Genomic DNA, 138,200 nt, shown 5'->3' with positions numbered 1-138,200 from the left:
TGAGGGACACCAAGTACTGGTGAGAAACAGCACAAGAGCTGGGAAACTGGAAGCTGCTGGCTCACTTTTGTGGAGAAAATACTTACGCCCAAGGGAGTGTCCTGCCCTGGCTCCAGCCCCGCAGCCAGGCTTGGAGACCAACCATCAGCACTGCAGTATCTCCCACGCACGGGATAACACCCAGCAGCTGCCTGCACAGGGTGGGTCCCAGAGGGTGGAGAAATGGTCCCACTACATGGCATCTGTTCTGAGCCCCATCCCAGAGGTGTGCTCTCATGTAACCACCTGGTGCACAAGAAAAATCAAAGGAAGGAGAAGGGGATGTAAAGAAAAAGGAGCTCATCATCCTCTGGGACCAATCCCTTCTCCCAGGAAGGAAGGGACCTCACCAAATAAGCTATTCCCAAAGTCAAAAGGTACCAAATCTTATTTTGTGGGGTCATCTAGTGCTTTAGGAGCTGGCATCAGGATGAAGAACAAGTGAAGTACTCAGAGCCACAACTCAAGCTGGTACTTCGATAGGGCCATCCTGCCTCATTCACCTGAGGGTTGCCACCCTGCTACCCACTTTGCAAAGATTTTTGCAGCATAACTGTGGTACAAACATCCCATCTGGCAGCCTGTGGGAGCCTGCAGGCTGCTCCATGCATGGGGAGCACACCCAAGTGACCTCCGCACCATCCAGCCCAGGAGGACATTTGCTAGGGAGCATCATTTTTAGGTCAGACAGTCCCCAACACTTGCAGCTAGGAGTCCCATCAGCTGATCATAATAGGCTACAAGAGCAGGACCACACCCTAGGATGGCGCAGGAAATTAAATTAAGGAAGGGGCTATAACCCAGCATGATTTCATGTCTATATATTCAATATATTTCATGTCTATATATTCACTCCTTGCTTCCTTAATTGATGACTTTATAAATTCGGTGGCTAAAATACCATCATGGACATACCAGGCTGCTGTCAGGTCAGGCTGTCATGCCAGGGGAGCACTGGGCAATGCCAGAGGGAGCAGTGGGCAATGTTGTGGGAGCACCAGGCAATACCAGGGCAAAACCAGGCAATATCAGGGGAGCAGAGGGCAATGCCAGGGGAGCAGAGAGCAATACAAGGGGAGCCCCAGGCAATGTTGGGTGAGCATCACAAGGCCAGTGACCTACCAGGACCCAGCCCTAGGGACCTCCACCCATCACTCCAACTCCCAGAGGCAGCAACAACTCTGTCACTGCCCAGCACCCTCTGAGATGGTCTGTGTCCCTAGGCAGGCAGCAAGGTGGGATTCAGAAGCCACAGCATCATCCTGGTTTAATCTCTGTCTTCTCATCTTTAAAGCAACCTGATGTCCTCTTCCAACACCCTCAGCGTAGCCTGGCAACGGCAGTACCAGCATAGAAACAGCTGTACTGGCATGGAAATGGTAGTACTGGCATGGCAACGCTGTGGTAGAGAGATAAAAATGTCAGGCAGATCCCCTTTTCTGCTTCCCAGAGCAACAAAGCTGCCCCGTCTCCCTTGGATACATCAAAAGGGTTTTGGTCACCAGACATGACGAACCCTGCTGGCCTCATCTCCCTTCCTCATCTCCCCTCCCTACTGCCCAGCATTGTATGAAATGAGTTGCTGGGTCTCAGCTGAGGTCTCACAGTCCTGGCATACAGGGAGCCACGGCAGCAGGCTGATGCCCTTCGTGGGTCCCTAAGGGGGTAGGATCATGCCCCCCCCCCCCCCCCTTCTCACTTCCAGAGCAAACACCTGGTTTGAGGGGCACAAATCTATACGACCTGAGAAGAGGGTTCCTGGTTTCTTTGGCTGCCAACGGCATTTACCCTGCAGCCAGTCCCTCTGCCGTTCAGGGATACCCCTGCGGTGGGGAGGAAAGGCATATGGGACATCAGGACTGCCCTCCTCATCCCATTTGGATGAGGGGAAGTCTCCGCGGCGGCAGGCAGGGAGGGCAGCCCAAGCATCCCACTCTACCGGGTAAGGAGATCCGGTGGGGCATCGGAAGTTACGCAACCCTGCGCTATGCAGACAAGGCAGCGAGAACTGCGGGGGTGCACGGTAGCCCCCGCAGTGAATTCCCTGACGTGGCAAACATCTCCCGAAGCCCCCTCCATGCCCACCTGCACACGCAGGCAGGAACCCACGCACATACGCAGGCAGGAACCCGCAAGCCGGCACACGCCTGCCTCCAAAGGAAAAGCCTCGCCAGAGCCAGAGCTGAAATAGTGAATTGCCTCATTCATTCACCCTCTCCGGAAGCTTTGTCCGTACATGCAAACATACGCGCAGGCAGACATGTGTGGCAGACACGTGCGACCATCCCTACACCCTCCAGGAATTCCGCCCCCCCCCCCCCCCCCCAGCCAACTTCTTCACCCCCCTCTCCAAACTGAAGTAAATTCTGCATCTGTGCATGTCCTGCCAGGAGAACCCCAGCTCTGTAGAAGAACAACCCTGACTGGGGCAGATTCATAGCATGGTGGGAGGGTCCCATATTTCCTGGGGGGGAAAATGCCCCATGAATTTTTAGTCCCAAATCCAGAAACTCTCACATGGGACACACCTCCTTAGCACACATAAAAGCATTGCCAGCCACATTTGTCCCCATGGCTCAGTGGAGACCCTTCTACAGGGATGCTAGTGTAGCAAAAACCCTCACCATGGCCACACAGGCCACTCAACCCAAAAAAGCCTGAAGCTGTGCAGGGTCTGGCACATGCATGACACGGGTGTTATATATGTGCATGGCAGGTGTGTGAATGTCCACTGACACAACCACATGGGATGGGCATGGGCAGAAATCTCCAGTACTAAGCCGAAAGATCTGGCCTGGGGTTGTCTCACAGCAAACACTCCCCAGGATGCATAGGCTCACCAGCTCACAGCACACACTAGTGTGCAACCCCTGGCACATGCAGTCTGTGCCCACATGAGTGTGCACATACCTGACACACTCCATGATACATGAGCTCTGCTGACCAGCACACAAGGCAGCAGTGGGGCACAGTCATGCCAGGCAGCAGTGGGGCACAGTCATGCCTGCCTGTGCCTCAGCATAACCCTGCTCTGCTGGCACGTCCTCATGTAACTCCAGCTGAGTGTGGGACAAGCCACTGCACCAAGCTTGGAGCAGATTCAGCTCATTACTTTTCCTAGAATAACTTCAAGTCCCTTGAGGTGCCCAAGAAAACATCCCATCTCCACCTCCCTCACACTCACTCAGCAGCACCAACCTGCAGTGCAGCAGTGGCAGCCACCACAGTGTGTGTGGCATCCATAAGCATGTCTTTCCCAAACCAGAGCCAGGTCACATATCCTGGCATCCATGATGCTCATCCCCAGTCCTATTCTCCCTCCCCTCTTACAGAAGTGAGACACTGATGCACCCACAGGTACCCCAGCACCTGCATGACAGGTACCCAGCTCAGTTCCCCCCTCTAATTGCACAGACCTGTGCCAACATCTGTCCTGGACAGGGAACATTTCCTGCAGTGGGTACTGGTGCTCATCTCAAAGAGACAGAGAAATTCAGACCCTGCACGCTTCAAAGAAGCAAAAGTACCAGCATCTACTGCATGCCCTGTCCCTGCCCACTCCCTCAATGACTGCTCTTCCTATTTGACTTTGAGTATTCATATTTTTCCTCAACCGTATCTAGAATTTGAGACCAGACACAGGGACTTGTGTGTGCTCAGACTGCTGGTTTGTCCTGATGTAGTCTGCTGTCTCCCTTGCTGAACCCTCCTCCTGCACAAACACAGGTAATTCAGTCCCATGCCAGCTTGAATGATACTTTTAAAGAAGGTGGTTTGTCAAAGAAGAACCCTGCCACCATCATTGTGTGGCAGCAATCCCAGGTGGTCCCCTTGGTACAGCTCGGCCTTTCTCCCCAGGCCCAGTACATTGAACCTTCTGTGGTTTTGTTCCTTTCCAGCAACAGCAATTTCTCCTCTCCACCTCCCTCCTACTCCCCATCCTCTGGGATGTACTTTCAGTGCTGCTGCCCTTACTGAAAGTTGAAACAAAGCAGGCAATCAGTTTGGGACTGATTTTCTGAAGCATTAATTCTTCTATCCTGTTCTCATGTGGAGACGCTGCTGCTCTCCTTATTTGCTCCATAATTACACAGGACTGTAACTTTTCCCTCTCCATTATTTCTCTCCAAGCAAATGAGAAGTGAAGGGTTGCAAAGTTTCCCTTTCACCCACCACCATCCCTGACCAGGCTTGAATGTATTTTCTCTGTATGTACTTGATAGCTGGATGCATCAGCTTTATCTTGGGGTCCGGCACCATGTGCCAGGCTGAATCCTCTCTGCAGTTCTCACCATGGGAAATAGTGGCTTTGGGAATGGCTTTGGGAATGAGAGCCCAAGTGCTTCACACATGGGCCACACAACCGGTCAGCTGTGCAGGGCTTCCAGATACATTTGTATCCCCAAGGATTTGTCCTCTCTGGAGTCCCACTTCACAGGGCTGCTGGGAAGCCCTGGTGGGTGCTGGGAAAGGCCCAAACCCCTGCCCTGTCCTTTGGCCTGGACTGAGAGGAGAATGCAGGGCTTGCTCTACTCTTGGGGTGTCCTCTCACGTCTGTGTTCCAAAGGGGGACAAGCACAGCTCCAGGCTCTGCCACCAAACCTGAGTGATGGAGTTGATGAGCAGGAGCTCCATTCCAAGCTGAGCAAGTGTGGAAGTTAGTGGACACCTTCAAGGCCACCTGGACAAGACCAATCTCCTTTTCTCAAGGAGCACAGCAATGCATCCAGCAAAAACACATGCAGAGAGCAGCCACTACAGACATGTCTGCCAGGCAGGAGAGGTTGATGGTGCTCAGATACCTCGTGATAGGCACCCAGGGAGACCAGATCCAACTGAAACCTCAAAGGACTACCCTCTGAATCAGAGGGACATGAGAAAGCTGCTTGATTTGCAGATGGTGACCTATAACATGCTGTTAACCAAGCCCCATTTCACACACTGCCTCCACACCCTGCCCTATCTGCCCATCATCTGTCTCCAAGCAAGAAACAAGCAGAGAGGAAAAGCCTCCTTGCTACAGCCTCCAGCCAGACCATTAGATGCTCAGCCAGCCCCTGCCAGCATGCTCAGCTCACTCACTACTGCATCCCCTCCTATTTCAGCATCAAGACTGGCTGGTGTCTTGGGTTCCTGATGCAAAGCTCTAGGCAAGACTGTTCCCTGCCAGGAGCAGACCTGGAGATCTGCAGAGCTATCACACGACCAGCACAATGCCAAACAGCAAGTCCAAGTGCTGAGAGACACAAAACCCCATGAGACCAAGCCAAGATGCCTAGAGTCAGGCAACTCCACATGTCTGCTTTTACTTTTGAAGAAAAGACAGGGCCACATCAGCATCCTCCAGCACTCCAAGGGAGTGCTTGGGAATCTTAACCCTGTCCTTTCTCCTCTGCACAGGGTTAGAGTTTTACCTGCCCACTATCCACAAGAAGATGGGATACTAAGGACACTGTAAAATTAGAGAGATTGTAGTTACAGGCTATGGGTAAACAGGGAACCAAACCACTACCACTGCACCACCAGTGCAATCTTCTGCCCTCAGAAAAACATCACCTGCATCCCTCTGAGCACCACCTGCCATGGGGCCAGGGCAGACACAAGGAAGAAGGTTTGGTAGGCAATGGAGAACAGCCAAGACCAAAATAAAGGCCAGCTAGCTGGTTCTTTCAGGAAACTCTCCTTGCAGACAATTCCTGTGATATTTTTATTTTTATTCTAGAGGTCACACATTTGGTAGCCTCACAGAGATATGAAGATTCCTACAGCAGTCAGCTGGGCAGCACTTGCTGTCCTGATGAACTCCTCACAGCTCATTTGGCATGTCAAGAATTAGATGCCAGGCAGATCTGCAATGGAAAGGTATCAGATGGACACATTTCCAGTAGGTGCAGCAGGGTTTGTTTCCAGCCTGGACACCACGCACTTCCAGCTGTGACTTTCAAGGACAGCACCCCTGCTGGGAGCACCTGGGGACACCCCTGTCCTGGAAAGGATGTTTCAGGGCTAAAATTTCTGAAATGATGGAGTGGCCGGACGGACTAGAAGGGCTCAGTGTGCTTGACACCCAAACACAGAGCAGAAACAACTTGGTCAAAATGTAACTTGGAGAGAGACAGACATTCCCAGGAGAAACCAAGTAAATAGCTTGGCCAAAATGTAACTTGGGAGAGACACGCCCAGGAGGAACCAAGTGCTGCAGGACAACTTCGCTGACGAAAGCAGGGCAAAGGCTGGAAGCTGAAACAGAGCCAACCCAAACTTCAGCATGCGTCCTCCACATGCAGATGGGTCCCCAGGGGTAACTGATGCAATTTGGACTCCCTGGCATGGCTGGCCTTCCTCCCAGGGAGATGTGGAAGTCAGAGGTGAGTGGCAAGTAGGATGACAGGGGCTGTGGGGCGGCTGCTGGCTCTCATTTATTATCATCCTGCCTGGCTGGGTAGTATCGCAACCAGAGTCAAGACATTCCAGATTCTAGTCCCATGCCTGCTGCTGATTCCCACAGCAACTTGGGACAAATTGCCACATTCCACCATGCCAAGCCGGGTTGGGGACACTGCCTTCCTTCTTTCAACTGCTTGGATACAGGGCTGGCAGAAATGGCTCCAGGAGGGGCTTTCCCTGCCCACACAATCTGCATGCCCAGTTTAGTCCTCTGCGTTGGTGGTTCAGTGAGGGAGACAGCAGGCTAGGTCAGGACAAACCAAGGCGTCCAAAGGCAGGACCTGCCTAGTGGAACCTTTCTTTTCCCTGGGCTGTACCACAGAAAAAGCACCACAGCATCCCCCATGCTGCCCTTTCCTCCCACTCACTCCTGCCTTCAGGATTTGGCCCCTCCAGCAGAGCATGAGCACAGGTGGAGACAGCAAGGGACTGGAGAAGACCCAGTTCTCCCACACACTGTCACTCAGAGCAGCTCGCATCTCACCTGCGCAGCTGATGTGGGTGGCAGGAGAGCCCTGCTGTGCTCATCCGAGGGGGTTGGCAAAGGTCAGCCTGGGATATGGTCTCCAGCAAGGGCTGCCTGCCAACCACCGGCTTGGAATCACTCAAGAATAGCGGCAGGAAGGCAAAAAAGAAAGGAGAAAAAAAAAAAGAAAAAAAAATATGAAAAGAAAAAATAACCCAGCTGGCAGCACAGACGCTACCGGGAGAGGAAGAGGCAGGTTGAGACAAGGACATGGCTCATTATGCCACCCCCGCAGGTGTGAAGTGCCGAGCAGAGCGGCCAGCTCTACTGCTGCCGGCAGTGCTGCCAGTGGGGAGACAGCGGCCACCATCCTCATCCTCAGGCCCAGCGGGAAGGACAAACCAAACAACATCATGATGGCTGAGAGTAGCTGTCACCCCCTTCCTCTGCACACCCTGGGAGGCCCGTCAGGCTCTGACACAGCAGCACAAGGACACGGAATATGCTGCTGGAACAAGCTCTTCTAGTGCTGCAATGACTGTCCTTGGTGGTTTGCAATGTCAGCCTGGATAAAGCCCCAAGCAGTACACACTGACCTTGAGGCTGATCCTGCTTGCAGGACGAGACTGCTGGGGACCATTCCCATCCAGTTTAGCCCATACTCAGAGCCAGGCAGACACAAGCCCACCACATGCTGAGGCTACCAACACAACCAGGGTGACTGAGAGCTGGTGATTTCCTCAGAGGACAAGCCAGAGGCTGGATGAATCCCAAGGATGCTAGTTCCCAGGTCTTCTGGACAGGGTTCCTCTGCATGGACACCAGCTTCTGTAGGACATAAGAGCCTAGCCTGTCCTAGAAGGTGACCCACCAGCAGCATCTCCTTAGAGATTCATCAAGCTCAGACCACAGCCAGGACAGCAGCAGGCAGGGAATGGAGCATTAATCCCACCAAAAAAAAAAAAAAAAAAAAAAAAAAAAAGAAAAAAAGAAAAAGAAAAATACTGAGCATGGAATTTTTTCCTTGCAGCCTTTTCCTCCTGCTGCAGCTCAGAGTGCTGGAAAAGGCGGGCGAGGATGGGAACAGGCAAGAAGAAGAGACAGCACCAAATGCGTGGGTGCTGCTCTTGCTGAGGAGAACAGAGCGCAAACCCTGCTGCTGCCAAGCCCAGTGTCCTCAGATGCATCTCCCCAGCTCACCCAATCACAGACACTGGATATTTCCCTGTGCTGCACTGAGCAAGGGATTCTGAGCAGGACAAGGGAGCAGTACAGCAAGGAGCCAGTGCCTTGTTCCTGCCCCATCTGTTCAGCCTTAGGAAGATACAGATCCAGAAGGAGGTGAAAGCAACCTGGAAAGGTCTTTATTGCGGTGGCATGGCACTTGGGTAGGTGGTTGCAGAGCTAAGTGGCGTTCTCCTGTGCTCCAACCTTCAGACACCAGGTAATGATGTTTTAACAGGAAAACAGCCCGGAATGTGGTTTCCCACCTCCCCATCACCTCTGCAGGTGAGGTACAAAGTACCAGGAAGAGCTGAAGCTCCAGGTGAACACAGCATGCTCTCACACCTGTAGTCTGGGGATTTCCTGTACCAGAACCAACATCAGTTGGGCTCATCAGCACTCGTGGATTTCTCTTTCCAGGAATTTACTCAATTGCCTTTTGATCCCAAACAATTTTCCTACATCTTCCCTCCATCACTTCACCTAAGGCCACCATTTCCACAGCTTAATCCCAAACTGCTTCAGGAAATGTCTTCATGTCCTGAAATGTCACTGCATATTCTGACACAAGATGCCCTATTACAGGAACTCAAGCAACCCTTCCCTGCTCACCTTCCTTCCCCCCACCACACAGGATTTTATTATTCCCCATCATGCCTCCCTCAGTCATCTCTTCCCCCAGACGGAAGAAAGCCAGTTTATGTAATTGTTCCATTTATGGAAACGGCTTCGTACTTTAATTATTCCTGCCACCCCTCCCTGCACTTCCCCGGCGTGCCTTTAAAAGGGTGCGGATGTGCCAGCAAGGGGGACGGGCTACGAAGGAGGCGCGGTTTTGGTTAAAACACCCTGTGCCCCTAGGAGGAGAGGCTGTGGTCTGCCCTGACCCCGCTCCAGCCTAGAGGGGCCGCAGCCAGCCCCTAGCCCGGAGCCCTTGTTTGTCCCCGGGCAGGCTGCACACCAAGCAGATAATTTGTGAGCACGGGGAGGGCCAGCGCCAGCTCCCCCACCCCGGGGCCTCCAGTGCTCCCGGCGATGAAAAGCCAGAACAAAAAGCATTTGCAAGGCCAGGGCATGGGCACGGCGCGGGACACGCAGCACGGGCCCCCCCGCCACGGGGACGGGGCCACCGAACAACACACAGCAAAATAGATGGGCTACAGTAAGTGCTGGTTCACTACCGCGATGACTCAGCCGCTCCACGGGCAGAGCGGAGAGAACTCCGACTCTCCCAGCTCCCAGGGGCTCCACAGACAGGTCATGGTGGGAAACGAGGAGCCCAGGCGGCTGTGCACACCGTGCATGGAGACTCCGGAGAGTCGAAGACTCCCAGGCAGGACAGAAAGACCAATGCTGTTACCACACCATAAGGGACAGACAAGATGTGAACTGAAAGCGCCCTTTTCAAACACTCCATCCGTAAGGAAGCAGACAGAGGTTACAAAAGGACAAACATCTTAACAGCCTCAGCCATTCACAGTAGTGCTCAGCTCCACCCACGAGCTGCAGCACCTGTGCGACCAGATGCTTTCTCAGTCTATGGACAGGTGTGCAGGCAGGATGCTGTCCCCATGTTCCGCACTCAACAGCATCAAGACGTGGGTTTTCTTCTTAAGACAGGCAGATCTCCCAGGACAAAATCCAAGTCACTGGGTCCAGACAGCTCCTCCAACCAGGATCCACCTTGTTACCAGTCTAACCCACACCGGGATGCTGGAAAGATCAAAGGGGAGACTCACATGGCGAAAGCCCAAACACACCCCGACCTCAGAAGGAGACATGTGACAGGGCTTCACAGAGGGACAGTGCTGGCAGCATGTGTGGCTCAGATACCCAGTTTCCTGGCTAGCTGGCCACAGATGCTGCGGAGATGGGATGCATCAATGTCAGAGCAGATGCTGTTTTCAACACAGACATGAAGCCTCCCACTGGACCAGGGCTTTGGAGTCTTTTCCATGATGAAAAGGCATAGCATAATGTCAGCCCTCACGGCCTCACATGTCTAAAGAGTCTCAGCCACCCTCTTGCATAACGACCCTGGCCCCATCGCACTGGGTGTTTGATCTGGCTATGGCATTGTTCCTGGGATGCTCACCCATCACACCTCAGAGTGCCCCACAGAATCACAGAACCAATTAGGCTGGGAAAGACCTTTGAGCTCATCAAGATCAACCTATGACCAAACACTACCCTGTAAAACAGATCGTGGACCAACTGCCACTTCTAATTTGTGGCCCGGTGGTGGACTGATCATCTCTGAAGATGTTTCTAAGATGACAGGACCTGGCAGTCAGTGCCACGGTCTGGTTGATAGGGTGGTGTCCGGTCATAGGTTGGACTTGAGCTCAGGGGTCTTTTCCAACCACATTCACTCAGGGATTTGCGCCACCACAGTCCTGCCTGCGCCGGGGTCTTGAGGGGCTGCCAGGCCATGGGGGATGGGGCACGGGCCCTGAGCAGCCCCAGCCTCCGACAGCGTGCGGGGTGCCCCGGCGCTCTGAGAACACCCACCGCCGCTGTGTCGCCCCGGGCCCCCGGACCCGCGGGCGGCGGGGAAGGGGGCGTGCACACGAACCGCTTGAGGCACGGCTCGTCGGTGACGTCACGCCTTTCCAGAAGATTCCCCCCGGGGATCCCGCTGCTCCGAGCGAGCGCCCGACCAATCAGAGAGCGCCAACAGGGCGGTGCTGGCTTGAACTGGCCAATAGAAGGCGGCGACTGGGAGGCGGAGGGGGAGAGACGGGCAGGAGAGCGGCGGCGGCCCGCCTTCGCCCCGCCTTCCTTTCAGGGACGGCAAATCAGCGCGGCGCGGCGCGGCGATGGACAGCCCCCCGGGCCAACGGGGGCGTGGTGGCCGCGGGCGGGACTCCCCTGACGTGCTGGCCGGGGGGCGGGGGCGGGGGCGGCCCAGCGAGCGCGCGGCGCCCCGGGACAGCGGGAGCGGTGAGTGCCGGGGGGAGCCCCCCCCGACCGCCCCCGCACCCCCACACCGACCCCCGCACCCCGGCCCCAGCTGCGCTACCGCGGGGTGACACCGCGGCCATGGGGGCCAGTCCCCCCTGCCCCGTGGGGTGACAGGGTGCCGCTGTCAGGCGGGACTGCCGTGGGGTGACAAGTTGTTGCCGTGGGGCTGGGAGGAGTCGGTCCCCGTGCCCCACAGAGCGAAGCGGCTCGCTGTGGGGTGGGGGGGGTCATGTCACCCCGCCCTGGGGAGTAACAGGGTGTCACTGTGGGGTGGGGCGTCACTTTGCGCCGCGGGGTGACAAGGTGTTGCCGTGGGGCTGGGCGGGGGTCAGTGCCCCCCACCCCAGGGGTGACAGGGCGCCCCTTTAGGACCGGCGGGGGTCTTACCCAGTGCCTCGGGGGGTGACAAAGAGTCACTCTGGGTGTGGGGGTCAGTGCCCCTGTCTCGGGGTTAACAAGGTGTCGCTGTGGGACCAGCCCCCCTGCCCAAGGGGTGACACGGGGTTGCTGTGGGACTGGGGTGTCAGTTCTCTGCGCCGTGCGTTGGCAAGTTGTTGCCATGAAGTTGGGGGGTCGTCAGTCCCCCTGCACTGTAGGGTGGTAGAATATCACTATGGGGCTGGAGAGGGTCAGTCCTTCAGCCCGAAGGGGTGACAGAATGTCACTGTGGGGCTGAAGGTGATTGACCTCTCTGCCTATGGGGTGACAGCATGTCCCTTATAGGGCTGGGGAGGGGTGCTTGCCCCACTCCACCCGTGAGGTGACAGTCTGTCCTGATGTGGGGGCTTAAACCTCTGCTTTATGAAGTGGCAGAGTCCCTGGGGGCTGGCAGGATCGGCATCTCTGCCCCAAGGGGTGACAGGGTTTTGCTGTGGGTCTGGGAGCTTAGCTGCTTTGCCCTTTTGTGGGTGGGGAGCACAGGGTGCCCACCTTGTCCTGTCACCATGGGGTGACATGGAATCTCTATGGGGCTGAAGATGGGGGAGGAAGGAGTTGGCATCTCTGGCTCCTGTGGGGTGTCAGGGTTAACTGGCCTGCCCTACCTGGTGACCACTTGTCCCTGTGGGTCTGAAGAGTGTGTCAGGCGAGGGTTAATCCCCACTGCCTCATAACAGAGATAGCGCATCCAAGTGGGGCAGGGAGAGAGAAACACCCCTGCCATGGGGCTGCTGTAGAACCCTGCGGAGCTGGAGAGGGTGGTGAGGTTAGGGTTAATCCTTCTCTCCAATTTCACTTTGGAGGGAATAAATGTACTCTATTTGAGCTATATGGTATGGCCTAAAAGGGGTCATCACCCCTCCACCACTGTACTGGGGGTACTGTGTGTCCCAGTGGGGCTGAACTGGCTGGTGCCAAAGTTGGTAACCTCCCATCCGGGTGACAGTAACACGGTTAGAGGGACCAGCATGGAAGGGGTTAACCCCTGTCCCCAGTCGAGGTGACAGTGTCTCCTGGGAGGGCTGACCAGGAGGAAAAGGTTAACCCGCTTTCCTCTTGAGGCAGACAGCGGGTCCCAGTGGGTCTTGATCATGGCAAGGGGTCACCCTGGGACCCCTGTGGGTCTGTGCACTGGGGCACAATGCATGAGTGAACCCCTGTGTGCATGAAAGCCCCTAAAGAGGATAGTGCCTCTCGGCTTAGGAGGGGGATAAACCCCATCTCCATGAAGTTCTTAGCCTCACAGTGAGGGGGGCAGGGGGTATGGGGTGGCGATCTGTGCAGTGGGGAGGGGGTCCAACGCCATCCCCATGCCATTGTGATCATCCCGGTGAGACTGGAAATGGGGTACCCTACACGGGGAGGCAGCATGCAGGGCTTGACCCTGTGTCCACACAGCTGTGAGCAGCCGAGTGTGGCTGGAAAGAGGACAGCCTGCCTGGGGAGATGCTGTAAGGGGCTTGACCCCATCTCCACTCAAGAGCTAGCACCAGATATGTCTGGAAAATGGGGGACCATGTCGGGGGTGATCGCAAGTAGTACTTGACACCATCCCCACGCAGGAGACAGCACTTCATGGCTGTGGAGATATGGGACCCTCTCTGGGGAAATTCTGAGCGGGGGTCCTGATCCGTGCCCACACAGGAGGCGGCCGCCGGTGGGGCTGGCAGCGGGGGCTGTGCTGGCAGAGGCAGCGAGGGGAGGGTTAACCCCGTCCCCACGCAGGTGCCGGCACCCCAGTGGGGCTGTCGGTGGGGAGGGGGAGGCGGGCGGTGCATGTGGGGGCTCGGGGAGGGGATGATTCATTGCGGGTAGTCATGACATTGCTGCCTGGTTGCCTGCGACTGCCATCCAGCACGGGCACGGGTGGCTCTGCCTGCCCCGGCGCGACAAGATCCCCACCAGCTCCCTGACTGAGCCCGGGATACGCTACCATGCCGGCAATCCTGCTCTTCTGGAGCCGCGCCGAGAGGTATGCGCTGCCTCGGCACCCGCGCCTCGCCGGACCCACCCGGCTCGGAGCCCGGCGGGACTCCAGCCCCTGGGGACACAGCGGGATGGGGGCTGTCGCCCGCCCGGCTGTTTCGCTTGCCGCGGGTAGGATATAGGATCTACCTGGTGATATCCCCAGTACGGCTGCCTAGTTTCGGTGTAGAGCTTCTGGAGAGGATGCTCTCCGTGGCCTGCGAGTGACGGTGACAGACAAGGGGACGCGGTGGCATTAGCTTTCCTTGGCGTGCCTGAAGGTGACTTCTCAGAAGTAGGTTTTGCGCCGTGGGCTCGGGGGACGCACCGTCCCCGTCCCGCTGCCCTGCCGCCACGGGGAGCCCCGGACGCCGGGCGGAAATGCGGCACTCAAATCCCTTCTGCCAGGGGGCCGGTGCCGGCGTCCGGTGAGGGGGACACAGGGACCCCCATGCATCCGAACGGGAAAAGCTGGGGAGGTGCACATTGGTTAACGTGACTTTTTTCCATATCAACGCCGCCCTACTTTTCTCCCTACCCGATTCGCCTGGCGGGTGCTCAGCCCTGGGCGTCAGCAGAGTCGTTTCTGGGGACACCGGGGGGCTCCTGGCTGCTCTCCCTGCGCTCCTTGGAGGGGTCTGCGTCGGGGACGTGACGGTACCAGGCGGCTGGGTGCCTTGTGGCAGCGGAGGAATGCTGAAACTGACGGATTAAGCAGAAGTGTCTTAATCTGTCAGTTTAACGAGAAAGCGTCAAGAAACCAGTTAAAAGGAAAATTACGGCACGGCGAGTGACTCCATTGAAAAGTCTCTCCGTGCGTAGCTGGGAAGCACACAAAGGACAGCAGCTCCCCGGCGGCACTGCGTCGACCGGAGGAGCCCTTTCGGAGCCATCCTGGGAACGAGGTCAGAGCCAACCACGGCTGCCGGGCTGGCAAAGAGCTGCCCTTTGGGTGTGCCGGAGGAGGTGGAGGGGGGGACTCACCAGCAGAGCATCCCTTGGCGGCGGTGGCGGCATCGCCGGCACGAGCCAGTGCCTTTTGCCCCGCCACCCTCCTCCCACCCTCCAGCACCTCCCGGCCGGTCACACAGGACCTGCCGCTGCCTGCGGACAGCCGCGATGTTTAAAATAAAACTAGAGCCTTTAAAAATGACAGCTTGGACGATGAATGTGTTCATAAAGTTTCGGTAAGTGGGTTTCTGCCTCTCGACCTTGTGTCCTCGTTAAACCATCAGTGTCTGTCCCTGGCATCCCGCAGTGACCTTGCACCCCAAGATGGAACAAAAAAGACCTTGTGCCGTTGCCAGGGTGGGTTTGATCCCTTAGATGACTGTCAAGCAGAGGGATTATGTCAAACGATCACTATTCAACTGGCGTGCTAGCCCAGCGGTTGCTCAGGCTGATGTCATGTGCGGGGCTGGAACAAAGATTTATTCTTTATTTAATTTTTTTTTTTTCTTTTGGTGTGGTTGCAAGAGGAGGATGGAGGCTGGGCTGGCTCGTCAGAGCAGGGGAATGCCTGTGGTTTTCACCAAGGCAGGGTGGCCGTGGCTTATCTGGGGACATCTGATTTGCAGGGGTGATACAGGAATGCCTTTGCCTGCCTGAAACCCCCCACCACTCCCGAGGGGGTTAAATGGGAAGTCAGGAGAGGATCCATGGCAAGGTGCAGCTGATCCCAGAGAGGTGGGAGGGAAGGAAAGACGCTCTGCAGGGACAGAGTCGTGTTTTACCATCATTGTGCATGTGAGCTGAGCCTTGGGAGCATGCTGTAACCCACCGGGTCACCCACTGGCACCTGGTCCTCTCTGGCACGGTAAACCGCGGCACTGGGATGCATTTTGGTACAGAAATTCCCTTCCCCATGTCCAGCCAGACGAAGGGGTCCTTGGTCAGGTCAGAGATCCTCATCAGGCATCCCCACCCTGGCCAAAGACCTCTTGGTGGGCAAGACCAGAGATCTTGTGGGTGGCGACAGCATTTTGCATTTTTGGGATGTGTTTTCATGGGAAGCGCTGTGGAGTTTTGGCCAGATGAGGGTGTCCCAGTGGTGCTGTCAAGTTGGGCTGCATGGGGTCAGAGCCAGACACTGTGGTTCCTGGGCAGTGACAGTTGAAGGTTTGTCAGCTCGGTGTTGTTGGAGCTAGGGTGTGATGGGGTTGTCTTTAGAACTGCTTGATTTGCTGTCACTGTTGGACGGTTGGCAGCATCCAGATGGGGCCAAATTGTTGTCCCAGTACTAGTCTCAGGGAGCCCCTACACTCCACTGGAGGCTGCTGTGGGAAAGTGAGGTGTTGGAGTGACCCTTGGTGTGGAGAATGGACAGGATAGATCTTGGTTATCCTGCTGATTGCTCACCCCAGGGTCTCCTGCAGCTTCCTCCACCACTTAGAGAGTGTAAATGGGGAGGTGGATGTGGGCTGGGGGCACCTGTGTGGGTTGGGTGCTGCTGGCATCTCTGCATGCAGGAGCTGGTATAGAAATGTGCTGGCATCTGGGAGGTGCCACAGGAGACGCTGTCAGATGCTCTTTATGCCCCCAGGGACTTCCTCCCACTTCTTCTGTGCCTGAGATGTTGTACAGTGTTTGCAGATGCCCCCATCTTCCCTCACTGTGTCCTTCAGGGATGCCTTAGCCCCCCTTCCCATCTATGGCAAAGCTTCTCCTCCATGGCTGGAGCAAAAAAGAACAGAAGTTGGTTTGAATGGAGGTGGCCAAATGTGGGACCAATTTCCAAGCTCCTGTAGGTGGTCATTGCCCAAGGCATGGCCCAAGGCAAGTGTTGGATGCTTGGTGTAGCTGCCAGATTCTTAGAGTAGCACCCAAGCATGGATCCTAGGGGAGCATAGCAACCCTTGATTGAGCTTTGGTGTTGTTGGGGGATCCCTGTGTGACCTCCAATGGGAGCTCATGGATAGAGTAAGGATGGGGAGAACATCTAGTAGCTTGTATGATGATGAAGAAGAGGGCCAAGGCTCACACCCCATGCCAAAATCCATCTGCTGGAGGGGCACAGTGGGTTGAGGTGGCTTAGGTGTGTTTGGAGCAAGTTTGAAACCTGGACTGTAGCAGGGAGGAGGATGTGAGCAGTGGGGTGCAGGTGTGCTAGGGCAGCACCTCGGAGAAGCAGGGTCAGCACTGAGTGTGAGAGGGGCCAGACCCTGAGATTTGGGGTGTCAAGTGTTTGCTATCAGATAACCAGAAGTCGAGAAGCAGTTGGAAACAACCGTGGAGAGGCATGGGACTTGTTAGCTTTTGCATGGAGGAGCAGCCCTGTCACCTCCCCTGGCTGCTCCCTGGGTGGCTGCTTCTCCAGGGGTGACTGGGGGATGAATTACGGCCACCGGGTTTTCCATGCCTTAGTATAGGCATGGGCATGGCCTCAGCCCCCGCGCGATGCAATGATGAGCCCTGAGTTCCTGGCTTACTGCAAGATCCAGTTGGAGGCTCTCGGGGAGTGCAAGTCAGGCTAGAAAGTGTTGGTTTTTTTTTAAACAGAAAAAGAAAAAAGCCCTCCCACCATCACAAGATGTTTCTGTCTAACGGCTCCATTCTCTTTCCGCTAAATACAAATTATGGCTCTGACAGCCGGAGGCGCTTATCTCCAGCTGAATGCCAATTGCTTTCAGGAACAAAATGTTTGAAGTTCCTTTAAGGTGAAGGCACAACATGGTCCCTGCCACTGCTTTCAGCCTCTAAAACCTGCTGTCATCACCCCGACTTGGGTCTCAGATGCTCAGCTGGGAGAGAACCAGGCAAGGGGGTGGACACAGGCTGGCAGCTGCATTTGGACATAGCTCAGCCCTCCTGACTCAGCCGGGGGGGGGGACGAGCAGGGACATGGTCCTGGCCTGACGTTAGCAGTGGCGTGGCCCCTATAATAGCGCCGTGCCCCGACTTGAGCTCTCTCTCCCTGTCAGCCACAGAGATGAGTCTGTCCATCCCAGCCGTGGGGCTCAGCGGGATAAAACCAGAGCTGGGATACATTCTGGCACCGGGGCTCTAACCTCTGTTGAGAAGCGTGGACTTGAGCTGGCTCTGGTGCTGCTGGCCTTTGGGACACAGGGAGCATCATCTCTGTGATAAGTGTGTGCCAGTCCTGTCCCCAACTGCCCCTGTCTGATATTCACGTTATGAAGACCTGTCTTTCTCCTTTCAGGAATAAGTACTCGGCTTCCGGCAGCGTCGCCGTCATGGGGAAGGACTATTACAAGATTTTGGGTATCCAGAGTGGCGCCAATGAAGATGAAATCAAGAAGGCCTATCGGAAAATGGCCCTGAAATATCACCCTGATAAGAATAAAGACCCCAATGCTGAGGAGAAGTTCAAGGAGATTGCAGAGGCTTATGACGTCCTGAGTGACCCCAAGAAACGAGCCGTGTACGACCAGTATGGGGAGGAAGGTAAGGGGATAGGCACTGCCCACCGGGAGGCAGGGATTTGGGGTCCAAATGAGGTGAGGGAGGGTTTTCACAGAGGGTTGTTTCAGTGTTTCATGCCTACTCCTGAAATGGGACTGGTTGCCAAAGAATCAGAGAGAGTGAAGGCTCCACAGGTGTCAGAAATCACTTCTCATCCCACTCCTCCCCAGGCTGCTTCACTTTCCCAGCAATTTGCCACCTTGCTTCCTGGGGTGGCTGGGCTCCCCCTGCCCTCTGCCCAAAACTGTGGGCGTCAGCTGAGAAATGGAAGGAGCTCACCTTCAGGGTCATACCTGGGGTAATTCGTTAGCAGCTCTTTAAATGACCTAAATAACGCAGCAGAGACGTACTGCTTCTGCCCACATTCCCCCTGCACTTGGGCACTGGTCCCACTGTCCTCCCTGGTACAGGGTGACCTACAGGATTCAAAGCTTTTCCCAATTTAAGTAATAGGCCCTTGTTTTGAAACCAAGCGGCTGCTGTTGTCTGGTGGTTGGCATGGAGGAGGAGGAGGAGAGCCGCTCCAAGCAGGCAGCCTTATTAGTCGATGATGGAAGAGTGCAACCCCATTCGAGGAGAGTGCCGAATAGCATCTGCATTAATCACAGCCCAGGGCTTGGGTGCTTAAAAGAGCAGGAGGTCTGGCAGGAGCAGGCTGCTGGGTGGAAGAGGCAGCTCCTCTCTTGGGCAGGTGCATCCCCTGACAAGCCACCGGCAGGATTAAGCAGTAGTGGGTTAATTGTTGACCCGTTAGTTATGTCAGGGCTATGATGGATGCACCAGGCACAGTGATTTGCTGCCCTGTAAAATGAGAAGAGACTCTCTCAAGTGGGAGACCAGCTTTTCCCAGGAGGCCTCAATGAAATCGGACCCTGCTCAGGCTGGCGTCATGGGATTAAAGGTGAAACCTCCTGGCTGTACAGTCTATCAGGAATGGGGCTCACTGGGGATTTGGCAAAATCCCTGTCACCTGCAGGCATCTAAAATAAGAGTGAATTAAGGAAGAGGGTAAGAGCTCCCTCACTGCCCCATCAAGTTAAAGACCATCTTCCCCCATGTCCCATCATTGTTGAACCTCTCATGTTCCATGACTTTCCCCAACGTTTTGTTTCTCTTTTTTTTGCGGCAATGAAGATCAGCATTTTGAGGACCTTCAGGGTCCTACATGCTGTATAGCAAGGTGAAGTGGAAAAGCCCCTTCAGCCCACCCAGAATACTGACTTCAGCACTGAGAAGAGACCCCCAAACTTGTCCTGCTGTGGAAAGGGCGTGGGGGTTTGGGACAAAGGACAGCCTGTCAGAAATAGTCCTTCACTGTCACTGGTGTGCCCTGAAAATAGTCCCTGAGCTAGGCTTGGCTTAACCCTTCCCAACTCTCCTGATCAAAAATAGCCTTAAAGAGCATGTGTGACCTCTTTGGGGGGCATTTGTCATGTGCCTTGACTCCTTGGGACTTGGGATGAGTTGCAGTGATGTCAGGCTCAGCCTGGGATTTGGCAGGGGAGTTTCCCATGGGAAAGGTTGCCAAATGATTCAGACCTGGAGTTTACCTGGCATTTTATACAGTCAGTGCGCAGGGAGCTGCATGCCGACCTGGAGGTCTGCTCACCTTCACTTGCCTCTAGAATCATTGAGGGTGGAGAATATCTCTAAGATCATTTAATGACCACTAACCCATGTCCCTAAGTGCCACATCCACACACCTTTTGAACACTTCCAAGAATGGTGACTACATCACTTCCCTGGGCACCCTATTCCAATGCCTGTGAAGAAATTTTTCCTAACATCCAGTCTCAGAGACAAGGCTATTGGGGCAGGAAGGAGCCTGCTTATGGGGAAAAATGGAGATAGGCTGTACATTTTAAATTAAAATTAGGTTAGTAGGGTGGAGAGAAACAAAGAGGTCTTTCACTAGGGATAGAGAGAATGAAAGCTTAATGGATTCTGAGCTTGCAGGGTGTAGGAGGGGGACTGTGTGTCATGGGTGGAAATGGTGCCTTCACGGTGGTTGGGCTGGAGGGGTGATCTGCACACTCAGGAGAGGCTGGAAGGAGGTGGCAGAGGCCATTCTCCCACCTGGGCAGTGCAGTCCTTGCAGAGCATTCCCCCACAGGGAACATTCATGTCTCCTCTTCCCCCTTCTCTTCCAGGTCTCAAAACTGGAGGTGGCTCTTCAGGTGGCACAGGGAACACCTTCCACTACACTTTCCATGGAGACCCCCATGCCACCTTTGCATCCTTCTTCGGAGGCTCCAACCCTTTCGACATCTTCTTCGCCAGCAGCCGCTCTCGGATGTTCAACGGCTTTGACCAGGAAGACATGGATATGGATGATGACGATGACCCTTTCAGTGCCTTTGGCCGGTTTGGCTTCAACGGTATTAATGGGGTTCACCGGCGGCACCAGGAGTCCCTGCACACGCGGAGGAAGGTCCAAGACCCACCTGTCATTCACGAGCTCAAGGTATCCCTGGAAGAGATCTACCATGGATCCACCAAGAGGATGAAGATCACTCGCAGAAGGCTCAACGCTGATGGCCGGACCATGAGGACTGAGGACAAGATCCTAAACATTGTCATCAAACGGGGCTGGAAGGAGGGAACCAAAATCACATTCCCCAAAGAAGGGGATGCTACTCCAGACAACATCCCTGCAGACATCGTCTTCATCCTCAAGGACAAGCCTCACTCGCACTTCAAGAGGGACGGGACAAACGTGATCTACACAGCAAACATCAGTCTTAAAGAGGTGGGTATGGGTAGTAAATCCCATGAGATGTGAGGTGGCATTGGTTCGTGGCCTTTGGGGGCAAGATGGGAGGCAGTCCTTCTCCTGCTCTGCATAGGAAAGACCAGGTAGGTCACAAGAAAGGAGCTGCAGAGGCTAACTTGGTCTTGGCTTTGGAGGTGCTTGACTTCCATGCTGGGTGTGGGACAATGACGCTGCGGTCCCTTGCTGAGCACACTTCACTTTTTGAGCCAAATCAGGCGGCTCATTTTATCCATTTCCTCCCTTCTCCATATGTCTTGTTTTTCTATTTTAGCATAGTGTATTCACATGTGGAACGAAGGGCACATCCTCTGTAGGAACAAGGGAAAACCTAGGTTGGGTGGCATCAGTCTGATTCCTGCTTTTCCTGTAGCTGAGCCTGCTGCAGCTCAGTTACTGCCTAGGGTTGCACCAGGTGCCTCTTCCCATGGGCAGAGAGCAGGATCACGTGGAGGAAAGTGATCCATTGCCCTCTCTGAGAAATGCTTTAGCTGTTTTCCTTGATTCTGGCTTTCCTAGATAAGCAACCAAACAAATTAAATACCCAGGCAATGAGTAATACTCAAGGCAATACTTCAAGGCTGCCAGTCCTGGAGGTCACGGCAGGGCTGGATGGATGCATCAGATCATCCAGCAATCTGCACAAAGGTGGGAGAGAAAAGGGAAGATTACCTCAGTACAATATGTGCTATTCGCCACTGCTGCTGTAAAACTACCTTTTAATAAATCCCAGCTGGCAGCTGCATTAACGTTGACATTTTTGGCAGCTGCCATTTGCTGTTCCTTTCAGACGGTAGACGCTGTCTATCTTCTTAATGAGCTGATGTTTTTTTTCCTTCCTGAAGGCAGATTTATGTTCTCAAATGTGTTGAATAGAAATAAGCTCAATGGGCTAGACCTGAGGTAGAAAAACGTGATCTTGTGAAGTGTGCCAGGAAGTCAGGAGAGCTCTGTGATGGCTCTGCATCCCAGCTCGGGCTGTGACCGGGTGTACTGGGGGCAAAAAGCACGTGGACCAGGCAGAGCTGGTCACTCCTGAAGCAAACTCAGCTCCACTTAACTTGCAGACTCAGGAGTTCCTTTCACAGTGCAAAGTACAGAGGTTTATTCCTGCAGTAGCTGGTTCTCTTGGCTAATCCAGAAATACTCAGGAGAGACTGCCTTATTTATGGAGTGGTGCATGTCATATCTCAAGATATTTCCTTCTGTTCATGCCTTTTATCTGTAGAGTTAACCCTGACTGTGCCCAGACCATGTCAGCCCAAGTTTGTGCACTGGTCAGGCTGGAGGGACTCCTGCCTGGAGTTGACTTTTGAGCAGTAGCTGGAGAAATGAGCTCGAGAAGTGCACCAGAAGTGTTGAATACCTTTGAGCTCCATGAGCAAGGCCTGCATGCTGGCAGTGGGTTTGCATAATGCAGACACAAAGCAGAAAATTGATAGTCCAGGCAAATTCTTTATCTCTTTCAGCTGGAATTTCTGGTCTCTGACCTTCTCCAGCACAAACCCAAAATGTTGGGCACCATCATGGAGCTGCTGGTCTGGCTGTCATCCCCAGCCTGCTGCTTGCCAGGGCAGTGTGATACTCTGCTAAGTTTGTCTTCCAGGAGAAGAAGTTCCTTAAGTGCTCTGGAGCACAAGCAGATGCTGGGAGCTCTCCAATTCTGTATGCTACCACCTCAGTATGTGACAGAGCACACCTTCTCCATCTCCTCAGCCTCTGGCTGTAGCCTTAGGTCTCTCCTTGCATCTTCTGCCTTGCAAGGCTGCCTCTTCTAACCTGGGTTTGAGTCTCTGCCACTGCCATGAGAGAGCATAGTGCCATCAGGAAAGCTGGCAGGTGATGGGTACTGAAGGGCCCTCCCAGCCCTTGAGTCCCTGCTGGGTGCCTGGCCAGGGCAGTGCAGGCATTTTGCCACCTGTCTGCTGCAGAATCACAGATGTAGGAGTGCTTTTCCAGGGATTTGTTGTCTTCCTTCCTAAAATCAGAGGCACGTGCCACAGCGGGGAGCTGCAGAAGGGAGGAGACACACAGCTCCACCAGCAGCTGCCTCTGCCAGGAGGCAGCACTGCCAGCAGGGCATCCTGCCCTCCTGGCTGCTGCCTAATGCCTGCCCTCGGCACCATCCCGCTTTGCATCCTTTACCTGGCATCACCTTCCTTGAAGCATCCATGCCTTGGCTCATCCCAGCTGGGACTCAGCCGGTGGCAACGCCCTATCCGGCGACTTCGCCGCCACTGGAGGAGGACCCAATGGTGACCTAGATAAAGCTCTTCTCACACAGCACAGTGCTCAAACCCGGGGTGATTTCATCCCCAGGGATAAACCAAGCCTCTTTCTAGTATGCGGGGTAGCTCCCGCCGTCACTGGTGTTACTTCAGCAACCGTTTTCCCAAATGCCAGCAAAGTTGAGCAAGAATGAAAAACAGGGACATACGGCAGAGGAGTGATTGCTTCGGATTCTTGCGTCTTGGCTCTGGGAAGGAAACATTAAGATCCCGTCTGCCTTCGCTGTTACCACTCGCTTCTGCTCACATCTCTGCCTGCTTTCCCCATCCACGTGTTCCCACAGGAACTTCTTGTTCTCCTTTCTGTTTTGTGGCTGGAGGTGTCCTTTCTTGGCACACATGGGCACCTGCAGCCATGGCACACTGCACTGGGCACCAGCGAGCAGGAGGACTTTGGCATCCTTGCCTGAATGCACAGCACAAGCTCCTTGATGTGGGGATATTGTCCTTTGTTTTCCCCTCAACCTGCTGCAGATCAGCCAAGCACCTGCTGCTTATGCAGAACTGGTGATGGCATCCTCCTGCAGGCTAAAGACTTCATCCCTGGAGGACACCCTCTCCAGGAGGCCTGTGCAGATGAGCCATGCAAAGGAGATAGGACCTCCCCTGTTCTCTGCTCAACAAAGACCCTGAGCCAGCTCTGGCACAGATCCCACTGCAAACCCTCTGGTTCAAAGCCTTGGTTCTGCTGCAGAAGCCCCATCCATCATCTCAGAGCCCATGGCCAGCATGAGACATTTCTCCTGGTGCCCGTTGTTGCTCTGCCTTTGGAGGCTTTTCTGGAGGAGGGGAACGCAGAACATTCCCTCACCTACCCCAGAAACAGCAATTGCATCTTTCTCTGCTCCCCTTTCAGGGTGTTTTGGGAGGGCTGTGACCCCCCCAGGACCCATTTCAGAGGGACAAATCTGTGCCAGCCCCCACATGGAAGCTCGAGGCTGCAGCTCAGCAGCCCCCACCCCCTTCCAGAAGCATCATTCTGCAGTCCTCTTGCTCAGCCCTTGCTGAAAGCCTGGAGATGATCCTGCCCACATGTACGACAGAGCTGTCTGAGTTATTTAAGGACACAAGGATTTTCTTGCTGCATTCCTGTGTCACATGGCTTGCCAATGCAGGCCGGTGTGTGGCTGCTGCCTAGAGCTGGGGTGCAGTGGGGTGGCACCCCCACACTGGCTCCTGGCTGTGCAATGGGATAGGAGATGGAAACCAGCCTCTCCAGCACCCCAGTTCCCAGGGAAGCTCAGTGCCACAGCCACACCATTGTGCCATACTGGCATAGCCTTGTGGGGTCTGTTGGTGACAGGGATGGGACATGGGACATGGGCTGTGCTATAGATAACCCCAAGCACTGGGCAAAGCTGCCGTGCTCTGGAGGGTGACAGCTGATGGACTGTGGCAGCATCCCATGATCTCAGCTGGATTTTCTGCTGCAAGGCTGGGCGACAGGGCTGGAAAGGAGCTAAATTTAGCCTGCGTTGTTGCTGTGGGTGGCCAGGCACTTGCTGGTGGTGCCTTCTCGGCAGCGCAGCAGGTGGGGAGGGGAGTCCTTCCCCCCGTGAGACCTGGGGCACCCCTCTCTTGCACGGCTCCTGCAGCCCAATTCACGGTGGTTGGACCCGGCTGGTGCCAGCAGAGAGCTGTGCTTGCACTGGTGAGCATCACCCAATGCTCTTGGACTCCATCCAGATGGAGCTGGGCAGTTCAACTGGGGGAGCAGCCAGTGGGGGGACAGGGTGTAGCTGTCAGGATGCTTTGGGGTGTCAGCCCCATCTGATGGCCTGTTTCCTCTTCCTCCCTCAGGCCTTGTGCGGCTGCACTGTGAACATTCCCACCATCGATGGACGGGTGATCCCGCTTCCCTGCAACGACATCATCAAGCCAGGGACAGTGAAGAGACTACGCGGGGAGGGGCTGCCCTTCCCCAAGGCCCCCAGCCAGCGAGGAGACTTGATTGTGGAGTTCAAAATCCGCTTCCCGGACAGAATAGCTCCCCAGACAAGACAGATCCTCAAGCAGCACCTCCCATGCTCCTAGAGCCCAGGGACTCTCCTCCAAAGCAGCAATACTCCAAATGCATGTGCCACAGCACCTGGCCTGCACAGAGCCAAGGTGTCACAGCACTTTTAAATGCAAAAAAAAAAAGAAAAAACAACCCCTCACACTACTTTTCTCCCCCAAAAAACCCATCCGACCCACCCCCTATCCATCGTTCTTGGCCAGTTTTTTACTCCAACAACGGGGAGACTCCTGTTTGCCACAGTTCTCCCAACTGCCAAACCTTTTCTTTCTCCCCAGAGGTCCATTTTTTTTTTGCCTTGCAAGAGCGAGAGCCATGGGCCCTTTGCCCGGGGAGGTGCGTTGTGTTGTGGGTTTTTTATGTCACCTGCTTTTCAGGCCCCTCTTCCCACAAGAAGCTGGACTTGTCGGGGTCCGGCGCTGTGTAAATACGTCTCCACAGGATCTGGCATTCCCACTGCTGGTTTTTCTCTTCCCCTCTTTGATACTTGCTGCTGTTTGGGGTCCCAGCTGTACCACAGTGCCGATCACTCCTGCCTGTGGTGGCCCCCCCAGTAGCCAGACGATTTCTCACCTGAAGCCACGGTACCAAGTCCAGCTGTGGTCCGCTCTTGTGTGCCAAGCCTACACCGAGCCTCGGCTGTGCCAAACAACGGAGCACGTGGGGATGGTCCATCCAGCCCCTGCTCCTGCCCGGGGATGTCCCCAGTGCCCGTGAGCAGCACTTGCCTGCACCTACTGCCCACAGGGCCCAGCCATCAGGAGGAGGGGGGGAAGCCCAGGGTGGAGCTTTCTTTTATCAGATGTGTTGAGTTTGCATTGCTGCTTTTATTTTTTAAATACATATATATAGAGCTCATTAGATAAACTTTGTAAGGGTTTTTCTCTGCCTGTATTGGGGATATTGGCCTGACGCACCCAGGCTTTTTTTGAAAGGGGGATGATTCAGCCACACGAACAGCAAACCCCTGGAGTGGGGTTGTGTGTGCGTGTAGCACTAATCTGGGTGCAAAAGCAGAGCCAAGCATGAGCAGAGCTGTGGGTTTCACTAGTGTTTCAGGTCAAATTAGGGATTCTAATAAGAGGAGAGAGGCATATGTATATATTTTTCTACAGGGACAATTCATTCAAGAGGTGTTTCTGGACATCAGGGCGGATCTGGGAGGTGTATGAGGCAGTCTGTTTAGTGGCTCCATTTTCAAATACTGTATTTTTTTAAAACCTTTGGATTTCCATCAGGGGAATTTTTATATTTCTTACCTTTCTCAGCCCACTCTGCCTCATGCCATCTTTTTACCCAGGAAAGGGCTGGTGTGGAGCTGGAGGCACATTCGAACATTCGACCTGGCTTTGTACAGCTCCTCTTTCACCGCAACACGGCCGAGAAAACCCCTGCCAAAATATTCGCCCCCTACCCCAGGAATCCTTTTTTTTTTTTTAATTTGTTAAAAAAAAAAGTACTGACTTGAAGTGGGGGGTCCCTTGGGGTGGGGGGGCTGTGCGTGGGGTGAGTGTGGGGCTGGGGGTACAGCTGTACAGTGTTACCTGTGGGGCAAGGAGACCTGTGAGGTGCTGCTGAATCAATCACCTGCTTTGGCCAGCGAGGGGTGGCCACTGGTTCCCTCCACTGGTCCCTGTGGAGTTCAATGTGGAGAAATGTGGTGGAGAAACGTGGTGGACGCCGTGAGCGAGAAGACAGGCCAGCACGCAGATGCAAGCTGATTTGTTTTTCTCAGTTTCAACGAGACCTGAATGCTTTATAGTGGGGTTTTTTGTAATTTTCTTTTTTTTTCTTTTCTTCTTTTTTTCCTTTTTTTTTTTTTTTTTTTTTTTTTTGTAATGTCAGTATTGAGAGAAATAAAAATGTATTTTGAAAAATACATTTGCTCATGGTGTGTTTTGATGGGAGGTGCCAGCAGACAGCAGGGAGAAGGCTCTGTGCCAGGGTCATTACCACCACCACCCTGGCCAGGTGTCCTTGAGGCTGGCAGGAAGAGGAAGAAGAAATCTGTTTGTTTTGCTACTTGTTGCGCAGGACCTTCAGTGGCTGATAACGAGGGAAAGGGAATGAATATATGACCTGGTGGGTCACAGAATGGCTGCTCCTCTCATGCATGACCTCAGTAGTCTGACCATATTGCCAAGGATTGGGAGCAGTGCTGGTGAGGGGCTCTGTCCCCTCAGGGCTTTGGGATGTGGCTAACATGGGCAGGGGATGGTCAGTGAAGGGCTGCAGGGGGAGGCTGGAGAGAGCAGTGCCCATCTCTTGTCAGAAGGGCCTTGGGGCAGGGTGAGAGCCAGAGGCATTACTGGCACCCATGGAAAGTCCTGTTGATGCCCGGGAATGTTTGCACATTCCTGTGCAAACATCAGGAACAGTGCACAGGGACAGGATATGAGAGCAAAACCCTTGTGTGTTGTGCCCATCTCTCAAATCCAGTGTGTAGCTCAAGAGGGTTTGATTTTGGGTGAGAATAGTCAATAAATTAAACAATGATTTTAATTGCTGCATAGCACTGCATATACCTTCCATGGCCACTAATATGTCCATCACCATCACTGGGTACCTTGCCTCTCTGAATCTGGAGATCTGAACCTAACTCTCATTTGGTTGCCATGTTAATGAAGGATGAGCTTTGGTGAAACCTGCCAAGCCCAGCAGTGATAGAATCTGAACTGGTTTCTACATGTGACACCACCACACACCATCTTTACTGACCTGACTCTTAGGACAGATTGTGGGAACCCAGGACATCCCTCTGGCTGCCCTGGCTGTCTCAAGACCCTGGCAGGGGGCTCTGAGTCCTTGGCATGAAGTCAAAACCACCCGTGGCTTCGATTTTAGCCCATGGAAAAAACTGCCAACTTTGTATGAGGAATTACAAGCCACAAGGGTTTGAGAAGTGTGGTAGCAAATTAACAGAGGGTGAAATAGTAGAATTTTAGGGTTTTAAAAGATGGGGTTCAAGGGACAAGATGGAGAGATTTGGGCATGTCCTGACCTTCTTCTCCTTCTTCTTGCCCTCCATGTCTTGCTGTGATGGTGACACTTTTCTATTGGTTTAAGGTAGAGACACACTGTCCAACATAGATGTTAGATATTGGCACGTTATTGTAAACATAGTACACATAGTTTTTAGTATAAAATGGTAACACCACCCCAAGGAGGTTGGAGTCTGTCTCAGACTGACCTGCTAGACAGACCACAGCTCCTTGGGAAAGCATATTATAGATAACAGAAAATAAACAACCCTGAGAAGCCGACCCTACGCATTCCGACTTCTTTGGCTGTGCGGGCTGGGAAGCAAGGACTTTTGCATTCTCGGGTTCACCTCAACCTCCAGACCCCCAAGAAGATGAAGCCAAAGGTCATGAACTAAACAACCTCAAGGCACTTTTATAGGGGGGTGCATAGAAAGGGAGAATGATGTCATCACAGAATCAAAGAATAATTTGGGTTGGAAGGGACTTTAAAGCTCACCTCATTCCAACCCCATGCTATGGGCAGGGATGCCTTCCACTAGACCAGGTTGCTCAAAGCCCCATCAAACGTGGCCTTGAACACTTCCAGGGGTGGGGCATCCACAAATTTTCTGAGCAACCTCTGCCAGTGCTTCACACCCTGACAGTAAAAATTTCTTCTTGATCTCCAATCTAAAACCCCCTTTTTCACTTTGAAGGCATTACTCTTTGTCCTGTCACTACATGCTCTTGTCAAAAACCTCTCCTCATCCCTCTTTTAGGCTCTCTTTAGGCAGTGGAAGGGTTCAAAAGACTGATATCAGAAGACAGGAAAAGTGATGGGGTATTGGGAAGCAGGGGACCTGGCATGATGTAAAAGGCATGGAATAAGTGGTGGTTTCATCTGGGACAGAGTTCATTTTCTCCCTAGTAGCTGGTTCAGTGCTGTGATTTGGATTCAGTTGAGAATGATGTTGATAATACACTGATGTTTCAGCTGTTGCTCAGCAGTGCTTACCCTAACTCAAGCACTGGTCAGTTTCCCATGCTCTGCCAGGGAGCAGGTGCACAACAAACCAGGAGGGAGCACGGCCAGGAGAGCTGACCCAAATCGGCCAAAGGGATATTCCATGCCACAGAACACCATGCCCAGTGCAAAAACTGTGGGGAGAATGAGTGAGTTGCTGCATGGCACTTAGTGAAACCTTAACAGCCCTATCTGGTGCCCAGAGGATGGAGTAACAATAGATCTGAGCAGAGTCTGTTAGACGAGGTTTGTTATAAGCATTAGTTTAATAGTTTCTGGTCACAAAGTTGTTTTGCTTGCACTCAAAGTTCCTGTGCGTGTGCTTGAAGGAGCACCTTGCTTGGTGTGTGTCCCCTGTGGTGACATTGATCCTCCATGGGGCCTGGGTGAGTTGTTCTTTGCAGAAGTGTCTTACAGGTGTCTCCAAGTGCCACATCTACACTGTTCCTGAAAGTTTCCAAGAACATGTACAGGTCTGGGGCTTAGGAACATGGATTGCTGGTGGACTTGGGAGTGTTGGGTCAATTGTTGGACTCAATGACCTTAGAGATCTTTTCCAACCTAAACATTCTGTGATTTGATGATACACATCTTTTAAATACCCCCAGGGACACACCACAGCCATTGGAGCCTGCTTCAATACTTGACAACACCTTCCATGAAGAAATTTATCCTAATATCCAACTTAAACCTCCACTGGCACAACTTATGGCCATTTCCTCTTGTCCTGTCACTTGCTACTTGGGAGAAGAGACTGTCTACGCCCTCCTTTCAGGTCACTGTAGGGAGTGATCAAGTCCTCCCTGAGCCTGTTTTTCTCCAGGATAAACACGCCCAGCTCTCTCTGCTGCTCCTCACAGGACTTGTGGTCCAGACCCTTCCCCAGCTCCGTTGCCCTTCTCTGGACTCACTCCAGCACCTCAAAGTCTTTCCTGTAGTAAATTGCCCAAAACTGACCCCAGGATTTGAGGTGTGGCCTCACCAGTGCCCAGCACAGAGGGGCAGTCACTGCCCTGGTCCTGCTGGCCACACCATTGCTGATACATTCAGGATGTCCTTGGCCTTCTTGGCCACCTGGGCACACTCCAGTCCATGTCCAGCCACTGTTGACCAGCACCCCCAGGTCCTTTCCCACTGGGCAGCTTTCCAGCCACGCTGTCCCAGCCAGGAGCTGCAAGGGGTTGCTGTGGCCCAAGGGCAGGACCCAGCACTTGACCTGCTTGAACCTCACACAACTGGCCCTGGCCCGTGGATCCATTGGTACAACAGAATCTCCAGGCAAATCTGATACAAGCACTCAGCACTGCCATTCCCTCTGTATTTTGGGAGCCATCTGTTGGGAACTGTTCATAACTGCACCTTTGGCGTTTTTCCTTGGAGAGTCAAACTGGCAGAAACATTTTCCTACATCTCCCTTCTTTCACAGAATCAGTCATAGAGGGTTGGAAGGGATCTTAAAGCTCATCTCATTCCAAGCCCCCTGCTATGGACTGGGACACCTTCCACTAGATCAGGTTGCTCAAAGTCCCATTCAGCTTGGCCTTGAACATTTCCCTAGGAAAACCTACCTTGACCATAGAGAGACAGGTATGGGAATTGCAAAGGAAAACAATCACAAATGAGCGTTCTTTCAGAATATTTGCTGCCCTGTCTCCAGTGGGTAGTTTCCCAGGGAGAGTCAAAGGGTATAGTATTCCTGATCCTATGGCAAGCATGAAGCTGTGTCAGGGGAGACTTATGTTGAAAAGGTTTTTCACCCAGAGGGGTTGATGGGCTCTGGAACAGCTCTCAAGGGAAGTGATTACAGCACCAAGCCTGACAGAGTTCAAGAAGTGTTTGGACAATGCTCTCAGGCCCATGGTGTGTCCCTAGAGGTGTCCTGTGCAGGGCCAGGAGTTGTACTCAATGGCCATGATGGGTCCATTCCAACTCAGGGTGTTTTGTGATGATTCCATTTCTACAAGAAGTGAGTGGCAAATCCAATGACCAGGACTAGAAGGGCCCTGCCTCTATTCTCTATCCCACACTGTGCACCTTAAAGTCATGGAGCTACACAGGGTAGAAAACCTCCATATTTCTAGAAGGAAAAAGAAACTTTTCCGTGTCCTGTGCTCTGCCAGTGAGCAGGAGCACAAGAAGCTGGGTGGGAGCGTGGCCGGGAGAGCTGACCCAAACTGGCCAAAAGGTTATTCCATGCCATAGATCATTCCCAGTGTATCAGCTGGGGGTTTGTGGCAGGTGGGGAGTGCATGAGCAGCTGAGTGGGACTGATTTGTCAGCTGGGTTCAAACCTCCACAGCTGGGGAAGCCCTTGGCTTCCATAGGGAAGTGATACATGTGGGGTAGGAAATGTCAGTGGGGAGGGCACGGCACATCCATAGTGCAGGGGATGCCCATGGAAGAGGGATGCCCTCAGGACAAGGATAGCCATGGGGAGAGGGCACACATAGCCTGAGGGGCTCAAAGGGAAGGGATGTCCTGGGGGCCAGTGCTGCCAATGGAGCAGCGATGCTTATAGCTCATCCATGCCTGCCTGGAGCAGGATGGAGAACTGCTGAGAGCAGTCACTTGTGGCCCGTGGTGATCAGAGTACCTGTAGGGCCCAGAGGGTTTTGGGGTGGTGCAGGAGGGTGCAGTCTCTTGGATCAGGGATCAGCCTCTAACCTCAGCGCTGTGGCCTGAGAAAGGTCTCGCACCCTGCATCAAGCGTGGCTGGACTGTGGCTCCCATCAAATCCAATGGTCCCGATGGGGCCTGGCTGTAGGGGCTGTAGGGGGTAAAGGGGCTCTGGGGCCACAGGTGCAACCCAGTGGGACACAGGGCTGTGTGGATCATGTCAGCAAAGGAAGGGATGCCCTCAGCTTCCCCCTCATTAGTCCCACACCCTCCAGGGCACTCCTCAGCCAACAGCATCTTCCTGCTTCCAGCACCTTTGGGAGCTGCCCAGACCCCCAACAAGGATCTGGGCAGGGGAGGAGGGTGCTGCAGAAAGGTTCTTGTCCTGGCAGTGACTGACTGACGTCTCTGCTGGAGGAGTCCTGAAAGGGGCAGGTGCGGGGACTGCTGAGCTCCAGGATGGTTTGGATGGGTGGAGATGAAGGATCTCTGAAGTCAGGTCTTTAGAACATGTGGTTTATTATGAAGGGTGAAGGGGAGAGAGAGAGAGAGGGTTCCAGGTGAGCGTCCCAGCAGGAAGGTCCAAGAGGGCGTCCGGTCCCTCGGCCACACCTTATCAGGGGGCTTCAAGGTGGGCTGGGACAGGACTTGGGCCAATGGGGTTACAGACACCTGATACTTCAGGGGAGAGTTACAGGTGTGGGCTGAACCATACATTGGGGGGTGAGACAGGACATTCCATTTGACCTTAGGATCTATCTGTAGGTAAAGGGCATTGTTTAATCAGAAGGGGGGATTGCTTTCAACTTGGCTGTACTATTGTTCTCAAGTTGCTCAGTAATTAAGGTTTGGTATTTCAAATCTTGTTCTCATCTCAATATCTGTATTTTCTGACTCTTTTGCCAGGCCATCATATTTATAAGGCTTTCCTATTTCATCTTCCCCAACAGGCAGGGCTGGGGCCAAACCCAGTCCTTGATACCAACTGCTTGCCTGGGACTGCTGAAAGGGGGCTGTGAGTTCTGACCTGGGGGACACCTTCAGCCCTCCCACCAGGTCCACACAGCCTCAGAGCAGGGGTAGATGCTCTTGGAAATCCTGTGGGAGCTATGTACCACAGATGGCAGGGAAGAAAGGAGGAGGCTTTCCAGCCCCTCTGCTGGATTCAATGAGCATTTGCAACTTGCAGAGGCAGAGGAAGATTTGGGCTGCCAGGAGCTGGGGCACACCATCCCATGTCCTCCTTGCCCCAGCCTCCACAGCAAAGATGCCAGGATGGATCTGACCCTCGACTTGCTGGGTGGTGGTGTTCTGCCACTGCAGGGAGGAAGAAGCCCCTGTCCAAGCCATGGAAGGCTTTGGAGAGTCCTGAGAGCTTCTTTACCAGGTGGCAGAAAGTACCTGGTTCTGGTTCCCTCTGGCCAAAGCAACGCTGGTATCTGAACCTGCAGAGCTCAGGGAGGAGAGTCAACCCTAGAGCAGAAAGGTGATGTTTAACCCAAAAACAGGATGGAGTGAGCAGGAGAAGCATCAATCCTCCCAGCCTCCACCCTGCTGCCACAAGTGTCCCTGCCGGAGCCAGCAGGAGCGATTTCCCCAGCAGAGGTGATGTGAGGACAGGGACGGTGGTGCCGGCAGACAGCTCCCAAATAGGACAGTGCAGGTGAGCTGCCAGCCTGGTCCCCGGGGGCCTGCACCGCCTCCTCCCCCGCAGGGGGTTGTGCTATTTAAATGCAGCGTCCCCTATTTCATTGCGCTTACCAAACGGCTCGCACAAGCCCCTTCTCACCACGCCCAGTCCTGTCCCTCTGCCATTAAACCCTCTTCCCTTCAACACAGATGGCTTGACGGAGCCCTTCAAGATGTGCCGGGCTTTGGGACAAAAACCCCACAGCCCAACCCCACAGCACCTGCCATCTCTCTCTCGTGGCTCAGCCCCAAAGGCCCAGGAAACATTCTGCCACACAAACTGTGTTTCACCCTCCTTGCAGAAACCCTCAGTTCCTGCATGCCCTAAGAGTGTATTCTACTGCCACTGCTCCCCTCAGCCTAAGGGCTCAGCCATATCCAGCCTCTTATCCTGCACCTGCTTCTGAGGACCCAAGGCTTCCCTGACATAAAGCAACCAAGTACAGCAGTAGCAGATTTTTCAGTTCACAGAAGGGAAAATAAAGGAAGCAGCAAGGCAGGGAGGCAGGACAGGTGAAAAGGAAGGAAAACCACGATCAGAACCCAACTACTGAGTCTGGGTCACAACACAAGGCCAGCTTTCCAAGAGAGATCCAAGATAAGCATCAGAAACTGGGATACATGGAATGTGTTGAAGGTCCTCTCTCCCCAGACACGGTGGTGTCACACTGTGCCACAACCCTAGAGACACCCCAAGTGCCCCTCATGCCTGGATGAGACAGAATTTCTTGGAGAGATCCTTTGCTGCAGAGCCACAGCAGCAAGAGACCTGACAGCTCATGGCCAGCCTTGGAAGAGTAACAGCAGGTACCCGCTGCCAGGCCCTTCCTGCCAAGCCAGGGCAGGGCAGAGACACTGCCAAACCCATTCCTTCCATTAACAGAGGTAAGAAGTGTTAAGCATGAAGAGCAGCCCTGTCCACAGCAGGGGAACACACACACAGATGGGCTCCACCAGAGCAAGGAGTGCTCCCACAGCACCAGACACGGGTTTAGACAGTGCCGGCTCCACACAAAGGGACTGATTTTTATTAGTTTTTTTATTATTTTTTGTGGTTTTACTTTTTTTAATACAGGCTAGCGTTGTACCCTTGCTAAAGCTGCTGATTCTGCCACATAAACTAGAACAGAAATTTCTCAGAAATTAAGTCAGTTCCCCTCCTTGTTAATTCACTGTCTGCCTCCCAACTGAACACCGCTCTGGATTTGTGTTTGCAGAAAACATTCCCTGTACGAAGTCTGACGTGCAGCTACACTGTTCTGACTGAGGAATGAAGAAGCCAAGAGTCCACTGAACATTGGATTTTATCCTGTACAACGTGGCCTGATGTGGAGTTTGGTCCACTGAGGACAGCGAGTTAACCGTAGAGATCGTCGTCATTGTCTTCACTGTACACGTTGCCCCCGCTGCCACCTCCTGTGCCTTGGCTTGGACCGGCGCCACCCTGGTTGCCAGATGGGAACCTGCATGCAGAAGTGCAGGACAGGAGAGAAGATGTTCAAAAGCCTCCTTGCAGTTCAGCACCATCCCCTCCCTTTGCGCCAACCCCCAGTGACAACTAGGATGGGCAAGAAGGAACGGGATGAAGCCTTAGGGAAGGCCAAACAGCTCATGGCTGTCACTTGAGGTAAAGGAAAAAAGGTACTTCAGGTACACCAACAGAGCAGCTACAACCAACCTGCAGCATAGCCTACACCCACCATGCTGTGTCGTGGTGCTCTATGCTCAAGGCTGAATGGGAATGTGCAGTGCAAAAGAGGTTTGTTGCTCAGAACCCATCAGAAATCTGCCCCAGTGCTGGGCTCAGGGGCTGGCTCAGCCACACTGCCCAGCCCTCACATCCTACAGGTACCTGAAGCTGCCAAAGCCACGGCTCTGCTGTAGGGTCTGTGCAAACATCTCATATTTTCTGATGTCGTTGTCACTGACAGAGCGGCGAGCAAAGCGCATGGCCTCCTCAAAGTGATCTCTGCGGATCTCAGGAACTGGATCATCCTCCTCCACCTCCTGCAGCAGGACAGAGGGACCGGGTGAGCTGTGGGCCCAACAGCTGCTCACAGCTTCCCCCAGGTTAGGAGGCTCCCAACACACTCCTAGGTGGGGGATGGAGAGGTGTGCATGAGTCAGGGCTGCAGAAGGAACCTCCTGAGCAATGCTGACCATGAGGTATCCCAGGAGAGTCCTCAACCTCCCACAAGAAGAGAACAAAGTGCTCCAGCTCCACGCTCTGCACAAGAACCCACTCATCCCCGAAGATGACAGAGGAACACATCACACCTCACACACGTGGGATGGGAGAGCTCAGTGTACCACTCACCATGGCAGAAGGGTTGGTTTGCCTCTCACGCTCTCGCCTGATCTCACTCTCAATGGATTCACGGATGGCCAGTTTGCAGGCACGCTGGCAAATTTCTGTCAGGTCAGCCCCTGAGAAGCCATTGGTCATCTTCGCCAGGAAATCCAGGTCAACGTCCTAGAGAAAAATAAAAAAGGAAGAGAGGCCATTCCTTTACACCTCATATCCTCAAGTGACAGAGAGGTGTCTTTAGCTCCTAGGGTATCATGGTGCTGCCTTAAGAATAGCCAATTTTGGAAAGATCAGCTGTTGAGATTCTCGTTTTCAGGAAAACTTAACCACATACAAAAGCAGGCTACACTCCTCACACCCACCAAGAATCCACGAAGTGGCTGTAAATGCCTCTGCACTTACAGATTTAGGGTATGACTTGCTCAGGTCTCAGCACGAGGAGTCAAGCAAACACCATCAAATTGGAAACAGAAATGGGACACAAGCAGACCAAGACAGCTGACCTCCTCCTCTCCTCCCCCTCAGTTGAGAGGGTATTACCACAACCTCCTTTGAAACTAAGTAGGTAAGCTTGGCATAAAAAAGCTGGGGCTCCCACTTCATGTCTGTTTTTCTTTAACTCTCAGCTGCATTATTGCCTCTTCCCAGGCAAGGGACACAGCTCTTGCCTATGACAGGGATCAGCAACAACTCATTGCAACAGCTCCTCTTTAATTTGTATTTCACACTTGTGTGTTCTAGACTTTTTTCCCAGAGTGCAGAATGTTTTCCACCTCACCAAAATAGGCTTTCCTGATCCTGCACCATGAGCAGAACCCCATTATGTGACAAAGAGCTGCTGTGCTGGCAGACCAGTTTCTGGCTTTGCTGACATCTAACCTCAGAGCACCAGCTTCCTCTCCCATTCTACTATACAGATGAGTCTCGACACCTCTGTGCTGCCCACAGCTTGTGAAGAACACAAGCAGCACACAGCAAACCCAAGCCAGAAGTAGTCAGGGTGCAGATTCTACCTTTGCAACTGGTGATTTCCTCAGATTGGCTTTAAGGATTGCAACCCTGGACTTCTCATCGGGCAGGGGGATGTAGATGAGCTGATCCAGGCGGCCGGGGCGCAGGATGGCTGGGTCAATGATGTCTGGCCTGTTGGTGGCACCGATGATGAAGACGTTTTTCTTGGTGGACATGCCATCCATCTCAGTCAGGATCTGGTTGATGACACGATCTGCAGCACCGCCGCCATCGCCGATATTCCCACCTCGGGCCTTAGCGATGGAGTCCAGCTCATCAAAGAAGAGCACACATGGGGCTGCTTGGCGAGCCTGTAAAAAGCAGTGGGCACCATTATTACATGCTAATACTGCCTAACAAGGAGTGTGCTGACTTCACGCTAAGCCTTCCTCACCATTAACACAGCTCAGGAGTACCAGAAGCTGTTCACAAGGAGAGCTTGGAAGAGCTGCTCCAGAGCACTCTCTTATCACACAACCCCTCCATTAAATTCTCCTGAACAACAAGTTGGATTTCCCTTAAGTGGGAACATTGTGAACCAGGCAGAAAAGCAGTTAACTCCAATGCCTAGAGTAAAAAAAGGAGCCATTTTGCTGGACTAGAACTCTCCCTGCAAGACCTGAAGATGTCAACTAGTTATTCAGGCACTGAAGCAGGTGAGATATATCCAATGGAAAGAAGAAATCCAACTGTTGTCTCCAACTACGTAATGAATAGTTCTAGGGAGCTGGATCTTTCTTCACAGTGTGCAGTGAAAGGAGAAAAGACCACAGGCACAAGGAGGTGCCTGCTGCAGCCCTCACTCATGCACACCTCTCCAGCCCCTACCCTGGAGGGTGTTGGAAGCCTCTTGACCTGGAGACACAGCTGTAAGCAGCTGAGAAAATCCCAGTAAGAAATAAGGAAGAAATTGTTCACAATGAGAGTGCTCCAACACCAGCACAGAGACCCAGAGAGATCAGGGATTCTCCACCCTTCACACATCTCCAGAACTCAATGCATTGAGCTGATGAAATTTCAAAGTTACCTCCCTGTTCTGGACAAACAGCTGACCTAGACAGTCTCTAGGTTCCTTCCCACCTAAATTTTTCTCCACTTTCCAGCCTATGTTTTTCTAATAGCACCATCCTTCACCAAAAGAGCAAGGATTCACAGGATAATCCATGCAGACACCTTCTGGGACAGGAGATGACACTATGGGACAAGTGAGCAGGAGTGCGCTCCTTTCTAAATTGTGTATATTGCAGGACAAGAACCCATAAGATATTCTGAAAATCTGTAGATTATGACAGTTAATGAGGTATTAAACAAAGTTTCCAGGGGTGTGGAGCATACATGTGCCCTCCTAACCATAGCCTCTGCCAAAGGCACTGGGGAATTTATCACCCTCTACTGACAGATGCCAACTGCAGTCAGGGAAAAGAGTTTCAACAGCTATGTTGCTGAAGAGGATTAATTCCAACACCACGAAAGAGCTCCTGCTCTCAGTGCAAGTGGGGAAAACACAGAAGACACAAAGAAGAACCAGTAAGACAGATGCAGTGGAGACAAAATTCTGGGGATACCTCAGCACAAAGACAGTACAGAGAGGAGGAGAAACACTTACCTTGTCAAAGATCTCGCGTACATTGGCTTCAGACTCACCAAACCACATGGTGAGCAATTCCGGCCCCTTGATGGAAATGAAGTTTGCCTGGCATTCATTGGCAATGGCTTTGGCCAGCAGTGTCTTACCACAGCCAGGTGGCCCATAGAACAGAACCCCTTTTGATGGTGTCATGCCAAATTTGAGGAACTTGTCTGGGTGCTCCACAGGATACTGAAAGAGAACAAAACAAAAACCTCACATGATGAGCCACAATAGGCTATCTTGGAAGTACAGAATGGTTTGGGTAGAAAGGAACCTTCAAAAGATCATCCAATCCAAGTCCTCTCTCAGGGGAAGGGACACATTTCTCTGAGTCAGTTTTGGTTCTACCAGAAGCACAACCTGAGATTTCTGGTGGATTAAACACAAGATGCTTGCCAGGTGCCACTGCAGTTTTTAAGTGGACACTGGTTTGGAAAGGTGCCTAGAACAACCCATTTATCTCTAGGAACTAAGTACAGTTCAGTACTTTCCCAAGTACCAGTTTAGTACTTTCCAGCACACTTAACCTCAGCTTCACTCTGCCCTGCAGAAGCAAAAGGGAACAACAGCTCATTACCTAATCTATTTGCTCTGCTCTCCAGAGACAGCAAAGTGTCTTGATGTGAGCCTTTATCCTCAGCAATGAGGTCATATACAAGACAGGTGATGATTTTAACATCAGAAAGTTAGACTGAAAATTTAGATTCCTTTATTCACAGACAGGATGTTTCTACAGCACCAGCTGAAAGCAGGAATGTATCCAATCCAAACCATGCCAGTGCAGACACCTGGAGTTTGCACAGGTCATTTGCAACATATTGTCCTATTCTTTCCTTTTGTAGAGGGTTTCACAATTACTTCTCACCTGTCCCTGTGCTAAGGCTGATGGGGAGCCCTTCAGAAGCTCTCTGTATGAGTGCTTTCATCCATTGCCTGGCAGATAAAGCTACCATGTAGGATGATTCTCAGCAGTGGTCCTACTGCTTGTCTCCACTTAAGCAGCAGAAGTGTGGCTGTTTCTGCATGTTGCACAACCCCCACACAAAATGCCACAGCAGACTCAGCTCAGGAGAACATAATGCTGCTTCCCAGCGCCTTCTTCCCCAAGATCACTAAGATGGAACAGCTTGGTATTTACAGTGCATTACAAGTAGATACCATAAAGCCTCTACATTTACTCTGTTTGAAGCCCAAACAGGAAACTAAAGATATTCTAGATTATTATATTTTTAAGCTGGCTAGGCAAAAAAATCTGTTGTAAAGCCTTACCTGTACAAGCTCCTGGAGTTCCCTCTTTACATCTTCTAGGCCACCAATATCTTCCCAGGTAACTTGTGGCACTTCCACCACAGTCTCCCTAAGAGCAGAAGGGTTGCTCTGGCTCAGAGCCCACTGTTGTTAGAAGAAACAGTATTATATGAATTGTAACATGTTCCATTCTTTTGCTTCAGAGAAGCAATTAATTTCACCCAGAAGAATATGGGGCACTCCTGCATTACCCTGAAGTCATCCATGGTCACTGCCAGAGAGTTCATCACTTCAGCATCGATGGTTTCATCTTCTAGGTCTATGAGATCCATCTTCTTTCTGATGGCCTGAAGAGCAGCTTCTGAGCAAAGAGCAGCCAAGTCAGCACCAACATGGCCATGGGTCTCATTTGCCACCTGAAAGCAGAGCACTGACCATGACTCACAGGGATACAAGCAAGGGCAACACATGCTCTGGTCCCTCACTGGGAAGGGAGAAGAGCCACACCAGGGCTTTGCTGCACATTCAAGACAAGTGCTAACACTCAGGCGAAGACACTGTGCCTTCTACTGCCTACTAGAGATCCAATCTGCATCTGGAATTTAGAAAGGTAACCCTGAGGACTGCAGTTCTTCATTCAGGACAGAGATGACAGGAACCATCCAGCTTACAGGTGGTGCAGTGACACCACCATGCTCACCAAGCTGTGTGTGAGTTTTTTCAGGGCTGCTGTACTTTTAAAAGCAATACACAGCAAACAAACCCAGTGACAAGGCACTTCCAGATTGGAACGATATACATTTGTTTCACTTAGCCGTGCCATTCCTAACTAGTGAGTGAGGACTTTTGGTCACTAGTAAACTGGTCAGAAGGAATCCCAGGGATCATCACCCTTTCATGCAGTTCCAGGCTGTCCTAATTGAGCCACTGCACTTGTAAAATCAAGCCTTAACAATTCTTCCACCACAAAACAGAGCATTGGGAATGAGACAATCTTTCCTAATAGCACAATACTCACCTGCTCCAGATCCACATCATCAGCCAGTTTCATATTTTTTGTGTGGATCTGCAGGATCTCCAGGCGCCCGGTGGCATCAGGGATACCAATATCTACCTCTCTGTCAAAACGACCTGAGGAGTACAAGCACACATTGAGCTGCTGATCCTGCACACCACAAGAGCTGCAGCTGCTGCCTTTCTATGACTGAGCAAATGTTTCCCACAAAATATCAGAAAATGACAGGGTTTTGGGTTTGCCTGCAACATCTACCAGCACAGTAGAAGAGACAGATCAGAAAAGGAGTAAAGGCATTAGCACTTAGGGAAAGTGAGACTACTGTGAGACTAACAGTAAGACCTTGGGATTATACAGCACAAAGCATTGCACATTTACTAACTTTTTCTGAGCCGCATATTTGGGAAAACAGGCTTCACTGAACCAACATACTATGAGACATTTTTTGTTTATTTCTATCTTTGTGTCCTTATCACAAGAGTCCAAAAATACTGATTTAATTTTTTAGAACCTTCACAGCATTACCCAAGTGGTGAAACACATGAGGAAAACAGGGCACCACTGCAATATTATCTAAGATATTAGATAGTATATCTCTATATATAGTATACCTCTATTCTTCCTCCAGCCACAGCTGTACTTTCAAAGGGCTCACTACACATTTAAGAGGTCAGTTCCCCCTGCACACTTGACAGTTTTGCTATTACAGACTCTACCAGCTGGTCATACACCAGACATTCATGTTTTGAAAACCTGAGTGTCAGAAATTACTGTACAGCTCATTAATAAAAGAAACCCGAATTGGGTGATTCAAAGCCTTCTGCAGTGTAATGCATGAACATCCCCTTAGGCATTTCCTCCTTAAGTGTGTCTTGAAATACTTCACCTAAAGCTAGCACACTTTTCCCACTTCCAAGTATTATTCCTACACATTGTCACCTAACATGGCACAGAAAATTACATCAAAGGCTGCAAGCCCAGAAAATAATTTCTAGCAAGGAGCTGGAGACAAGTCAATTGTTTATGTAACACATGTTCAACACGACTTTCTGCTCAATCCTTATGGGGCCCCTGAAGCATGGCCTGTCACAAAGTGTGTGACACACAAGGAAGAGAGGGCCGGGGCGGTTACCGAATCGCCGGAGTGCTGGGTCGATGCTGTTGGGTCTGTTGGTGGCTGCCATCACGATCACATGTGCCCTCTGCTTCAGCCCATCCATGAGGGTCAGCAGCTGAGACACGATGCGACGCTCCACCTCCCCATGTGTCTGCGGGGACAGAAAGCAGCGCTGACACCAGCAGCTCTACAAGGAGCACGGCAGCCAGCACTGTATCAGAGCCAGCAGATACAAACAGCCGCAAAATGGCAACAAATGTCATGAACTGTATCTAACCCTCCTGGTGTCCAACTGAATTCAGGTATTAAAAGAAATGCTGCTTTACCCTGTAGTGAAACGCAGGGACTCATGTCAGCTGCTACCAAAAAAAAAAAAGGACATGCTAATTAACCTCCTACAGGTTCTCTTTACCTTCTCTCTCTTAGGAGCAATGGCATCCAATTCATCAATGAAGATGATGGCAGGAGCATTCTTCTCTGCTTCTTCAAAGGCTTTCCTCAGGTTGCTCTCAGACTCACCAGCCAGCTTGCTCATGATCTCAGGACCTAAAAAACAGCAATGCTGTGCCACTCAGAAGAGAGGCAGCTAGCCCCAAAAACATGCAGCTGAATATTTTTAGTGTAACATCCACATGGGACAAGCTATATTTCAAGCCAAAGCAAATAGTATCAATCAAGTTCACTAAATCTGCAGCTGAAAGACCAGCATGCAGAATTAGTTTCTATCATTATTTTGGTGTTTCCAGTTTACTCTAAGAGAACGCAGCACTAGACAATGAGCTACCTTTAGCTGCCTCTTTCCTTACCCTATTTCACACTTGGTGAGCTTCTCTGTAATATGCCATCACACACAGTTAATGCCAGTCCTAGCTTGCAAGAGAAGCAATCAAATTATAAGGTGATGAATTACCAGGATAGGGAAGGAAAAACCTCTGTGAAGCCATCTTTAGCTTACATTACACATGTATATATTTACCTCTGTATGATCCTATAAATTAGTTTAAAAAAGTCAAGAAAACCAACCATGAACAAACAAAAGCACAACCCCCGTCTCCTCTCAAAGGTTAAATACAAAATTGAACTGTGCAAGCACACCAATCCCAAATGGATGGAGAGCATTCTCCTGACATCTACAACTGCTGAACATTAGTGCAGGTGTAGAGATTTATTCTGTTTTTACAGATTTTGCAATCATGCTGATGGCAGTGGTAATGAAGGGAAAACATGCTTCTGAAGGATCCAAGAAAAATAAACCTGGCCCTCAGGCACAGACAGCTGCCAGCTGCAGAGACACAGGTGTGGGCAGGTGCTCTGAATATTTCATTACAGGTAACTCACCAGTTCTTATCAGCTCTGTCTGCAGTGCTGCCTGCAGCTCCAGATTGGGGCCAGCAGGCAGCGAATGCATCGCTAACTCTGACAGCGTGATTTTTATTATGCAATAGATGTACAAGTATCTAAAGAAATGGCTGGTGCATTAGCATTCAGTGACAGCTTCCACACAGTTGAGGAAGTATATGACGGGGTGACATGTGGCTAAAATTAGCCCATTTACATCCACTCTCTTGAGATAAAATCAAGTCCCTAATCCTACTGCCGGTCACTGCTGTGCTATGTTATACTGTCCTTTGCCTTCGTTGTCACATGATTGAAATCTGAGAAGAAAGCTGCATTCCTTCAGTAAAAATGTTCTCTTATTCCAGCACCAACTGAAATGGGACAGAAAAGCAGGGTGGAAAATTCAGAATCTGGTCCTTACTAGGTATCAACTAGTAGCCACCTCAGCTGCTACAGGTGAGACTTATCAATAGGAATTCTGTCACTTGTAGCTAAGTCCAAAGGATCTCATAGTTTTCAGGGAAGTTCCTTCCAAATAATGTACTGTGAAACAAAAGAGGTCTTTTTGCTTTACTTGACGGGAAAGAGGAATCCACAGCAACAGCTTCTTTTCTGAATGGAACATGGTGGGAGCCAAGCCAGAAGCCCTGTCAGTTCTGCCTTCACCGACACAAATGGACAAACAGACACCAAACCCCTGTGTCTCAGCACAATCTTCCAAGCACTCTGCTACAACACAATCGAGCTTCAGGAAGGTTCACTACAGATACTTCCATACAAAGGGCTTCCAAGTATCCCCAGAGGCATGCTTGAAAGAGGTAAGGAAAGATGTCAGGAAGATAATGTGGCTCTATGAGCCCTATTAACACCATTCCTCACCATAAGATGGACAACTGAGCACACAGCAGACCTGGGGCCAAAGCAGCCACAAAACTTACCATTGATCAGGAAGAAGAATGCCCCGGTTTCATTGGCCACTGCTCGGGCAATCAGTGTTTTACCAGTGCCAGGAGGACCATACAGCAGGATCCCACGTGGAGGCTGAGGACAAAGGCAAGTGACTTAGGTTGTGAGTATCTAACTGCTTAAGCAGCTTCACAGTGAATTTGTAAGCATTTGATAATGCCAGTCTGAAATTGTGATGCAAACTCATGCAACAGCTGCCATGTCAGCACTGCTATCAACACCCTTTACTACTTCAAACAACACACAACAAAAACCTTGCCAGTAACTGGCAGCGCTGATTCAAAGCATCACTCTGCTTTACAAGATGCCAGTGTTTCAGTCTGTGTCCAGAACACATAAGCAAATACCTTCCAAAGACCAGCATAAAAAAAACCCAAAAACCTACACCACAAGTTATTTATTCCCCTCTCCAATACCTCCTAAATCTCTGTTGTGGAGAGACGTCTCCCAGGGCAAGCTTACTTATCCACCTGCATGTGGAGACCTACCTTCACCCCTATGGCCTTGAAGAGAGCAGGGTGTCGGAGGGGAAGTTCCACCATCTCCTTGATTTGAGCCAGCTGCTTCCGGCAGCCACCAATGTCATCATAGCCCACCTCATTCAGTGACTCCTCTTCATCCTACCCGGGAGGAAATACATCAAACATCTGAGTAAAAACAATAGTTCAACAACCCCTCCCAGTATACAGAAACCAGGAATATGGCTTTTTAGACATTTCTTGCCTGTCTTGAGATTCTCCCTTTCAAGTCTTCCTGATGTCTTCTATAATTGATTCTTAGCTCTGTCTTCCCAGACATACAAAGAGAATTGCCTGCACATACTCAGACTTCACTGAAACCCACCCTCTGGAATGACAGCCTCTGCTGCCAGGTTCCCTACAGACTCTAACACAAAACAAGCTCTGTGACTCTTTGATGGGGCTAATGGAAGTAACAAGAGACAATGTCAGTATAAAATATACTTACTCCTTAGAGTAAATACTATCTAACTATTTGGCATATTCTAACTGCCAGTTACTCAGGTACAGTGTTACCTTTTGAGACTGACTCCAATTAGCAGAGAATGTTAAGGTCTAGACATATGGGCAAGATCAGTTGTAATCAACTCTTCCTTCACGGTATCTATCCAATCACCTGTCCAAACCTTAATTGGCCTCAGTTATTTAGGCCACACTAAAATAATAACATAGCCTAGAATCTCAGAGAGGCTCAGCTCAAGTCCCACCTGCCTCAAGCAGGTCACTTAGGGGCTGGACCTCACAAGCATTGAAGGTCTCAATTTTGGAGACTTCTGCCCTATCTGGGCTCTGCTCCAGGACTGGGGGAAACAGTTTTCCAAGTATCTACTGGGAATTTCCCTTGATCCAGCTTATGCTAGTGCATCCAGTCATGTCCCTGGGCACAGCTCTCAGAAGAAGCCTGGTCATCTATCCCTTTCCATCAGGCAGTTGCCAGTAGGTCTTTGCCTTCCCTTCTCCAGGCTGCATTATCCCATGATCCCAGTCCCCTTCCTTCATTCTTGACCACCAGCTTCTCCATAATTTTTGTGGCCTAGGCTGAACTTACTCCTGTCTATCTCTGCTGTGCCCTGAAGAGGCCAAGTAGAATGCATGGAGTGCCCAGGTGCAGTCTCACAAGGGTCACAGAGGTGTTTTTCAGAAGGCAGCTAACAACAAACCAGCACTCACACTATTTGCAGGCAGAAAAAGGTACTTATTCTATGAAGTACGCACCCACCTCAGCTCATTTCCCTCAGATTTCCTACTCTGTACAGTAAGGTTGCAAAAACCTGTCAGATAAGCCCCTCGGGCAGCCACAAGATTGTAACACTCAAGGCTAGACACCTTAATGAACTGGGGAATTTTTATTGTTTTAATGTAAACTGTTTGAGGATTTCAATTTTCTCTCAGAAAGAGTGCCTATTATTTTCTTTTCACATGGTATGAAATTTAACACTATTGTAAGCTCTCTGCTATGGATCAAGGGAACACCGGAATCAAAAGATGCATCCAAGCACAGTGTGAAATATCTGGAAGCAGATGCAAAACAGCTGCTGCCAATGCATGGCATCTCATCAGCAAACCTACCCCCTGGTGCTTTCAGCATATGAGGAAAGACACTGGAAGTATGAGGAAAACACTGGAAGTACCTTTCTCTGACTACCTTCAGCAGCAGCACATCTCCTCAAACCAGAGTTTCTGACCATTACATTCAGTAGATAAAATGTCAAAACAGGAACTGCAAACACTGCTGCCCTCAAGCACTGTCCCAGAATCAGGCTTTGGACAGAGGAGATCCAGCAGGAGAACCACATGGCAGGGTTCTGCTCACCTCCCGTTTGATGGGCTCTCCCTCACAATGGATCACTGTGTCTGGAGCCACTATGCAGTACGGGCTTGGATCTGTCTCCACCACTTTGAACTCCACTGCACGCATTCCTCCACGCACCAAGAAGATGTCACCTGTAAAACCCCACATGTCAGTGGCCTCTTGCAACCCACATCTGCAAAATGTCAACCCCTGTAAGACCAGCAGCCCCAGAGTTTAAGGAAGTCGGTCACACAGGCAGACACTGTGGCATTTATAACACTGTTTTGCATGTTAAACTCAAGAGCTGCATCCACTGCAACAGCCTGAGCACTGTTTCAGTTCTCAAATTTCATCCAGTAAAAAACTGCAAACAATAGAAAAGAATACCCTGCCCAAATACAAAACACAAAGGCAAGAAATCACGTGGTTTTTTCCATTTAATTTCAATTTAACATTTTTTAAAGAGGCAAAAAGCCCAAACTCAATAAAATTCATTTTGAATTTATTGTAACTAGTTGATACTAGTTATAACTGTTTATCTCCAGAAGAAGAATAACATATAACACTGCACTGTGACCCCTGGCTGCACTGGGCTACAGACCCTGCCTAACTTCGACTTGTGTCTATAGTGTACTTTCATCTATGGTACAGCAGAAGTGTCATGAACACAACCTCAAAAGTGCACTTTGTTTTCTACTCACCCTCCCAGTGAAGAAGTGAATTTAGTCAGGGTGCCAGTTGGTACACGTCTTGGTTTCATCTGGGACAGAATTCATTTTCTCCCTAGTAGCTGGTTCAGTGCTGTGATTTGGATTCAGTTGAGAATGATGTTGATAACACACTGATGTTTCAGCTGTTGCTCAGCAGTGCTTACCCTAACTCAAGCACTGGTCAGTTTCCCATGCTCTGCCAGGGAGCAGGTGCACAACAAACCAGGAGGGAGCACGGCCAGGAGAGCTGACCCAAATCGGCCAAAGGGAAATTCCATGCCATAGAACACCATGCCCAGTGCAAAAACTATGGGGATTTCACTGGGAGACATCACATACTGATGAGGGACAGGCTGGGCATCATTCAGCAGGTGGTGAGCAACTGTCTCAGGTGTTGTGCAACACCTGTCTTTTTGGGTTTCATCCCCTGTCTTTTCCATTACTATTATTATTATTATATTTTACTTTGTTTCAATTACTAAAATGTTCTTAATTTGCAAGTTTCTCCTTTTTCCTGATCTGCTCTCCATCCCACGTCTGGGTGGGGAATGAGTAGCTGTCTGATATTTAGGAACATGCTGGGATCAAAGGACAACAGTCCTTCTTGGCAGCCAGCACGGGGGAAAAGGGTTGGCCTAATAAAAGATCTGAGTAGAACATGTTAAGCCAAATTTGTTATAAGCATTCAGTATATAATAGTAGGTGGTGATGGTGTTTATTTGTGCTTGTTCTCAGGCTGTGTTTTTAACACCTCACTCGGTGTAGGTGTCCCCTGTGGTGAGGTTTATTGTCCTTGCTGCCTGGGCTAACGTGATTTTTGTGTTGCTCTTTGCTGTAGTGGCTTATGAAGAGATGGAGCCACTGGTCCTGAGATGAATCTGAGGAGTGAACTGAGCACTGCCATCTGCTCTGTACTTCGGGAGCCATCCACTGGGAACCACTGGTAACTGCACCTCTCCTACATCTCCCTCCCAATTTCTTCCTTCCGGATGTCTTCCTTCCCAGGCTGATTACAGTAGCATTTGAGCATTTTAAAGATTTTTAATATCCTTTCAATACATCTGAAGCCAGCCTGGTTCTTATCACAGAATTTCCTGAGTTGGAAGGGACCCATGGGGATCACTGAGTCTAACTCCTGATCCTGCACAGGACAGCCCCAAGGACCACACCATGTGCCTGAGGATATTGTCCAAATCCTTCTGGAATCCTGGCAAGCTTGGTGCTGTGAAACAGCATGTTGCTGAATGTGATTCAGGTCCTGTTTACAGTTAATATATTTAAGAACATCAGGGGAAAGTGTCCAGGCCAGTGACTACCTAAAACATTTTGGAATATCAGTGCTGAACAAGTGTAGAATCCTGAAAAACTAGTAAATATGTGGAAAAAGTTGTGCTGTCATGCTGGCAGTTCCAGAGATACACAAATCACTGCAAGCTGCTGGGACCTGGCCCAGCACACTGGAAGCTTGTTCCATATTATTCCATACTCTAGGAGGAAAAAAGTCTTTGGACCTGATGACAAAACATCAGGCACTGAGGCTACTCCATTCCCAGGGACAGGCAAAGCATTGTTTTCAGAGGGTGTATTGCATTCCCTATCATGCACCAGCCTCTGGAAAACCAAATGAAGCAATGGACTGCTCATGACTACATGGGAGAGCAAAGGCTGGGGGAACCAGCAAACTTTTGGACACACATTGAGCAAAAGCCGCCTGGTGACTGCCCCTGCCCAACCAACACTTTTACATACTGTAGAAGGAGACAAAGCTGCTATACTGTACATAAAAAATATGCTGGGAAAAACAGTTTGGGTCACTGCTGCCTCCAGCAAAGGCAAACCCCACACATGGTTCTGCTTTTCCATGCATTGTTCTGCTTTTCCTCAAGGACCTGGGTGCACTTTGTGGGCGATGTGGGAGGATGGAAAAGTCCAGTGTATGGGTCAGGGTGATTTGATTTTAGATGAGAGTAGGAAATTAACAAAATTTCATGATTCTAATTGTTACATGCTATGATCACTGCTATGGCAGCTATATTCAGCACCTCACTGCAGCCAACTCCACCACTCCAGGTGTGGGGATCTGAACCTGATGCTCCTTCAATTACTACATTAATGAAGGATGGACTCTGATGAAACTAGGTAAGCACAACATAAACCAAACCAACTGATTAATATGCAGGCAACTCACCAATTACATCACATGGCAGCGACTTAGTTTAATAAGATTTTCTCCCAAGTTCCACCTGAGCCTTTCTGATGTTCTCTCATTTTATATAGCTAAAAAAAATGCAGGAGAACTACCAAATTGCTCTGCCAGCCAGCAGCAGCAATCATTTCTTCTGAAGATTACTGAAAATTTAAATCACCCCTAGCAAAGTCCCTACAGATGCTGGTCTAATGCTTCATGGAGATCTGTGCAAACTTCTAGAAATTCTCCATATTTAGTTTCAGGACTAGCTCACACTTGTGGCCGTGAGGACTTCAATGACAGGCATTATTACCTTTCCTGATGGGTCTATAAGCTTCCAAGAAGTAGGGCTTGAGATAGACCTCAAACAGATTCCCTGTGATCCCTTCTACCGTGTCATCAATTGGCAGCACGTGAATACGTTTGCCATATTTCACATCTGGGCAAGGCTGGATGCTGCAAAACAAGAAAACTCCAGTTAGAGCTGGACTTGCACCTCAGTGTTACACCTGGACAAGAAAAGACATGCCTCTTTCCAGGAAAGAACATCCAAAGACTATCAAAAGCCCTAGTGAGACTTCCTATTCACACAGAAATATTTCAGTGCTGACAAGGCAAAAATCATACCCACCAAGAGCTAGTCTTCGTAGCACATGCTTGCCTTCACTCCTTTCAGCCCTGTCCAGGACCACTGGAGAGTTTAATAGCTTCCTCCTATCCTTCTGCTTTTCTGCAGACCCCCTCTCCACATTCACACATCTCAAATGTAGCCTAAGGACTGGTGAGAGTCATGAAGTAGCTTTTATATCAGCAAGCTACTGTAAAACCAGCTGCAAGGAAAAGTGAGTTGGGGAAAACACTTTCTTCCCTCCTCTTTCTCATTACAGTGCCCAGAGTCCCTATTGCTGATAAAACTGATTCCAGGCAAAGGCTCTCAGAGTACCAACCAGGGGTGAACACCTTTGCAGCCATGTGTAGGTCAGTCTCACGTTATGAAGGCTCATGAGTAGGTTAAAGGCTGAAAGCGCCTCCCCCTTTTAAACACATACTACAGTTATTATTTTGCAATGTAGCAAAACAGCCTACTGTAGCAACAGCTCAAAGTATCCAGCTGTGGCAGAAATTGGCTTCACCAGCTAAGAAAAGCCATGGAACTGCAGCTGAGCACACAGCTTTTCATATGTGACTTTTATTAGAGACTCCTAATGGATTCTTTTACTACATGCATTACAGAGAGGACATAGTAGAAGGGTAAAAGAGAAGAGAGACTGTCCTAGAAGGAAAATATTTGACACACCACAATCAGGAAGTGTTAGCACATTAATCTGGATTTTGGCAGAAACCAGGACACAGTAACACTACAAGCAGTTAAAGATTGGCAAGAAAATCTTTGAGGGCAAATGAGCAAAAATTCCCTGACCTTGCAATGAACCAAAACAATTGGTAACACATTTGGGAAGCTGAGAACCAATACAGACATAGTGCTAACAGAGAAGATGAGAGCATGGGTTGTCACACTAGATTACAACAGGAATCTCACACCAGGTTAAAGTAAGAATTCACCTCTACTTTAAATCCAAACACACAAAGCACTATTCTGAACCAATTACAGCGGTGTTTAAAGCTTGCATTTTTATTGGTAGAGGGATGGGTGGAACGGCCTCATTTCTCTCATCTACTAAGTTTGTATGAAACACATTTTGCATTTAAAAATTATTACAGATATCGCTTCAGAAAGTCTGGTGTCAGAAGCAGGCCCTCACTTTCTCAGAGACAATGCTCAGGAGGAGGAGAAGCTGTTAACTCTCCCTTATTTAAAGCTGCAAACTACCATTTTTATGTTCAGGAAATGTTCACGTGCTACCATTCTACCCATTCCCATTGCAGAATGGGAACCTGTCTCCTGTAAGAAGCAGAGATCCATATTTCCAAGTTTTACTACTACTTTTAAGGTCCTTCCAATTCAAAGCATTTTATTATTCTACTTCCCAAAAATGCTGCACAACAAAATCCCTGAAACATTTTTTAAGCATTCCCGATTTAATAATGATTTTTACAACAAAAACTGGAATATAAACATCCTTGGGGCATTTTTAATCTTGCTATTTGGCTGTTCCACCTTTTTTCTCACATTCATTTCTAACAGGCTTTAACTTCTTTTTGCAATAGGGCAGCTCAGGTATTATGAGATAATGTGTGATGCTGCTAATGTCTTCCACAGGTAACACTGTGTCCTCACCTGATCACATCACCCAGGCGCACTCTCAGGTTGTTGCGAACAACCCTATTCATGCGAATCTTCTCATCTGAGCAGGTATCATCTGACAGAACAATGCAGACTGCTTCTCTCCTCTTCTTTCCTTTGAGCAGGACAGTGTCTCCTCTAAACAGCTGCAGCTCATCCATCTTTGCCTGTAAACAGCAAAGTGTTAGAACAAGCTTTTGAATAAACAGGAAGTCAAGCATTTGAGATAGAGTTATTTGACTTTAGAAATTACACCTTGGAAGTGATATACTAAATCCAGAGGACAGAGACTCTTACTACAGTAGTATAGAGCTGCCGGAGTCTCCCCCAGCTTGGGGTGACTCCGGGTGGTGGTAAAGTCTCTCCTCCAACCCGGGCCTTCAAAGAAAGTCTCAGTAGTCTTCAATCGTCTGGTCTCAAGGCAGTTTATTGCATGTTATCTCAAGGCACACAGACTTCCTGACACTCTCCCTGACTCCTTCTCCCTCTGCGTCTCTCTCCGTCTCCCTCCATCTTCCTCTCCCCCGCCCAAGGGGCTGGTGCCATCTTTTATATCACACATTACGTATTAAATGTTTATAGTTTTCCCCCAATGCCTATTACCTATATTGAACAGTGGCTTTCTACCCTAAACCAATCTATGAGTGCCAACATCACCAAGAACATGGGGAACAGGAAGGAGAAAGAAGGAGGACAGGGCACGCCCAAATCCCTCCATCTTAGAACCTCTGACCCCCATGTACAAAACTCAGACCCCTCTGTACAAGGCCAAAAACCCCCCTGTACAGCACTCAAAAATCCTACCTTTTACTTTGTGATTACTTCTATTATAATATCTAAACTTTTGTGATTTCTTGTTCTTCCTGCAAAGTTGGTAAATTGTTCCATGGGTCAAACTCAAAACCACAGGGGTTTCTGGCTGCCTGCCAGGGTCTCAGAGGCTTCTGCCCTGGACCCGGAACATCCAAGAGTGTCTGAGGGACACCTTGGGTTCCGACATAGAGCTAATCCTGAAACCAGAGGAAGGGCACAAGCTTAACTGAATCTACAAACTGAGGCTCAAAAAACATTTTATCGAGGAGGAGTGTCAGGAAACAAGACAACCCTCCCTCAGTGGTAACAGCTGTAGCTTCTGTCGCAAACACTTCTACTCATGTTGCAAAGTTACATTTCAAGTTAATAGACAGCAACAGCTTGCAAATTACCCGATTAAATGCTTTGCCTCTACAGATGACGCACCTGGGACAGTGATACAACACTGTTGTCTTCATTGATGGCTTCGTCAACAATTAACCGATTGGGCCTGTTCTTCTGCTTCAGAATAGCAGTAGATAAGTCATCGGCTTTAGAGCTGGGAGAGAAAACACAGCTTATGAGTCTGAATTATACTGGCCCTGCCAGTCACTCCTTGTTTTCATCTCCGCTTTTTACAAGTTTCTTTGGTGTCTTGTCTTTTATAAACTCTACTTGTTTGTACCACAAAGGAGAACTTTACTTCCCAGGGATCAGTTACAGGAGTTCAAGGGAGAATGTTTTCTGTCAGTAAATGTAACTATGAGCTTCCAATGGATACAGCTACGAAGCTATCTATGAAAAGAAGTGGTCAGTGAGATCTTGCTGACTGTAAGATGTTTTGCCTCAATTTATTAGTCAGACTCATCTGAAATCACATGTAACTGCTGCCAACAAAACAAAAGTTCAAGTCTATTTGGTGTCAAATCCCAGATAAATAGCAGCGTTAAAGAACAATGCTGCGGCAACCCTGACAGGAAGAGTTGTAAGAGTTTAGTCTGCCGAGGCCTGTTTGTTAAACCTAGCAAGCTGTAGCAATATTCAAGTGCTTGTAGAAAACGATTTTGTGTTGGGGTTTTTTTAGCTGTTTTCCGTAACTTCACAAAAGTCACTGTAGCTCTGGCCTATAATGCCACAAGAAATACACGAGATAATTCGCTTCCCTTGACAGAAAGGAGCAAGTAAAAGATCAAGGAAATGGAAGAAAGGCAGATTAACTGTTCTCCTTCAAAAGCTAATACAGCAAATAATTTACTCTATGACAGAATATGAACTGGAACCAACTTATTCTTGAGGAACTCTTGGAAGGTGTACACTAGCCACACATAACAGGGGTAGAGTGCTGTAGCTTCCCCCAGTGGGCTGACTACTTTCTCCAAGTATGTGGCTGTGCCAATGTCTAAGGTCAGAAGAGAAAACCTTGCATAGTCTGACTTGATTCTGAAAGAAAATAAAGAAAAACAAAGTCTTCCACTGACCTAAGCAAGCAACAAGCACTGGCAAAAAGTAGGGAGCTTTGTGGACAATGGCAGCAGCCATAACTTTGGCTCTATCTCACCCTTTTAGAGACAGAATGACAAGAAGAAACCAATCCTTGAGTGGAAATGGCAGCACTTGGCATGTTCATTGCATTTTTAAGAGTCCATTAGAGAGGGGTGACATACCTATGGTGTGATGTTACCCAGGTCCCTCCTCACCTAAAGACAGAGGCTTTTGCAAGAAAGGTTATGCAGTGCTGACTCCCTTTTCTGACAAGTAAAAAGGGAAACAATACCAAGCAAGTCCATGAGAGCAGCCAGCTTGTTTTCAAAAGGTTTTCAAGCTTCCCTTAAACACTGGCAGCAGAGGAAACATGTTGCAAAACACAGACAACAGTACTTTAAGTGAACAAAAGTTGTAAACCATTTTCTTTCCTGGACTGCCAGCACTATTGAAAGTTACCTTTTTTCTCTCTTTATTAAAGAGTGCAAGAGGTAAAATACTGCAGATCTATTGTCTGAGCAAAAAAGGATACAATAAAAGCTGCTGGATACATCCTGGAAAAGGCTCATGAATTCCACAATCACTCTAAAAATGTGGTCTTGTTGTGAATCCTAAAAAGCCTTCAATTTCCAGGAAAACTGAGAGAGCAATAAGTGAACTAAACAAATACATTATCAGGGCAAATTACCGTTAAACAGTGCATAAAAACCAACAACCTACTTGTCAGGACTTTACCTCCTCATTAGCTCCTGGCCACTGAAAACTAACCCAGCAAACAGATTTCAGGATTTCACCTAAGGGACACCAGGGAAACACAATATTCATTATTTGGGTTATTCAGAGTGACTGTAACTCCTCCCTCTGCACACAAGATGCAAATCCCAAGGCCTTTTGATAAGAAACCACTGCCAGACTTTGGCTACATGAAACTTTGCTGAAACTAAATGTCTGTCCCTTAGGATGCAGGGACTGCTATTACAGCCAAAAAAACCAGCCTGGAACACCAGATCAAAAACAAACGGTAGAGGAACTGGGTAACAACTGGAAGCTTTTCAAGCAACACTCTACACAAAACAAAAGCTGCAAAAAATTGCAGAGAAAGTTTGGATAGCTCCCGACATACAGCAGAGCAGAAGAACACAGCAAGAATCCACTTGATTCTGCTAAATAAGAGAAAAAAGTTTTAATATGGAGGAACTGAACCTACAGTTCTCTGAGAACTGAGAGCTGGATCAGTATCAGATACACTTAAGAGAGACCAAAAAGGATTGGAGGCATTAAAAATCGAATAAAAGTGTCCAAGAAAGAGCACCCAGGGAGCTAAATGTGCAGGGTCAGCTTCAGTGCCCTGACCTGGCAGGTCTGCAGAGGAAAAAACAAAAGCGCTACAAAATTACATTTCTCCTGCAGACAAGGGCAAGGTCTAGATAAGCACTACCCATCTTTCAACAGCAATTTACAATATTGTTATCATCACCATTTGCCCTCATTGCACCTCTCCAGCGGTTCCTCATGCTGCAGCTGAAATAACAAGGCAAAAGAGATCTGTGCACCTCAATCACACTCAGAGAAACCCCAACATCTGTGAGAAGGAGAGCACAAACAGAAAATACCAAGCAGGAAAGCTTAAGGCGTGGGTTGGGTCTCCCTCCTGCCAGGAAACTTTGGGAAAGGATAGGGACAGAAAGCTAACCCAGGTAATTTTTAAAGCTCCTTGATGAGCTTTTGGTCAGAGACAGCCTGGTGGAAACCCTCCAAATCACCTCCCTGATCTACCCAGTTTGTCAGCTCCCTCACATGCTCTCCCTCTCACTCCTTTCTTTCCCTGACTTAACAAAGAGACAAGCTGAACAGAAAATGTAGCTTTAGAGCTGTTTTGGAATTAAAAGGTAATTCAAGGTCTGTATTAAGCTGCCCCTAGATAGAAGTCAGAAGTGAGAACACAATCACCAGCACAGCAAATGGCCAAGCTTGCATATAATGTGCAAGACATCTATAAAACTGAAGCAAATATGTACTAGCCCTAAAGGCCAACCATTAACAGGTCAACCATTTTCTCTCTTAGTAATGCAGTTCAGCAGCCTCATTTCACACATGGAATGACCAGGGGGACTTTCTACAACTTAGAGAACCACAGAATAACCTGAGCTAGAAGGGACCCATCAGGATTATCAAGCCCAACTCCTGGCCCTGCATAGGACAGCCGCAACAATCACACCATGCACCTGAGATCATTGTCCAAATGCTTTCTGAACTCTGCCAGGCTTGGTGCTGTGACCACTTCCCTGGGGACCCTGTTTCAGTGACCGACCACCTTCAGGATAAACCTTTTCCTGATATCCAACCTCAACCTGCCCAGACACAGCTTCATGGACTTAATTACACCAGTCAGTGGTTTCTCTCTGTGTCAGAGCTCCCCTCATTCAGCAACTGATAATGCCCAGAGGCATCACAGGGGAGGCTATGAAAAACAAGAGCAGAAAGTCATTACCAATTAGTGATCTTTCTGAAAATAATAACCAACCTCCAAAGCCCTGCTTAAAATAAGGAAACAAGCTGTTCCTTCAAGCTGGTGCTAAAAATAAGGAAAAAGCCACTTCCCAGAATGATTCCAGCTGCAGTAACCAAAGTGAAATCAGCCATTTCCTCTGCACACTGACTTTTTACCACCACCTTGTGAAATCACTTCCCAGATAAAACCTGTGAGAAATTTTTTACCAATCTGAACATCTGATTTACAGACTGAACTGCTTTTCCCAGGTACGTATTAAAGAAAAAAAGTCATAAAACGTTTTTATCCCCAAGTGAAGTATCTGAGGTATGTGTTGACTGCAGACTCTGAAACAAGACAACCATGGGGGGAGTTTAGACACATGGTGGAGAAGCCAAGTTTTCAACACTGTTTGAGACAGGCTGGGAGAGGAAAGAAGGGATCCCTTCAGAAATCACACCGCTTTAGTTTTTGGAATGCTACTTGCCATGCTGAGGCTCGGTTCAGCAAGATGGCTGCCAGCAGCTGTGACAAAAAAATGGCATCTAAAAAGTAACCGTGTTCCAGCTACAAACTAACTTTTTCTGGTTCCTGCGTGGGTGAGAAAAACTTTGCTGAAGTAGAAATCCCTTTTTACAAACACTGTTAACCTCACCCAGCTGCACAACCGGAGTCTGGGAATGTCACTTCCACACAGAATGCCTGGCATACCTCGCTGGAAGTGACTCTGCAGGGCCAAACAGGTTTGGATTCCAGGAGTTGTTAAAAAAAAAAGGAAAACATACTCAAATAACACCAAAATACAGTAAAAGTGCCTCTAGCAAAGTCAAAAAGTCACTTCGAGTATTCTTGGATTGGGAATTTTTTTTTTTTTTTTTTTTTTTACTCCTCTCAAAACGCACGTGGGCTGCATACAGAGACTGTTACTCATTCCTGAGGAGCATGGAAGACGATCCTCAGCCTGTAAGTGAGCAGAGCCAACAAGAGTGAGGCGAGACACCCGAGACGGAAACACACCACCGATCGCCTCGGCCATGCCCGGCACAATATGTCTGCCTCGACTAGCGCCGAGTCACTCGCCAGCCCCGGCTCCAGGGCCGCTGCGAGCAGGAGGAGCCCGGGACGGGTCTAGAAAACAAAGCCCTCCGTACTTCAGGGCCCGCCGGGCGGGCGGCCCTAGGCCCGGCGGTGGCACGGCAGGAGGCCCGGCCCGGCCTCGCCCCCCCGCCATGACTCGACACTTCCCGGCCAGGCCCGGCCGTGGCGGGGCGGACGGCGGGAAGCGGCTCATCCCCGTTCTGGCACCGCCTTCGCCTGCCTGGGGCCTGGGGGCCGCCACGAGTGAAGCGGGCAGGCCGGACCGGGCCCAGGCCGCGGCGAGGCCTAGGCCGCGGGGAGGAGGCGGGGCCCGCACTTACTCGGATCCCGAGGCCATGACGCTGCGGGGAGGGGGAGAGGGGCGGCGGATGGCGGCTCCTCGGGGCGGGCGGGGGGTCCGGAGGGTCGCGGGGGTCGCGGGCGGCGGGCGGCGAATTCGGAGCGTCCGCGCTGGTTGAGCCTCAGCGCCGACTCATCGGTGAGGGGAGCCCCACCCACGTCGCCTCGCCTGCCTAGCAACAGCGTGCGCCGGCCAATCGAAAATTCCGACCGGTCGCCGTCTCGGCCAATGGGAGACGATAAAAAAAAAAAAGACCGAGGGCTCCGCCTTAGCCACGCCCCTCTGTGTGCCCTGGCCAATCGTCACCAGCCAGGCGCCACTTCCCTCGGCCAATCGCAGCGCGGCTTTCCCTTCGAGCGACAGCTCCCTCACGGCCAATGGCGAAGAGCCACCGACGGGAACATGCGGGGGGGAAGTCCCGCCTCCATAGCCGCCGCTGATTGAGCAGCTCCCGAGGCCAGGGCCAATCGGAAGGGGCGTGGTGCGCACGCGCGCCTTTTCCCGCCACTCAAAGCAGCCTCGCTCCTGCTCACGGTCAGGGAATGGCCGCGGCTTCACCGAGTGACTGGGCCCGCCCTGCCGTGGGTACCAGCACCTCCCACCCGGTCCGGCCTCGAACGCTCCCGGGGCTGCTCCAGGAGCAGCCACAGCTTCTCTGGACAAGCTGTGCTGGGCCGCAGCACCCTCACAGGGAAAAAATTATTCACTCACCTGGGTGAGAGCAAGAAGAGCTTGGGTTGGAAGGGATCTTAAAGATCCCTTTTCACACCCCTCCACACCCCGCACTGGAGCAGGTTGTTCAGAGCCCCATTCCACCTGACCTTGAACACTTCCCAGGATGGGGCATACACAGCTTCTTTGAGCAACCTGTGCCAGGGCCTCACCACCCTCACAGGGAAGAATTTCTTTCCAAAATCTAATCTCAACCTACTCACTCAGTTTAAAGCCATTCCTCCTCATCCCATCATTACATGTCCTTGTAAAGCATTTCTTCATCTTCCTTGGAAGCCCCTTTTAGCTACTGGATAGTGCTACGTCTCTCTGGAACCTTCTCTTCCCCAGGCTGAACAATCCAAATTCCTTCAGCCTTTCATCACAGCAAAGGTGCTGCAGCCCTCTGATCATCTTGGTGGCCTCTTCTGGGCTCACTCCAGCAGGTCCCTGTCCCTCCCGTGCTGGGAGCCAGAGCTGGATGCAGTGCTCCAGGTGGGTCTCAGCAGAGCAGAGCAGAGGGGCAGAATGCCCTCCCTGCCCTGCTGCCCACGGGGCTCTGGATGCAGCCCAGAATATGCCAAGGTGTTTTTCTGAAGGAATTGCAGGACAAAGCCCACCCAAAGCCCCTCTCTGTCCCTCCAGCATTCAGAGGCTGCAGCAGCTTCTACCTTGCACTCTCCAGAGTTCTGTCATGCCCTCTTTCCTCTACCCTCACTCTTCCTTGGCCTTGGCCTCCCAAGCACCCCTTCCTCCTGAGGAAGAGAGGCAAGGCTTGCCAAAGGCTTGGGTAATGGGGTCAGGGGACCTTCCTCATCCAAAAAAAGCTCCACCAGACACTGGGCAGGGACATGTGCTCCTTCAGCCCTGAGGGTGAGGGGCCTGGAGCTATGGCACTGGCACAGACCCTCGGGGCCACAGGCGTGGGTCTGGACCCTGCTGCTATCTCTGGCCAGTTCAGCATTGTGAAATTCAGACCTCAGAGCCACGTACCTCAGACAAAACCCCTTCTCTGGGCTCCTAAGCACAGTAACCAAGCAAAAAGCCAGTACACAAAGCACAGAGAGGACAGACCAGCAGCTCCCTGGAGCCTGAGTGCCGAGCCAGCCCCACGAAGCACAGGGCACAGAGGGTGAAGGTATCTCTGCCCTTGATCTCTCACACACCCAGGGCACACAGCCCATGGGCTCTTAGTAGCTGGAAGCAGTGTCACAGCCATGACTGCAACATTTCGTTCTGGAAAAAGAGCATGGAAAAACCCAAAGCTAAACAGAACTGGGTTTTTTTATTAGAAAAGGAGATCTATTCTGTTTCAGTCCCTTGGGAATCTAGCTTCTTCACAGAGTAATTCTGAGTCTTCAAGGAGTTCTTGAAGGCCTTGTGCCAGGCAAGTGCAGGGAGACCTCAGAAGGTGGGCATGCCAGGCATGACCAGGTCAGCTTGGGGTGTCCTGGGCTGCTGCCCCGAGGAAATCCTGTATGCTTCTGGCAAGAGGTTCACTGTGAGGGAACACCACCTGCTCCAGACATGAAGCCAGGTACAAAGGGAGGGGCCTGAAAGAAAAGGGAACATGGCAGCAGTGAGGACTGCAGCATTCCTTTGCCATGCCCTGAGACATTTGTTCTGCAGGTCCCCCTGCTCTACCTGCAGCCTCTGTCTGCCCTCCCCATTTGGCTCCATGTCAGCTCTTCTGTGCCCCAGGGTGTCCCAACAGAGCCACAGCCTGTGGCCCCTCAGAGCAGTCATCAGGGGAAGCTCCTTGGACACCTAAACTGCCCTCACAGACAGTTTGTACTGCTGAGGTCTCACCCATCCCTCTACACACCTTCCCTGCCCTGGCTGCTGCCCATTCTCTCCAGGGGAGCTCTGGGAGAACTTCTGCCACTGGGCAGCCGCCTCCTGCTTTCGGTTCAGCTTCCACAAGGCTTGCACCAAGTAGGAGGCAGCAGCTGGATCACCTGCAAGGCAGGAAGAAGGATCAGCCCTTAGCAGAGGAGGAAGGAGCAGGTCCTCAGCACTGCTGTGGGTTGCAGGGTATAACAAAAGAAGCTCAGAAGACAGACAAGGGCAACGAGTGTAAGGAGAGGTAGTGTAATGGGGAGGAGGCTGTCCTGGCTGTTTCACAGGCTCTAATTAACCCCAGGGTTGGCAGCCAAGGCAGATGGCATCAGCCCTGGGGCACAGCCTGCCACACCTCTCTTTGGACACAGACTGGGGTTCTCTTTGCAGGCAGGTCCGCACCCCCAGGGGGAACAGCCACAGGCAGGACTGGGACCAGCAAGTCTGACAGATCCTGGTGAAGCTCACACTTCTTCAGCATGTCAGAGCACTCAATGGGAGAGAGCAGCCCTGTCAGCAGCACAAGCCATGCCTTGGCTGAGCTCAAGACAAGAATGCTCCCTTTGCAGGCCTCTGTACTACCAGGCATGAACATGCTGCTTCCTTGAGTGAAGCACAGCTCCACTCCTCTGTTCTGGGAAAGTAGACCTGTCTGGGAGAAAGCTGACTGTACCAGGCTGGGGTTGAGGCAGGAAATTTCCAAGCTATCTGAAGACACAGGTTGTTGTCAGGGTTCTGATATACTCCTCTGACAATAGTTTTGGTCTGTTTCTCCATGGCAGTGAGGTGACCAGGCTCTACAGAAACATCTCTACTATGTGACATTGCTAGTGGCCCTACTGTTGCCCTTGACACCTGAAAAAATATGGTATAAAGCATAAGAACTTCCTGCTGAAGACAGCAAAGCAGCCCAGGACAAATTTGTGGAAATTGCTTGTGTTCCTCACCAAAATGAGCCTCTTACCTGGTGAGATCTGCAAACTGTGCTGGAAATCCAACAGAGCTTCTTTGTTCCTCCCCAGCTCCAGGAACTGTGTACCTCGCCCAATGAGAGAGAGCAACCTGATCTTCTGGAGTACCTCCACTTCTGGCTGGAGATTCTCTGCCACAGGAAGACACATACACACCTGAAGACAACATCCTCCAGACAGTCTCTCCCTTATTCCCAGCAGGCTGAGGCAGGTTAGCAGGCAGGAAAGGCCAAGCATTTACTTGGGCTGCTCATCCTCCAGCTCGTGAGACAGATGGCAAAGTTCAGCCTCCATGCCAGGCCAGAAGAGCTTGGGAGGCAGCAGAGGGGGAGAGTGAAGAATGTCAAGAGCCCAGAATGTTACATGGCTGGGGTGAACAGTGACCTCAGCAGCAGCCTGGCCTTTGGCTGTCCCTCTGCACCACTGGCATATATCTTTTCCCTAAAAACTGGATTGGAGAAGCTTTCCAGTTCACAGCCCCTTTAACTGCTACCTAGGCAGTGAAAGAGGCAGAGCCAAGGCCAAACTCTGCTCCAAAAAAAACCAGCCAGTCTCTTCAGAAGCTTTAGCACAGCCCAGAGCTTTGCACCCTGGGACAACTGCCTCTTGCCAGAGTCATGCTGGGCCCATCACCTTGGCCCTGTACCTGCTGCTGCCAAGCACGCAGATCCTGACCCAGCTGAGGCCCCACACAGGTCTCACTTGTGTGGTGTCCTACCTGTCCGTTTGACACCAGACCCATGAAGCTGGACACGCAGGAGATCACTGAGGCACCTGTGGGTGGGAGGCCAGAGGAGCTTTGGAGTCACTCCTGGGCTGTCAGGAGTGCCAAGTTGTCAGGGCCATGCTGTGTCCTGCCCTGGCCCCACCATCCATTGTTGCCTGCTGGGGAGGCCCCTTCTCCCAGCAAGGCTCTATCACCTGGTGAACTGTGTTACAGCTTCCTTGCTCTCGCCCAGCTTGGCCCAAGCCCAGCCCTGCTGCAGGTATCCAGCTGCTCTCCAGGCAAGGCAGCACAGGCTCTCCTTCTTCTGGGACAGGAGTCCACCCGCCAGTTCTGCCACTGGCAATGAGGACTCTGTCTGTTCCAGCCTCTCCTCCACTCTTAGCACCTGTGGAATGAGGTCAGTTGTCCGGCTGATGACCTCCTTACACACAGTTATGGCATCCTGGTGCCTCCCAGCCTGCTCCAAGGCAGATGCTGCTTCCAGGAACACCTCTGGGATCCTGGGCAGAGCTGAGCTACCATCCAGGGGCACCTGGGGAACAAAAGTGACATCCGTGCTGCAGAACTGCAGAGTTCTCTGCCAAGCAGCATGACTCTGTGCATACTGGGAAGGTGGAGCTACTGCCCAGCAAAGCTCAAGCCCTCTCTCACAGTCACTGGAGCCTGGTGGAGCAGGCAGAAGATGGGAAGGACTAACAGCTCAGCAGAGTCCAGGCATCAAGTCCCTACTCCGGAAGTGAAAGACACCCAAAATCAGGCTGACAGCTGCTCCCACGGGGAAGGGGAAGCTGTCTCTCCAAACAGCAGTGGTGAGTGCTCTCTGGAGTGAATCCAAAGGCAGACATGCCACAGGTCGGGGGTGCCAGCCCCCACTTCATTTCCTTTACATCAGCCCCCACCTCTTTTCCTTCACATCTCAAACTAGACACTGAAGCCTGGAGTCCAGAGCTCCTGGGCTCAGCCCTTAGGAGTGGGTTTGGATCCCTCCAACCCTCATCCTCTAGGTCACCAAGGGAGCTCTTTACCAGGACACCTACCTGCTGCTCCTGAAGGAGCGACAGAAAATCCAGGTAATGTTCCACTGCATCAGCCACCCTGCAACAGGAACAGGACATGTGGTGGAAGGAAAAGTGTCATCAGCCAGGTGAAGCCTGGACTGCCAGCCCGCAGTCTTTCCCCCTGTTCACAATCTCCATGCTGTGAGCAGACCTATGACAGCAGTACTGAACTGGACCATTTCCAGAAGCATAAGGAAAACTGCAGAGCCCAAACAAGCAGCTTGTTGCAAGCAGACCAGTGGCACCATTACCTCCCATCCTGGAGACACCGCTGTGCCAGAAGGTACTTCACTTCAGAGGGGTGGCGATGGCGAAGGAGGGAAGTGAGCACTGGTGTGTAGACAAGCAGCTCTGTTCGCATGAGCAAATAGGGACTAGAGGAAGCAGCTGCTGCTGGAGGGTTTTTTCTCAGAGCCTGTGAAACAGGAACAGAAAATGTGTTTTCTACATCTACACTGCACTGGTCAAGTCTCTGGCAGCTGCAATCTTTTGTGACTTCTGACATCTGGAGATGCACCCAGGCAAGCAGAAGTGCTGTACTTCACAAGCACAACTACATTGTTATCACAGTTGCTTCCAGCAAGAGCCATCAGGATCACACAAGGGCAGGCAGACTTCTGATCTCCAAATGGCACCAGGAGATTTGCAAGATCATCCAGATCACCTCAGGTTTTTAGTTCAAAGTACTTTGAGCTACCTGGAACACCAACTCCCATTGCAGCCACAGACCTAGTAAGACCATTTGTAAGGAGAGAGTTCCCTCTCCTCTCTGTGTGTATCTGACAGTTTTCAAACAGCTAAAGAGAGATAACTCAGGGTCTACTGTTGTGACCTACTCTCCCAGGCAGGTTCACACAGGTAATGCACACTGCCTCACTGCAGCCAAAATCTGCCCTTAAAGGCCTCTTTACTATTACATACTTTACTAAGAGATTGATACTTTTTGACCTGGCAGTATAACCTCCCAAGCCACCATGAACATGAACTAGGACCCGAGGTCTTGCCACATCCAAACATGGTGCTGAGCAGGAATTTCAGATCTCGCTGGACTCCTTCCTGCCCACTTGCTGAAGACAGCACTCTGCTATTCTGGGGACTCCCTCCAGGGTCAAACAGCCTCCCAGAAGGAAGAAGCCTGCTTTTGAAGCTCCATGCAGGCTCTGCTGGGCAAAACTCATCCCTGAACTACAGGAATCAGACAAACCTCATAGAGTAGGGTCAGGGCCTGCAGCTCCACATCGGTCTCTCCCAGTTCACGGTACACTGCTGCCACGTGGGACAGGGCAGGAAGGCACTGGAAATCTACCTGGAGGGCCCGTTTCAAGTGCTGAAGGGCTGTCTGAGGCTTGCCCTAGGTGTATGGGAAGACATGCATGTTGAAAGCACATCCTGCTGATGTTTTTAATGTTTGGTAGGATCCAGATTCTTGCTCTGCTTCCCCAAGAGAAGAAGCAGCGCAGCAATTTAGCCAAAGGCAGCCCTCCTCAGGTTGGTTTTTGAGCTTCTCTCTCTGCAGCAACACTTTGCAATCAGCCAAAACCTTGGCATGGATTTTGCACCCTGTCCAAGGAGGCTGGGGCCACAAGGGCAATTTCTGCTCAAGGCCTTCCCTCCCTGAGAGGCCTTGGACCACACAGAGGCATTATGAGTCTGAGCCTTCCCACCCCACAGCTGCCTTTCCCCTCTTTGCTGTCATTACCATTTGCTGAGCGCAGCAGCCAAGACAGGTGTAGATCTGGGCCAGGATATTCTTGGAGCAGAATCCTCCTGCAGCTTCCTGAAGGAGGGAAAGGGCGGCAGGGAAGTTCCCAGCCTCCAGCTCCTGCAGCCCTAGGACACAGCATATTGGTTCTGTGGCTCACTTTTGTGTCCCACCAAGTCCCAAACAAGCGGTGGTGCCCTTTTCTTCCCAGTGCCATAGGGACTTGCCTGATGCCCTCCAAACCCAGTGATGCACAGCAGGATAGTGCCAAGCTGACATCTTTGCTTTAGTGGTTTTGCAAGAGAACAAGCCACTCATTGGAAATGTCCAGCAGAAATAACAGCAGCTTCCAAGCCCAAAATTCTTCCTTTGGCCCAGAACAAGGACAGGGGTATGTGCCGGGCAAGTTCACCTCCACATTCATCCACAATGACAACAGTGCAGATAGGGAAGCACACACAGAACTTCAGAATTTTTTCAGCCCATCTAGGTCATTTCCCAGCAGGATGTTTTGGGATATCAGTAGATTAATATTTATCACCACTTGTTATTTGCTTTTCCTTCAGTCTTCTTTTCAGGCTACCCTCTGAGGCTGCTCTCACATAGCAATACCACGCTCATATCTGCCACCTCCCTGCTGGAAGTGCTGGTGCCACCCTTGACTATTTTGGCTCCGGCTGTGTGTGGGCCAGAGCTCCTGCCCTGCCTTCTGGCAGGAAGGCCCGGTAGGAGCCCAAGCACAGTGAGGCAGTGCTGGCTGTCCCTGGAGCTGCTGGGGTTGTCAAAACAGTAGAGAAAACAGGCAGGACGGAACACAGCAGCCAGAGAGAATCCATTGCTCCCTGTGACACCAGGCTACAAAGCCTCACAACAGCTTTGTGTGGCTCTTGCAGCACCCTAGTCTGACAGGAACAACATGCTTGGAACAAGATAAGTTTCAGAAGACAGACAGAAGAAAGGAAAATCTTCATAAAACCCCTGCCAGCCTTCTGCTTTAAGGTCACTGCAGGGCCCAGACACCTCTCTTAGAGTCACAAACAGGCAGAGGAACCCCATGATAGTGCAGAAAAAGGATGAGCTGGGGAAAAGCAGGGAAGCTTTTTGAATATGGAATGTAAAGGTTGAGACTCAGAGGCTCAGCCAGACTTGATTCCAAAGGAACAGCCAAAAGAAACCCAAGGGTCAGTTTGCTTGGGAAGAGAAACCAGGATAAGGGCAGGAAAAGCGGTCCTGGGACAGAGCAGCAGAAGACTGTGCTGGCATGAGTACCTGCCCCCCACAAACCTTGCAGGAAGGCTGCTGCAGTGCAGAGGATTTCCTTCAAGTCCTTGGCACTTTGTACAAGGGGCAGGGAGGCCTCCTCAGGAGGGACCTGCCATGCCTTGATCATGGAGAGGATTTCGTTCTGTCCCTCACTGCAGTGAGCTCTTCCTGGGTCCTGTGAAGGCACAGAGGAGAGCAAGGAATGCTGAAGGGAAGCAGGAAACTGGTCCAAGTGCACAGAGAAACAGGTCCCACCAAACCACTCAACACTGTTGTCTGCAGTGGGGGCAGACTGGGGAGCAATGTTCTACCATCTGTTCCCTTCAGCTACAACCCACTCACTGCAGTAATTCCTGCCTGGCCTGGGGCAGCACCTCCCCACCTCAGAGTGGGGTGCACCTCCAGGGCCTCCTGGCATGCAATAGATGACTGTTGGAGTTCAGTCAGAAAGATGGGACCCACCCATCAGCAGCCTTTTGATCAGCAGGGAAGGTTCTGCATCCCACTTCTGTTCCCTACAGAGTCTGCAAGTCCATCTGCAGCCCTCTTCCAGCCTGCCCAAGTCTCCTGTCTGACACACAGAAGTCCAGGGCCCACATAGGCAGAATATTCTGGGATCCATTAACACTCTCAGGGCCATTAGGCTTTGCTGGGATGCCACGGGGAGGATTAGTCATGCTGACTGGGCAGCACTGATGGGTTCAGCTGTCCAAGTGCCACAACATTTTTCACAGTGAGTTTTATGACAAACACAGTATTTATGCCAGCTCTGCTAGCATCTGCCTGTGCCCAGTTACCTCAGCAGTGCTCAGGAGCTGGAAGAGACCAGCAACACTTCCCAGCCGCCTGGCTGCCAGCCACCAGGCTGCCTGCAGGGCCCCAAGGCGGTGCAGAGGTGCCTGCAGCTTCTCCATGGTTACCTCCTGCAGCACCTTTTCCCACAGCTCTTCCATGCCAAGATCCTCTCCGCAAGCCCCACAAGCCTCCAGAACTGAAAAAAAAAACCCACAAGCAAAAAGATCTAGAGCTGTGAGACAATGTGTTGGTGCCCGTAACAGACACCCTGGATGCAAGAGGCAGAGAAAGCCTCAAACAAGCACAGGCTCCTCGTAGCGATGGAAGGAATGGGGTTGCGGGGCTGGCCTGGCCTCAGCAGAATGGAAAACAAGCTCTAAGAGAGAGGAGCTGACAGCAGCACACTCGGGAGACAACACACAGCACAGCTCAGAGCTAGACTCCAGCTCTGCTGTGCCCCCTTGAAGTCATGTGCCCTCAGGTAAGCATGTGACAACACTGCAGATCCACCTCTGAGCTGCAGCCTGTTTCAGTGAGTTTTCTTTGAAGCCAGCACGCTATAATTAAAGAAAACAGTAATTTTCTACTGTCACTAAAAGTTTGCTAGAGACTTTGCACCTTATACATTAAAAACTCTTGTTTCCCTTGAAATCTCCAGCCCATCCCTGCAGGCAGCAGCAGGCAGGCAGCTGCACATTGTCCCTGGCCACATGCCACTCTACCTCCAGCCCTTATAGGCAGAGCCTGGGTGTCTGCTTACAGTTCCTCCCATTTCCAAGCACAGCCAGCGGTTCCTGCCCACAGTTTCCCTCGCCTTCCCTGGCAGAACCAGGAGTGTCTGCTCACAGTTCCTGCACCTCCAGCCACTCACCAAGGATCTCCAGAGCACAGGGAACGCTCTCCTCACCCCGAGAACTCCCCAAACAAACAATGACATCCTTACCCCTGAGGAGCCCCTGGCGTATTCCTTCTGCTTCTCCTTTGATGACAGAGTCAGATGCTCCCACAGTGAAAAGCAGGGAGTTGTAGAGGACAGTGAGTTCCAGAGGCAGGGCAGGGAGGGCAGCCGGCAGCCCTGTGGGCACAGCCAACCCAACAAGAAATTCAGATGGCTAAGAATAAACAGCGATCCATACTCAGGTGGCAACACCTGGCTTGGCGACAAGAGAAGTGGCTTGGCAAGAAGTTTTTAGTGATTGTGGTGTGATTTAGCCACCTGGGAAATGCAATACCAGACAGACAGCATGTGTCAGCACTCCAAGTGCTGTTTTAGACGTCCATTCCCCAGCTACCAAAATGCTGCAGTCCTCCAGGACTTTTAACTCTCCCAGAAGAACATCAACAGCCTACTCTGTTCCAGTAGACATCCACCCTTTCACATGCTGTGTCTCTCTCCTTATCACAGAATGGGTGGGGCTGGAAGGGACCAGAGTGGCTCATCTGGTCTAATCTCCCTGCTCAAGCGGGGCCATCTTAGAGCACGTGGCCCAGGATTGCATCCAGATGGTTTTTGAGTATGTCCAGTGAGGGAGACTCAACAAGCTCTCAGGAAAATTTGTTCCCATGTGCAGTCACCAGGGTAAAGTTATTCTTCATGTTCAGGTGGAACTTCCTGTGCATCATTTTCTCCCATTGCCTTGTGCCTACTGCTTGGCACCACTGAGCAGAGCCTGATCCATCCCCTGACCCCTCCCTGCAGACACTGACAGACATTGATGAGGTCCCCTCTCAGTCACCTCTGCTCCAGACTGAACAGGTCCAGATTGCTCAGGCTTTCCTTGTAAGAAAGATGTTCCAGTCCCCTAGTTATTCTCATTTCCCTCTGCTGGACCCTCTCCAGGAGCTCCATGTCTCTCCTGCACTGAGGAAACTGGAAATTAAGCTGCCTCGTGTTGAGCTTTCTCTGCTCCATGATTGTGTCAGAGAGCCTCTTCCCTGACTTCCCACAGAAAGACTGCCTCACTTTTTTTTTTTTTTTACAGAATCCCCAAAGCTCTGCCCAGCAAGTTAAGGCAGAATCTGAGGCTGGATAGTAACCCTTTTGCTGGCCCAGGTCAGCATAGGGCAACAGGGATCATTTCACCTTGGCTGGGATACTGGAGCTGAAACGGAAGAGCAATATTCATAAACTAAAACACAAGAAACTCCACCTCAACTTGAGGAAGAACTTCTTTACACTGAGGGTGGCAGAGCACTGGAACAGCCGTGCAGGGAGGTTGTAGAATTTCCCTCTCTGGAGACATTCCAACCCCACCTGGATGCGTTCCTGTGTCACCTGCTCCAGGTGACCCTGCCTTGGCAGGGTGGTTGGACTGGCTGATCTGATCTTCAGAGATCCCTTTCAACCCTGATGATTCTGTGATTAACTCCTTTGCAGGCCCCATTCAGCACTGGGCAGTGGGAACCCTTTCACCCCGCCGCCTTCACGCGTTTGTCTCCAGCACCGACATACCGGAGCTGCATCCCGGTAAACAGAGGTGTCAGGGAGCCGATGCTTCCACGCCCACACGCTTCAGGCCCGGGATAGCAGTGGGAGGTGAAGGCGGGGCACGGCGGCCGCCACTCACCGCGGATGTTCAGGAGCAGCTCCCGGAACTCGTCTCGCAGCTGCCGCCGCGCCTGCCGCTCCTCACTGCCGCACCGCGCCGTCTGCAAACACGCACTTAGCGCCGGCCCTGCTGCGGAGCGGCACGGGCGGCAGCCCCGCGGCTTGGGGAAGGGAGAGGGGAAGGGAGAGGGGAAGGAAGAGGACGCGACGCACCGTCCATCGCCCGACCAGCGCCTGGCTGTGGGCGGCCCAGGCCCGCAGGCAGCCCTGCTCCGTCTCCGTCCCGCGCCGCCGCTTCATGGCCGCCTCCATCGCCCGCCGCCGCTTTCCCGCCCTCGCCGCCGATTGGCGGTTGCGGCCGTCACCAAGGCAACAGGGAAGCGCGGGGCCGAGGGGGCGCGCGCCGGGAAGGTGGGAGCCGCGGAGGGACAAACATCGGCGCAAGGCGAAGGCACCAGTCAGGATCAGCTAGAGCGTAGCCGGGGCTGGAAGGGACACATCAGGTCACCGAGCCCAACCCCCGCCTCCGGGCAGGACCCCACACGGAGGGGGATCAACACACCACACCACCCGAGCTGTCCAAACGTTTCCTCAACTCTGTCAGGCTTGTAGCTGAGACCCCTACCCTGGGCAGCCTCTTCTAGTGCCCAGTCACTCTCTTGGAGAAGTCTTTTCCTAAACCCCGAGAGTCTTGGTCCCCACTTCAACCTAAACCTCCCCTGACACAGGTTCAGGCCGTTTCCCTCAGGTCCTGTTGTTTTTTGCAGAGAAGAGATCAGCGCCTGACCCTCCATTTCCCCTCAGGAGGAAACTGTAGATGAAGGTCCCCATGAAAGAGACCCCAGACGGTTCGTGGAGAGGGATGGAAGAATGAGATGACACATATCTCCTTGGCTCTCACCGTTTTATTTGCAGACATAATTTTCACAGCTGCCCGGAGACCCGTGCCACCCCCGGACAGCAAATCACGCACGCCTCCCCCCACTCCCGATTAATTAATTATGCAATTTAACAAAGGAGCGACCCCTTCCTGGCTGCCTCACAGGGTCGGTTGTGCCACACCCAGGGTGCCAGGTGAACGAGTACAGCCAACTTGCCTGTTTTGGAGGGTTTTTTTGAAAAGAAGAAGGCTCTGCTTCCCAGCAGAGATGAGCATGGCTTCCACCTTCCAGGTGTAGCTGCTGGATGTGAATGAAAGCATTGACAGCCAGATATTTAGATACACAGGAAAGTGTAGCACCACGCTGCATGCAGAGCTCCCAGGTTGCTTTCCACAACTGGGTCCATCCCCTTTTTTTTTTTTTTTTTTCCCCAAATGAGGGGCTGAGGTACAAAGAGGTTAATAAAAAATAAAACAACAATCTTGCTCCAAGCGACGTGGTGCACTAAGTCAGGGTTCAGAGGAGAGAGCAGGGCTCCCCAGCCCTGCTCCCCACACACTGGCACTGCTGCTTCCTGAGGGGAAGGGGGACATGCACATGAGACTAGGACTATCCCTTGGAATAAAAAAGCAGCCTGAAGAGTTGAGGGAAAACCAGAGAGAGATGGGACAGAGGAATGGCTGTGGGAACAGAGCTAGAATGAGCCCTGGGCTCCCCAAAACAGTGCCATCCCTCGGGGTCCATGTTAGCCCCATGGACCAGAGCTGCAGGTGCTCCCAACACTCACAACTCTTCACAGTGGCCACAGCTTTTGGTCACTATTTTCTAGGCAGCAAAGAAGAGACACAATTGAATTTTTGTTCTGTGCCAGGACCATGGGACACACCATGGGTCTGAGCCAGGGAAGTTTCCCAATGGCTCTCCCCTGCCAACAAACACATGCACAACACTTGCAAAACCCGAAGTGCAGAAATGCACTCCTGTGGAGTGCAGGATGAAAACTGCTCAGCTGAGCACTCTATCCCCTGTCACACTCAGCCGAGGGACACAGGGACCAGAAATAAACTGCCTGGAATAACTTATCTAGGAGAGCCAAGTGGGGCCCTACAACAACCTCTCTGGAGGGATGTGGGGCAAAACCTACTCCCCAGCACAGCAGATTTCCCGAAGAGCCTTGGTTTGGACTAGGAGGCAACCCCCTCCTGGGGTTTTAAATCAACAAAGACAGTCCTGTTTGCTCTAGCATCAGCAGCATGATCTGCTTCCAAGGTCACCAGGCCCTAGACTGGCACTAACTCTGTAATCCCCAGCATGCTCAGAAGAATGGCAGCCAAACAATCAGCTTGAGGGCAGCTGAAGAAGGCCGACAAAGACTGAAACAGTCAATGAGAAGAAGCTAGAGCATCTCCAGCCCTTGGGAAACTAACCTTCATGAATCTGAAATCTTTGCTGTAGCAGCCAGTCTGCCGTGTCCGAGCAGCCAGCACTCCATGGCATCTCTGCAGTGACAAGAATGTACTCGCAGCCCTTCTACTGCAAGCTTTGTTTAGTCTCTGGTGAGATAAGTGTGTCCTTTGATGACGCTACACCTCTGCAGTTCCCTCTGCTCTCCCTGCCCTCCTGGGACCACAAGCCCACACATGGCAGAGGCGTGGCATGGAGGGGTGAGGAGAGGATTCCCAAGCCCCACGTGAGTGCTCCAACCCTGAACAGTGGGCATGGGAAGGCTCAGCTGCACTGGAGTGACCAGTGAAAAGAGAAACAAGTCCCAGAGATGGAAGCCAAGGGGCCTGGGTGGCAGCTGTGGGGACATCAGGGGCCAGTCCTACACTATCAGTGGCCACAGGGACTTCTGCCAGCACAAAGAGAGGCAGGCAGAAAGCTCCTGACCAGGTTATGAGGTTACAAGATCAATTTGAGCTCCAGTCTTGATGTTTAGCAACATGTGTTATCCAGATTAACCTCACATTAAATGAAAATTTACTGGATAACTGCTACCTCCACCCCCTTCCTCCTCCCCATATCGATGCACCCCTCGTTCCTTCAGAAGCATATGGCCACCAGGCAGTCAGCTTTCAGCAAATAACCTATTTTTAAGGGTATGAGTGCCTAAGCCCATTTTAATTGTGGGCTGATGCATTCCTGTAGCTTTCAGCTTCCCTCGCTGTTTGCCACTACCTCTTCCTTCTGCTAGCGCTGGTGGTGTGCATCCAGGCAGTGAGGCAGGCCAGGGCGTGATGCCACTTACAAACCAGTCCCTGGTTGTGACAGGTGAAATTGAGCAGGACCATAGAGCAGAGGACATGAGAAGCTGAGGTAGCAGAGCACAGCCAGCAGATCAGGAGCAGGCCAGGCAATGGAAACCTAATATAGGAACAGTTTAAGCCTTCCTGGAATTGCATCTGAACAACTGAGCAGGCATTTTGCAGGGGTAAAATACAAAATTCCACCTGCCCTCAAGACTCACAGCAACTGGGCACTTGGGAAAAATGTCAAGAAAATAAATAATGAGAGAGATTTTCCCTGGGACTCCACAGGGCAGAGGAGAAGAAGAGCCTGGAGTTATGCTAACAGTCTGCAGTAAGTAAGGAACTCAAACAGGGGCAGTCATGGTGCATGAGTTAAAAATTGATGGGATCAGGCAAATATCATTGCAGAAATCCCAGGCAAGCAGTCCTTATCTCTTTCCAGAGAGGAAAGAGACAAAAGGGTTCATAGCACCAAGTAATGCCACACAGTGGTTCAGGGCAGTAAGGAATCCCAGCTCCAATGGAAACTGCAGGAGGAACTGAGCTGGGATGTGGCCAGGCACCATGGTCACCACCCTCTACCTGTGCCCATAAAGAAAGGAACACTGTGCCTCCTAACTGTGAGCAGTCAAGGGCACGTTTGGCATAGCTTACTTGTGACATGAAGTCTTACAGAGAATGCCAAGGCCAAGAGGGAGACAAGTCCCAAACATGGATGTGAGTGACTGCATCTGGTCCATAGCACCCAGCACACACACAAACACCAGTAAGGTAAACCACTTCCCAAAAGAATTGGTGCCTGCTCCAGGCTTTCAAGTAGCTGTTCTCAGGCTCTGGAGCTCACACCAAGGCTACTCATGCAGCTGGGACAGCTATTCCAGGTTCCCCTTTCCTGCTGGCCAGGCCCAGGATATTTTGTCACTACATCCTCCTGCATCTAAACTGTTCAGAGTCAACAGCCAGCATCCAGCAGCACACCCAGGAAGAGATCAAGAGCCTTGGCTGCTACCACCCAGCCCACAGGGACCCTGACAGGTTGAGAACAGAAGTGGAGAATTTCTTGGTCATGCACACAGTTGGCCCTGCTACCACTGGCCCAAGCTAAGCCTACTGTACAAGGCAGCCCAGAGTGCTCCCCACTGCACTTCACAGGGCTGAGTGGAACCAGGATAGTGAGACTGAGTGTAGGGCAAGAGAGGCCTCACCACAGAGCAACTGACTGACTTTACAGAGAAGTAGCTGCCACCGAGGCTCCAGGAACCATCTGCATGGAAACATGTGCAGTGTGATTCCAGTGTGAAAACCAAGCATGTGAAAACAAAGTGGTGGCTGTGGGACATTCCCTCCCCTTCCAAGCTCCTCTTCCCTCCTCAGCCGGCCCCATCCCATGAGTCTTTGTACAGTCACGGTGACACCTTGCTGGCCACTGAAGCCTACCAGCTGCACATTGTGGCAGGAAAGTACCAGCAAGACCCCTGTTGGTGTTTCCCCAGAGGAGCACTTCAGGACTCTTGCTTCTTGGGCTCCTGCAGCAGAGTCCTCCTGCTGCCCGCAAAGGCCCAGCGAGAGCTCTGACCTCCCCTGCTGAGAAACACCATCCCCGTGAGCCAGGAACAGTTGGCTCCAGTCCTTTTGTTCAACACAGCAGCAGGGAGCTGGGCATAATCCCTGACTGCTGTCAGCAGGCACTCGTTTGCTGGCGGCTTGTGTATCCCTCCCAGCCCGAGGGAGGCAAGGAGACAGCCACAGCCTGGGCCGACGAGCAGGTCAAGCTCCTCACGTTTCCAAGGCTACCTCAACCGAAGCTGGCTGAACCAGGTGCTGACGGCACAGTCCACACGCATCACCAGGGAGATCCCCAGCAAGAGGCAGATGCTGCTCACCACAAAGCCCAGCGACTCAAAGAGGAACCTGCAGGCACAAGAGATGCAGTTAAGGATACAACAGCCAGCATGACTACAGAGACAGGCTGCTACCCTCCAGATGACTGTTTTTCCTGACAATGAGAGGCTGGTAGCATCCCACATCCTAAAACCTCAATTACATACACTCCCCAGCAGTTGCTGCCTGAAACCTGTAAGCCAAGCAGTCATCTGATTTAGAAGCCACTCAGGACTGATTGACTCAGGTGGGATTGTGAATCCCTCAGAGGCTGAGGCCACCCTTTACACCGACTAGTTCAAAGGCTTGCTGGTTCAGCATTTCTGGGTTTATCACTTCTGGTCTGGCATCCTTACCTTTGGCTCTGACTACAATATTCTCAGCTTCCAGGTGGGTTCTGTGTGTCTTTGGAAATTAAGACAGACATTTCTTAATGTGAGGAGGAACTTCTCAGGCTCTAGCTCAAGTCTAGCTTCTGAATTTCAAGCAGGAATTAGTTAGGGACATTCCTACAACCAGTACTAGGCAATGAGTCAGAAGGTCAATCACAGGGTCTCTTCCAAAATTACTGTCTGTGAACTCTAGTCAAGGTGTCAGGGACATGAGTCTTAACCCAGCATCAGAGCAACTTCTGGGACTTACTTTGGGGCAAAGACCTTCCAAACCATGAGGTGTCTCCTGAGGATCATAGCTGCACAAACACAGGCCAGAAGCTGTGGGGAAGATCAGGAAAAACAAGTTACAGGTGACTCTGGAGAGACCTCCTGGGCACTAGGTTCACATCTGAAGGTAGTACTAAACTGCACATGCCTGCGAGGCTGGCACAGAACACATCAGGAATGAGCATCCTAAAGAGGACTTTTTTTCATTATGTCCTCAAGTTAGGAAACACAAGCAGTTTGGGGTACATGAAGGCCCTTGTGGGGCCCGGCTGGGGCAGCACAGGGGAGGGCTTACACCATGGCTAACCTGACCTACTATTTCACTGAGAGGCATGCTGCTGCTCTCTGCTGCAGGGCTTGACCCTTCCCTTGTACTGTCTGTGGTCTGACAACACAGGAGAATGATTTGAAGAAATAAATCCCAGAAAACTATTCACTTCTTTCACAGGATTAAAATTTCTGGTTTTTAGCTTCCTATATCATCATAGCACATATGAAAACCAGAGCTGGTGTGAGATAGGAATGCTAAGGAAGACAGGGAGTAGGATTACAACCCTGCAGCTCATGAGAAGATATTCCCACTTCGGGCATATGGGTATGAAAAGCATCCTAATCCATATGGCAGCTTCCATGCTGGAGCCTTTCCCAAAGCACAGAGCAAATAGCATGGCTGAGAAGGGACCTGCTCTTCCACCTGCAACCAGACACTCCATCCCTGGGCCTGTGTCCTGGCTGACCCCTTTTATCAGAGTGCCCCACAGTTATCACAGCACACCCATTTCCTCCTAGACAACCCTTCCCACAGCCACCCTGCCTCTGCCTGTACCTGTGACCCAAGGACAAAGAGGTATTTCAATCCCAGCCGCAACAGAGCAGTGGAGAACTCCTCTGGAGACTCCCGCAGCTTCATTTCCATCATGTGCTCCTCCACCTCCTGCAGCTCCTCCTGGGACTCCTTCTTGGGCTTCTTCCTCTGTGAGCTGGACATCTCACACACAAAGGGCCACAGCAGGAGCAGTGGGCAGCCAACTACCTCAAGGACAAAGACGCATGAAGTTATCAGAGCCCAGGAGGCAAGAAGCAGTCTAGGCTCTGCCATCCTGCCCTGGATGTGCAGGAAGCACATACCCCAGCTCCAGGCCAGGCTGCTCTGGCCCCACAAGAGGAACAGCGAGGATGCTGTTGCTCAGCTGTTGCTGGAGTCTTTATTGCCTCATGCTCAACCTGCAGAGCCCCATGCAAGGCACAGCAGTGAGCTGTGTCTGCTCAAGCCCCACGGCCCAGGAAGAAATTGATTTACCTGCAAAGAGGATATGGGAAGCAAAGGTGTTGGCTCCGACCAGGACAGCAGGCAGGAAGTTCATGCTGTGGTCAAGGTGGAAGCCAACAAAGGCTGCATTCCAGTGGATGGCTGGGAAGATAGGCTGGTGGCCTGTGGAATAGAAGAACTGTGAAGCAGCAAGGAGCCAGGAGATGACTGCATACCACGGCACTGAAAACAGCTCTGAGAGAATAAAAGACAAAAACAGAGGCAGGGGGTGGGGATATCAGCATCAAGGAACAAGACAGATCCATGGTGAAAAAAAAGCCTAGTGACCTTTTTCTCCAGGTTCCCTTTCCACGTTGGTTCTTTTAAGAGACAAGAAACAATCCAGCTCCCCCCACAGATACAGCAAGGGGCTAGCATTCCCTCTGCTGGTGCCAGTTGCCTTGCTACTGCACTCTGTCAGAACCAGTGGGGTTAGGTGACTGTTCACATCCTGGGAAGAAGAAAGCTCCTTTCCCTGACCCAAGACACTTCTCCCCCCACCATGTTCACATCCCTGCTGCATGCATCTTTCTTCTACCTGAGGATTTAAGCAGCTCTAAAAAAGCTAAGAGTATCCTGAGGATCAGTGCACCACTATTTCCCAAGACTAGAAGCCAGATCCTGCTTCTCCGCACTGGAATTAAGGCAAGGTAACTGCAGGTTAGGCCCAGGTCACACATCCACTGGTTGCTCTACTGAGCCCAGACTCACCAGCATCTCTGGCAAGGCCTCTGGCACACGTGTGGATGTGCAGTAGCACAAAGGCCTCCACGAAGAGGAGGAGGAAGGCAAAGCTCAGCCGCTCACTGTGCAGAAGCATCAAGAGGAAGCCCAGGAGGGTGAGGGCTATGACCAAGGCTGCTGAGTATACGCTGCCCAGTCCATATGCTGCAACAGTGACCCTGCAGCTGCCCCGCTCCAGCCGCCTCTTCTGAGATTCCTGCATCCTCTTGTAGATCTGAGGGATGACGTGGAGGAAGTCGACTTCGGAGCCAGGTACCCCCAGGTAGGGAGTGACAATGGATCCTGCTGACTCCCGTGTGTCCTTTGCAAACACTGTCATGGGATTGCACAGTAGGAGCAGCAGTCCCATGGATGCTAGTCCATAGACAGCTCTGGGAAAGACAACAACTGCGACCTGCACCAGCTCCTGCAGCTTGCCAAGAGAATCATCAGCACTGGAGGCAACGGCCCAGTAGCAGGCAATGCAAAGGACCACCAGTGGGAAACCCCAGCGCACGAAGAGCACAAGGGGGTCCGAGCTGTTCAGGTTGCCGTAGTGCCTTAGCCAGCTCTGTACTGCATACACCAGCCCAGCCAGCAAGGCCACGCACAGGAGGTAGAAGAGGTTCTTGGCCCGTGTGTTTCTCAGGCTGGCAAGTGGGGAGAGGAAAACAGAGGGCCGGCACTGAGGGATTTCTTCGCGGCACTGGTGGAAGAAACTGGAGAGGCGCACGCAGAGCAGAAGCATGGCCACGAGGCACAGCAGGTACCAGATCTCTCTCCGGTAAGAAGAAACGCCAAGGAGCTGCTGCCTGGGACCTTCTGGCACAGTCAGGTGACCATCCCAGTGGAGCTTCCCTACTAGCAACATCACCAGAGAGGCCAGCAGGAACGGGGCCACCTGTGCCTCAGCCACAACAAAGCTGTCGGAGAACATAGCTCCACAGCGGAAGAACAGAATGCCCATGGGGAAGGCCAGCCCCAGCCATGCTCGCAGCCTCTGCCTGAGGCTACCACTGGCCAAGGGTGGCTGACTGCCTGTCAAACGGGCTTTCTTGAGATGCCGGCCCCACCAGTGCCAGAAGAAACCCAGCTGAGAAGCAGCGGCTGCCCATGACGACACCAGGAGCAGATCCAGCCCCTCCTGGGTGAAAACATGGACCAGCCATAGCAGAGCAGCCCCCACAGGGCCCCAGAAGAGTGGGTACAGGAGGCAGCTGCGACAGAGAGATTGTGAGGATGCGGCCAGCTCTGAGGCCATGTAGCAGAGCAAGCAAGAGGAAGCAATAAGGATGCAGCCCCCCACCATACGCAGTGGGTGGAAGCGGGCCCAGGACTGGGTGCACACAGCCCGTGCCTCCCGCAAGTAGCGCTGGAAGCGACCAATGAGGCTTCCCAGCCTCGGCTTGAGCTCTGGGGGCACTGTTGTCCCCTGCACCTGGGTCAGGAGCTGCATGTGTTCCTCCACAGCACTAGAGAAGAGCTCCTGCAGGTACTGGAGCTGCTCTGCTGGCAGGTCCTGAGCCACCAGTGAGTAGGACTGCAAGAAGCGATCCACCTACAGGAGAGAAGAAACAGGATCAGACAGCAGCATTGGGAAAAAAGGGAATGGGATTCACTGCTTCATGCTGCCCTTTCATAATGGAAACAACCCCAATTTACCAAACCCTTCCAGGGCAGACTTGTCCCTAGCCGTATCACCCGGGGATGTCACCATCAGGAAACTCAATCTCTCTGTCAAACTGACATCCCTCTCAAGTGATGCATCCACAGTGACAGCCATAATGACTCCTGCAGCTACACCCCTGGTAATGCTGGGCATCACTAAAGGTTTTTATGGAGTCTTTGGCAGCAATAAAGCAAATGTCCTCTAGAAGGTCAAGTCATTACTATCAATGACTTGTTAATCTGTACCCCATGTTGAGTTTTACAGTTTTGTCAGAGGAAAAATATCATGTTAAAAAACTTACAGTGGATGAAACCAAACAGCTTTCCTTTCTTCAATACTAGCACATTAATACACTGCACCATAGTTTAAGAAAAATTAATTCTTTTTACTTTCTGCTTCAACAGAGACACGAACAGAGGCAACTATAATCCCAAAGTCATAAAAGAAGTGTTACAGGGGCATTAGCAGGGCAGAGACACACACATCCATCTGTTTAGATCTGTCCAGTCCTGAATTGCACCCGTAACTTCACACACCTTCCATTTGCCTCAGAGCACAGTCAGAATCTGCCTGCCTCTACCCAAGGATGGCAGACACATGCACTGGCTCTCTCAAAGGCCTCTCTGGAATGCCACGGCTTCTTCAACACCACCGTTATCAAGCTAGAAACCTCCTCAAACAGTGAGTGCAAATATTTAAACAGGCACAACTTGATAATGCTAATTCCTAACAAATGATGATTGATATCCTCAGTGATTAATGGACACTAACTTACATATGATCTTTAAATGCCAAAGCACTCTGCTGCTCTGTAGTTACAGGGCTGAGTATTTCTGTCTTCCCATCAGCAATCATTCTCTCCAGCTCCTCAGTGGTTTGCACCAGAGGTGTCCAACTGGTACTCCAAGGAGCTGGTTGGGCACTGGAGGAATTATTCCTGTACTCCCAGCAATCCAGAGTCCCTCAAAGGCAGACTGGCCCTTAGCTGAGATACATGCCTTGCAATGCCCGTGGCAAATTTGGCTCTGTAGCATAACCAGAGCCACAACAGACGGCCCTCACATCATCCATAGAGGCTCTCACTTAGCCTGCTCCACTGCCTAGGCTTCTTATATACCTGATGTAGAGACTTTCATTCAAATTTTGTCAATCTGCTCCTGGGGTTCAGTATTTTGTTGCACTTTGTGTAAATTGCTCCTTCAGTAACCTACTTTACTATTCCTGTTACATGTTTGTTTGTTTGTTTGTTTGTTTTTTAATTTGGTCTTTCATTACTGTTTTCCTTCCTCCACTAATCTAGAATACTATTTTGTTAACACTGTTTCTCTTTCAAAACTGAAGCACCATCAAAATCTCCACTTTTACTTTCAAATCTCCAATCACAACACTTGCCTCTGGTCATCTTCAGGCTTGAGGAACCAACGTCCCCTATTACTTAATCCACTTCTTACCATCTGGATCTAGCCCCCTCCACCTTCCCAGACAGTATTTTCCATACCACAGCACTAAACAGGTGGCTCTCATTTCTCTTTAGGGAAAATCGGGCTGTTTTTTACTGGAGTAAACAGTGCAAGGATGTAATGCTTCAAAGTAAGTTCTCCATGAAGATAGCAGCATGTCACTTATCTCACCTCCACCAAACAGAATAGGTTTGTGCTTAAAAAGTCATTCCTTCTCCCCTCTAGTTCAATGGGAGGCTTACCACAGGCCGTACCTGCTTGGCATTGACGTGATAGACTGAGAGCTGCTGCAAGGCTGCAGACACAGCATCATTGTCTCCAGCGAAGAGCTCGGCCATCACCTCCCCAATATTACTGTAGGGGATGGGCACCCCCAGCAGCAAGGCCACAGTGGGAACCAGGTTAACTTGGGGAATGGTTTCAGGCTCCTGGAGAGACAGGAGGAATCAGAAATTCAGAGAGAACACACCAACGCAGCTTTTCACTCATTTGAAAGGACGGTGGGGAAGACATCCCCGTTCAAAGGTGAATCCAGGCAGAGGCACAGCTCTATGCTCCCCAAGGGTCCTCTGGTGAGAAGCATGTCTGCTGGGAGCTGCATGTTGATGGGGAAGGCACTGGCTGTCCAACAGCTCACCTGGCCCCACACAAGCACCCCTCACAGTTTTGGTGACCTGAACATGCATTCCAAACACTTCAGTCCTCTGTATCAGCCCTTCCACTGTACTCTTGAGACAAGGTGACAGACCTACCACTCTCTCAATCAAGGTGAAAAGGCTGGAAAGCAGCACCATGGAAAGAGACCTGGAGGCCCTGGTAGATGGAAAGTTGAATGTGAGTCAGCAGTACCCTGGCAGCCAGGAGGGCCAACCCTGTCCTGTGGGGCATCAGGCACAGCATCGCCAGCTTGACAAGAGAGGGGATTGTCCCACTCTGCTCTGAGCTGGGACAGCCTTACCTCGAGTGCTGGGGGCAGTTTTAGACACCAGAATATAAGAAAGATGTTAAGCTATTAGGAAGCAACCAAATGACAGCCAGGAGGCTGATGAAGGGTCTGGAGGGGAAATTGTGTGAGGAGTGGCTGAAGTCATTTGGTCTGTTCAGCTGGGAGAAGAGGAGACTGACGGAAGACCTCTGGGTGGTCTTCAACATCCTAATGAGGGGAAGAAGAGGGTCAGGCACTAATCTCTTCTCTGTGGTAACCAGTTACAGGACCCGAGGGAATGGTCTGAAGTTGTGTCAGGATAGATTTAGGATGGATAGTAGGAAAAGGTCCTTCAACCAGGGGATGGCTGCGCACTGCAACAGGCTCCCCAGGGAAGTGGTCACAGCACCAAGCCCAACAGAGTTCAGGATGTGTTTGGACAATGTTCTTAGGAACATAGCATGACCCCTGGGGGTGTCCTGTGCATGGCCAGGAGTTAGACTTGATGATCCTGATGTGTCCTTTCCAACTCAGCTTATTCCATGATTCTATGACAGATTCCCCATCCCTCTCAATCTAAAAAATCCCAGTCAAACAGTTACTCTCTGTAATCCCAGAGTTGGAGTTTTCAGGCACCAACTCAGGCAGGGATAGCTAAGAGTCAGCTCCTCACCTCTGGAGGGCTGCTGCCAAACAGGGGTGTCCTGCTGTACACAAACAGTGCTGAATTGACTTCCTTCTCGCTGTCGCCACCATGGTCTCCAGTTTCTGTCATGCCATGGTCCCCAGCCACCAGAAGAAGAGTGTCGTTCCCCAGGTGATCCACCAAGGACCTGCCACCGAGATAAGGAAGGTCAACTCCTCCCTGGGCAAGGGCCCCACTAGCCTGGGTGGAAGAGGACATCTCCCGAGCAAGCCTGCCTGCACCAGAGGTGAAGCTCTCAAAAGGATATGAGCAAAATTAAATGCTGATGCAGAACTGTAACAAGCCAGGGTCCAGGTGTTTTAAATTGATTCTTTAAAGCCAAACTGAAAATTCAGAGCCCTAAGACAGAGTGGACCGATCTTGCTTGGGTCCCCAGCAAACAGTACCATCACGGATCGTGACAAAATGCAATTCAGAAGAAAGATTCCTCACAAAAACAAAATTTTAGGCTGCTTCTATTTGGGTCATGTATCATGTTATGTGAGCCATCTTCCACTTCAAAGGAAAAAAGCAGGGATTAGTCCCTGAAAGATGCAGTAGGTATAACACAGTACATACTGTGCTGTCAGATACAGCAGAGCAAGTTACCAACTCCTTCTAGCAGCAAAACTTAAAGCAGTCCTAAGACTCAAGAGCTGCAGCATTTTGGGCTGAGACACATCTGTGTGACTGAAATTTCTGTATCCCATCCTGCCCTCTGTCTCAAAGGTGCAGCTCATGGTTCTGTGTGATAAATGCAGCAGCACTCATTCCCTAGCCAGGGTCCTCCACCTGCTTCTCAAACATTAGCCAGACCTCAGTGGGACAATGTCCATATTAAAGATGGAAAGAGAGAGGCTCAGTTACACTCCAGCTGCACTATCATCTCATGGTTTTGTAGAGAAGCAAGACCTGAGGGCAGCCTTACTTATGAAACCAAACCTCTCAACAGTCACCTATGCAAGCAATACTGCCCATAGCTGGGGTTCCAGCTGTTGCTGGCAAAAGCTGTTTTCCATGTTAACAGTAAGCATTCATTCCCTGTTGCCCTCTGCATCTGTCAATTCGCTGGGAAGGTCCCACCAGCCTGGCTGAAGGAAGTAGCAACCCCTCAGCGCCACGCTGATCACCTGAGCATCTCATTCATCTGGGTGAGCTTCTTTGCCATCTCAGGATGGTCGGGTCCATGTTTGTGCCCACAGTGGTCCACGCCAAGGAAGTGAGCAATCAGCACATCCCACTCACCGCTGTCCACTGCAGAACAAAAGCAAAGTTATCACGCACCAGCCTGGAATTCTAAGCCTGGATCCTCCTGCCAAAATTTACTGGTTGCCTGTGGATATTGCTGTTTCTTACCCTCCTGCCACTGTCACTGCCAGCTCTTGAGGAAATTGATGCAGGTTTTAAGTTAGACAACTCTTGGCCAGAGGGTCCTAGGTGCAATGGCACAGGGACCTCAAAGCCTGGAAAACATCCCCGGATCCCTGTTTTTTTCGTGCCATCCCTCAGGAGGGGAACAGTACAGTGTCACCCAAGTCATCTTGAACTTATCTCAAACTGCCACAGACTGAGCTAAAACAAAGGTATGCTCAGAAAAAAGAGAAGCCTGAACTCCCATCCTTCCCTGGAGATATTGTAGGTTGGACCCATTAGTGTGCCCCTCTGCTTCCCAGGACGTGGCCATGACACACCAACACAGTCCCTAGTTAGAAAGTTACCCTGGCCTCTCCCCTCTGCTTCAGGGCCTTGACACATGAAAACCAACATATTTGAAGTTAAATGATGACCTGTAGCTCTCACACAAGGCACATAGACTTTCCTGTGAAAGGCCACTGCACCCCTGATTTGCTTATATTCAGACAAAGAAAAACGAAAGAGCATGCCCCTGGGTCCCAGGACCACAGGGAAGTGGAAATCACCTATTTCATGCTTTGTCTTCTTCCCATGACTAGGGAACACCAATGCATTGCTGAGAGCACTGCTGTGTCTCAGCCTCCTAACTTGTGTTTTCCCCAGAGCATTGTGTGCCTGCCTAGGCAGCCATGTGTCAAAGTTAAGATGCTCCTCTGTCTCCATCCTGCCAGTGTATTTTGTAAGACAGATGTAGAAGTCTAACCTCATCCCAAAAAGCTGAATTCTGTTCAGAGGAAAGGTATCTACAGAAATGGTCTGTGGGCTCCAAGAACTGGCTTATCTGTGGAAATCCAGCTAGAGCACTGTAATCCTTGGGCAGCAGTGTGTAACTGCCCAGTTCCTTCATAATAGAAAAAATCCTTCAGCCCTACCTCGGATTTGCAGTAGGACTACCACATTAGGCCAAGGTTTATTTGCAGTAGGACTACCACAAGGCCTCTCATAAGGTGAGAGAGCTACTTACCAGTTGGATAGAGATGCTGCAGGATCCCATCATCCACAGTGTGAAGATCCTTTACATTAAAAGAAGGGAAGAAATAGGAACGGAAGAACTTCTTTGGGAAGAGTCCTTCCCATGTGTCATCACCCATGAAGACCACTCTCCTTCCTGAGCCAGAGAAAAAGGAACCAGTGAGAGATGGAGCCCTCCTGAGTCATGCTGTTACCACAACAATCCAAAGGGCCTGAGCAGGCCAAGTCAGGATCTGGAGCAATGGCTCCTCTCCAACCCACAGTCAAAACTAAAGTTTTCACTAAAAAAAAGAGCATGTCTGTAAATTACTTTGAATACAGGGAGGGACCAGTCCATAAGTATCTGTAAACCCCCCACACCAAAGCCACTGTGTAACCTAAGGCCTTACTGCTGACATGACACGTCACCCCTGCAGAAAGACTCCTGGGCCACCACAACACAGGTGGGTGCACGGGGTGCAACATGAAGTAGACAAAGCCTCACCTGAGGCCTGTGACCCCACTGCAAAATGCAAGGCAGCAGGTAATGGAGTAGAAGATGTGAGTCCTGAGCTCTTGCTTTTAAAAACAGTGGTGATGGTGTTCCAGACATGGAAAAGAGAAGGCAAAAGCACTGATGCTTCCCTCTGCCCTTGTTCTCCTTGCCCTGCCTGCCATCAGCCAGCTGTGTTTCCACAGAGCCTCTTCAGCCTAGGAGCAAGGAACTTTTTCTCTGAAACTGCTACTCTGGCATAGGATCTACTGGTGATCACCATCTTCATTTTGCCTCAGATGATTCACTACATTTGCCCACCTTGCTCACTCAAAGTCATGTTGTCTTAGCCCATTGTGAGCCTTGGGAGGAAGTCTCTCTAGGTAACAAACCACTGTGGCCTGTCCTCTTCCCTCTACTCCATTATCCCACTGTAACAAGCCCTTTACAGCGGCACTAAGCACCCCCTAGCAGCATCAAACCAGAAAGAAAATGGGATGAGGTTGCTGCCTCATGGCTGCAGGCAACTGTCCAGGCAGGCTGGCTGCCTGAGGGACACCCCCACAGCACACCTGGCACCACGTGGCACACCTGGCTCCTCCCCTGTCACGTGCCTCACACAACACAACCTTGGCAATCCTACAGGTATTCCTGGGGGTGACCTTGGGACAAACACCACCAGTGCAGCCAATTTCACTTGCTTTCTCGTCATCCTTGAAGATGATGAAGTCATGGTCACAGCTACTTCTCACTCCCAACCCAAGCTGGAGATGCCCTGCCTGCATGACAACCCTGCCTTAGGTAACTGTCATTAAGCAGGGAAAAAGAATCAGCTCACAGGGTGGATCTGTTGTAAGGGGTGCCCTTCCCAGGGAGAAAGTAATTAAGGTTTGGAAGACAGGTTAAACTGAGCAGAGGTTTGCATCTGCCCTGTTCCAGTAGGCTGCTGCCGTACCCACACAGAGTCATAGAATCATAGAATGTTAAGAGGTTGGAAGGGACCTTAAAGATTATCCAGTTCCAAGCCCCATCCCATGGGCAGGGACACTTCCCACTAGATCAGGTTGTTCAAGGCTTTATTCAGCATGGGCTTGAACATTGCCAGGGATGAGGCATCCACAACCTTCCTGGGGATCCTGTTCCAGTGTCTCACCACCCTCATAGTAAAGAATTTCTTCTTAATGTCTAACTTAAACTTCTCTGTCAATGTGTACCTATTGCTCTTCATTCTATCACTACAGTTCCTGAAAAATAATTAATTTCCAGCTTCTCTGTAGGCCCCCTTCAGGTACTGGAAGGCTGCTATGAGGTCGCTTTACAACCTTCCCTTCTCCAGGCTGAACAGCCTCAGTCACAGAATCATCAAGGTTGAAAGAGACCTTCAAAACCATGCATCCAATCATCCACCCACCACTATAAACCCTAAACCACACCATCCAGCACAAGATCTGAAAGCCTCTTAAGCACTTCCAGGGATGGTGACTCCACCATCTCCCTGGGCAACCTATTCCTATACCCGTGAAAAAATGTTTTTTTATATCCAGGCTGAAACTCCCCTGCCTGAGCTAAAGGCCAAGAACTCACCGTTCTGCACCAGCTGTGCCAGCAAGTTGTCCTCCTGGATGGCGTATGAGGCAAAGTTGCTGCCCACGTCGATGAAGGTGGGCAACGAGCCGGTGGTGAGGCCCTTGATGCGCTGCATGGTGGCCGTGGGGGGGTCGGCTCGGAAGCGGTAGAGCCGGGCATGGCGGGGCTGGGAGGTGGCTAGCTGGTGCAGGACACCCAGCTTGTTCTCATAGGGCAGCGGGCTGGCCTTGGCGGGGTCAAAGCGGGCAAACTCAAACTGGAGGGCGTCGATGATGACGAGCACGGCCTTGGAAAAGCGTTGGGGAGCCCAGCAGGAGCCTGGCGGGAGGCTCTGCCTCTCCCAAAGTGGAGGCACGACTGGGTCTGAGCAGGAACTGCTGCTGGCGAGCTCGATCCGGGTGAGCAGAAAGCCACTCATGAAGAGCCCGATACCAGCAAAAAAGAGAAAGCAAACCCAGGCCAGGAAAAGCACCACTGGCCACCGCTGCATCCTAGAGGGAAGGACAGGCAGGCTCAGCCCCCAGCGGCTCTACCTAGGCAGACACCACTCCCTCCCTACCAACACCCATCCCTGGCCCAACACCTCCTACACCCACCCGTCCCGCAGTACCTCCCATCAGCCTGCCTTGACTTTACTTGGTCCCACCCCGTGTCCGGCAACTGCCCAACGCACTGCTTGTGTCCCCTCCTGAATGGGAGCCGAATCCTGCTCCCTCCCGACTGTCCAGCACCTTCTCGGCACCCCCAGCCCCTTCCCCGCTACCTCCATCCCCTTCCCGACACCAGCACTCCCCTTCACACACCCCCGACCTCACACTCGCGCCGCCCTTGTGTCCCCCGCGCCCCAGACCCTCACAGCCCCTTTTTGATTCCCTGGGCCCCGCTCCCGTCCCACCTGCGGCTCCCGGCGCCCGTTGCTCCCGGAAACGCCGCGTGTGGCGCCGAACGCGCTAGAGCGGCACCGCGGGGAGCGGCCCGGGGCAGCAGCGCCTCCTGGCGGCCAGGAGGTCCCCTCCCGGCAAGCGAGACACACTCATAACGGCGAAAGTGTTGTTTTAATTAATCAAATAATTAATTAATCGACAGAGGCACTCCCCGCCCTGTGCTGGGTGCTGAGAGGAGCTCGCTGTAGAGAACGCACAGTCATACACTGTAGGGGCAGCTTCTGGGAGCTGACAGAGGATGGGATGATGAGAGCAGCTCACACTCCCAGAGAGGCGATGCACTGGGAGAGGCATCCTTCGTAAGAGTGGGGTTCCCAAATTCACAGAATCATAAAGTAGCTTGGGTTGGAAAGGTACTTTGAAGATCATCTAGTTCCAACCCCCCTGCTGTGAGCAGGGACACCTTCAACCTGACCAGGTTACTCTGAGCTTCATCCACAACTTCCCAGAACAACCTGTGCCAGCACCTCACCACGCTCACAGAAAGAATTTTTTTCAGAATATCTTGTTTTTCACTCTTGTATGTCATTGCATGTCCATGGGAGATCCCAGCAGGAGCCTGTTGAGGAGGGATGATCCCCCTTCGTCACTGAATGCTGGGGTCAAGCACCCAAGCACGAGGGAACGTGCTGCAGCAGCACTGTTACCATTTATTACATGATTTAAATCCAATACAAAATAGGGACTAAGGGAACAAGAGCGACTGCCTGCAGCAGAACAGGACTGCTAGCACGCCTCAGGAGAGGGTATGAGATCCTTCCAGCCCTGTTAGCTGGAGCTGCCCTGTTCTGCCTTCAGCACCTCTGTGGCAGGAGAGTGGGAGTTCTCGTGGGCTGGGGGCATCTCATCTTGGGTCTTCACAGCTTGTGGCTTGGTCAGTGTGGTGTAGATCCCCAGGGCCTGGAGGGAATGAGACAATCATAGGGAGGGAAGGAGAGGAGAGGGCCAGGCCCCAGCATGATGCCCTCTTCACCTCCCTGAAACAATCCTCACTTGGGTGAGAGCAAGAAGAGCTTGGGTTGGAAGGGATCTTAAAGATCCCTTTTCACACCCCTCCACACCCCGCACTGGAGCAGGTTGCTCAGAGCCCCATTCCACCTGACCTTGAACACTTCCCAGGATGGGGCATACACAGCTTCTTTGAGCAACCTGTGCCAGGGCCTCACCACCCTCACAGGGAAGAATTTCCTTCCAAAATCTAATCTCAACCTACTCACTCAGTTTAAAGCCATTCCTCCTCATCCCATCATTACATGTCCTTGTAAAGCATTTCTTCATCTTCCTTGGAAGCCCCTTTTAGCTACTGGATAGTGCTACGTCTCTCTGGAACCTTCTCTTCCCCAGGCTGAACAATCCAAATCCAAATTCAGCCTTTCATCACAGCAAAGGTGCTGCAGCCCTCTGATCATCTTGGTGGCCTCTTCTGGGCTCACTCCAGCAGGTCCCTGTCCCTCCCGTGCTGGGAGCCAGAGCTGGATGCAGTGCTCCAGGTGGGTCTCAGCAGAGCAGAGCAGAGGGGCAGAATGCCCTCCCTGCCCTGCTGCCCACAGGGCTCTGGATGCAGCCCAGGACACATGGGCTACACTGACCTGTGCAACCATGTTGGTGACATCGCCGGTGTTGGCGGGCAGCAGAATGGTGTTGGAGTCTTTGGCAATCTTGGAGAAAGCGTTCACATACTGCTCTGCCACAGACAGGGAGGCAGCAGCATTGCCATGCTGGGGACAGAGGGACAAGTCATGTGCCACCAACAGCTCATCCCTGTCTGTATCCCCAGCCCACCCCAGTCCAGCAAAGATCCTCAGTCCCTGCTGCTGCTGAAGGTGCCAGGAGAGTCCAGGAGAAAGCCAGGTGCCACCCTGCCTGCAGTTTCACCTTCCCCAGTGCCAGCAGCAAAGTAGTGGCTGCTCCAGGTAGCCATCACTCACCTGCTGTGCCAGAGCAGCTGCTAGGAGCTGAATTGCCTCTGCCTTGGCCCTGGCCTTGACCAGCATGGCATTGGCTTCTCCTGCAAAGAACCACAGCAGGGTGCACATCAGAATCACGACAAAGCACTTGCAAGGACTGAATCCTGACCATCTCACGGAGTGAATCAAGACAATTTAAATGTATGCATGGTTGGCTCTTCCCCAACAGCAACACTATCACAAGCCTCCTGCTTACAGGAGGTTGGGGCAGGGCAGCAACATCAACTGGAGCTTAGCTTGAGGCCCCAGGAGAGAAGGATCAGAGTGGCTGAGGAAGCCTGGCTCACAGTGATGCAGTTTCTCCCCCATAGCACCACCTCTCAGTCCAGAGGGCTACAGAACCCCACGTTTTAGCCCCAGGCACTACCAGCAGCTTTGTTGATTTGTTCGGCCTTCTCAGCTTCTGATGCCAAGATCTGGGCCTGCTTCTGGCCTTCAGCCACATTGATAGCTGATTCCCTCGTCCCCTCTGACTCCAGCACAGTTGCCCGCTTCCGACGTTCTGCCTCCACCTGCAAACACAGGTCAGACACCAGCCTGCCATGGCTGTGCTGAGGAAATTCCATCTGTGGGGCAAGGACATGCTCCTTGTTCTGCTGGGGGAAACATGGCTTAGCAAAGCATGAAAATACAGCTACAGAACACTGTGTGGTCTTGGCAAGGGCTGGTTCTGCTCCTCATGCGACACAGCCCTTCCCAGACCCATTGCCACCTAAGTGGACAGTTGCTTCCCCCTCCTCCTCTTCCAGCCCAAATATCTGGCGTCTAGCTTTTCCCAAGGTGTCCAGCTTTTCTCAAATCTCAGCTCTGAGATTTGCTTCCCCACAGAAGGGATTTTAAAGGGATTTGGGCAGGGCTTGTATGTTGCAGGCAGGGGGCACCACCACCAAAACTATGACAGGAGTTACTTGTTCAGTAGCTGTATGTCTGCAGCCAAAGTGTCCTTCTGACACACAGGGTGGCTGCTGCCAGCTCTGGACAGGTAACAATAATGAACCATAGCCTGTATCAGCAATACTGTGGCCAGCAGGACCAGGGAAGTGATTTATCCCCTTGTACTCAACACTGGGGAGGCCACACTTTGAGTCCTGTGTCCAGTTATGGGCACCTCAAGAGGGACATTGAGATGCTATAGTGTCCAGAAATAGCAATGGCACTGGGGAAGATTTGAAGCACAGGTCTGATGAGGAGCCCTTGAGAGAGGTGGGGTTGTTTAGTCTGGACAAGAGAAGACAAGGTCTTGAGAGGAGACCATATCACTCTCTACAACTGCCTGGAAGAAGGCTGCAGTCACACGGGGATTGGCCTCTTCTCCCAGGTACTCAGCAACAGGATGAGAGGACAGTCTCAAGCAACACCAGGGAGGTTTAGGTTGGACATTAGGAAGAATTTCTTCACAGAAAGGGTGATCAGACAGGTGTCAGTGACACTGTTTGTGGAGATCTTTAAGCAAAGACTGGACATGGCACTTGGTGCTTGGTGCCATGGTCTGGTAGACAAGGTAGTGTTTGGTCATAGGCTGGGCTTGATGAAGTCTTTTCCAACCTTATTGATTCTGTAATGCAGTATGGAAGAGGAAGCTTCCATCTTGTTCCAGACCTCCCTCCCAGAGAGCCTCACCTGCATCTGCATGGATTCCTTCACACGTGGGGGCACGTGGATGTCCTTGATCTCGTAGCGCAGACACCGGATGCCCCAGCAGTCTGAAGCCTGGTTGATGGCATCCACGATGCTGGCATTGAGGGACTCCCGTTCCTGGGAGGCACAAAAGAAATGGCAGAGAGCAGAGAAGAAGGGCTTAGCATGAGAGAGGTGTCAGGAGGGAAACAGACACCTCCCTTACAGGCCAAGGTCTGCCAGAAAAAAACATCTCCACAGGTTTTGGGCAGGGTTAGGTGCTTCCTGCAGCTGTTGAAGAGGTCACCATCTCCTAGGGAGAGCAGTGCCCCACACTGAAGCTGCTGGGATAGAACATCTGGATACAAGAGAATGCCAGCAACTCCAGTTTCTTCCTAGCAAATGCAGTACAAGCATTACAGTACCCCATGACAGAGGTCAGGGATATTCATCACTGGGGATGAGCGAAGAGTCACTGACTCAAGAAAGGCAGCTAGACCAGCTGGGTCTGGGTACATACCACCCATCATCCCCTCCAAATAACCCAGGGCAGGGCAAAAAATAGCTACTGTTAAAAAAACAACTGAAAGAAGACCCATCTCCAAGGATTCACCAATAAGTCAACTGAAACAGAAGCCATAAGCCCTCAAGCAAAAGGGCATTTTGCTTTTAAGCACAGAAGCCTGGCCATGCAGACTGTCCTGGGATTTTGGGAGACACTGTCAGCTCTGTGATCCATCTCCCCAGCTCACCCGGAAGACTCTGTCGAGGGAAAGTTTGCCAAGTTCAGATCTCATGGTAGTCTGGGCCAGCTGGGTCACTGCGTACTCAGGATCTTCCACCCCATAGCTGGCCTGAAAAGCAAAAGCACAAAACAGAGTGGATAGGGATGCCAAGAGGGATGCTGAACAAGGCAGGAGAGACAAACAGCACTAAAGCAAGAAATCTGCCAGACATCCCTGCTGAAAACATGGAGTCTGGAGCCTTGGGAGGAGTCAGAGAGCCCAGCCCACCTGCCAGGCAGACATAGAGGCTGGAGCACACATTTTGGGGAGCAGGGAGTGGGCAGAGACAGAAAAAACGTGCCCAAGGGGCAGGGATGGTACCTTGTAGGGGTCCATAACCCGCAAGTAGAGCACACCATCAATCTGCAAGGTGACGTTATCTGTCAGGAGAGAACAGCAGAACCTGTTTACTGAAGCAGCACAAACAAAATACAGAAACTCCCTCTTCCACAGCATAGCTGGGCAGGCTTATCCTTTTTCACCTTGACATAGCAGCATGGCACAGAAGAGGATTGGCTGAAATAGATCTTCTTATTTAAAGGCTTTGTAAAAAGGATCTTACATTCCCTGGACAACACTGTGATGCTTTAATGTACAACAGACCTTGATTTTCCCAATAGAAGCATTTCACACTGTAGCTCTTGTAAATAAAGATTTAAGGAGGAAAGAAACCAAAACAAACCACTTAAAACTGGAAATATAACAGAGATGTCCATTAACATCACATCCATTAACCTGTTCTAAAATGTTTTTAACAGAAACAGAAATTTCTTTTGTGGTTCAATAAAGGAAAACACCTGAAAAGTTTATTTCTGGTAAGGTGCATTCAACTCAGCAAGAAGGGGCAGTTGCAGCCCAGAGAGAGCAGACAGAACCTCCTGGCCTGCCCCCACTTACAGCAACAGCCTTCCTGTACCTAAAGAGGGATGGAGAGGGAGTTTTCACATGGACATGGAGGGATGGGACAAAGAGGAATGGCCTAAAGTTTATGGAAGACAGGCTTAGATTAGATGTTAGGAAGAAGTTCTTTACTGTGAGGGTGGTGATGCACTGAAGTAAGTTGCCCAGAGAAGCTGTGGATGCCCCATTCCTGGAAGTGTTCAAGGCCAGGCTGGACAGGGCTTTGAGCAGCCCAGGCGAGTGAGTGGAATGTATCCCCTGTCCATGGCAGGAGGGCTGGAACAAGACCAACTTTAAGGTCCTTTCTACCCCAAATCATTCAGTGATCTTGTGCTTTTATGGCCAAGCCTGGATACCAAGGGACAGGGCTGAGTGCAGGAGCTTGGGACAATCCCACTCATCCTCACATCATCCCTTGCTCACCCCAGATGCAGCAGAAGGAAAGGGGCAGGACACGAAAGTTGTTCCTCACCCAGTGTGACAGCTGACTGCTCTGGGACATTAATGACGATTTCTTTGAGACTCTGAACGTAACGAATCCGATCCAGGAGAGGGATGAGGAAGTTCAAACCCTGGGAAAAGGGTGGGATTAGATGGCTCATGCACTAGATAGAGTCTTGCAAACAAAGCCCAGGCCACACACTGCAAACACGTTTTACACACGAGGAATTTCAGTTACTCAGTGCTTTTAACACCCCACCAAGGAAAATTAGTCCACAGGCACCCAAAAGGATTTCAGCCTGGGAAACTAAGCCCACCACCCCTCTTGGATCCTCGTGCAAAGGACGCGCCTCGCTACAGCTTTAGGAACCTGCTGAATCCAGGAGGGGAGAAAAGCTGCTCCTTACAGGCTCAAGGATTCGGTGGAATTTGCCCATCCTCTCTACCACCCAGGCCTCCTGCTGTGGCACAAAGAGCACCCCGATGTTCATGGGCAGCCCGGAGTTCCAGCGGCACGGAGCTGGGGCCAGCCGTGCTGCACGCTTTAGCTGCTGGGAGTGCTGGGGGAAGGAGATGGAGCAGGGTTGAGACCAGCTGCTGGCACCTCAGAGCCAGCTCCACACCTGTTACCCTGTCTGGGCTCATGATCAGGAGACCAGGACCCCTAACAATGCCCCTAACAAGCCCATGCTGTAAGGATGTTCCCGCAGGCGAGAAGCCTTGGTGCCAGGGACAGTCTTCTCCACTGGTGCAGGGGGGCTCAATCCCATGTCAGAGCTTTTTGCACATCTCCACTCCTCTCACATCCACCCAGAAGTGGGGAATAAAGCCTCCTGCCATAAGGGCAATGAAAGTGTGTGCATGTGGGTCTCTTCTGCTCCACTCAGCCCCTATAACCCCTTCAGGCCCACTCCCCCACCTCAGTCCCAGGCCAGCCCTTTCCAAAGACCTGTCCCTCCCCAGTTCTGGCTGCCACCAGGGCTTCCCATAAAGAGCTGTTTTGTGCAGGCATTCCCCCACTCTCCTCTCCAAAGACCCTCACTCACACAGCTTCTCTCAAGCTCCCCCCAGTCCCAACCCAGCTCACACCTCCACAGCCCCACACATCCATTTCTCCTCCAACAACCCAGCCACACCTCACCACTCCCCATGTTCAGCCACCCCCCACTGGCGCTCCTCATACCCATTTGCCCACAGCTTCCTTTGCAATGCCCCACTGTACACCAATCCCTACCCAGTTCACCACCGCCATCCCAGCATTTCCACAGATCCCCAACACCCCCCCCCCAAAGACCCCTCTCAGTCCCCCTCATACCCTCACTTGTCTTCTACACCCCCTCCTCCTCACACCCCCTTCTCTGCCCAGCTCCTTATCATGCATGGTGTCCCTCAAACCCTCAGCACCACCACCCCACCGAACCCCTACCCCCTCACTCATTTGTCCTCTGCACCACATCCCTCTCTCTCCTTACTCTCTATCCCTGTCCATCCCCCTGCCCACACCCGAGCTCCTCCCAGCTACAAACACTCCCCGCCCCCACCACTAACCACCCTCTTCAGCCTCTCTGTACCAGTCTGTTCTCTACCTCACCGCCCCGCCCTTCACCTCTGTCCCTGCCCAGCTCTCCCCAGACCCCCCTCACTACCCCACTGCCCCTGCTCAATCCCCATTCCCGTCTGTCCACTGCACACCGCACCGCACCCCTTCCCCCGGCCCTGCCCAGCTCTCCTCCACCGAGCCCCCACACCGCCAGCCCTTCACCGGACCCCAAACACCGACACCGAGCTTCCACCGACTCTCTCTCAGTCCCCCCGTACCCGTTTATGTTTTTCACCCCGCCGTGCCCACACAGCCCTATTCCTGCCCAGCTCCTCACCACCACACCAGCACTCTCCCGGAGTCCCACCACAGATCGCCGGTATCTCCTCAATCCGCCGGTACCCATTTGTCCACAGCCCCCCGTAACCCCGTACCCCCAACCCCCGCACAACTCCCCCTCACTTCTTTCCCGGACCCGCTAAATCCACCGCCCACTAAATCTCACCTCCGACCCCCCATGCCCGTCCGTCCTCTGTGTCCCCCGACACCGATTTACCCCATCCCTGCCCAATTCCCCTCCAACACTTCCCAGACCCCCAACACCAACCTCCTCATCCCAGTGCCCCCAGTACAGATGCCTTCTCCCGGCCCCTCCAGCATCCACTATCCGGACCTTCCCCACGTGGGCACGCCCCGAACGGGGAGTTCTCCCCATTCCCTCCCCACCCGCCCTCATTGCCCGCACCTGCAGCAGCCCGAGGCCGGGCCGGGCCCGGATCCCCGCCCGCGACAGCATCGCCCCCTCCGCCCGCCCCGCTCGGCGCCGCCGCTCCCGCACTCCCGGAAGGGCCCTGCACCGCGCCGCTTCCGGGTGCGCCGCTCGGATCGGTCCCTCCGGCTCCTCCGACCGCGGCCGCAGGTTCCACCTGCCCGCGATTCTGCACCACCCCCATCGGGGTGCGGCAGCCCCTATCTCATTCTGGAGCTCCAAACGGACGTTTATTAAATTAGAAACGAACACGAAAAGTACCGGCACGGCCTTCGCAAGCCCGCAGGGCCACGGCGAGAGGGGCAGCCCCGGTGACCTGGGGGAGAGGGGGACTCCGGTGTCATGGTGGTCCTCGAGACCCGCTGGCCAGGGCAGTGGGGGAGCGGCCCCCGGTGTTTGGGGGGGTTCAGATCCACAGTTTGCGGGATTCAGGGCCCGGGTTTGGGGGAGCAACCCCCGGTGTGAGGGGAGTTCGAAACCTGCGTTTGGAGGGTTCAGGCCCCCAGTGTGAGTATATGGGCAGGTTCAGGCTTCCCAACCCCAGTGCAGCAGGGCCGGAGCCCCTCGGCCGCCCCCGGGCAAGGCAGAACAGGACTTTGCCCCCACACCTTCCCAGTCCTGGCCCATCCCCACACGGAGCCCCCTGCACTGGGGTCTCAGCCTCAGCGGTGGGAGTTGATGGGGTTGGGCCTGTCCCCCTCTTCTCTCTGATGGAGGGGCTGAGGATCCATCTCCACAGCCTGGGCTGGCAGAGGAGCCTTGCCGAGACCCTCAGAGGGCAGAGAGGTGTTACAGACAGGGAACGTGCAAGTTTGTTTTACTTTTGGCCCTGTCCCTCTGACTGCCCCAGACTGGATTCTCCCGGTCCTGCTCCTGAGGAACCAGCCCAGCTCCCACAGTCTGATTTCCTCTGTTGCTTCCCCGTTTCCCCGTTTTTCTAAGCTGGGGCTCCTGACCATCCTCCATCCCCTGATCACCCTGCTGGCAGTCCCTGCCCAAAGCTGCCTCCTGCATGGGATTCACCGCACACCCACAGACAGTGCAAAGTTCCTTTTTTTTTTTTTTTTTTTTTTTTGGCAATCTTCGCAGATTCACAGCTCACGTGCTCTGGAGGCTCTTGCCCAGAGGGCTATCCCCATATTCCTGCAAAGAGCTCCAGGTCCCCATCCACGTGGCAACTGTGTCTCTTACCTTCAGGAACCTGGCAGTGGCCACTTCCTTGACAGCCATAGGTCTACTGGGCTCTGTCTTGCCCTAAAAGACTCAGAAGTTAAGTGCAGACCTCCCCAAGCTGCTTGGAGTTGGGCTGGCCCTGCAAAGCTGGTGCCAGGGAGGCTCAGCCTGTCACTGGGCTTTTAATACACCCTTGACCTGGGAGCTGCACCCTGTGTGAGCACTGGGTCACTCTCCCTTCCATGGGCTGAGGCATCCCTGTCCCTAGTCATCCTCACAGTTCCCACAGCCCTGCCCGAACATGGGCAGTCTGGTGCAGGCAGGGCTGAGGGGAAGAACAAGCACAGCACCTCTGATCCTCTGCACGAGCCTCCTCTGCACTCCCAGCAACAATAAATACTAATAAATACAAACTCTTCCACACTTCCTGCTCCCAGACACGAGACCAGTATGGATGGTCTCACTCACAGCTCCAGTCCAACTCTTCACTCCACACCCACCCACCTCAGCCACAGCCAAGTCTCCAAGCTGGGAGCAGTGCCAGCAGAAGGCTTGGGCATGTCCCTGGAGTGCCAGGGCTGCTCCTCAGCCCCTGCCCCTCCTGGTGAAGCCCCCTGGGTGATCCCAGGCCTGCTGCAGAGTGTGGTGTCCGTGCTGGTCAGGAGGGTGGGTGATATCTCAAAGCAGTGCTTGCTGGCCCTTTACTCATCTCTCCCCAAAGTGCTGGTCTGGAGGCTCTGCAGTGGCCCAGGGGGCAGGAGTGAAGAAGGTCAGGCCCGGGGTGAGTAGCAGGGGTTCCGCGGCATCTCTGTGAAGGATTTCAGTTCGTAGGGGATCCCCGAATCCACCTCGATCGACTTGCGGGAGAAAAGCAGACGAATGTCGTCATGAAGGTAGATCTTCCCTGACTTGGAGCTGTGAAACCTGCGTGGAGACAAGCAGGGCAGAGGGACCTCAGGCTCCCCAGGCAAGGGCAGGGCATCCTCAGTGAGGGCACAACCTCCTTGACTACTCTGGCTCTTGGTCAAGGTAGCCTCCCACTCTGGTTGCCTTCAGAGGGACAGAGACAGCTGCCCTCGGGCAGGGTGGCAATTCCAACCTTCCCAAAGGAGCAGCTGGTCCCTGCTCCTCCCCAGTCCCTCCTGTCTTGCAGGCTTGGGACATGTCACAGAGGAGCCCAGGGGTGAGTTGGGACAGGTGCCCATCCCCCTGGCATGCTTTACCTTAGATGCATCAGGTAGCAGAGGACCCTGCAGGGTGGGCTGGTGCCCAGTGGGTCACTGGGGGCCACTGTGGACCCCTCCTCCTCCCCCACGGGCACCAGGAAGATGCGATGGCGTAGGAAGGTCATGTGGTTGGCTGGCATGTCCTGGAAGTCGTATGTCACCAAGAACATCTTCACCACAGTCTTGTTGGGGTTAAATAAGGTCTGGGGGCAGAGGAGTAGGGGGTGAGACTGAGAAGGATGCAGGGCAGAGATGGGGCATCTGGGAGCAGGAGGTGCTAGACCAAAGATCCAGAAAGCCTCACACAAATCCTAGAGGGCTTAGCCTGACTGTCATAGGTCAGTCCTTTCCACCCACCTTCACACCTGTGCTCCTCTTCCATCACATCCCATTCCCACTGTGCATATGCACTTTCCTGCCAAAACCCTCACCCACCTCTTCCCCAATTCTCCCATCAGCTTGTCTCCCTGACAACACCCTAGGTACCCTGTGCTCCTCTCTGCTATGCTGTCTTGGTGGCCACATAACCTCTGGGCAGGAGACGCCCATTCCAGCTGCTGCCCTGCCTAACAATGTCATGGAGCACACCCCCGCCCTCCAAGCAGGGCAACCAGAGCCCAACCAGCCCCATCCCCACAGTGCTACTGCAGGCCAGGGAATCACTCACCACTTGGATGGTTCCAGCTTTGGGCACACTGTAACCCTTCTTTCCCAAGGCCTCCAAGTCAATCACTCCCTGGGGCAAAATAAACAGCATGTGAGAGAGGGAGAAAGCCAAGGAAAAGCCCAGCTGGGAACCAGCATGGGCCTGAGACTCCCTCGCTGGGAACACTTGGCACAAGTCAACAAGAAGACCCCCAGCTCAGCCCCTCTCCAAACAAGAAGCAGAAAAAGAGAGGTGGTGACGAGAGGTGATGACAATGACAACCATAAAGCAGCAGGGCCTATGTATGTTCCCTCATGTATGTTTCCCTTTTTGCTTTTTTGGGTTAAAGACTGCTCCTGGCACAGGCAGTCATTTCCACAAGCAAGTGGTTGCTTGAGCCACTCTTTACAGTGAGGGGTGCCCCATGGTGTCAGGGTACAGTCCCCCCAGCTCCCCCACATCTATGTACCAGGAAAGGCGAGGGCGCGCTGTGTTCAGAGATGTCGAAGTAGGTGACGTCAACAGGCAGGGTGACATGCTGGGGACAGTAGGAGCCACTGGCACCAATCTCTGCTGTGAAACCCTCGATCCTCCCCGATGGTGCAAAGCGCCCCTTCAGGATGGACTCCTGAGAGGGAGGGAAGCATTAAGGAATCTCAAACATCAGCCCTACCCCCTGCCTCAAAGCTCCAGGTGAAGTCATCCCCATCTTTACTGCACCCAGCTGGCTGCTTGCCCTCATGTGCTCAGAGACCCCACTCTGAGACAGACCCGCCCTGAACTGCTGGGATAACACCAACCATCTAACAGGGAGAAGCAGTGAGAGTGCCTCGGCTCAGCCTCACAGCACCTATCTCAGCAGGTTCTACCCAAGGATCTGCTGGCTGAGCCATGCTGCTGGTGGTCTGTGTGGTGGCAACTGCACGGCAGGCCATTTCGAGACGATCAGCCCAGCTCAGCCCCACACTAGGGCTCCCATCAGGTTCAGCCTCTCACATTCATTGCTAGCCCTGCGTGGAGCCCCTCGGACCCACTGCCCCCCAGCAGACAGGCACCATTACCTCAAAATTGCCCAGCAGAGCATGGCTGACAGTGGTGGTGGCCCAGGGCACTGTGGGGGACCTAGTGCCCCTCCGGAGGCTGGTCCGGAGATGTCGCCTTGGAGTGAGGAGAGAAGACTGGTGTTGGACTGAAGAGCACACAGCCCTGGGTTGTTCATGTTGCTGGGAATGTGGATCCCTCTCCAGGTCCCCTGTACCTTTGCTAGGGGTTGAACCCACTTTCCTATATCCCAGGAGAAGAAGAAACACCACCCCCACCCCAATCTGTGGTCTTATGTAGGTGAGATACCTGGGCCAGGGCAGGGAAGAGGACTCAACCCAACGTGAACCTCCCATGGGGCTGCAGGGCACTGAGGTGGGCAGACATCCTGAGCCCCCATGTCCATCCCACAGGGCTGCCAGGACACTCACGATTTGAGACGCAGCCCACTCTTCAGCCTCCTCCCAACCGCAGTGCAATCCGAAGAGCTCTGGAGGAGATACGAAATGGAGAACCATGTTAGGGCAGCAACCAGGGCCCATGGGAGGTGCCATTGTCCATTGCCCTGCCCCATATTCCCATGAGGGTCCCAGCAGATGGAACAGGCTCCTGTCTTTGGGCAGCCATCAGCGGCCTCTGAGTGGCCAGCAGGGCAGACTGGAGTGTCTTGTGGGGACATGGGGCTGCCCAAACCCTGAAGTGACTCAGCTGGGAATGATGGTATTGGTACCCAAGGGTACAACACACTGTTCCCTCTTTACAAAGGAGGTCTCAGGAGCAGCCCACGTGACAACACACCTGTAGACAGAGCCATGCAATGACACCCCCTTGCGCCTCCCAGGGACTAGTGACACCTACAAGGACACTCCCCAACCAGCCTCTGAAAAGTTCTGTCCCCTGGTGATTCATGCAAAGTCCTCAGCAGTGCCACCAGGCAGAGGGGTGTGTTGCCCACCCCTACCCACAGCTGTGGGGTGGGGGGGTTAAAGCCACAGTCACACTGCAGCCTCCTTTTAAAGATGTCCCTTTTTCAGGGGCTTTCCCTTCTGGAAGCCACACAAAGGATAGCACAACACAAAGGGATGATGGAGCTGGCTGGCATGACTGGGTGGGAAAACCCAGGGAAGCTGCTGGAGGGCTCCACTCTGCAAGGACAGTGCTGGGGGCAGCTCGGCTGGGGAACAGTCATGAAAAAGGCAGGCAGCAACAGAGCCCAAGCAGCAAGAAACCAAGGTAGCTCTGACATCAGTTCCTGTGGGTCCCCACACCATGGGATGCCCCAGAGAAAAAGAAGAAGGTGCCAGGTGTGGCCTGAGCCTGCTGCAGCCTCAGCTGGCAGGCAGGGGGCTGATAAGAAGGGCAGCGTAACAAAGGAGGAATCGGAGGCAGCTCCTGAGCTGCTAGGGAGGGTTGCAAACCTCACAAGTCTGCTCCATTGCTGGGAGCTTGTGGCACCTTGAGGACATGCCACAGGCATGGGGCTCCATGCCACACAGCATGGAGCTGTGCCCAGGCTCCTTGGTCAAAGCATGTCCAGTCCCACTGACTGCCACCAGACACTTGCTCTAATGGGCATCATGGCCAGTTGAAACCATCCCACACATCTGCCTTCCTCCTCATTAGGCAGGCAGAGGCCAGCCCTCTTCCCAAGCTTGCTGGTATATCATAGCTTAACACGAAGCCATTAGACACCAAAAGTGGCTTCATGACATGTCCAACTCTCACTGCCATGGGGAGGTTGTCTCCTGTCCAATCAAGGCTCTCCAAGAGAAAAAGCTGGTTGCATGCAGAGGATCCAGTGACTACAGGATGTCAAGAGCTGGTTAAAACAGACCATGCGTGTCAGGGCTGACTGTCAGCTGCTGCCTTGCTCACACCGGTACTGCAACTCAGGGACAGGAGAGGGCATGGTGCCACACTGGACCACACTGCCCACAAGCACAGTCCTGAGCTCTGGGCATCCCCAGGCCATTCCCTCTTTCCCCCCATGAGCAATGCTCACCTTGGCTGCAGGAAGCAAGTGATTCCAGAACGGAGCTCCCTTGGCATCAGTGCTGCGGCAGGCTGTGAGCACAGGATGGCATGGCAGGACCCTCTTCTTCCTTGCTGGTGGGGACAGGCTCTCATCCTCAGAACAGGAGTCAGCCATAACCTCGCCAGCGGGCAGCAACTTCCTTTTGGCTGGGCAGGTGCCACTGAGCTGGCTGCTCCCACAGGGTGTCATCTCCTGGGAGCTCAGGTTGCTGGGCTCAGGGCTAAGCGCTGCCAGTGGAACTGGGGACTCCCTGCACCCATTGGCCACCACTGGCCCTTCTGCTTCTCCGCTAGCCCTGCTGGTGTGAGTTGGGCTGCTCCCTGGCTTCTCTCTCTTCCCACCAGGGTCCAACTGGGTTGTTTGTGCAATACTGTGCAATTCAAGGTGAAGTACATTGCGGCCACTTGCTGGCTCCCCATTCTCTCCATAGTCTATGGGCTGATCCCCTGATGAGACAGGGCAACTGTCTCTCATGTGCAAAGTACTGCAAGCAATGTGCTGGGGCCAGGAGGAGAAGGAGGAGAAGGAAGAGGAGGAGGATGAGGAGAAGGAGGAAAAGGAGAGTTCCTGTGACTTGTCCTCTCTGCTGGCCTTGGGGCTGTGGCTAGGGCTGTCCTCACAGCGGTGCTCCACCACCCGCAGCCCACTGTGGGAGAAGTGCTGGGCAGAGCCGCAAAGGGAGAGCTCCTCCACCAGCAGACCATCCTCAAAGGTATCATCATCATCCAGGGAAGGCTGCCCAGGGCCCCCATCCACCCCCCTGTCACCCCAGTGAGTTCGTTTGGGATCTCGCCCCCCTTCTGGAGTTCGCTGCTTGGGGTATCCCCTCTTGACAGCTGGCCAGGTGCCTGCCCGCTGCTCCGTGCTCTCAGAGGAGCTGGAGAGATGGGAGAAGATGGACACCTGGTAAACCTTCTGGCGCTTGATCTCTGTCTCATTGTAGCCCATGAGGATGCTGCGGTGGGTGCAGCACTGCGAGGAAGGCTCCAAGGGTGTCTCCCCCCTGGGCCGGGACAGGCTGGGGTCTGTGCTGTGCTCCGGGGACAGAGACGTCTCTGTGTGGATGTGCCGCATGGAGCCTCACTTGCTGGGACTCTGAGCGGAGCCCATACAGCAGCAGGAGGGCGACTGTAAAGTGCCACAGGTCAGGGTGAAAGGGCAGGGAGTGGGAGCTGGGCCCCCTCTCACTCAGAATCTCTGTGTGAGCCCTCTACTATGAGGTGCTCTGCAGCACAGCATCTGGAAAAAAAGAGAGAAGGATGAGGATCAGCCTTGGCTCTCCATCCTCATCTAGTCTTCTGGCTGCAAGGGACCCACTGGCACATGGCTCCTCACACAGCCCACTTGAATCTACCTCTCCAGGGACATGAAGAGGAACGAGGCTGATGTGCCTTTCTGGGAAGCCCTGAGGCACCACCCAACAGCAGGTTCGGCACACACTTCCTGGCTTGGGCAAGGAGAGAAGTCTCCAGACAGGCAGGAGACACCTGTGGACAAGTCTGGACAGGTGGGGAGGAAGAGGCCTGCCCTCTCCTAGGACACGCTTGTGCTGTTGTGGAGCACAGGAGTCAGGCAGGTCAGACCAGTCCCAGGGGCTCAGGCCTGTAATCACCCCCTTGGGCAACAGCAGCAACATCTCCCAGTGCGGGCTCTCCTGCCCTGCCCACGTGCACTGGATGAGGCAGGGCTGATTCCAGCCCCATGGCCTAACATCCCTGTTACCTCTGCCAACTTGGACTAGGCATCTCCAGCACCTCAATCAGCAGCTGGGAGGTACCAAGGCCACCATCCACCCACTCCTGCCAGCTCCAAGGCCTGCCCTTCTCTGTGCAGCATGGTGCCTCACTTTCGATTTTCAGTCCAGTTTGAGAGCTGTGAGAATCCTGTCCACATGTTGGTTGTTTCAGGTATGAAAAATACAGAAATGGCTGCAAGAGCTGAGGAGATGCAGGAAAAGTCACCAGCAGACTGAGGACAAACTGCCCAAGCCTGGGAGCTCTGCCTTTTGCCTGTCTTTGCAGCTGTGCCTGATCCTGTGGAGCAAGGGCTTAGGGGCAAGGGAGCAATAGGGAAATTTGTTCTCCAAGTGGATGAAGACTATGTGGAGAGTGAGCCTGCATATGCTATTTTGACCCTGCTGGGATGTGGATGTGAAAATGGCAGGCCAAGGTGCTTGAGACCAGGGAGTCTCTTCAAAAGGAGTGATAAAAGGTATAGCCATGCACCAGGCTATGTTGGGGACTGACTGGCTGGAAAGTAGCACAACAGAAAAGGCCTTGGGGGTCCTGGTGGGTGCCATGTTGACCATGAGCAGCAATGTGCCCTTGCAGCAAAGAAAAACAATAGTGCACCAGGCACAGGATTAACAGCAGGTTGAGCAAACTGATTCTTCTTCTCTGCTCAGCACTGGTGAAGCCACATCTGAGAGAATGCAAAACAGGGACATGAAAAAAATTAAGGGAATGTAGCTTCTGTCCTGTGAGAGCTGGGACTGTTCAGCCTGGAGAACAGAAGGCTCAGTGAGATCTCATCTAGATATCTAGATAAGAGGTTCCCTCTGAATATCAGAAAACACCATTTTGTTTTACCGTGACCAAGCACTATAACCAGTTACCTAGAGAGGTTGTGGAATCTTCATCCTCGGAGGCATCCAGAGGTCATCAGCACAAAGTCCTGGGCAATGGCTCTAGGTGGGACTGGTCCAGATAACCTCCAGATGTCCCTGCCAACCTCAACCCCTCTGTGTAGCCCACAACACTGCAGCCCTTCCTGGCTGCCCCCCACACGTACTTACCCCTGCTTGTCTCTGGATTAACCTCCCTGCCCTGCAGCAGGTGGTCGTTGGCACAATTAGCTGAAGACGCCTGCAAGTCAGGCACCCCCCAGAAGCAGCGTGGCTGCCGTGGAATGACTCCTACCATCACGGTGTGCCTCCGAACCTCTGCAACGTCCTCTCCAGCTCTTCAGTGTCTCCAGTGGCTCTGAGGGGAAGGAAAGGGGGAGATGCAGGGCTGGGGTGATTCAGACGCTTCCTGGGAGAAGGGCAGAAGGGTGCTTCCTGTCTGCAGGGTCACGCACGCAGGGAAAGCAGCATTTAGGCTCAGCCTTTCCGAGACTCCCAAATCAAAGGCCACATACATCTCAGCCACCTCAGGCAGTGCTAACACCTTGATTTCCATTTAAACCACAAATATTTTAAGTTAAGCTGTGAACTCTCATACCTGGCTTCATTTTACATCCCTTTTGCATGCCTTCCTGTATGAAACCCTGTGAATAGGAACAGATTCCTCTTTCTTTCTGGCAACCATTTCATGCCTTGCTTTCCAAGACACTGCAGCAACCTCTGGGCCTCCAGTTAGTTCCTGGTCTCATGTTCACCTCCTCCCCCTTCCACCCACAGCACAGGACACTTTCTGGTCCTACAAATAAGGAGAAGAGCTTGGAATTGTTTTCTTCCAATATGAGATGCCTGTCAGGGAAGGCAGAAATGAGGAGCCTGACAGCCCTGAGCCATAATGGCCCCCCACCAGTTTTCCCCAGCACAAAGACAGCAATCCTTTCCTGTCCACAGCACTCACCTGTTCAGATGTGTCCTTGATGCACAACAGAGATTTGCAGATGCAACACAGCTCCCCTGTGGTCATAATCCACAGGCACTGCAGCTTTGATGCCTGGAAGAGGGTGTGGAGAAGAGTCAGCTGAAGCAGCAGCTCATGGTGCAACACCTTCAGAGTGTGCAGGAGCCCTTAGGCACCTCCACCCTCCGCACTTCTGTGGCAGAGGCAGCTCATGGGCTTCCACTAGCCCAGGCGCCTCCAGCTAAAGGGGGAAATCATACCTATCCATAGGGATCATGCCCTCCTCATGCATCCCTCAAATGGGGACTCACTGCAGCACCCATCCAGCAGGAAGTTGCTGTCCGGGCACCCTAAGCCAGCAGTGAGTACTGCTCTGAAGGCTGGAAACAGCAGGGCCAGGCAGATGAACAAAAATTCCAAACGGATGTTCAGAGGCAACAACACTAAAGTGCAATCTCCTTCTGGCATCCTGGTCTGGCAAATTCTGCATTCCTGCAACTTGCACGGGGGAAGCCAGTATCAGCTGTGCTTGCTGCCTGACCTCGCCTGCCCCAGAAAACAGGCTGTTCTTTCACTACCTTTCCAATAAGATTTGTAATTTCAGGCTGTCATGACCAGTCTCTGAGAGCTGGACAGCTTAAAAGCCACCACCACTGCTTGGGAAGGGTAGTGCCAGCAACCAGCCAGAATAGGACCTGTTGAGATTCAATACAACTGCACCCAAGGAGCACTTACAGCAGGGCAAATCAGTGCTGCATCATGATAAACCATGGGTCTAAATCCTCAGCAAAAGCTTTTTGTAAAGACAAGATCCTCCTGGCACTCCATGAGGCCTGCACCAAAGCAGGTAGGAAAGCAAGTGAATGCCCTCAGTTGTGGGCAGATGCTGAAGTGGTAACATACTGTGCTCTGTCTGCCTGGAAGGTTGCTGTGTCCCTCCTCCATCCCTGAGGGAGACTTGTACCGTGACTTGTGTGGCACTATCAACCAATGGGAAGCAAAATCAGCAACCAAGAGCAAGAATCAGCCTGGTGCAGTGGAAGAAAGAGTGTGTCCATGCCAGAACAAACACACAATTTCACCTGCGTAGTTTCATTCTCTTCCCTGTGTCCCACTGAAGTCACAGCCATTTTCTCCCTGGCAACAGCTGCCTTTCAGGAGAATGGATGTATAAGGCCAGGCTGACCTGCTAGCACCACAAATCCCTCCCAGTTGAGATCTCAACACCAGTCATCAGGTGCTGCCGACACCAGCTGCTAGAACAAGGGCTGCACCACCTTTTGCCAAGCCCAGATACTGTTGTTTGAAGCATCGTGCTGGAAAATGCCAGTCCCACGCCAGGGACAGGGAAGTATCACCCAAAGTGTCTCCAAGTAACCCTAAGATCTCTTTGAACATCCTCCGGGAGGAATGCCCAACAGCCTGGGATGGGCAGCAGCTGGGGTATAGCTCTGCTTCTCACTCTCCTCAAGATACAAGGGGCTGTATCCCAGGGAGGTTCTCTTGGCAGTGCCAAGTGCCTCCCAGGACAGTTCCTCCCTGCTGAGAGCCCATCCAGTAGAGCTCAGCCTCTGACAGCACCAAGGGAGCCCACCACCCAGCAACCCTGGGACCATGGCCTCCTGCACTCCAAGCAGGCACAGGAAGAAAGCACCTGGTCACCTCTGCCTTCTCCTGTCCTTGAGCTAGACATTGCCAGAGCCCTAATTCTGGCCACATGGATGGGACAGAGGCAGGCCCAGGGATTCATCAGCTCAGCTGAGCAGCACAGGCACCATCCCTCTCGACACAACACATGGGGCTCCCTGTGCCCACACCAAGGGTTTGGCCCCTCCTAAGCCCATGTGATGCTGATTTTTTTTTTTTTTTTGACAGTGTTTCAGTTCATGCTGGTGCTCTAAGATAGGACTCAAAGAGCATTGTCTCTTAAGGAAGCCCACATAGAGTTCTTCCACTCACTGCCCTGCTCCCACCAAGGCCCCCTGATTGCTCAGAGAACAGGCAGGGCCCGGTGCTTTCGCCAAGATCTCCCAGCACCTGGATCTGGAGTTATGCCAGGCACAGCTTTCCTCTATTTCTTTGCCTGGGGAGGGCACCACACTTCAACACCCAAGAAATACCCAGTGCCAAATGACCTGCAGAGAGGGAGCATGCCCCATGCACTGGGGCAGAAACGCTGTGTTCCTTGGTGACATCGAACCACCAGAGCCTGATGTGGAATAACACAGCCAGGCCTGGTGGGGTTGGGTCAGGGACTTGGCTTACCTGCTGGTTCCATTCCTATTAGCACATGCAGGGGGAAACCAGGATTAACAGACCATGGTCTCAGTCTGGAGGCAACAGATCAGGATGGCGAGTGAGGACAGGTTCCTGGCTGGGCAATGAAGCAGCAGTACCACATGCCGGGCTACAGCCTGCAAAAGGATCTGTTGCTGTTCGAGCTGTACTGTGCCAGCCAGAGAGGAAGCAGGATGAGTGTGGAGCAGGGAGGTTATCTGTCATGAGGCAGAGCCCTTGGGAGCCTGGCAGGACCGGTAACACAGCACCAGTGCAAGGAAGAGAGCAAGAGCTGTGCCCGAAGTTGCCACACTCATCCAGGGGAAATCCAATGGCTTCGCAGAGCAGCACTGCCAGCCAGTCAAAAGGGACACATGACCAGTGGACAAGAAGATTTGACCTGGGCACTGCTGCCTAGGACAGAGCACCAGCCTGGTGGCTAGCAGGATCAAGAGAGGTCTTTGCAGAATTTAGACCACAAAAAACCCCAAACCAATGCCTAAGTGGCTTTTTCTGCCTTCTCTCCTGCTTCCTCTCATGGGAAGTGCTATGGAGAGACACTGGTGGCCTCACTGGGGGTGAAGCAGGAACCACACAGCCAGGAAGGAGAAGGGCCATCATTAGAAGAGGGCAAATAATCATCCTCAGAACAAGCAGAGTACAAGGCAAGAGAAGAAGCAACAGAAACTGCTGGAAATAGACTGTCTGGAGGATAAATCTTAACTCTTTTGGTCCTATCTGGACCCAAGGAGAAGGAAGGAAATCTAAACAGTGTGAGCACAAACCCAGGAGCTCCCTGCCACAGGCTAAGACCAGAGCTTGTGAAGTGCCAGCAGGCAGAAAGTTTGCATAACAACCCTGAAGGATGGCAGCACTAACAGCAATGCTGCCACCAGAGAAGGGTTCCTGCACAGTCTGATAGATCAGGCATCTCACCATCAGGAGAGAGACAGACATGAGGCTGGGGACTACCTCCTGCACTGTAGCAGTGGTGGCAATCCCAGAGAGATGACGACTCAGGAGTTGTTAGAGGAGCAAACTGTGCCTGAAAGGAAAAATGACCACTGGCCATGGCTCTGGCACTATCCTGGAATTCAGGGGAGGAAGGAGCTGACACTTGGTGGAAACAAGAGAGAGGAAGAAGGAGAGGGAGGGGGAATGGATACAGAGTGAGGGGGCTTCCTTGCCCCACTGCAAGGGCAAGTGCTGCTCTTGAGGGTCCTCAGGAGGCCTCCCGCCACATCAGATTTATGCAGCTGCAGAGCCTCATTCAGTGTTAGCCCCTGCTAGGAATGGAGAGGAAGCCTGAGCCCAGAGAGGAAGGATGGGGCAAGAGGTATAGCCCATGTCACAAGTGCAAGCCCCTAGAAACCACCAGACACAGCTTCTACAGAGACAGAGACCCAACACCTCCCTGTGCCCACAGCACCATGTCTGTGAGGTGCTGCTGCTCCCTCCCATCCCTCAGGAGGTGGCACTGACAGGGTGCAGAAGCCCCCAGGGACAGAGCAGCCCTCTCTGCAGTGCATCGTGTTGGGGTTCAAAGCTGCAGCAGCCTCCTCAAGGGCTGAGGTCTGCCCAGCAACATGCAGTGCTTCCCCAGCCCTAGCACCACACTCAGGTGCTGCAGGGACTGAGTCCTTCCACTCGGCCAAGTCAGGATAACACAATGAAACCTCTCCTGGGAGCCGGGGGACCTGGAGCAGAGCTCCCAGCCCAGGGACTTACCCCTTCCCTCTGATGCCCCTCATCCTGGCACAGATCACCTCCACACACCTTTCCCAGGTGCCTGGCTTGCACACGGCAATGCTGACAATAGCCTGTGGCTGGGAAGGGGGGTTTACAGGGTCTGCAGGCAGATCCCACTATGCGACAGCCACCTGTGTAAAGCTTTCCTCCACGTCCAACCCCCTCCCCACCAACCACCCCCCTCCACGCACGGCTGCCCCTCTTCCCAGGAAAGCGCAGGCAAAGAATGAAAAGCAGCTTAAAATCCAGCAGGACAATCGGACAGCTCTCCAAGGCCAGCAGCACCCCCTGCCCACCCAGCCCAGCAGGTTCAAACCTCTGCGATACAGCCCACAGCTGCCCAGCTCCAGTGTTCGACCGGGAACCGAGGAAACCCGCAGCAGGCAAGGCAGGGAAATCCCATGCAGCAGCCGCTTATGGGGAGGACAGCCCAGGTTGAGGACAGACCTTTGTCTCTGCCTGCCTGTCTCGCTCGCTGCCAGAGGAGGAAGAGGGGGGCGGTGGGGGACAGCGAGCAAAGATAACACCCCTAGGAGAGATGTCACAGCCACGTTAATCACTTGGAATTCCAGCCAGCATGCCGCAAATATGGACAGCAAATGGAGATGCTCAAAGCTCTAAAATAATTGGATCCTTTCACAAGAGCTGAGCCCAGAATCCAGCACAGGAATTCAGTCCCCGCTGGAAGTCAAGAGATCAAATACATGGAGAGGCAGGCGCAGCACAAGCAATCCTCAGCCACCGCTGTATCCAGCTCCATAGCCTTTGGCACTGCTTTAATCTCAGGTGCCTTCCCAGCAGGAGCGAGGGAGGACCACAGCGTAGAGCCCGAGTGCCCAGCTGAGGACCAGCCCCTTCCCATACAACTTACTCGACTTGTGGCAAGGTGCAGAAGCGCTGTCAATGCAAAAGAGGGTTTTGTGAGGGAGACCAGCTGCCTCGAAGCATTGCTTGACTGGAGGAACAGTCCATGGGAAGGAGACCCCTGAAGCTGCTGTTTGGCCTCCACTGCCCTGCAGGGGAGATGCCTGGCCCAGCAGGATTCCCAGCCTGCATCACATTCCCGGCGAGATGCACACGCAGGCTTCTGCTCGGCGCCTCAACGGCAATGAAAAGGCACAGAGGCTTCTGCCAGAAAACAAAGAGGCAGCGGCAGAGTTGGGGGTGGGGAAAACTCTCCGCTGCCCAAGAGGATCCCTGCAGAGGCAGCAGGATGCTGCTAGGCTCCACCACAGCTATTCACCCCCATTAGCCCGAGGTGGCACCCACATGCCTGACACAGGGAGTCGAGGGTGGGCAAGCCCCTATTCCCCTTCCCGAGGCAGGACCCGGGTGAGAAGTGCTGGAGGACACGAGCCAGGCCCAGGACTACAGCTGTCCACAAGCAGCAAATTTCTCTGTGCTGGCTCCACATCATAAAAAGCTGTGTCTTTTCACCTCGGGGTAGCTGCTGCACAGGGGAAGGTGCAGCCAGCACTGCACCTGCAAGCCCTGGGGAGCCCCATGGCATTGGACTTGGAGCAGCATGGTGGCCTCAGCAGTCACCTTGTGGCAAGAAAGAATGTGAAAGGAAGCCACAAGCCACCCAGGCACTCGAACACGTCAGCCAGCTGCCTTCCAGCCCTCCCGTCCCTCTTCAGGGGTGGTGGCCCGAGGAACAGGCCCAGGGGACCCTAGCCACTGATGACCCCACAGACTTGCTGTTCCAGTCCAGAGCTTGGTGCCAACTGAAACCAATGGAAAATTTTCCACCATGTGATTACCAAGTCACATGCCAGTGCAGCCAGTCATAGAATGGCTTTGAGAATGCAAGTGGATCTGGCCAAGGGCAGGGACCACTTCTGGTCCGCACTTGCATGATACCCAAGGTCTCTGGCCATGACCAAGGCACCAATGCACTGCCACAGTTCAAGTTCAATAAGGATGTTTGTCCAAGGGATGCAGACCCAATCTGGATGAGGCCCTCACTATTCTAAGTGATCTACAAATTTTAGCACCAAGAGTCCCTTTTATCTGATCTCCTAAGAGGAGGAATAACACCCTGCAGTTGGTGTCTGCATCAGAAGCCCTGCAAACTGTATACTAACCTGTTTAACTCAACGCCAGTGGTAAGACAATCACTTACAATAACTCCCCTCCTGTCAGCTCCCTGTCTTGGGCTGTGCACCATGGGAAGCACGATCTAGGTGTGCAGCCTGAACAGCCCAGCCACTTTTCCAGCACTATTAGCTGGGTACAGAAACAGGAGCCTCTGACAGAGAGCTCCGGTGGTGAGGTGATGTTTTGCAAGCAGACAGCACAGAAGTCAGCAGGTGATGGTAGCCCTGTTGCTCCCAGCTCTGCCATCTCCTCTCTTCTCCCTCTGTCACGACTGCATACAGCCACAGGCATGCAAAGCCTCCTTACCAAGCCACATCCCTCTGTATCCTGATGCTCTGTAGCCATTCACACTGCCTAAACCTAGATGCACCACACTGCCCCTTCCCCACACCCTTCACATGGCAGCTGGGCTCTCTATCCCCACAAGTGTGCTCCTTTTCATTCCCACTTCATCCTCAACCACCATCAGACCCTGTCCTGTTTCCATGACCCCCCAAGGCAAGCCCCTAGCTCTCACCTGTGCTCTGTTGCTTCCTGATTGCTGCAGTTCATACTTTAACTTACCCCAGGCTCCTCCCGTTCCTGACTGTCACACACCCACAGCCCCACCAGCCCAAGCCTCCTTGCACACACTCCCCTGATGAGTCCCTGACACCCGACAGACCCACGGCACCATCACCTTTCTGTACCTCCCCAAACAGTCACCAGGCACTTCAGGGCAGTGGAGAAAGTCCCAGGGATGCTGAATTGCTCTGATCAGCTCCGGGTGTCAAAGCTACATGTTTGAAGAGGGAGTAGGCAAATGGCTTGCAGTGGGGAGGACAGCAAGGATTGTGCACTGCAGCATTTGCCCCGTGGGAACTGTCCCTCCCCAGTGCAAGCCCTCTTGCAATACACTTCCCTTTACTGTAAGAGCACTCCAAGGGAGGTGCTTGAGCACAGGCACTTAGGCCTCCTGCTTGGTTACCAAGCTGCAGCCTGCAGATAAGGCTGCAACAGCTGTGGGGACATTCAGCATCTTTTCCACTCCCTGTACTAGACATGTACGTGGCACAGGGGGAGGAGATACCACACACGCGGCTGTGCACACCTACCCAACTCACCCATTTCCAGCTGCAATTTAGAAAGGGTCAAGTCTAGAACAGGCCAGAGTGATGACGTGCTGGGCAGATATTTGGGCCATAAGGGTGAGGCTTTGTCCATCTTTGATTTTAACAAGATTGACACAATCAGGGCTACTGCAGGAAAGGAGTATTTTCACCATGAATTGAATGTCCTGCACCTTGTCATAGAAAAGAAAAACCTCTCTTTCCTGTAGGAATGAAGGTGAAACACCCTGCTGGACTTAGGAAAAGTCCATGTTTGTCATCCAAACATTCACAATGTTGCCCATAATGAAGGCAAACAGTGTGAGCAGAAGGCCCTAAGAAGGGAAACACAGGCGTAAGAGGGACAGTAGGTGTATCCATATGAAGGGGAGCAGGAGACATGGTCCAGCTCCTATTACACCCCATGAAATGGCAAACCTCCTGGTCCACACAGAGTGAACCACCCCTGGGGCACCACAGACAGCAGAGGCAACTAAGTCAAAAACATCTTCAACCTGGCGGTTGATCCATGCCCTGAGGACACAGATGTCCTTCTAGACCTGACCCTCCTAGGGAGACAAAGCCTGTGAGAAACCTAAGAGCTCTCCATGGCCTACCAGAAACCAGCTCATCCCCTGGCACACAGCACTTGCTTCTGCAGGTGGGAACAGACCTCAGGGACCTCTTGGCCTAAACCACCAGATCCTGCTGCTCCTGATATGCAGAGCACACAGGGTGATGGCAGCCCAGTGTCAACAAGCCCAAGGGAAAGGCTCAAAGAAGCAACTTCAGAAGGGATCTGGAGACTTACACGGTTTTCCAGAATGTTCTAGACCTTGAAAATTCACATAAAGGGAGCCTGGACATCCATCCAGCCTCTGCCAGATGAGAAAGCAGATGTAGCTACTGCTGCAGGTCAGCTTAACCCAGGCACCAAGGCTACGAGCAGACCCCTTTGCTCTGGTTCATTACTCTTGTAGATAGGATGGGCCAAACCCTGTAAACACCTTCTGAACACTTACACACCAGACATGGGCTTCTGCAGCATCAGACACCAGGTCAAAGCTCAGAGACACAATAAATCACAGAGCAAAGTTGTTCCTGAAGACATGGCTTGTAAGACTGCCAGCAGCCAGCCTTGCAGAAGGACAGGATCAGGAAAAGAGCAGTCATGAAAATAAAAATCTGGCAAAGAAACAGAAAATACTGGGAGCAAATAATTCTTTCCAGACAGTCCTTTAGGCTCCTCATCTCAGCATCCATCTGCTGAGGATGGTCAAGCAGCTGAAACCTTTAAAAAAGCTATCAGTGACTTCCTTTCCAATCACCACTATCTCTGGGACAGGCACCATGGGGAAGATAAACTTTCCATCTGGAAGGCTGGAGGCCAGAATCCTCATGAGCCTTCCAAAAACACCAGCAACCCCCCTACACATCACAGCTCTGTGCTTCCAGCAGAGAAAGGTGGATGCTTCACATCCTGTGCTTCACTGCCCAGTGGTTTCTTGTGCACATGTGGGAAGAAAATAATGCGGACTTACAGAGAGATGGGTGCTCCAGCTAAGAGAAGCTGGGGCAAGTGAATGCTCCTAAGGTAGTGCCTCCATCTCCCACCATCGCTAATACCACACAGATGAGTACAAGTGAGAAGAGGACAGACAGAACAAGACCCTGAGCCCTCCATGTACCTCCAAACTGGTCAATCCAATAGTCCATGAGATGTGACGTTGCCAAGCAACCTGAGAACTGCAGAACTGAGGAACAACAGTGGCAAGGGACCTCAGAGAGTTTGGGTCCAATCGTGCTAACAGCAGGGCCAAGTTCAAGCAAACTGCTCGGGGTTTGCCCATGCCCGGGGGCTAAAGTCACCAAGTGTGGAAACTCTCTGGGGGCCTACTCCAGTGTCTAACTGCCTTGCAGGGAAATATTTTTCCAACTATCTAATTGGAATTTCCCTCTTGTGCCATTGCTTTTCATCCTGCCCCTGGGCACTTCCCAAGAGAGCCAAGCTGCAGCTTCACTGCAAACCCACAGCTTGCAGCAGCAGTAAGCGCCCCCTTCTCTGCCTTCCCTCCCCCAGACTGCACAAGCCTGGCACTCTCAGCCACTGCCCACTGCAGCACACAAGAAGCCAGAGCTCCAGCTTATCTCTGGAGACTGTTGGACCCTGCTGGGGTCCAGAAGGGATCTGGAGACTTACACAGTTTTTGAGAATGTTCTAGACCTTGAAAAGGGTGCCACCAGGGAGGATGGGAGGTACCCGCACTTGTCTACCTTGGGGATGTTGAAAAAAGAGACTCATCTCAACCTGATATCAGTAGGAGCTGCTTGTGTTCAAATACTTGATCCTTGCTCTGGTTGGTAGCAATACCAGTGCCTGCTGCAATACACCTATGTTATTCTAAGACAGAATTCCCAAGTACCTGCTCCAAGAAGTTTGCCCTAGATGCAGAGAGCTTTGGTTGTGCTGCTGTAGCTCTGATACCAAGACTGCCTCTACCATGCCCATGAGGGACCTGTCTGCAGGAGTGATGAGCAGGACAATTAGGAGTCCAACTCAGCAGAGACCAGTTGTGCTAGATGGAAACACAGCAGTCCAGAGCAGGTCCCTCAATGAGAGAAGCAGCCATCTGCAACCCTGGCAATACCCACAGGGGTCTGCAGCAGAGCCCAGGTCACACAACAGGTTTTGGAGCCAACAACCACTCATGTCCACAAATCTCCAGTGTATTATCTGCATCCCAGCTCTTCCTCCATGCTCAATCAATCCAGAGCTATTTGTTTATTATTCTCTGCCCCAACAAGTATCATTCATTTTCCCATACTGCATCTGCTCTCTCAAACAACTGGGCAGGATCTGACCAGTACAGAGACTTGCTCAGCTTGCCAAGGGCTGGCTGGACACCTCACTGCCTGTGTGGGGATGAAGATTCACCTGATTCACTGGAGGCAGGCATACTTGGTCCCTGCACTCCCTAGCAGTGCTTCTCTTTGGGAAAGCCTCAGCACCAAAGATACCCCAAGCCTTTCCAGGACAGCAACGTACCCATAGCTGAAGTTCATCATGTAGCTAAGCTCCTGGCCTATTCCCAAGGCACAGGCATGGCCTTCGCCTGCTAAGCCCTGTTGCTTTCCCAGCTCTCCTCTGTCAAGCTCAGCCCATCTCCCAGGCACTCAGCATGAGCTGCCAGACCTTTGGGTTCCCTTAAAGCCCTGTCCTGCACAAACACCTGCCTTCTGCTTCCCACTGACTCACTCCCCTGTGATTCACACCCTCCTGACTAACTCATTTCTGCCACAGCCCCATGCACGAAGGGAGTCTGCGTGTGTGCGCACAAAATGGGCAATTTTGCATACAGACACACACACAGACTCTTCAAGGCAGCAAACTGGTCAGGGAACCTGGCCTGGCCATGCCAGAACCCTCGCTCCCACAGTACCCAAGAGGGGCAAGGGGTGACACTACTGGCTCAAGTCCATTGTGGGGAGAAGGGGCAGAGGCAGGCTGGGAGTGCTGCCAAGATAAGGAGCAAGGGAGGGGAGGGCTAGGATAGGGCTTCCTCCAGGCTCCGAGGCTGCCTTCCAGGCAAACCCATTCCCTTTATCAGCCCAACCCTGCTGGCTGTGGGAGGGTTACCCAGCACTGCCACAGCTCAGATCCACAGGCAAGATGTCTGCCAGCTAAGCTGCTTTTGGGTACAGCCAAACATGCCCCACCAGGCTGTGCCTCTTCCTGGTTTTACTCTCCAAGATGGGCAGATTCCTGGGAGACATAAAATTATTTCTTCTAAGCATGGCTACAGTCAGCTGGCATCAGCTAATGGCACTGTGCATGCAGGGCCCAGAGGCTTTTCCAGTTCCTGAGTGTGGACAGTGCAAGTCACACACAGGGTCTGTGTACAGACAGATCCTCTGCAGGCTGCTCCTCTGACTGGCAATGCCCTAATGCTTGGGGCTGAGGCTCAAACAAGCTTTGCCCCACATTCTTTCCCTTCCCTCTTTTCCACATCCTGGCCTGTTCCCAAGCCACACACACTGCCTCAACCTGCTAAGCCCTTCCGAGGGCTGTCCAGATAACCTCAGTCTCCTCAGAGAGACCAGAGCAAACAGAGTTGACAAGAAGAAAATGGCACTGTGCAGCTGTGCCAAGCCCAGCGAGAGCTGGGGCTCTACACATCTGTGTCTGAGCACAGGAGAGCTGTGGTGTGAGCACGAGATGCTGCTCCATGCAGCACACCCAGTCACAGACCTGCACCTCTTCCTGTTGGAGCTAGAGGATCCACTTCCTATTGACTACAACAAAAAATTACTGGCATCACACAGGCTCTTCTCTCACTCTTTCCTCTCCACATTACATGGGTCACAGTCATGGGACAAGGGACTGACAAGGGACTCTGGTCACTTCCACCCAGGAGCACTTGGCCAGCTGCAGCATTTTGCCTGCAGCCACACACAGGATACTTGGGACAAATATACTGCAAGAGAACAAGACAATCAAGCATTGTCTTCAGTAGGGTCACGCAGCCCCGGTTTAGACAGAAAGCCCTGACACCCAGGAGTTAAGGCCAAAGCAAACCATATTTTGGCCAGGGAGCGAGAGACAACACTTTGGGCTGTAAAGTCACATATTAATAGGCACAAAGAATGATTTTCTGCCAAAGCTGAGGATTGTATGCCAGATCTGCTGCTTCTCCCTGGACTTCTAAATTTTTGATCTTCACTACGTATACACAGAGCCTCTTCTCTCTTCTCAGGACAACAAAATACAAGGTTTTGTCCCATGGCATCCTTATGGGCTCCTGCAGCTTCCCCTGCACAGCACCCCTCCTCTCATCAGGATGCTCCAGTACTTCAGATCCCTTCTAGGGAAGCAGGGGGGAGATCCATAGTGCTCAGCATGTGTCAGCAGGGCCAACACCATGGCCACACTGTCACTAATGTCACAGCAACTGGGCAAGCTCCTGAACGAAACTCAGCAGCCACCAGCAGGACAGACCCGGCAATTTAAATGCACATGCTTAAATCAGCCTACCACCACTGAAAAGATGGGCTTGTCTACAAACTCAGGGAGCCCCTGAGAGAGCAGCAACAAACCTGTAGGAGCTCTTGGACATGGTCAGCTCCCTGATATAGCCCCTGAGCACAGGGGAACCTGAGGAACTGCCCTACATCCAGTTAAGCAACTGGGGACTGATCAATTTAAGCCAGACTGACTGACTTCTTAGCTAGACTTTCCTGCCACACCCTTCTTTGTGACTAACAGAGAGGTAACATCCCATCTGCAACACCCCTCTCCAGCTGAGATGGGAGAAGGAGCAGAGCAGAGACAGCCAAATTGTTCTTGATTCCGACATCTTTCCCAAACCAAGGGGAACTCTTGCAAGTGCCTCATGTTTCCCCTTCACGTTTCCTTCATGTTCAGTCCAGGTGGCTGAAAAGAGTGGCAGAGTGTTCACCCAAAATACAGTGAGTAGACTCTGCTGTCTTCAAACAGCACATTCCAGGTCAGCAACCTGGGAACTACCAGCAGAGAGAAGCCCAGTTATCCACTTTTATATTTGTTGATGGCAAGCTTCTGCACCACAGGTGATGCCAAAGGACAGGGTGAAAAGAGAGGATTTGGAGCAACAACAGATGAAGGAATTCAGGCCTTATCAAAGTCAATGCTAAGCAGCAACTAGTCCATGAAGTTGATGCTTCTGCTGAAACACTTCCTGGTTACTGGGACAGATACACAGAGAATGACCCCAATAACAGGCTGGCTACCAAGGTGAATGGATATTTGGGTTTCTGAGAGCTCCAAAACAAGCTCCCCCTTCTCGTGTAGCTCTCTACTCCCACAGTCCTGCCCTTCTAGTGCTTAAAAAAGTAGAGAAGCCTCTAGGCTGCTAACTTAAGTGGTGGCTGCAGAGACTCTCATGGGATACTCCCTGGAACCAGCTTTCATCTCCTAGGCAGAGCCCAAATAGTCCTTTGCTCCAAAAATCACATTTGAGATCACCTGATCCAACATAAAGATCAGAAGTGGAATTACTTTAAATAAAAGATCAGATGGGGGAGCACACCTGTGCCAGTGGATGGAGCTGAATGGCCAAATACCTGAGCAGCTGATACTTAAAACCTGAAAGTTTTAAGGACTAAACCACTAAGCCACATTTTTCTGTACATCTTGGGTGCATTGGCTGGATGGCTCATGCCATTCAAAGCTCAAGATGGAAACTACCTGTGTCCACTCTTCATCTTGCTGCAGGAAAGGAAACAGAGGTTTCTGCCATCCATCCCTTCCCTAGCTTCTTTTGCTGGACTCTCTGCTGCTGTGCCTCATGGGACATCCTGAGCAGACAACATTAAGAGGAAACAACTAGAACTGGGCTTTCCTGCTCAACTGTGCATGAAAATTCCAGGTCTAGCTCAGGTGGGTATGAAGCTTCCTCTTCTGTCAAGGCAAAATGTCCCTGTAGGCACCAGAGACTCTCCTCTTCTGCATTTTAGAAAGATCCTCCCTTACAGGCACTGCCTTTTACCCTCCGCTGCCTTCACCAGCCCTGAGCAGGCTGGAGAGGTGCGCCCAAGTTCTGGGTACACCAGAGGTGCTGCTTATTCAGGTGTCATGTGTGAGGGCAGCTGTAAATGCAATAGGGGGAAGGAGGTGGAGCAAAACCAAACCACCCAAAAATCCCAGGGAAAAGGTACCCAGCCTTGTATTCACTCATTATTTACCCCCGGATACAGGTCCAGTTTTCACCAGGTCTTAAAGCTCTCCACTAAGTTGCTCTCATTGACTTTCACAATTTCTTTTCTCTCTGCTCCACTTCCAGCAGATACCTCAAAGGCTGCTGCCTCCCAGCAAAAGGGTCTCCATGACCTTTGTAATTCAACACACTGGGAAAGGCTCAATCAATTCCCCTCGATTCCTAGGCCAGCACAGACCTTAAAAGCCCTCTTTGTTCCTGTTACAAACTCTATCCCCCAACCATGGCTTAACCCTTAGGGCACTGCCTCAAATGAAGAGAGTTTCTGGAAGCAAGGCGCTTTGCAGCATCCATGGGAAGCTGGACCTACCCTCCAGTTACAAAAGAGCTGTACTGAAAATCTGCTGGTGGCTCAAAGGAAGCATCAGATACACACAACAGGGTAGGAGGGATGTCTCTGGCCATGCTCATCATCATTACAAACTACTGTGCCTCACACTGCTGCAGCAACACAGGCAGGGTTTGGGCTTACACCTCATTATAGTCTCCCAGTTTTGCTCTGCCTGCCCTCCATTCAGCAGGTTTATTACAAAACATGCTCCATGCATGCAGATTTGGGGTTACACAGAGGAACAGGGATGAGGAAGGAAACAGCTGGGACTGGGCACCTCCACTGTCAGTCTTAAAAGGACTCCTCTGCTCCTGTCCCCTGGTAGAGCCATTGCTCCATGACCAGGAGCAAATCAGATCCAGCGAGGGATGCCAGGCTGTTACTACAGAGCCTGCACACTGATTCTTGCCTCATCTGAGATAAGCTCAGACGCACATCCAGACCAGCAGCCCAAAGTCACAATCTGGGGAAGAAGTGCTACAGGACTGTGCATAATTATACACCCTGGACATGGGAATGAAGAGGACACAGAAGGCACAGCTAGGTCTCACTTTCTAGCACGATCCCTGGCACAGGAAAAGGCAGTATGGAGCAAGGGCTGCCAAAATTGACAGCTCTGCAGCTGGAACAGAGCTGCCCAACCACATTCTGAAACACCAGTTCCATAGCAGACAGAACCAGCTTGTACCACTGCACCCCAAATCACCACCCTAGCATACAGGATAGCATATGGCCACCTTGCAGCACCCCAAAATGCCAATTCCTACCAGCTGCTGTAACTTCCCCTCTGACCCTTTTTGGTCCTGCTCCACCCCCTTCCTTCTCAGGCTTCAGGAAAACTGAGTCACAGCATGTGAACCCTGCCCTGAGGAAGGAGAGTGGGTGGGCAGCCCCCAGCCCCCGGCACAGTATGGGGAGTGGAGCAAGAGGGGTACCGAGATCTCTGAGAACGCCAGTGATGGGGAGGGATTAAAAGGTACCCACAAATTCTACACCAAGCAGCTTTTTGTGAATCTCCTCTCTTCCCACCTCTCTTAAAGCAGAAGGTGGCCCCAATCTGCTGCTGGCCATTTTGACTGAACCCAGCTCTCTGGGCTACACAAACCCAGAGGGGATCAGGACATGCAGTAATTTAGCATAGCCAAAAAAAAAAACCAAAAACAAAAACAAAACAAACCCACCACAAAAACAAATTAAAGACCCAGATAGAGTGTTAAAAATCAGAAGAGTGCCGTAGGTCTCAAAAGGCTGTTAGGGGACTGGATGCTTCATTGAGAACAAGTCATGGCATTCTCTACCTTAAAAGATTCATGTGTTTGAGTAAAGACTTGATACTCTGGTCCAGTTTCCAGGTACTGACCTCAGGGTCTCTGTTTTTATCACACACCTACAGAAACCCTTTTGAAGACCTGCTAACCAGTAAAGCTTCCCGGGACCAGGTCTACAGCAGTGTACACCCACAGCAGAACCCTTTAAAATCCCTGCCTGGTGCAGTAACAAACCACCACTCATCTACTTACCTAGAAGACAGGTAAGTTAAAGATTTGTTAATTCAGGCTCTGGGTCAGACATCTCATGAATGTTATTAAAGTTATGGTTTCTTGAGTATGTTTCTCAAGATTGCAGTCAAGAACCCAGCATTGCCCAGTTCAGCTGGGACAAAGAATGGGAACACCGAACTCAAGCTGCAAAAAATGCACAGCTATTACACACTGCTCATCTGTAAGTCTCCTGGCATCTTTTCTCAGGCTTCTGTCTTCTTGATTGCCTCGCTCCACCTTCCTGGGGACTCTCTGAAAACTGACCCTTTCACCCCTCCCCAGGGAAGTGTGTTAAGGTGGTATTTGCTGTTATTGTCATGCAAAGCATAACATTATTGCAATACCCTTGCCCCAGCTCTAACTCCCAGGACAACATAATACTAGATGAAATTCATTATCCACTATCACTTTATGGTACTATCTTTTAATTTCTCTGTTAACACACATCAGAGACATATAGAGTTTCAGGCCAGCTCACTCCAAAGGAAATTCTCTCTTGCCTTACAGGGATTTGCAAAAACGATTCCTCTTCTTTTCAGTACCAAAAAAAAAGCCCAAACCACCACCAAAAAGTAATTAAAAAACCCCAACCCACAAACCAAAAAACAAACAAACAAACAAACAAACAAAACTACACTCCAAAAATAGTACTTGAAGGTTTACTTAAGGACAGAATTTGCCTTTTCTCTCCAGACCACCACTACGGTCAGACCTTTCCCAAACTCTGGAGGGCAGCATTCTCACTGCTGCTCAAACAGCTTCATCATCGGCAATGTTTGGAGTCCTGTAGTGAGGAAGCTTTAAGGGTGAGATGCCTGTTCCTTCCCAAAAGTTCCCAGTACACGAATACAGGCATATCCTGGTAAACTGTTCCTCCTTGCTTCCAGCCTCTGCTACAGGGGTGGCCTCTGATAGCAGCCTTCCTCCGGAAACATCACTGCCTTTTGCTCAGTTACCCCAACACTGTCATATTGTAGAGAAACAGAATTAAACAGCTGAAATCTGTAATAAATCATTCCTACTGAGCTGCCAGGGAAATTGCTGCACAGAAGAAAGAGAAGAGCTGTAAGTCTGTTTCCTCAACAAATCTAAGTCTTTGTTTACAGGAAAGAGGCACAGCAGCAAGAGGAGCACTTTCAGGGTGGCAGATTGATGCCACCAATTTTTCTGTTCTCTATCTCCGGAAATATCACATGGCCAGAACAGATCATTGCAAATACCTTAATATCCCAGACTGTCAGCCTAGGAAAGAGGCTGGCAGACCAGACCTAGATGAAAAGCCTGAGAATATTCTAGTTACTCAAAAAGAGCTTATATTTTTAGCTTTTGCTGCTGTTAAGATGAATTGAAAGCAAAGCTCAGACTCTCTACTTGATGGCATAACTGCTTTATTTTGCTGGCAGCCACAGCAGAGGGGATCTTGAGAATTACACCCTTTGTCCACTGCTGACCCAGCTATGCCAATCTCATCAGCAATGCAAAGGCTGGTATAGAAAGGGCTGAGTGGCAGTGCTGGCCTGACAGCTCCAGCAGTGCTGACTGGCAATAAGCAAACCCTGGTACATGGCATCCAGGCATTTTCTCCCAGCCTGAGTGGAGCTAAGGGTTGGCTCTTGCAAGCCATTCTTCGCACATCTTCCAGACAATCTGTACAGAACAGCTGGACTCAGCTACCTTCTCACAATTTAGGGAATGCACGTAGAAACACCCATGGAGTTGAAGTTCCTGCTTGGTCTCACTGATCTATCACCTCTCTGCTGAAATCCCTACCACTCTTCCCACAGCAGCATCATTCAGGTTGGTCCTCATGTCCCACAGGGCACTGTCCAATTTTTCAGAGTGACACTGCTCAGGATGGTGTCCCCACCTCATTAAAAGTAGGCATGCATGTCCTGGACTTGCCTCAGGTAATGGCAGAAGCAAAGCAAAGCAGCACATAACCCATACAATACTCTCCCAGCTTCAACACCATGGCTCAACCAGGAGAAAATCTCTCTTGGCTGCCTCTCCCTAAATGTTTATTCCAGCACTGCCTATCTTACTCTCCCCAAATCAGCAGCAGAGTATATGACCCCACTACCTTTGGGCTTTTTTTGGTCCTTTGTGCTTAAAACTGTGTCATATGAACAGGTAAGACAGAAAAAGAGGGGGCAGCACTTCAATGATGACATGGTTGTAACTCATGGGTTCACAGTGCCCAAGAGATTAAGCCTTGGGCAGTGATCTTGGCAGGCAAGGTGTTTAGAAATTATGAAAGAGAAAACATCCTCTGGCCTAGAAAATGGCAATTCCCACCCCAATACACACATATGACCCAGAGCCTCATCTGCTGGGCTCTGCATCACTCCATGATATTTCATAGCACATCTTGAGGCCTTGGTCGAGAGGAAAGATGAGAAACCACTGGCTGTGAAAGTGGGGTCAGAGGGAACTACAGTGAGGCTCAATGGACTTTTACCATGCTCTGCCACCACCTGCACCATAATATAATGTAACACCAACTCTCACACCAAGTGCTGAAGGTCACATATATGGAAAGCAGTGCTTGAGCTGCTGACCCAAAACAGCCTTCAGTGTCAGGTACCAGTGTCCCAGATTCCTCCATGGGAAGGAAGCTCCAGCCACAGTGCAGAGCAAGCTGGTCCCCTCTGAAAGCAGAAGGAACCTGTTGGAAGTGAGAGGGAGGACGCAGACTGCTGTCCACCACGGGCAGCTTTCCCAAAGCCTACATGTTCCAGCTTCCACCTCCTTGTTTGCTCTCCCTTGGGAACACCAGGGTTTGGAGTCCAGGGAACATTGTGCAAACAAATCTAGACTCTTTGGGAGTTTTAAGATGACTGAAATTGCAGAACTGGACAGAAGTGGGCAGTCCATACAGATCTTACAGTAACCCTCCATCATAGAAGGACACTAGGGCATACTGGAAAGGGTGAAATGGTTTTCAGGGCAATACATGACCCCCCAGAAAGGAGGGGTCACAGCTCAGGCACAGATTATGACATTTGTGAGTACAGAGCTATTTGGGTAGCTCACGGGCATCCTTTCCCATCCATTTTTCACTGAACACCTGGTCCCAGACAGACTCTGGTCACAGGCACCAGAGCAGCATGTGCCACCCCATGGCAAGCCCACACAACTAGCCTCCATACATCTCCAAGAGCATTGTTCACTTCTCACTCTGGGCTGGGCACAGAGCTGTGGGCAGGGTGTTGTAGCTCACTGCCAGCAGTGACCTTTGAGAGGTGTAATGAGAGAGGTTTATCTCTCACACAGCCATCCATGTTGACACGAGCAAGCTGTGCTTGCTGCCAGCAGGTCCTTTACCCTGGCTTACATCCAGGCCTTTAGGCATATCATGGATGACAGGTCAGGTCTCAGTCACATTCCCATTATGGCCAGGCTGGAGATGGCTTCCTGGCCCATTTCCTCTGCTAGTGAGTGCATGATTTCCCCTTCACCAACAAGAGCCAGCTCTCTTACCAGTATCTGGTAAAGGGTCTACCCAAAGGCAGCCTCAAAAATGTTTAACTTCTCTGCCTGCCCCAGAAGACGGTCTCAGACCATATCAGAGGGGTCACAAGAGTGTCTGCTCTCCCTGAGTACAGATACCCTGGAGCAAGGTGAACTGGTTGTGCAAGGTGGATGGAACAGCACAGCGCAGGGCCAGGCATCCTGGGAAGGTGTAGCCATGGCTGGAGCCACTTAACGTTGATTAACTGAGAATAAGCAAGGACAGCAGAATGACTCGCTTTCTTCCATAGTACAGTGAGAGAGATCAAGAGACTGGTTTGTTCCTGGCTGGGCCTGCTCTGCAGCTCAGGGCTTCAAAACAAACAGTTCTGTAAATGGGAGCTGCCTGCCCACACCCTAGCAAGGAGAGAAAGAGGGGAGAAGATGGACAAAACACCCCTGACCACTCACCCTGAGGCTGCTGCCAGAGGAGAACAGCTCCAGATGCCAAATTGTCAGGCAGGAGTCCAGGGGTGCCAGGACCATGGCAAGCTGGGACTAGGCTGCACTGAAAGCTGTGGCACCTTCCACATTTGCCTGACTGCTTTTCTGCCTTGTCAGTGTTGCTGCCAATGGCAAGTTGCCATAGCAATACCCTCCAGCATGCTCCCTTATTTCCCCTGTCTCTGTTCCCCCTTGCTTGTCCTCTCCATGCTGCCCCACATATGAAACACGCAAAAGCCTCAACATACTCCTTAAAGGCAGCACCTTCACCAAGGAAGGAAAGGGGGTAGAGGTGGAAGCCCATTCCCACAAGCCCTCATCCCTGCCCACCTCAGGGGCAAGGACCCTACTCTGGACCCAGGTGCATTGCACCTCACCTTGTCTATTCTCAAGGCAATGCACAGGAGAGCCACACTGACAGATTCAGGGAATAGAGGCCTTTTAAACTGTATCTCCTTTGTGCTGTGGCAGGCAGGGATGCTTCAACATCCTCACCTGTTCCATAGGGCCTGCTCCATGGGGGTGACCTGCAGCCCCTCTCCAGTCCAGTGCAACACATCTACCTGCAGGTCAGAAAGCTCCAGGACCTCCTTCTACATTGCAGCAGCACCAGACATGATGGGAATGGGGGTCTCAGACTTTTCTAGCTGCATCCTGGCAGGCACCTCCTAAGCCTCTGCTCTCCAGTTCCAGACAATTTCCACTTCAGGCAGGCCTGTACTGCTGCACCAAACCTCACTGTGGCTTGAATCAGAGACAGGATCCTGCTTTATTTCTTGTCTTAAAAACTCTTTCTTAAAAACTCTTCCCTACCATTGCTATGTGCCACTAAACAGTTACCTAGCTTGCATGGAAATCAGAGCTCTTCTCCCTTTCACCTCTCTCACACAGGCACAAGACACAAGGGGAAGAGAAAGGACTCTATTTAACCACACTCAGGAGTGATACCTGTCAATATCTTTCAACGTGTAAATTCAACAACTTTTCAACCTTCTAAAAGCTCTGCTTCTCTCTCTGTTCTACCCTTTCCCACAGCCAGTTACATCACTTGAGGGTTATAGCAGAAGCTAGCAAAGCCTCAGTCCTGATCCGGGATGAGTCATGGAGTTCTGGAGGCCATGTAACTTCCTTCAGATACCATCAACCATGCCTTACACAGCTAAAAATAAAGATGGGCCAAAACTGCAGAGCCACATATTGCCTTAACACGAAACTCAGCAATGCTGAAAAATTACCTGAGCAGGTGGAAACCAAAAAGTGCATGGAAGCCAAAAGTCTTGGGTATACCAAAACGGAAGAGGGCAGGAGGCCCCGCCCTGTGCCACGCTGGAGGATGGTGGTGGCAAATGGCAAGTAGCCATCCAACCATACAGAGATGGCCAGAACCAGGATCTCACCTCACTCAGCTATGGGTTTTGGAGTATTTCCACACCTAGAGTTTTTGTGGAAGACTGTTTTCAGCAATGCATGCTCCCATCTGAGACAACAGGAATCAACTGCTGCCAACAAGAAGGATGCACATTTCTGGCAGGAAAAAAATGGGGAAGCTGCAGCCTGCTTCCCACCAGGCAACACATGGGCATCTGCAAAGCAAGGTCCAAGGGATGTTCAGAGCTAAAGATTACAAAAAGGAGTCACAGATACAGCTGATATGGGTTAGATGTTGAGGTAAGTGAGGAATTCGAAGTTCTTCCTAATCCCTGGGACACTGCGCCCAAGCAAAACCTTCACACATGAGGATATAGGATTCTCACACAGATCTTAGCAGGAAGCCGCAGGACTGCACACAAATAGGAGCTCAGAGGGATACCAACAATGTTCAGAAACCTAAAATAGCCTCAGCGGATGATCCTCTGCTCCATTCTTGGGAGCAGCAAGAACTGAATAAGGATCCAGCTGTCCCAACACTCCCATGAACAGGATCTTTGAATGCCTGACCTATTTGCAACAGAGATGGTAGGGCAAATAGGGAATTCCTTGCATAACTCCAATGCCAATATCTGCAAGGAACCCAGACCTCCAGTTCTGAAGGAGAAGGCAGCATTTTCTTGTGGTTTTCAGTGGAAAGACGATCCAGTGCTACATCAGCTGGTCAGACTCTGGGGCAAGGGCAGCCTACACACACCAAGAGAAGGCTGGAGTACATTAGGTTGACTGCTTTCTGTTGAAGATATAAACTCCACTTTGCCCAGTCGTTAGGTTTCCCAGCACAGGGTTTCATCCCATTCCCAAGAGAGGCACTGCAATTCTGTCCATGGGTCTGCAAGGTGTATCAGTTTCCAGACCACCACCAGCTGCAAGAAACTGAACCAAAATTGCTAATTCAGCCCAAATATAAACTCAGTGATATCACCTGGGCAAGGTGGTATACGAACCAGAGAACAGCTTCATGCTGTGGCCAAGCAACAGGAAAAGCTGCTGCTTTACAGAAAAATGGGAGATTTGCTGTCCATGAAGACATTAAGCTAATTGGTTATCAAAGAAGGGTGGGAGAAAAGTGGATCCAGTACTATGCCAGAGGGGTGTGAGGCACTGGCACACATGACTCAGAGAAGCTGCGGATATCCCATTCCTGGCAGTGTTCAAGGACAGGCTAGATGGGGGCCTAAGCAACCTGGTCTAGTGTGTGGCTCCCCTGGGCCATGGCAGGAGGTTTGGAATGTGATCTTTACAGTCCCTTTCAAACCAAGCCTTTCTATGATTCTGTGGTGTGCCCTGTGTTGAAATGGCCCTTGTTAAAAGGCAGGGGAGCCCTGAGAGGATGTTGTGAACTTAGTGGACTGGGATCTACAAGCAGCTCCAGCAGAACTGAGAGCAAACTTTTTCTCTGGTCTTTGCCATGTCTCTCATCACTAAGAGAGATATAAAATCCCACCATGGAACAGGTATTAGTGAATGCCACAACCCAGCTGGATAAAGGGGCTGCTCTGCTCTCACTGCATTGTGTGAGAGCTAATCTTGCTAATCTTCAGCACAGGGCACTGGCATGAGCAAAGGACTTCTTTCCTTCCTTTCACCTTCACAGGTAAATCTATCTAACTTCAGCATCAGCCTGAAGGATGAGATGGCCTGAAGCCCTCCAGCTGCCGCTGGATTGGTCCCAGCTTCTCTGGCAGACGCTTCACAGGAAGAGCTGCAGAGCCTGGGCAGCTATGCATCCTAAACTATGTCTTCCCCATATAATCTCTCCTGGTCAAATCGCACCTGAGCTGTAGGGTGAGAGAAGGAATCATCTTGCCCTGCCATAGGCACAGTCCTGATGAGGGCTTCCCTTCAGGGGAGAGCACACTGTGCTGGCAGAGCAAGCACTGCTGGATTCTAGGCAGGCACACAAGCATCCATGGACAGGGCAGGAAGCTCACAGCCATCTAAGGCTGCTCCAGGCTAGTTGCCTCAGAGCACGTAATATTTCTTGCCAGTGGCAATACTGGTCCACTTTTGCTGGTCCACCTGAAACACTTCCTCTGAGCCTCCCACTCCAAAGCCAAGCTACAAAATCCTGGAAAAATGCAGGAAAAACCCAAATGCTGCTAATAGAGAACACGATTACATCTGCCACAAGCTCTGGGTAAAGTCTCAGCTGGGTTCAGGTGAAGGACAGCAGGGGCCTGCAGCTGGGAAATGCTCCCCATTCAATCCTGCTGTCATGCAGAAGGACAAGTGTGGCAAACAACACAGGCTGCAAATTCCCAAGATCACATCACCCTTGAGCTCCTGGCAACTGTGTGCAGGGTTCAACATCTTAGCAGCACTGGTTCCACACATCCAGGTTCCCTTTGCCATGCTGACAGTCAAGTGGGATGCAGGAGCACCCAAAAAACCTTGGCTGTGGGAGAACTTCACCTGGGTGACATCTACTTTACAGAGCTATCCCTGTGAGCCAAGGGGAGAAGAGCACAGAGTTCCCTGTTTCTTCACAGAGTCATGATGAGGTAAGGGAAATCAGTGATGTTTGAATGTTGCTAACCTCGGTGTAGGGCTGAAGCAGACAGAGAAGGCAGCTCTCAGCTGTCAGCCCTTGCAGTGTGGCCTTGAGGTTGCTTGTTCTGTCAGTCTTGGGTCACCTGGAAAGACAAGTCCACATGCACAGGTTCATTTGGAACACTGGGTGGGCAGTAACTGCTCATCCAAGCCAAGTGAGTTAGTGGCCCATGCACAGAAGTGAGAAACCCCAAACACCCCAGCAGCTCAAAGATCCCACCACATCTTTTACCTGTGCTGAGGCTGCCCCTCCAGCTGCAGCCCTGACTCCCTCCTGGGTTCCAGCTACCCCCAGTTCCCTGCACGACTCCAGGTGGGTGCACAGTCGGTTCTCCAGAGAGAGCTGCTAAGGTCACATCCACGATATCCCTGCCCAGATTTCAGTGGGAAATAAAGGCCTTTCTGTACCTTTGGCTTTGTTCTTGTCCACCCACACAGCTGTAGGTTTCTCCACCACACAGGCTTTGCTGTACTCGAGTCGGTGCACTGGCACATGGTTTATCTGCAAGAACAGGCACTGGCTGTGGTTCCCACAGGCCACCTGCTAAGCTACCCCATGGAGACACAGAGCCAGGGCAGGGAGGGACAAACTCCACTGCTGGAGAGACACCCCTCCCAACAACCCAAACAGACCAAGACAAATCCAACACCACAGCGTTTCCCAGGCTACGGGGAAGGGAGAAAATGACAATTGCTGAATAAAAATCTCCAAGAAGCCTGCCAACACCATCACAAAGATGTTGTTTAAGTCTCCTCCCCAGGCTCCCAGTGCTTTAATTGCAGACCATTGGAGATCACACTTTGTGGGGGCTAGGTCCTCGTGCATAGCAGGTCCTGAAAACCAGGACAGTATCAGCCTCCCCAGGATCAGGTATGACCTTCCCCTGGCCGCAGGCATGATGGGCAAAAGCTGCTGTGAGGCAGTCCCTGCTCCCCAGCTTGACCATCCACACAGGCTACCACCCCGCAGCACCACCACAGCACAGCCCAGCTGTGACCAGAGCTGCTGTGCTGGGGAGCAGAGCCTTGCGGGCAGACAGGCTGCCAGTGCCCCAGAAACACAGCCTTCACTCCATGGTGCAGGGAGGCATGGCCTCACTACCCTACTGGGGCTTCAGCTCTTAAGACTGTCCTGAGGCCACCCAGAAAGTTTGTGCTTAATGACACCTGCAGTGGCATCCTAGGAGAAGTCCCACCCGGAAACAGTACCAGCTAGGCACAAAGGCTATCAGTTTGGAGAGCTTATAAGCAGAACAAGACCCAGTAAATGCAGCATGTGTAGATGTAAATATACATATATAAAAAACCCTCCACCAAGTCCCTCCTCTAGCACACTGTCTTTCAGAGAAGGCTCAAAAGGCACTAAGCCTGAGCAGTGACAAGAATTGCTTTGGACATGGCTGAAGTACTGCCACCCACATACTGCAGCAGCACAGGAAACAATAGCAATGTATCTGACAGGGATGGGTTGAAAACACTACCCAGGAAGAATGCAATTACCCCAAATGGACTGAGACCAGGAGATCTGGATTACCACCTCAGCTCTTGCATAAAGGGCTTTGCATATTTGTTCACTTCCAACAACAAGAATCTCAGGGTTGACATCACCCCTGGCCCAGGACATGGATTTGTTACTAAAAAGCACTTCCAGCTGAATCACTAACTTCCCATTTTGCAGCACACAGGACTCATTTGAAGGTTTCCCATCCAAGTATTGTTCTACCATCATGCTGCTTAGCTGGGGGGTTGTCCAGACCACAGGCAAGTATGACTGCAAACCACTGGCCAGTCCTGAAAAAGCTCTCTGAAATGCAGAGCATGTGAGCCCAGCTGCTCTTCATTCAGGATTCACAACCAGCTGAAGATGCAGATGGAAACAGGGGGAAAACATGTTAGTTGGCAGCTGGGCGTCCACAGGCCAAGCAAGGGAGACTGTGAAAGAGAGGGGCAAAGCCAAAGGGAGGATGAACAGAGACACTTCCCTGTCAAAGAAAAGAATTTTTAAATCAGGCCTCAAACTTTGTGAGACCAAGTTCTCTGGAGGTTATATTCACCTGGCTCACTTGATCATGAGCAAAAGCAAAATGAAATAACAGAGGAACTGAGCTGGTCAGAAAATATGCTCCAGGGAGCAGAGGTGCCAGATCCTGCATACAGAAGGAAGGATCAGAAACCCAGTAACATGGCATTACCAGGACACAGACACCCACACAGTTCCCTGGAAGAAGGGGGTCCCTGGGAATTATGCGATGTGGAGAGACATCAGGCAAAAGTCTCTCAGAGAAGACTCTCACAAAGTAACCTGCAACAATCTCACTAAGTAACCTGTAACTAACCATCTGCCAGCATACAAATATCTCCTTTCAGGATTTCTTCCATGCTGCCTTTCACATCTGTCCTGTTTCAAACCTGACTCATTAATTCCTCCAGCTACCAAAGCCTCTGATAATTTGATTACAGATCCATTGACAGCATACTGAGGACACCACTTTTCTAACCATATGGCTTCACTTTCTCCTTTCTCATTTGTGGTCACATACCTACCAACAACAGGTTTTCTTATTCTGCATCAGGAAGTGTCCTGGCCCCCAGGCACGGTGCATTTCCACACAGCACACAATGGTGTCAACCAGATCTAGCAGAGGAAAAACCTGGGCAGGCCCAGAGCAGTAAGAACATGTAAAGGATGTGGGAAGAGCCAAGAGTCTTTGACTTTGAAGACTCAGATCAATAACCATCCTCTTCAATCACCCTCAGACTCAAAGAGCAAAGTTTGGGTATCTCTGGCCTCTGGTACTCAGCACAGTCATGCAGAAATGTGCAAGGGCAAGCAGCCTGTAGCAGACAGCAAGGAGGAAGACCAGGGTCAAAGATGTGCTTCTCTGCTCTCATAAGTCCCTTGAACATAAGGAGGGAACTTCCTCCTCCTGCTCTACATGCTCAGAGAGAAGAAAGCTGAGGGCAGAGATGTTGAGAAAGTTCAGCACCAGCCAAGGGAGGGGGGGAGGGGCGTATAGGGGCTGCAGCCTTCATTCGATTTGGAGTGAAAGAGCAGCCCTACCAGTAAAATTTAAGTTATCTATAATTCCCTAAAGGCCACTTCTGGAGAGGGCAGACATGAAAAATAGAGCATGGAGAGCTGCTCTGCACAACTTGCTGCAAAAGCAGAGAAGCAAGAGAGCGCCTCAGTAAGCTATGCCTCTGAGCAACAGAGTTCCCATAGTACAGAGTGACCCCACCAGCTTTCCTTCCTTCAGTGGGTAAGAAACCTCTCACATGGGGAACAGAAACAAGGCAGTCAGGTGGCACAGCTGAAACAGCCCCAGCATTGCTCCAACTGTGGCTGGACCTTGGTCCACAAGCCCAGCTCACCAAGGGCCACAGCTATACAGCTGTGGTGACCGCAGGTCTCTGCTGTCCTGACCACCCCAGACTCCATGGGAAGGTACATGTCCAGGCCCCACCAGAGTCAGCAGGAATCCAGTGTTATGGGAGCAGGTGCTGGAGGTCAGGCGAGGGCAAGTGTTGACACCCTAGCAACAAACACTGTGGCAGCAGTGTCCCTCAGAACCAGCCCCGTCCGAACCCCTCAGCCCTGCCAACTCCCACCAGTGCCCTGCCCTAGTGCAGGGACTGCACGCTGGGACATGTAGAGTCCCCATCAGCACCCTGCCGCTCACTCACGCTGAGACCCGAACCATGGGAACTGCTGCTGTGAAACAAGGCGGTAACCAGGCTTTACAGGATGACTTCATTCTCCCAGTCCTCAACCTAAAGCCCAGCCCTGCCAAAAGTAACTCTAGCACTATCACACTGGGAGTTTTCTTCTATGTCAGCTGCCGGACCTTGTTCACCTCCTTGTGCTACCAAGCTTGCCAAGACACTGCTTTGGGTCAGGGTTCAAGCCTGCTACTCTCTCCACAATTTCCCAACTTCCCCTCTTTGCTGAAGCCAACAGACACGATTCAGGGAGAGGGCAGGTCTGTAAGCAGATCTCTTCTTGCCTGATGTTTTTAAAAAGGCAATGAGTGGAAATGACTTTTAAATTTTAAATTTAGAGCACAACATTCCTCTACCATACATTTTCCACAGCAGCTGCAAATTCCACACTCCTTTCAAAAAAAAATAATAAAAGGAGTGTGGAAACCCCGGAGGTGTGTGCCCCTTATACTGATGGATTATGTTCACGGGTGGGTTGTGAGCAAGCCCACCTTGCCAGCACCCACCATGCAGCCATTCCCTCTGACTTCCCTAACAGGCCACCTTTCCAAACATGACACCCAGCTGGGCTGCCGAGCGCACGCCGCTTGCGTGGGTTCTGTATAAAACCCGCAAGACGCTCGAAAACCTCGCTAAGTCGGCAGCTGCTGATTTCGGGTGGGTGACTGCCCCCGACGGGCCCTTCCGCCCGCGGCTGGCTGTCACCAGAGGGCGGCGGATGCCGGGGTTCACATCCGCCCCGGCGCCCACCCCGCAGCCCCACACTGGGTCCTGGGAAGGGACCCCCGGGGCAGGTGCCGCCCGAGGCGCGCCTCCCGCGCCCCCGGGGTACCCGGCCCCACCGCCGCAGGCCGTTCGGGGGACAACCCACCACGTCCCAGCTGGGCTGGAGCTAATGCCCGCGGGAGGAAAAAAAAGAGGAGGAGGAGGAGGAAGAGGCCCCACCGTGCGGGCAGAGCTGCAGACAGGCTGTCCCAGCCCATGTCACAGCGCAGAGGACGTGGCCCTGGTGGGCGAGACCAGGGGCAGCGCAGCCTCCCTAAGCTGCCAGGGAATTGGGAGCCGGGATCGGCGACACCCCGCAGCAAAGCCTGCACCCCGTTTCGGTCCCTCCCGCCTCCCCCCACACCTCCCTCTGCCAGACACAGCCCTCCCTCACAGTTCTCCCAGGCACCCCCCCCCCCAAGTCGCTCTGCGGTCACACTGCCGCCTGCCCCCCCCTCCCCCCGCCTCGGCACCTCCTGCCACAGCCTCCGCCGCTGCCAGGCCTCTTGCCGCCCCAAGTGCCCCGGCTTACAGCTCCCCACCTCGGTCACAGTCCCCCAAACTCACAGACCCCCATCCCGGTCATGATCTCCCCAGCTCAGAGACCCCCATCTCGGTCAAGGCCCCTCCTCCCCCCCGCTCACAGTCGCCCATTCCGTTTACGGCCTCCCCCGTACTACCCGATCACGGCCCCTCCTGGTCGCGTCTCCCACAACTCCCGCTCGCCCCTGCGGTCTGGGCCCCCGGTCCCAACGGCCCTCCGGAACCTTCTGGAACCGGAGGATGGCGGCAGAGATGGGGCACACGAACCCCTTCGCACACCGCACGGGGGGCCCGTCCCCGGTGGAGCCCCGTCGTGCCCCCCGGCCCTGCCCGTCGCGGCCCCGCCGGACCCACCAGCGCCCCCTCCGCCGCTGCCGCCGCGGCCCCGACTGTGCGCGGTTCCTGCGCTCCTTCCGGGTGTCGCTGGGGACACGTCCCCCGTGCCCGCCTCCCGCGCGCTGATTGGTGTTCTGGGCGGGGCAGGGCGCGGGGCGGGGCGAGCGCGGGGCCGCGCGGCCAATGGGCGGTGAAGCACCGCGCCGAGACCCCGCCTACGGCCCGCCCCCTCCACGTGCGGGAGTGTAATGACAGCGGGGAAGGGGCGGGCCCAGGCGGGATGGCTCCTCATTGGCCGGCGGAGGCGCCGAGGGCGGGGCCTGGTTCGGCGCGGGGCGGGACTGCCGCCCCTGACCCTGTGGGCTGATGGGGGCCCCCCGGCCCGCGGCGGGGCTGGAAAACGGCCCCACGGACACGGCGTGTCCCGCTCAAGGGCATGACATGTCCCACCCATGGCCATGGCCCCACGAGAACAGTGGGTCCCACCTCACGGGTACTGCATGGCCCCGTGGGCACGGCGTGTCCCACCCCACGGGCAGGCGTCTCGTCCCTAACACATCCCACCCCCACCCCACAGGTGCCCCCGGCTCCACGGCGTGTCCCACCCGCGCACACACCCACGGGCACAGCATGTCCCAACCCCACAGCCACCCTTCGCCCAGCGCCACGCGTGCAATGTGTGCCAGCCCCAGAGATGGCCCCCTCCCTGGCCCCATGGGTATGGCCTCCCCCAGGTGAGACCCCCGCGGTGTCCCTTGTCTCATGTCCCGAATGGGATCACCCTGGTGTCACTCTCCAGGTGGTGCCAGTGCCCCGCAGGCCGGGTCTGCCATCCACCCACACTGCCGGGCTGTGCCGGGCTGTGCCGGTGGTGCCGGCCTGTGCCACAACTCACCGTGGGCGCCGGACCCGAGGGGGCAGCTGCCCCCCGGGATATGGCTGCTCAAAGATACCGAAACACCCAGCAGCCGTGGGGCACTGCCACCCACCTGTGGGGATGCTGGCAGGATACACTGCCCCGAGGGGAAGCAGCCCACAGCTCACCAGCCTGACCACGGGCCATTCAGGTCAGGGAAGAGATGCCTTGACTTCATCACTTTTGGGTGAAGTTTGGTAAAGATCAGTCCCCCAGCTGACTCACCTTGCTCCTCAGAGAGCTGCAGCTGCAACACCATTCTAAAAATAGTGGGGACCAGTATCATCAAATGATAAACATAACCAAGATCTCCTCTTCTGACAGTGTTAGCACACAGTGAGCTGGAAGTGAACCGGCTGAGATGAGTTGAAGTGAACCACTGGCTGCTGAGCCCCAGCGCTCCCCTCGCCTTGCTGCTGATGCTGGGGCATTATTTTTGGAGGTGCTGTCATGGATAAAGCTGTGCTGGTGCTATCTGGGAATAGCCATGAGCAGGACAGACGTTTCTCTGACAGCCGTGCCCTGCGCGTGCCTCTCTGCAGGGAGAAATAGCAGCTCAATGTCTTATGGACATCTATGTGACCATGGAGCAGCTGCCAACACAGGACCTCATCTTCTCCTGGGGCCTCAGATTGCTGCTCTAGGCAATTTCTTGCTAAATAACCCCTGGCTGTCTCCAGATTCAGACTGTGGGCCACTAAAAGGTATTTAATGTATGGAACATTCTAATTTTTGAGAGTAATGACAGGAACATGTGATCCTCCAGTGTTCCTGGTGACTTAGGAGCCGCTGATTCAAACTGTGTGTATGCAGGTGCTGGTGCCAGGAAGAGCCCAGGAAGCCTACTTGTCCTTCACAGTGCAGATTTCCTACAGACTTCCAGGGCAAAATTCAGCTTTTCTGGGTTTTGACCGTGCATATCATCTCTGCTGAGCTGGCAAGGAGCTCTAGAGTCCAACCAGGAAGGCAGCAGAGGCCATGCAAACCAGGGATGGGCTGAAAAAGGCTCAGTCCCCATCACACAGCTGCTTACACAGGTTATGTTCTCCAGTGTGAACTGGCTGAAATGAGTTCACAGTTAAAAAATGGTTAATGAACCTTTATTGGCCTGAACAGGGACTCAACTGGAACAACTTCAGTCAAAGCTGAACCCACTGTGGAGCTGAATCAAAAAAATTTGCTGGTTCAGCTCCTTGGTTGGGGGGAAATATGGGCTCCTTTGTCCTTGACAAGAATAATACATTTCTATTTATTGTGTGGGCAGTGAAGGATTAATAATATCCCAAGTTATTTACCTCCTGCTTCTGAGTGCTAAGGGTTTGTGAGTGATGTCCCTGCTGAGCACACTGTCCCTTAGCAACCTCCCTTGGTTTTTGAAACATGTTCTCGCTCCAGAAGCAGGATTAAGGAGCAGGACATAAAAGCCCCTTTTAGAAGTCTGATGGGGTGAGGCTGCTCCCATTGCTCTTCCCATGGGGCAGAACCTCAACCATCACCATTTGATAAGCACAGTAACACAAGCTGCGGTGGTTTGGAGAGCATCTGAAAAAACTTCCAGAGGCTTGGGAGGGTTGGGGATGGGGCAGACTTACTGCACAAGCTGTACTACTTCTTTGCAGAGGGGCCCACCCTAGGTCTTGCCAGGAGTAGGCTTCATCTATTCCTTACACACCCTGGGGGCTTGAAAAGGGCTTTACAAGTGTTGGTGAAGGCAAATGAGGGGTTTAAGCACATTATGCATGGCTCTGCATCACACCTGGCCACTTTCCAGAGACTCGCCTGCCGGGAGGGCCGGGAGAAGGCTGTTTCCCCAGGAAGATGAGGTGTCCCAAGCAGCACATGGTGGAATGACGTCCTTCTATCTTGAGCCTTCCTGCCTGCAGGGCTTCCCTTTGAAGGATGTCCTGGTGACGTGACTGAGTGGTGGTGTGTTCATCCCTGGGTTACCTCCTTCCTGGAGCTGCCAGCACTGCCCCGACCTGCCTGCAGCGGGCTGGGGCTGTTCAGCCTGTTTGCCAGGCTGGTTGCTCCCACTGGAAAGGCTGTCAGGTGCCAAGCTCCAGGATGCTGAGGACCTGACATAAGTAAGGCTCCTGCCCCAATTTTAATTTAATTTAATGGTTTTCATCATGGAAGAGTGACATCCCCATGCACACACTAGTTTTGTTGTTGTGGGCAGGTTTTGCAATCGCAAAAGCGCCTTTGAGAAGTACATGGATCATCTCCCAGTGCTGATGGGGAAGGATGTGCCTCTATAGGGGTGGTGCTACCCCTGCATCACCTGTACGCTCCCCATGCCAGCAGGCTGTGCCATACTATGCACATCTGATCCAAGTCCATAGGTAGATAAAGCAATAAAGAACCCATGTGCAGAAGCGAGCCTGGTAAGACCTGGAGTCCTGCCAGCAAGAGATTGTTGGGAATTTTAAAAGGACCTTGGAGGAAGCTGGTGGAAATCAGTTGTCACGTTGTTTTGGGGCCCCTGGCATGTGGTGCCAGGTTGGGTGGGGTGTGGAGCAGTGGCAGGGCTGGACCAGGCACTGTGTGGTGACTCATGGTCTCATCCCAGCTGGCAGAGGAGCTGTAGAAAGCCTAAAGGACAGGTGTACTAGAGGAGCATTCCTTTCTTCTGTCACTTCCTTTCTTAATGGTGTGTTGCCACAAAAAAGCTTGGGTTTTTGTATCTCTCACAGCCCCAGTCCTAGGCATGCAGCATGTCTCCTGCAGTGCCTGCCTCTGGGGGGTTTCATGATTCTTGTCCTCCCTGTATTTTGCAACCAGAGGAGACAAAGGCCGAAACCTGTCCCTCTTTCCCTGAGACTGTCACAAGGAGAAGATGCACTATAGTACCCTGTGTTGGAGATTGGGAATGTTCCTGGGGAGTATGAGCCAGTGCTGCAGGACCTTTCCCCTGCCAGAACCTGGTTCCATGATGTGCTTGGTTTACCTGTTTGACGGAAATGACTGTAAAACTGAAGATAGAAATCAAACTTGGAGCGTTTCCTGCTGGATGAGTCCTGCTGCCCTCAGGGGAAGAGATGGCATTATCTTTTGGCACTGTGGGAACCCCTTCTGGTACAGCTCCAAGCAGAGCTTGCAATCACAACAGAGATGAAGTCACTGTGGTATGCTGACTGAGCCCCAGTGCCCACCAAAGCCTCTTTCCAAACTGGGCGTGTCGCAGAGTCCTGATGCAAAAGGGAGAACTGAGAGCGATGGATCTGTGATCACATTAACAAGCACTGGGTAGTAGGGCCAGGCAGGGCTGCTCTTTTCCTCCCATACCCACCCTACACTCATAGTTCCAGTGTTGCCTCTCCCATCAGCTGTCTCCCAGCACCTTTGTAGAGGAGGGCAGCATT

The 138,200-nt window shown here is 52.1% G+C and overlaps 6 protein-coding genes and 1 long non-coding RNA gene across 25 annotated transcripts; 1 reads left to right on the top strand and 6 right to left on the bottom strand.

Moving 5' to 3' along the window:
• Positions 1–9,561: 9,561 nt before the first annotated feature.
• Positions 9,562–10,916, bottom strand: LOC128782218 (uncharacterized). Its single transcript, XR_008428703.1, has 2 exons — positions 10,688–10,916; positions 9,562–9,889 (listed from the first exon to the last, which is right to left on the bottom strand). It is a non-coding gene; the product is annotated as an uncharacterized LOC128782218 (long non-coding RNA).
• A 2,463-nt stretch (positions 10,917–13,379) lies between these two features.
• On the top strand, positions 13,380–25,152 carry DNAJB5 (DnaJ heat shock protein family (Hsp40) member B5). 2 transcript variants are annotated; one of them, XM_053932455.1, is made up of 4 exons: positions 13,380–13,550; positions 17,703–17,947; positions 20,116–20,714; positions 24,824–25,152. In XM_053932455.1, the coding sequence occupies exons 1-4, from the start codon at positions 13,513–13,515 to the stop codon at positions 25,055–25,057; spliced, it is 1,116 nt and encodes a 371-aa protein (XP_053788430.1). In that variant the 5' UTR covers positions 13,380–13,512; the 3' UTR covers positions 25,058–25,152. The 2 variants fall into 2 exon arrangements, with proteins under 2 accessions (XP_053788430.1, XP_053788429.1); XM_053932454.1 differs by having other exon boundaries at positions 13,380–14,730.
• Positions 25,153–34,353: 9,201 nt separating this feature from the next.
• VCP (valosin containing protein) lies at positions 34,354–57,768 on the bottom strand. Its single transcript, XM_053931931.1, has 17 exons — positions 57,602–57,768; positions 52,658–52,769; positions 51,413–51,585; positions 49,487–49,629; positions 46,297–46,427; positions 44,454–44,585; positions 43,938–44,040; positions 42,074–42,207; positions 41,677–41,812; positions 40,548–40,660; positions 39,781–39,945; positions 39,551–39,673; positions 38,258–38,470; positions 36,654–36,962; positions 35,650–35,805; positions 35,185–35,339; positions 34,354–34,795 (listed from the first exon to the last, which is right to left on the bottom strand). Exons 1-17 carry the CDS (start codon positions 57,616–57,618, stop codon positions 34,690–34,692), a joined length of 2,421 nt encoding a protein of 806 aa, XP_053787906.1. The 5' UTR covers positions 57,619–57,768; the 3' UTR covers positions 34,354–34,689.
• A 1,830-nt stretch (positions 57,769–59,598) lies between these two features.
• Positions 59,599–69,557, bottom strand: FANCG (FA complementation group G). Of its 10 annotated transcripts, none has more exons than XM_053932597.1 (14): positions 69,449–69,557; positions 69,255–69,336; positions 67,631–67,762; positions 66,690–66,883; positions 65,914–66,067; positions 64,627–64,757; positions 64,132–64,278; positions 63,179–63,342; positions 62,907–62,964; positions 62,064–62,401; positions 61,861–61,916; positions 61,136–61,273; positions 60,158–60,290; positions 59,599–59,885 (listed from the first exon to the last, which is right to left on the bottom strand). In XM_053932597.1, the coding sequence occupies exons 1-14, from the start codon at positions 69,545–69,547 to the stop codon at positions 59,768–59,770; spliced, it is 1,944 nt and encodes a 647-aa protein (XP_053788572.1). In that variant the 5' UTR covers positions 69,548–69,557; the 3' UTR covers positions 59,599–59,767. The 10 variants fall into 10 exon arrangements, with proteins under 10 accessions (XP_053788572.1, XP_053788574.1, XP_053788573.1 ...); XM_053932599.1 differs by having other exon boundaries at positions 62,064–62,254; XM_053932598.1 differs by having other exon boundaries at positions 66,813–66,883.
• Positions 69,558–70,122: 565 nt separating this feature from the next.
• PIGO (phosphatidylinositol glycan anchor biosynthesis class O) lies at positions 70,123–87,051 on the bottom strand. Of its 3 annotated transcripts, none has more exons than XM_053931773.1 (11): positions 87,019–87,051; positions 86,121–86,614; positions 84,057–84,200; positions 82,810–82,933; positions 81,668–81,827; positions 80,324–80,497; positions 76,929–78,498; positions 76,209–76,412; positions 75,735–75,937; positions 74,889–74,959; positions 70,123–74,276 (listed from the first exon to the last, which is right to left on the bottom strand). In XM_053931773.1, the coding sequence occupies exons 2-11, from the start codon at positions 86,611–86,613 to the stop codon at positions 74,156–74,158; spliced, it is 3,264 nt and encodes a 1,087-aa protein (XP_053787748.1). In that variant the 5' UTR covers position 86,614; positions 87,019–87,051; the 3' UTR covers positions 70,123–74,155. The 3 variants fall into 3 exon arrangements, with proteins under 3 accessions (XP_053787748.1, XP_053787749.1, XP_053787750.1); XM_053931774.1 differs by having other exon boundaries at positions 76,209–76,340; XM_053931775.1 differs by lacking the exons at positions 70,123–74,276; positions 74,889–74,959 and having other exon boundaries at positions 75,808–75,941.
• A 108-nt stretch (positions 87,052–87,159) lies between these two features.
• Positions 87,160–95,171, bottom strand: STOML2 (stomatin like 2). 2 transcript variants are annotated; one of them, XM_053932595.1, is made up of 10 exons: positions 95,063–95,171; positions 93,185–93,337; positions 92,809–92,908; positions 91,758–91,816; positions 91,404–91,505; positions 90,655–90,789; positions 89,402–89,546; positions 88,996–89,075; positions 88,657–88,785; positions 87,160–87,967 (listed from the first exon to the last, which is right to left on the bottom strand). In XM_053932595.1, the coding sequence occupies exons 1-10, from the start codon at positions 95,111–95,113 to the stop codon at positions 87,836–87,838; spliced, it is 1,086 nt and encodes a 361-aa protein (XP_053788570.1). In that variant the 5' UTR covers positions 95,114–95,171; the 3' UTR covers positions 87,160–87,835. The 2 variants fall into 2 exon arrangements, with proteins under 2 accessions (XP_053788570.1, XP_053788571.1); XM_053932596.1 differs by lacking the exon at positions 93,185–93,337 and having other exon boundaries at positions 95,063–95,163.
• A 123-nt stretch (positions 95,172–95,294) lies between these two features.
• Positions 95,295–134,049, bottom strand: ATOSB (atos homolog B). Of its 6 annotated transcripts, none has more exons than XM_053932004.1 (13): positions 133,941–134,049; positions 128,967–129,060; positions 128,545–128,641; positions 104,786–104,878; positions 104,429–104,626; positions 104,126–104,188; positions 101,175–102,446; positions 99,604–99,662; positions 99,193–99,289; positions 98,601–98,759; positions 98,153–98,221; positions 97,483–97,688; positions 95,295–97,183 (listed from the first exon to the last, which is right to left on the bottom strand). In XM_053932004.1, the coding sequence occupies exons 7-13, from the start codon at positions 102,279–102,281 to the stop codon at positions 97,030–97,032; spliced, it is 1,851 nt and encodes a 616-aa protein (XP_053787979.1). In that variant the 5' UTR covers positions 102,282–102,446; positions 104,126–104,188; positions 104,429–104,626; positions 104,786–104,878; positions 128,545–128,641; positions 128,967–129,060; positions 133,941–134,049; the 3' UTR covers positions 95,295–97,029. The 6 variants fall into 6 exon arrangements, with proteins under 6 accessions (XP_053787979.1, XP_053787980.1, XP_053787978.1 ...); XM_053932005.1 differs by having other exon boundaries at positions 104,429–104,474; XM_053932003.1 differs by lacking the exon at positions 104,429–104,626.
• Between the last annotated feature and the right edge of the window lie 4,151 nt (positions 134,050–138,200).

This window comes from Vidua chalybeata, chromosome Z (assembly GCF_026979565.1).
Source record: "Vidua chalybeata isolate OUT-0048 chromosome Z, bVidCha1 merged haplotype, whole genome shotgun sequence".
NCBI lineage: Eukaryota > Metazoa > Chordata > Aves > Passeriformes > Viduidae > Vidua > Vidua chalybeata.
Note: the sequence above shows the minus strand (reverse complement) of the source record. Positions and strands in the feature narration are given on the sequence as shown.

What these genes read in the sequence shown, in the direction of transcription:
- DNAJB5 (XM_053932454.1), top strand. Translation starts at nt 14,663, where the DNA reads ATGTTTAAAATAAAACTAGAGCCTTTAAAAATGACAGCTTGGACGATG. An exon ending in AATGTGTTCATAAAGTTTCG is followed by an intron (nt 14,731 to 17,702) that starts GTAAGTGGGTTT and finishes TTCTCCTTTCAG; the next exon opens with GAATAAGTACTCGGCTTCCG. An exon ending in CGACCAGTATGGGGAGGAAG is followed by an intron (nt 17,948 to 20,115) that starts GTAAGGGGATAG and finishes CTTCTCTTCCAG; the next exon opens with GTCTCAAAACTGGAGGTGGC.
- VCP (XM_053931931.1), bottom strand. An exon ending in TCAAGGCCATAGGGGTGAAG is followed by an intron (nt 44,041 to 44,453) that starts GTAGGTCTCCAC and finishes CTTTGTCCTCAG; the next exon opens with CCTCCACGTGGGATCCTGCT. An exon ending in GGAAATCACCAGTTGCAAAG is followed by an intron (nt 35,806 to 36,653) that starts GTAGAATCTGCA and finishes ATTTTTCTCTAG; the next exon opens with GACGTTGACCTGGATTTCCT.
- FANCG (XM_053932597.1), bottom strand. Translation starts at nt 69,547, where the DNA reads ATGGAGGCGGCCATGAAGCGGCGGCGCGGGACGGAGACGGAGCAGGGC. An exon ending in CCCTGACCCTACTCTATGAG is followed by an intron (nt 63,343 to 64,131) that starts GTTTGTCTGATT and finishes CCTGTTTCACAG; the next exon opens with GCTCTGAGAAAAAACCCTCC. An exon ending in CAGCAGCCAGGGCAGGGAAG is followed by an intron (nt 59,886 to 60,157) that starts GTGTGTAGAGGG and finishes CTTTTCTTTCAG; the next exon opens with GCCCCTCCCTTTGTACCTGG.
- PIGO (XM_053931773.1), bottom strand. Translation starts at nt 86,613, where the DNA reads ATGCAGCGGTGGCCAGTGGTGCTTTTCCTGGCCTGGGTTTGCTTTCTC. An exon ending in TTCCCATATCCTCTTTGCAG is followed by an intron (nt 75,938 to 76,208) that starts GTAAATCAATTT and finishes TCCTTGAGGTAG; the next exon opens with TTGGCTGCCCACTGCTCCTG. An exon ending in TGGAAGGTCTTTGCCCCAAA is followed by an intron (nt 74,277 to 74,888) that starts GTAAGTCCCAGA and finishes TTGTGCCTGCAG; the next exon opens with GTTCCTCTTTGAGTCGCTGG.
- STOML2 (XM_053932595.1), bottom strand. Translation starts at nt 95,113, where the DNA reads ATGCTGTCGCGGGCGGGGATCCGGGCCCGGCCCGGCCTCGGGCTGCTG. An exon ending in TCCACCGAATCCTTGAGCCT is followed by an intron (nt 92,909 to 93,184) that starts GTAAGGAGCAGC and finishes CCCTTTTCCCAG; the next exon opens with GGTTTGAACTTCCTCATCCC. An exon ending in GGGTTATGGACCCCTACAAG is followed by an intron (nt 91,506 to 91,757) that starts GTACCATCCCTG and finishes TTTGCTTTTCAG; the next exon opens with GCCAGCTATGGGGTGGAAGA.
- ATOSB (XM_053932004.1), bottom strand. Translation starts at nt 102,281, where the DNA reads ATGCGGCACATCCACACAGAGACGTCTCTGTCCCCGGAGCACAGCACA. An exon ending in ACTTGCTTCCTGCAGCCAAG is followed by an intron (nt 99,663 to 101,174) that starts GTGAGCATTGCT and finishes TATCTCCTCCAG; the next exon opens with AGCTCTTCGGATTGCACTGC. An exon ending in AAGCTGGAACCATCCAAGTG is followed by an intron (nt 97,689 to 98,152) that starts GTGAGTGATTCC and finishes CTCTGCCCCCAG; the next exon opens with ACCTTATTTAACCCCAACAA.